This window comes from Ornithorhynchus anatinus, chromosome 7 (genome assembly GCF_004115215.2).
Source record: "Ornithorhynchus anatinus isolate Pmale09 chromosome 7, mOrnAna1.pri.v4, whole genome shotgun sequence".
In the NCBI taxonomy this organism is placed as follows: Eukaryota; Metazoa; Chordata; class Mammalia; order Monotremata; family Ornithorhynchidae; genus Ornithorhynchus; species Ornithorhynchus anatinus.
This window is the reverse complement of record NC_041734.1, coordinates 18,729,887-18,869,876: the sequence shown is the minus strand read 5'-3', so window position 1 is coordinate 18,869,876 and position 139,990 is coordinate 18,729,887. Positions and strand designations below refer to the sequence as shown.

The 139,990-nt window shown below is 47.4% G+C and overlaps 1 protein-coding gene across 7 annotated transcripts; it reads right to left on the bottom strand.

Annotated features, from left to right (window-relative positions):
* Positions 1 to 24,245: 24,245 nt before the first annotated feature.
* Positions 24,246 to 126,395, bottom strand: KCTD1 (potassium channel tetramerization domain containing 1). Of its 7 annotated transcripts, XM_029069473.2 has the most exons (6): positions 121,376 to 121,449; positions 120,745 to 120,819; positions 71,782 to 71,960; positions 32,110 to 32,254; positions 27,687 to 27,992; positions 24,246 to 25,175 (listed from the first exon to the last, which is right to left on the bottom strand). In XM_029069473.2, exons 2-6 carry the CDS (start codon positions 120,757 to 120,759, stop codon positions 25,017 to 25,019), a joined length of 804 nt encoding a protein of 267 aa, XP_028925306.1. In that variant the 5' UTR covers positions 120,760 to 120,819; positions 121,376 to 121,449; the 3' UTR covers positions 24,246 to 25,016. The 7 variants fall into 7 exon arrangements, with proteins under 7 accessions (XP_028925306.1, XP_028925309.1, XP_028925311.1 ...); XM_029069476.2 differs by lacking the exons at positions 120,745 to 120,819; positions 121,376 to 121,449 and adding an exon at positions 126,325 to 126,395; XM_029069478.2 differs by lacking the exons at positions 120,745 to 120,819; positions 121,376 to 121,449 and adding an exon at positions 123,967 to 124,229.
* Between the last annotated feature and the right edge of the window lie 13,595 nt (positions 126,396 to 139,990).

Below are 139,990 nucleotides of genomic sequence, written 5' to 3'. Positions count from 1 at the left end.
ATAGTTTGCAATCTCTCCCGTAAGAATGAGACCAAATCCGGTGTTCCGTTCATGTTTTGATTCCCTGCTGGCACACCAAAAAAAGCATTTATGAATGATAAGTGTGCTATTTAAGTTTTTACTATGGACCATGCACTGCGCTGAGCACTGGGGTAGATAAAAGAAAATGAGACGCTGTCCCTTGTCCCACATAGGGCTCACATTCTAACCGGGAGAGAGGGCAGGTATTTTACAGATAAGGCACAGAAGTTGTGACCTAATAATGTTGGTATTTGTTAAGCGCTTACTATGTGCAGAGCACTGTTCTAAGCGCTGGGGTAAACACAGGGGAATCAGGTTGTCCCACGTGGGGCTCACAGTCTTAATCCCCATTTTACAGATGAGGGAACTGAGGGACAGAGAAGTTGTGACTTGCCCACACTGCTGTGTGACCTGTTCAAGGTCACACAGCAGGCAAGTGATGGGAGCCTGGATTAGAATTCAGGTCTCCTGACTCTTGGCCTTTGTTCTTTCCACTGGCCCCTGCTGCTTCCCACGTTAGCTTCTCCTTCACACTCCTGAGATCTGGGTCTTGGGAATTTTCCAGGGTGACACAAACCCACAGTGCTTTGCAGATTTTTGGAATACTGGTTGGTGGAGAAAGAGGGAGTTATAATGATGGAACAGGTTGGTATCTTATCCCTGGTGAAAGAACTTGGGCATAGATTGTTTTGAAGGAAGGTTGTCCCTTTAAAAGAGTGGAAGAGAAATGTTCTTAGCTTAATAATAATAATAATTGTGGTATTTGTTAAGCACTTGCTATGTGCTAGTCACTCTATTAAGCACTGGGGAGGATATAAGCAAATTGGACTAGACACAGTCCCTATGTCACCTGCGGCTCAGAGTCTAAATTTTACAGATAAGGTAACTGAGGCACAGAGTCCTGCTCCTTCTCCTTTTCCATTGCTTTTGTGCCAGGAGGGAGGGGAGCTGATGGGATTCTTTGGCTGGAGCTGGTTTCCTGGGAGGAATTGAGGATTTCTGAGGAAGGCCAGGTCAGGGAAAGGGGGTGACACAGGGATGGGCGGTGCCATCTTGAAGGGTTCCCTTCTATGTTGTAAGCTTCCTGTGGGCAGGGAGCACGTCTACCAACTCTGTTATACATTATACTCTCCCACGTGCTTAGTACAGTTCCCCACACACAGTAAATGCTCAGTGAATATGATGATGAAGTGATTCTCATCTGCATAAAATAGCTGAACCCAGCAGCCATTACTGACCTCCTTTTTCTGCTAGTAGAAAGGGAAGGACCGATGATGGGACTTCTCCCAATTTCCCCGAGTTTGTAAGTGCTTCGTTAGATTGTCAACACCTCGAGGTAAAGGAGCATCTTTCTGCTTTTTGCCGTACTCTCCCAAGGGTCGGTCTTGCCGAGGTAGCAGAATTTCAGTTCTGGGTTAGACGGATCCAGGGCTGCCTCTAGGATTTCCAGACAAGCCGAGACGGGAGTTGGATTGCCGTGGGGTTTATTGCTCCATCGTGGCTCTGTGCTGACTCCCAGGAGAGCCGTCATCTGTCACCTAGTGTCTTGTGTGCACTTGTGGAGTCCAGTCATCGCCACAGGAAGGTTCCCGGTGACAGCTCAAGGACTTGGGTGAGCCGGAGGAGGTTCCCAGAGGACCGGAAGCGGAGAGGAGGCTTGGCAGAAGTCTTGATGTGTCCCAATTCAATCTGCCTCAAGCCCTTGGCCAGAAATCCCCAGCTCTGGCTGAAACTAAGGGCAAAGAGGGCTTGGATTAGCCCTCAGGGCATGAGTCACCTGCTTGTTTAATTAAAGTCATTTTGGGACTTTTATCGCTTTCCCAAGAGAATCCCGTTCCTGCTGATGCTGTCGGCCTCCCTCGCCCAAGAGGGAGAGCCAAGAATAATAATGATGATGGTATTTGTTAAGCGCTTACTATATGTCAAGCACTGTTCTAAGTGCTGGGGTAGATACAAACTAAGGTTGGACACAGTTCTTGTCCCACATGGGGCTGACAGTCTTAATCCCCATTTTAGAGATGAGGAAACTGAGGCATAGAGAAGTGAAGTTACTTGCCCACACAGCAGGTAAGTGGCAGAGCCAGGATTAGAACCCTGGCCCCTGCTCTGTCCACTAGGCCAAGCAGACTGACCTCGATGGGGCAGCCTAGGCAAAGAGGACAGATGGAGGCTTTCTGTCCAAGCTAGGGTGAGGCCAGGCCCCTCCTGGGAGGTTGGAGTGGGAACGAGCCAGGTGAGGACCATCACAGCTCCCCGTTTGCTCTTATTTGCGGGGGTTGGTGGGGATGCGGATCCGCAGATCAAAAGGATGGATGGTATTTGAGCAGGGAGGAGGCACAGACCTCCGCCAAAGGCAGCTTTGCCAAGTTGTCAGTGCCTGCCCAGCTGGGGGCCAAGCTGCATCCACTCACAGGCAGAATCCTTTTATCAAAGCAGGATCCCCTCCCCAGCCTGCTTTCAAGGTCTCAAACCGCTTAGTACAGTACGCTCCACTCAATATGTGCTCGGTACAGACCACTGACTGACTGCTGGATCCACATGTTGGCGTCTCTTCCAGCTGGGTTCCTGGAAGGCCACAAGGACATTTCACAATCCAACTGCTCCGTAAGAGGCTACCCCTCTGAGTGCTGTCTCTCCTAGAGCTCTCCCTGGGTCTCTTTCTCCCCATCTCTGTCTTCCTGGATCTCTCTCCCCATCTCTATCTCTCTCTCTTCCCCATCTGTCTCCCTCCTTGGGTCTCTTCCATTTGTTTCACTCCCCGGGTCTCTCTCTCTCCATCTCTGTCTCGCTCCCCAGGTCTCTCTCTCCCCATCTCTGTCTCCATGGTTTTCTCTCCCCCCCGTCTCTGTTTCTCTCCCTGGGTCTCTCCCCAAGTCTCTCTCCTCCCATCTCTGTCTCTTTCTGGGTCTCTCTTCCCATCTGGGTCTTTCTCCTCATGGGGTGGGGGTCTCTGTCTCTGCCCCACCCCCCACCCCCATTTATGAAACTGGGCGAGGCTTGGGATGGTGTAGGATTCCGGCCAGCCTTTGACTCACATTTCCTGCTCCATCACAGTGAGGCTTTGAAGTCTGCTCTTCCCTCGCCGTTCTGGTGGACTCCACCTCTCCTCCTTCCCTCCCAGGCTTTATGAGTTTTTAATTCCCTCACTGCCCACATTCTCTGAAAAGCCCCGGAGCGGCTCACCGTTTGCTTTCAGGCTCTTGCTGCTGGTTCCTGCAGGCCCAGGGAGCTGAGTTAAGGGCTGGAAACTGTAATTACTCTGGGAGTCTGGAAGGACTAGCGTTCCTAGGACAGATTTAGGGTCTAGTCAGACTGGCCAAGGCTCACCCTCCATCTTGAACGTTCTCCTAGGGATAGGACCCATTTGAGCCCCTTCTTTTGAACCAAGCTCTTATAGAATCGGAGGGCTGCTTTTTTTTTCTGGTATTTGTTAAGCGCTTACTATGTGCCAGCACTGTATTAAATTAATCAGGTTGGACACAGTCCCTGTCCCACACGGGAATCAATAGTCCTAATCCCCATTTTACAGGCTCAATGAAATGACTTGCCCAAGGTCACACAGCAGACAAATGGCAGAGCAGGGATTAGAACCCAGGTCCTTCTGACTCTTGGGCCATGCTGCTCCTTGAATAAGTAGAGTTACTAGAGAGTTGATTTGGGTCCTTCCACCCCACAAAGAAGGGACTTTTCAACCCTCCACGTTCTCAGACTACGCCAGATAAGGAAAGTCAAAAAGTGACCCGAGACAACTCACTAAAACATCATCCAGAAATGGCCCCTCCTCCTCGGACCTCCTCTTCCCCCTTCCTTCCATCTCTGTCTTCTCCCCTTTTCCTTTACCTCCTCCCCGCTTTTTCCCAGTCCTCCCTTTTTTCTCCCCAGCTGCATTCTCAAAGAACCACCCAAGTCCCAAGAGGTGATTGACAACATTCTCTGGTGCCGTACTTCATCGTGCCCGGAGAGGAGACCGGTACCGGGTTGGAGTGTGTAAGGTAATTGGCCAAAGGATCCTGGGAGATAATTTTTCACCTAAGCCATCCTGCTGACGTACCTGCCTGCTATACTCAACATGTCTCTTCTTAAAGTGTCAGCCTTCCAGATTTCTCCAACGGCATGGGAGGCAGTTTGGCCAAGTAAAAATAGCACCAGGGACACAAGTTCTAATCCTGGCCCTGCCTCTTGTGTCCTGCATGACCGTGGGCAAGTCACTTAATTTGTTTGTATTTAAGTGCTTACAGTGTGCCAGGCACTGTTCCCGTTAGTGCAAGCTTTTTGTGGGCAGGAACTATGTCTCATTTTACTTCAGGTGCCTTTTCTCAAGTGCTTAGTACAGAGCATTGCATTCCATGGGCATCCAATAAATACCAGTGCTATTAGTTCTATGCATCAGAGTATTCATGAGCAAAATATTAGGTGCACTAGTGGTCTGGAGGGGAGTCAGATGGAACTGAAAATGTGCCAGCTTTCTTTGCATCATCACTAACCGACGCCTTAATTAAGCATCTGGTCGTGTTGGTTACTACAGAGTTAATTTTATTGCTTCAGTGAGGAACTTCAAAAGTGTGTCTTCCTCATCTTTTGAATTTTTTTTTTTTGAGAGATTTGTTAAGCACTTAGTCTGTGCCAGGCACTGCACTAAGTACTGGGGTAAGACACAATCTAATCCGTCTGGACCCAATCCATGGGCCACATGGGGCTCACGGTCTTAATTGTCATTTTACAGATGAGATCACTGAGGCACAGAGAAGTGAAGTGACTTGTCCAAGGTCACTCAGCAGACACGTGGCGAAGCCAAGATTAGAACCCAGGTCTTCTGGCTCCCAGGCGTGTGTTCTTCCCACGCTGCTTCCCAGGATTCTTCTGGTGAGTTGTCGTGGAGCCAGGGAGCAGGGAATCTTAAGTATCAGTTTAATAAACCAAGCAACAGTAATTTATTTAGTGCTTACTGTATGCAGAGCACTGTACTAAATGCTAGTTCTTCATTTTTTAAATGGAAAGTCACTTTCCCTGTGGGTAACTGAATGGAAAAGGACATCAGTTTCCCCTCTTCAACATGTTCAGTTCCAACCTGTGTTGCCTCTCCCAGCACTTAGTAGAGTGTTCTGCTCACAGTAACCATTTAATAAACATTATTGCTATGACTGGTGGCTTAGTGTAAAAAACATGGGCCTGGTAGTCCGGAGGACCTGGGTTCTAATCCCAGCTCCTGTACTTGTCTGTTGTTGTGACCCTGGGCAATTCACTTTACTTCTCTGTGCCCCAGTTACCTTGTCTGTAAAATGGGAATTCAATATCCGTGCTCCTTCCTATTTAGACTCTGAGCCCCATAACCTCCCTGTGAGCGTGTCTATCCGCTCTGTTGTATCGTACTCTCCCAAGCACTAAATACAGTGCTCTACACACAGTAAGCGCTTAGTAAATATGATTGATTTCAGGGACAGGGACTGTCGGTCCCAATTAACTTTTTCAACACTTTAGAACAGTACTTGATATGTGCTAAGTAAACACAGAGACCATTATTATTACTATAACTTTAAACTCTCCTGTCTCCACTAATTTGGAGCTCACACTCCTGGGTGTCTGTAAGGCATTTGGTAATGTCTTCTCCAAAGGTTTTCTTTATTTGGAATTTTGTTCTCTGGAGGGAAGGGTGTATTTTAAACCTCCTCTACCTCCTTGGTACCATGGCAACAACTTTTAGGCTGGGGATCTGTCCCTTTCTTATGTGCTCAGCGCTAAGTTCCAAAACTCTGGAGAACTGCCAAACCAAGAGCAGTCAGTCAGGCAGTCATATTTATTGAGCGCTTACTATTTGCAGACCACTGTACTAAGTGCTTGTGAGGGTACAGTATAACAATACAACCGACACACTTATAGGCTTTGGGGAGGAAGTATAGTTTTTTGTTTCTTTTTATTTTTTAATGGTATTCATTAAGTGCTTACTATGTTCCAGGCACATACTAAGTGCTGGAATATATATATATTTTTTAATGGTACTCGTTAAGTGCCTACTGTATACTGTGCTGTACTCAGCACTGCATTAGATAGGAACCAATCAGGTCAGACACAGTTTATGTTCTACACAATCTTAATCCCCATTTTTAGATGAGGGAACTCAGACACAGAGGAAGTGAAGTGACTTGCCCAACGTCTCACAGCAGACAAGGGGCAGAGCCAGGATTAGAAGCCAGGTCCTCTGACTCCCAGACCCGTACCCCGGGTGGATGCAAGATAGGTTGGGCAGAGCCCCTGTCACACATGGGTACACAGTCTAAATAGGAAGGAATAGGATTTAATTCCCATTTAGCAGATGAAGAAACTGAGGCCTGAAGAAGTTAAGTGACTTGTCCAGGGTCACCCAGCAGGCAAGTAGCGGAGCTGGGATCGGAGCCAGGACCCCTGACTCCCGGAACCTGAGCTCTTCCCACTTGACCACACTGCTTCTCAGATTTCCCAGATGCTTCCTCTCTGAAGGTGGAATGGAGCGACACTGGAAAATAACAGCCATGACTGGTGAAGCTGAGAGTTCTGGAGAAAGCCGGGAATAGGACGGAAGAATTCCCAGTCAGTAGCAGTTTCACCGGCTTATGAATCGGGTACATTTTTTTTTTCCTCTAAGCCCTTATCTCAAAGTGTTTTGTTCTGAAAGTCAAAACTATGTCATGGGGGCGGGTTCGGTTGCGCAGAACTGCCTCTCTTGCTGAAAATGATCTATCGGAGGTGAATTATGGCCAGGTAGCAAAGCCTCCTGTTCGTTGACATAGTTGCCGTGATTGATTGGGCAAGAAACGCTGACACCTTCCCCGTCGCTCTCTCGCCTCTTCATGCACCGACTTGGCCTTACTCCCCAACTCCGGCCCAGTCCCTGCTGGGCTTTGATACCGTTGCCCGCTTGAGAGCAAGGGGAGGGCCGGGCCCCTGAGGGGGAGGGCAGGCGATGGTCCCCTCCCCTCCGGCTTGGAGCCGGGGCCCATGAGGGGTCCCCACCGGTGACTCTGGTTGCTCGATTCACCCTGTCATGCTGGGCGGGGTCTCCTCCACTGCTCTCCGCCGGCCCTGCTGCTGCCAGCCACCTCACCCAGCGGCCTCTGGACTCACCAGCTCCCGCTTGACCTGGGAGTTGAGAGGACCAGGGTCCGCGAGACTGGGGAAGGGCTGGGGATGACCCATGGGAGGGAGTATGGCCTAGTGGACAGAACACGGACTTGGCTGTCAGGAGACCTGGTCTCTGATCCTGGAGAAAGCAGCGTGGCTTAGTAGCTAGAGCACAGGCCTGGGAGTCAGAAAGATCTGGGTTCTAATGCCAGCTCGGCCACATGTCTGCTGTGTGACCTTGGGCAAGTCACTTAACTTCTCTGGGCCTCAGTTGCCGCATATATAAAAAGTGGAGATTAAGAGTATGAGCCTAGTCTGGAGCGGGGACTGTGTCCAGCCTGATTAACTTATATCTGCCCCAGCACTTAGAACAGTGCTTGACACACAGTAAGCTCTTAACAAGTACTGTAATTATTATTATTATTATCTTGGCTGTGCCACTTGCCTGCTGTGGGACCTCAGGAAAGTCATTAAATCGTATTTTTTTTTAGCATTGTAACACTGTACTAAGCACTTGGGAGGGTACAATATAACAATATAACAGACGTTCCCTGTCCACAACAAGCTTACAGTCTAGAAAAGGAGCTTAGTCATTTCAGACCCCTGGGCCTCAGTTTCCTCACCTGGCAATAAAATACCTGTTCTCCCTTGTAGCCCCGAGTGAAATGGACTGTGTCTGGAGCTATCTTGTATCTAAGCCTGTGCTCAGCACAGTGCTTGGCACCCAAGTGTTGAATGAATAGCATTAATGAAGCTCTTCCACCTGTCTGCTATGTGACCTTGGATAAGTCACTTCTCTGAGGCTTAGTTACCTCATCTATAAAATGAAGATTAAGACTGTGAGCCCCATGCAGGGCATGGACCCTGTCCAACCCGATTAGCTTGCATCTTCCCCAGCGCTTAGTAGAGTGCCTGGCACAGTAGGTGCCTAAAACCAAAAAAAAATCTGGACCTTGTGGCCATTGCAGGAAGAACTAGTGGCTTAGTGTTCTTTATTGGTACTTGGTAGGCACTAAGCGATGGGGTAGAGTCAAAAGTAAGAGTCCTCCGGGATGAGCTGGGAGCGAAGGGTCCTTAGTCGGCATTGCCTGCTTTGTCACCCTCCCGGATGCAGTTGCCGGATGCCTTTGGGTGCCGATGATGTAGCTTTTGTATTACCTGTTTTCTCTGTTGCTTCCCATCCTCGTCTTCCTCTGCTATTATCTTTGAGCAGTTTCATAATAATAATAATAATGTTGGTATTTGTTAAGCGCTTACTATGTGCCGAGCACTGTTCTAAGCACTGGGGTAGACATAGGGGAATCAGGTTGTCCCACGTGGGGCTCACAGTTTTCATCCCCATTTTACAGATGAGGGAACTGAGGCACAGAGAAGTTAAGTGACTTGCCCACAGTCACACAGCCGACAAGTGGCAGAGCTGGGATTCGAACTCATGAGCCCTGACTCCAAAGCCCGTGCTCTTTCCACTGAGCCATGCTGCCCCTGAGCATCAAGGAGACGAACCCCAGCCTTTGGGTCCTATCATCCTGCTCTCGGTCGGCAAGGAGGCGCCAACAGGACAGTGCTCTAGACTAGAAGCTCGTTGAGGGCTGGGAGTGTGTCTGTTGTTGTATTATACTCTCCCGAGAGCTTAGTGTAGTGCTCTGCACAAAGTAAGCACTCAGTAAATCCAAATGAATGAACTAGTGGCTGATGGGGGAGTGGTGGATTTGGGCCCGCCAGGTTCTAATCAGGAGGCAGTTTGGGAGGCATCTAGGGGATTGGGACACGGGATGTGGTCGGATCTTGCAGGGTGTTCTGTGGGAGCAGGGGAGGAACAGGAGATTCTAGGAAAAGCCTGGTCAAGAGAGGCCGAATCCCTTGGGGAGGAAACACGAGGCCTGCGTCTCCCAATACAACCGCTAAGTGTTGCCCTCCTGGCTCTCCGTGCTCTCTGAGCTCCTGAGTCTCGTGACTCTTCGCTCCTCTCCCTACTACCCCTGATGCCCCACGGGGACAGGAGGTTTTTGCCATGTAACTTTCGCTGCCTTTTCTAGAAGATTCGGAGCCTACTACTCTCCACACTCCCAGATGCCTTGAGGGATTCCCACCTTGGAGCTTGAGAGCTGCAGGCGGCCTTACCCGCCCCCCTGCCACACACTCCCTTCCTCAGGATAGGGTGAGATTTAAAAATGGCCTCTCTCTCCCCTTCCCCCGTCTCTGGTTTCTCAGCCGGCTGCTTCTCGGGAGCGTTGCCCAAGGCTCCCGGGCCAAAGTGGAAAGACCTGTTTGGTTTAAAAGCGCTGCCGCTTGGGTTTCAGACCCCGCGTGTCGGTTTCCGGGAGGCCCCGGGACTCCTCCGGCCCTCCTCCTCCGGGAGCCCGCTGACGACCGGGCTCTCTGTGAGGCGAAGCGAGAAGGGGCGGGAGGGGGGCCGGGACCGGCGGCCGCCCCCGTCCAAAGATTCGTTGGGAAACTCCTTGTCGTGCCTTGGGGAGATCGTGTCGAACTGGATGTGCGTTAGTGGGTGCGAGGCAGATGGCTATCTCCGGTCGGCCGAGACTCTCCCCGGCGCTAATGCTCTGCCACGGCCACCACAAGGCCTACTGGGAGATAAGCATCTCTGGCACTTGCTGGCAAGGGTTACGACAGGATCTAAGTGACTATTACTCCACTGGCAGACGCTGGGAGAGGTGCCAAGCCCCTCCCTGGCCAGGGAAAGAGCGGGCCCCCACCAGGGCTCGGCTCTTCTGTGCCCGCTGGGGAGGGAAGATCCCGACCTGGCTCCCGCCGCCCTAGGGAAGGGGGTGCCGGGGCTTGTCTCCCACCCTTCCCCGCACAGGCCCCCACGATGAGGAAAATAAGGTTCCATTAGCCCTCCAGGCTGGAGCTTGAGGCGGTGACAGGCGTATCTCTCATCCTTTGGCTTGAGTGTATGTGTAAATGTGTGCGTGTATTTGTGTGAGGGGGGCTTGAGGGAGAGCTGAGGTATTCCATGGCGCCCAGATTCTCCTGGGAAAATGGAGGGTGGATCAGGGAAGATCAATCAATCAATGGTATTTCTTGAGCGCTATTGTGAGCAGAGCACTTGTACTAACTGCTTGGGAAAGTACAGTATAACAGAGTCGATAGGCACGCTCCCCACCCACAGCGAGCCTTCAGTCTAGAGGTGGAACTCAATCAATAATAATAATAATAATGTTGGTATTTGTTAAGCGCTTACTATGTGCCGAGCACTGTTCTAAGCGCTGGGGTAGACACAGGGGAATCAGGTTGTCCCACGTGGGGCTCACAATCTTAATCCCCATTTTACAGATGAGGTAACTTAGGCACTGAGAAGTTAAGTGACTTGCCCAAAGTCACACAGCTGACAAGTGGCCGAGCGGGGATTCGAACCCATGACATTTAGGGAGCGCTTACTGTGTACAGAGCACTGTACTAAGTGCTCGGTGGAATTAGACACAATCCCAGCCCTCGAGGAGCTGACCATCTAACCAGAGAGACCATAAAATAAGCAAACGAGTGTAAGGATATTTCGGTAAACGGTATGTCGGATTGGGTGGGGTATATCTCCTGGCAGCCTGGGATTTCAAGTGGGTAGTTGCCAAGTGATCACTTTCTTGGGGGAGAACAAGAAATGCATCCACATCCTCTGCCCCATGCTGATTTATGGGGTGGTGTCTCAAAGAGAGGAGACTCTGACCTAATTGTCTACGTCAACCTCACTGCAGTCAGACGACTGACTTGATGAGATTCTGTGGAAAGTGTCCACTTGGGCAGCAGAAAGAGCACAGGCCTGGGAGTCAGAGGACCTGGCTTCTCATCCTGCCTCTGCTCCTTGCCCACTGCGTGCCCTTGGGCAGGCCATTCACTCATTCATTCAGTCGTATTTATTGAGCACTTACTGTGTGCAGAGCACTGTACTAAGCACTTGGAAAGTACAATTCGGCCACTTCACTTCTCTGCGCCTCTCTTTTGTCATCGGTGAAATGGGGTTCAATACCTCTTCTTCCTCCTACTTAGAAGTAGCGTGGCTTAGTGGGTAGAGCTCGGGCCTGGGAGTCAGAAGGATCTGGGTTCTAATCCCAGCCCCTCTTCGTGTCTGCTGTGTGACCTTGGGCAGGTCCCTTCACTTCTCTGGGGCTCAGTTACCTCATCTGTAAAATGGGGGTTGATAGTGTGTGCCCTGTGTAGGACAAGTTGGACTGTGACCAACTTGATTAGCTTGTATCCACCCCAGGGCTTAGAACAGTGCCCGGCACATAGTAACTGCTTAACAAGTACCATTATTATTATTATTATTTTATTATTAGATGGCGAGCCCCTTGCAGGACAGAGACTGTGCCTGACATGATACCCTACCCCGGCATTTAGAGCAGCGTTTGGCCCAGAGTAAGCACTTAAAAAATAGCACAGTTATCATCACCGTCGTCATGAGAACATTCCTGGGAATCGCAAACCAAGACCTCCCCACCCTTGGTTGTCATAACCCCCCGAGGCTGGGCAGGTGGGGAGGGGCCGGAACATTTGCCCCGAGACACTCAGAAGGCTTCTGCCCAGCCCGTTCCCGAGCCCGGGGGTGGGAGAGTGGGTAGCTGGGAGGGGCAGGTAAGCGTTGGTCTTCCTGCCATGCCTGACCCACCTCTCCCCGCCCCGGCCCCTGTCGGCCGGGCAGAACGTCACCGAGGCATTTTTAATTGGTGTTAGAACTGGGCCAGGTTAAGGCTCCTTCCTCCTTCCCAGGTACCCATTTAGCAAGTGGGATTTGTCGGGCGCATCCCGAAGGGCACCGTGCAGTCTGCCCAGTGGCGTTTTCCCTTGGGCTCCTGCCAGGGTCAAACTGGTTTCATCCGGCTGGCGGCGTGGAGCGCTGTGGGCAGGAACTGGAGGATCGGGCGCTAATCCCTGCGCCTTTGGGTGCCGCAGTGAACTTTCTCACCACCCGGCCTCTGGGGCAGGTCTTGGGTGGGGTGGGGAAAGAAATCAACCTCTCCAGCCCGACCGCCTCCCTGCCTCCCCTCCATCCCCCCGGCACAAGCCCTCACGAAATCTGGAGGAGCCCGTCTGAAGCAGGGCAGGATGACAACCCCAACGGTGTGTGTGTTGGATTGAGGGGCACGGTGAGAAGGGGACGGGAAGGGGGAACCTCATTTTAGAGCGTGGAGGATTGTCTCGCTTTAGGGGTGCTGCACCTCTCTTCAATCATTCCATCATATTTATTGAGTGTTTACTGTGTGTAAAGCATTGTACCAACCACTTGGAAGAGTACGATACAGCAACGTACAGTCACATTCCCTGCCCACAAGGAGCTCACAGTCTAGAGGGGGAGACTTCCTGTGGAACTACACTGAGCAGCATGAAATCATCATCACTGGTATTTATTGGGCGCTTACTGTGTGCAAAGCACTGTACGAAGCACTTAGGGAGTACAGTATAACAGCAGACATATTCCTGCCCACAACGAGCTCACAGTCTACATTAATTTGTATCTATTCCAGTGCTTAGAACAGTGCTTGACACATAGTAAGCAGGGAATCCCCCCATCAAAGGGCAGTTGAGCAGCTTCCAATCACTAAATTGTGACTGTAAGCTCCTTGAGAGCAGGGATCGTGTCTACTTCCTTTCCCGTACTCTCCCAAGCGCTTAGTCCAGTGCTCCCTACACCACGAGCGCTCACTGAAGCCTGCCTGTGTTGGTTGATGGGGCCCACTGACAGCCTTTCTTTGTGCCCGGCCGGCCTGGGCAGAGACAGCCCAGTTTCCCGGACAGGGTGAGCTTCCCGAGACCTGAGGGGATTTGGCTCAGAATGAAAGCAGGTTCTTTTCCCATTTGGTTGGGTTTTTTTAATGATATTTCTTAAGTATTTACTATGTGCCAGGCACTGTAGTAAGCGCTGAGGTAGATACAAGCTAGTCAGGTAGACATAGTCCCTGTCCCACATGGGGCTCACTGTCTTAATCCCCATTTTTACAGATGAGGAAAGTGAGGCACAGAGAAGTTAGGTGACTCGCCCAAGGTCACACAGCATACAAGCGGTGGATCCGGGATTAGAACCCAGATCCTTCTGACTCCCAGGCCCAGGCTCTATCCATTAGGCCACCCTGCTTCCTTTCTGCCCAGACGCTTGGTGGCGTTGGCGTCTGCGTTGCCTCGGCTGTGAGCTTCTGGTTCTCGGTGCCACCGAGTATGGATACTTAAGACTGGGTTGGGCTGGGATTCCTTGCCCTTCTCATGACCACGTTTGTGTGACCAAGCCACTTATCCAGGTGGATCAGGGGAAGCAGAGTGGCCTAGCGGAAAGGGCACGGGCTTAGAAGTCAGAAGACTTGAGTTCTAATCCTGGCTCCGCCACTTGTCCGCTGTGTGACCTTAGGCAGATCACTTCTCTCTGCCTCAATTCCCTCATCAGTAAAATGGGGATTATATCTTCTTCCCTCCGACTTTGTCCCTGTCCCAGTCTGAGTCCAACCTGGTTAAGTGGTATCTGCCCCGACGCTTAGAGCAGTGCTTGACACATAGTAAGTGCTTCGCAAACACCCTAATATTGTTATTCAGACCCCCAGACCTCAAATGCTGCCGTTTTCAGTAATGGCAGGATGAGATCACTGCTCTGTCCAGCTTCGGGTCCACCCATCTCCGGCCCCACAGCCAAGATGAGAGCTCTCACCGTGTCTCTCACCACTATTCCCAGGCTCCGCTTCTTTCCCTCAGTTTGGGGGTGCAGAACGTGGCTTGCAGGGTGTCAGCGGGAGTGTCAGGGGCCGAGCCCCATAGGCGTGGGAGCCGGGGTCCATTTCACAGGGTTCTGTCCCCCTGTTGGAGAGGCAGGGCCGCAGGCTGCCGGGTTCTACAGCAGAGAGAGCCCAGGGAGCGGTATGCCTAGTGAGGAGAGCATGGGCTTTGGAATCAGAGGACGTGGGTTCTAACCCCAGCTCCGCTGCTTGTCGGCTCTGTGATCTTGGGCAAGCCACTTCACTTCTCTGTGCCTCAGTGACCTCATCTGTAAAATGGGGCTTCAGACTGTGAACCCAATGTGGGACAGAGACTATGTCCAACCTGATTACCTTGTATCTACCCCAGCACTTAGAACCGTGCTTGACACAGAGTAAGGCGCTTAACAAATAGCATCGGGACTGCCTATCCCGATCCCAGCTCACGTGGCTTGACTCCCATCCCGGCCAAAGCGTGGTCGGGCTGGTTTCCGCCGGCCCCAATGAGCCGCCTGTTTCACTGAAGGGAGTTGCCCAGGGTCACACAGCAGACAAATAAATGGTGGAGACGGATTTAGAACCCAGGTCCTTCTAATTCTCAAGCCTGTGCTCTCTTGCTTGGAGGGGCCTCTAGGTTCGTTTATATTCTCTTCCAAGCAGCTAGTACAGTGATCTGAAAGTAAATTTCCAGGGGAAGGCCTTTGCAGCGGGCACCTCAGATTATGTCTCATCAAAAATTCCCTAATTTTATTAACATTTTTAATGGTATTTGTTAAGCACTATTCTAAGCTCTGAGACAGATAAAAGGTTGGACACAGTCCCTGTCCCACACAGGGCTCACAGTCTTCTTCCCCATTTCACAGATGCGGGAACTGAGATAGAGAAGTTAAGTGACTTGCCCAAGGTCACACAGCAGACAAGTGGTGGAGTCAGAATTAGAACCCAGATCCAACTCCCAGGCCCGTGCTCTATCCACTCAACCCTGCTGCAAGCAGTTACTATGTGCCAAGCGCTGTTCTAAGCAGCAGCTTAGATACAATGTAAACACGCTGGACATAGTCCCTGTCCCACATGACACTCACTGTCTAAGGGGGTGCCCCCATTTTACAGGTGAGGAAACTGAGGCACAGAGAAGTTAAGGCTCATTTAGAAAGAGCGGGGAGCCAGGGTTGGAAGCCAGAGGGAAAGGAGAGAGACCGAAGGATTCCCAAACTGGAAAGGAGAGCACCTTCCCGGCATGCACTTCTCCCGGGCGTCAAGCACGAGGTTTCCTCAGGGAAGAGTTTTTAAATGGGTTTGGCTGGTTTTCTCCACTCTAAATACTTGGAAGGAATTTTTTAAAAAAGTGCCCAGCCAACTTGGCAAGCCCCTAGTGCTGCTCGTTGACAGGGTGTGTGTGTCTCGCTGGAGCTGAGGAGAAGGATGCTGCCCCCAGGACCCTCCCAGCCCAACTCTTCCCGGGCCCTGGCCCTGTGTGCCGGAGGAACGCAGAGTTCTCTGCTAAATAGAGATAGAGACGTGGTGGCACACACACACACACACACACATACACACAAACATACACAATCCACATAGAGCTGACCCTGGCACCCCAAGGATGGCTGCTAGGGGTGAGCATGTTTTCGCAGACACCTGCTCATCTCCTCCAAGAGGCCCTCCCTGACTAAGCCCTCTTTTTCCTTCGGCGTCACCCTGATTTGGTCCCTTTATTCATCCCCCGCTCCCAGCCCCACAATACTTATGAACAGACCTGTAATTGATTATCTATTAATGTCTCTCTTCCCCTCTAGACTATAAGCTCACTGTGGGCAGGGAATGTGTCTGTTATATTGTACTCTCCCAAGCGCTTAGTACAGTGGTCTGCACTCAGTAAGCGCTCGGTAATACAATTGACTGATGTATTGACCCTCTCCTCCCCGCTTCCCTGCCCCGCATGCCATCCCTTTCCCATCCTGCACCCATGACAATGGGGCTGAGCGCCTCTTCCAGCCCCTTCTATTGGGACTGAAGGTGGTGGAACTGCAGCCGGGGAGCCGGATTAGGTCCTCGTTCTAGGCTTGCGGGGAAGCGGCCTAGTGGACAGAGCACGGGACTGGGAGTCCGAAGTTCATGGGTTCTAATCCTGACTTCGTTACTTGTCTCCTGTGTGGCTTTGGGCAAGTCACTTCACTTCTCTGTGCTTCAGATACCTCATCTGTAATATGGGGATTAAGACTGTGAGCCCCATGGGGGAAAGGGACTGTGTCCAACCCGATTTGCTTGTATTCACCCCGGTGCTTAGTACAGTGCCTTGCCCATAGTAAGCACTTAACAAATACCTTAATTATTAACAATTATAATTATTAGTGGGTGCCGGACCACCAGGAGGTTACAGGTTCTGACGTTGTTTGCAGTAATGGGGGTGGTTTGCTGTGAGTCATCCCAGTCTCTTGTCTGCGGCACCCAGCAGCAAGATGTCTGACACCTTTACCTTCCTCCCCCCCCCGAAACCCCTGTCACAGCTGGTGAGATTAGAGAAGTAGCACGGCTTAGTGGATAGAACACGGCCCTAGGAGTCGGAAGGTCGTGGGTTCTAAGCCCAGCCCCTCCACTTGTCTGCTATGTGACCTTGGACAAGTCGCTTAACTTCTCTGAGCCTCAATTACCTCATCTGTAAAATGGGGATTGAGAGTGTGAGCCCTGTGTGGGACAGGGACTGTGTCCAAACTGATTACCTTATATCTACCCCGGTACTTAGAAGAGTGCGTGGCACATAGTAAGCGCATAACAAATACCATTAATATTATTCAACTGGCAAGCGGGCAGAGTATTCCCCGCCAAAATAGCGGGGCTTGGGCAGGCTGTGTCTTTGGGCAAGCTGTATGGTGGTGAAAAGGGAGGCTATCTCCATAGCTTCCCAGGCCCAGCTCTAGAAAGAACTTGATCTTTCCTCACACTCAGTCAATGCCAGTTGAAGAAGCAGCGTGGCCTAGTGGAAAGAGCCTGGGCCTGAGAGTCAGAGGACCTGGGTTTTTTAATGCCAGCTCCGCCACTTGTCTATTGTGTGACTTAGAGCAAGTCTCTTCACTTCTCTATGTCTGTTTCCTCTTCTGTAAAATGGGGGAGCCCCCCGCCTTAGACAGTGAGCGCCGTATGGGACAGGGTCTGTGTCCAGTCTGCTTACATTGTAGCTACCCCACTGCTTAGTGCAGTGTTTAGTATACAATAAGTGTTTAAATATGAATAAACTAGGTAATTTTTGATGTGACAGGCACACCTGGAGTTACCTCAAAGGCCTTTCCCTGGAAATTGACTTTGAGAGCACTGTACTAAATGTTTGGGGGAGAACAATATAATAAGAGTTGGTAATGAGATCCTGGCCCTCAGAGAGCTTACCATTTAGGGGGGAGGAGGAGAGAAAAAGAATATGAATGTGTGTGTGTGTGTGTTGGTGGGGAGAGGGAGGGAATGGGCTGCTGACTGCGTCGTTTGGGCCGCTGACTAGATTGATCGAGCCGCTGACCCCGGCCAGAAGCAGGCTGCATTCGACCTGCTGGTAAGGCCAAAGTGTCCAATAAGAGCCCTCTCCAGAGAAGGAGGCGTCCAGCCTCCTCAGAAAGGGGGCTCTGCCGCACCTGATTCTGTCGTCAGACACCGAGGTCTCCTAGCCCAACCTGCGCGGTCGTCATCATGGAAACGGGGCATCTTTCTCGGGGAATGTGTCTGTCTATTGTTCTGTTGTCCTCTCCCAAGTGCTTAATACAGTACTCTGCACACAGTAAGTGCTCAATAACTACAATTGACTGACCGACAGACTCCCCCACCCCACTTCTGTAGTGATGGGGACGTTCGCGTGAGGGCCGGGTCCCAGCAGCCCTTCGCTCTGACCCATCCTGTCCTGGCTCCCGGGGGCACCGCCCCGTCCCCCGCCGCTCTCCCCTCCCGCTGCCCACCCCCACCCCCGGGGGCCTGGCTCGACAGAATGGCCGATGGGAACGGGGCCAGACACACCCAGCGTGCCGGGCTCCTGGAAGCGGTCACCGCCCTGTGGGAGGCAGATGTCAGGAAGGAGGCCCGAAGGGGTGGGAACCCGTAAATTACCAGCTCCTCGTGACGGGGCAAGTTCAGGCAAACCCGGCTCCATCTTCCCCCTCCGAAGGGTTTGGAGAGCCAGGGAGCTGCGTGATATAACAAAGGCTAGTTTGTGTGGCAGATCTACTCATATATCAGGCCCTACTCAAGGGGAGAGGGAGTGAGAAAAATCGGTCACCGTAGATTCCTTTTCCTCCACCACCACCCTCTTCTAGTCATGCCTCATTCTGAGGGCCAGAAGGGGCAGTTCAGGCCTGAGGGGACGGGTGACACTTATCCACCGAGTCTTTGGACCTCTCCTCCTTCCCCTCAGGGGTGGAAGCTAGACTGTCAGCTCCTTGAGTGTCATCCCACTCTGTTGTATTGCACTTTTTCAAGTGCTTAGTAAAGTGTCTGCACCCGGTAAGCGTTCAGTTAATACCACTGATTATTAAAAATTTTTATGGTATCTGTTAAGCGCTTATTATGCGTGAAAACCTTTTCTGTGCTGGGGTAGGTACCAGTTAATTAGTTTGGACACAATCCCTGTCCCGCATGGGGCTCATAGTCCAAGTAGGAGGGAGAACAGGTATTTAATCCCCATTTTACGGTTGAGGGAACCGAGGCAAAGAAATGAAGCGACTTGCCCAAGGTCAGTCGGCAGAGTGGGGATTAGAACCCAGGACCTCTGCCTCCCAGGGCCCGTCTCTTTCCACTAGGTCACACTGCTTCTCCACAGGTTCTTCACTGATTGATCGAGGCAGCTATCACGTACCCAGCACTGAACTGAAGAGCTGGCGGAGAGCTAGACATTCTCTCCAACCGGGCAACGTTGGCCTCTTAGTGATTCAGACCATGGCATGAGGGGACGTGGGACAAAACCTTTCTTTGGAGAGCAGGCTGGAGGTGGAAATCTTCCCCCGGGGAGCCTCAGTAAACTCTTCTGGCAAACCAGAGCTGAGTCAAACACCATCAGACGGAAGGCCAGTCTATTTTTAAAAATTCTCTTTATGGTATTTATTAAGCATTTACAGGGTGTCGAGCACTGTCCTAAGTGTTAGGATAGACTAGAAGTTTAGTTTCTGTCGTCAAAGCTTCAGTCCCTGCAACTGATGGTGGGCTCTGACCGGTGATTGGGTTTTGACAGTTTCAAGTGCAAGAATAAATCAAAGACTCTTACATGCCTATTTCTGGTCTGGTGTGAGAAAACAGGAAACTGGGGGAGAAAATAAACTCGCTAAGACGACCCCGTGGGGATGCCGACGGGGACTGTGGTGATAGTGACCTTCTGCCCTCTTAGACCTGTCACAGACAAGCTGAATGATAATTAATGGTAGTATAATAATTGTGGTACGAAGTGCTTACTAAGCACTAACATTGATAGAATCTAAGCAGATTGGACACCGTTCCTGACCCCCGTGGGGTTCACAGTCTAAGAGCCAGGGAGATCAAACAGCTACCTTACTCCCATTTTACAGATGAGGGAACTGAGGCCCAGAGAAGTGAAGTGAGTTGCCCAGGATCACACAGCAGGCAAGTGGCGGAGCTGGAATTAGAACCCAGGTTGTCTATCTCCCAGGCCCTTGCATTTTCCACTAGGCCACTCTACTTCTATAGCTGGACAGACCCAGGAAGGGCAACTGTGGAATTCTCCAGAAGGGAGTCAAACGTTTGGTCCGAATTTAGAGAGACACCAGGCACCTGTGCGGTGAACACATTCTCCTCAGAAAAATAGTGATGTCAAGTCTACAGTGCAGACCTAAAAGCCCTGTGTTCAGGAATACTCAGTGACTGGTAGTGGTAATTGGGGTGTTTACTATGTGCCAAGCACTGTTCTAAACCCTGGGATGGGTACAAGATAATTTAGTCAGGTACTGTCGCTGTCCCACCCATGGGGCCCATGGTCTCCAAGAGGTGACTGATCTCCATTTTCCGATGGGGAAAGTGGGGCACGGTGAATTGTTTCCCCCAAGGTCTCGCAGCCGGCGAGGGGCAGAGCCGGGATTAGAACCCAGCTCCTTCCTACTCCAGGCCTGTGCTCTATTCACTTAGGCCACGCCGCCTATCCAGACAGATGTGTGTCGTCTGAAGTACCGTTTCCTAATTCCTTAATGAAGAAAGACCTGTCCAAAAAAACAGAATGAGAATATGCTTTATAGAAGAGCTGATTTTTGACTGTTGTGAAAGTACACACACATTTTTTCCTTTGGAAAAAAAACCCAAAATCCTATTTCTTAAGGACAATGCATTGGAGAGAGAGCTATCCTGGGTTCTGGGTCAGAGGTTGACTAAACCGGTGTGCTCTAACCCTCTCTGCTAGCTTCACCACTTCCCTCATTGATGTAATTGTCTTGTTCCCTGGATCTGGACCTGACCCAGGGTAAGTTCTGATCTTGAGTGGAGCTTGTGGTCCCTTCTCCTACCCTTCCTGGTCATTCTTGTCCTTGGCAAGCAAATTTTGAAAGGCCAAGGGGGAGAGGCGAGTGATACTCCTAGGACCGAAGACAACAAACTGGAGGGAAAGCAAGCTCCCCGATGACGAGTAAATTAGGCCAAGTTATGTGCATCAAGGGCAGGGAGTGTCGGGACTGTTTGGATGTCATTTTGGTGGGTTGGGCTTATGGCAAAAAAAATCCTTTTTTAACCACTGCAATTACGAGGCCACTAACAAATGAAACTTGGAAGTTGTGTGTCGAACTGGATTTTCAAACCCAGAAAGGCAAGGGTGTTAGCAGATGGAGGTGCAGGTGGGAATTGTTCCCCAAAAAGCTGGCCCATCCAGAGTGGAAAAACGAGTGCCAACACTGCTTTTTGTCACTGTGGTGATTCCTGCTGTGACAGCCCCAAGCTTCTTGAAAGCAGCCCCCTGCCCCATTCACCTTACCGTCCATCTTGAGCTGCCCGCCTGTCCCAAGCCCCACTTTGAGGGGGTGGAAGAATCAGAGTGGGTGGCTATCTGCTTCATACACACTGGTCTTTTTTTTTTATGGTACTTGTTAGGTGCTTACTATGTGCCAGGCCCTGCTCTAAGCACTGAGGTAAATACAAGGTAATCAAGTTGGACAGAGTCCCTGTCCCATTTGAGACTCACAGTCTTAATCCCCATTTTATAGATGTGATAACTGAGGCCCAGAGAATTGAAGTGGCTTTTCCAAGGCCCCACAGCAGACAAGTGGCAGAGCTAGGATTAGAACTCAGGTCCTTCCTACTCCCAGGACGGTGCGCTATCCATTAGGCCACACTGCACTGTTGCCCAGCTGTTCCACCCTCAAGGAACAAAGCTGTCGGCCTGAGTGGAGCAGACTAAGGAAGGGAAACTGCAGCCTAGTGAAAAGTGGACAGGTCTGGGAGTTGGAGGACCTGGGTTCTAATGCCGGCTCCACCTCTTGCCTGCTGTGGGCCCCTCAAGCAAGTCATTTCTCTGTTCCATGGTTTCCTCATCTGTAAAATGAGGGATTCAGTACCCATTCTCTCCTCCTACTTGGGAATGACAGACAGGGTCTGTGTCTAACTTACCCTGTGTCAAATGCTGGTCTTAAAAACACAAGAGAAGTGTATAACAATGACAAATATCATCATCAATAATAGTACAGTGCCTGGCTCATAGTAAGTGCTTAACAAATACCATTACTATTATTATTAATAATAATAATAATAATAATAATCTTGACAAAGTAGGCATGAACAGGTAAGAGTTAGCAACTGCAGCATCTCCAGACAAAGCCACAGACCTCTGTGGGTTTCCTGCCATCTTGGATTCCTAGGTCTTTACAAAAAGAAACCACCATAACCCCCAGGAAAGGTATTGTAGAAGGACTGAGCCAGTAATAAGAAGAGCCTTGATTATTCCTGCCTTTGTGGCATTCTAGAAAATGAGCCCAAACGGAATCTTTCTAAGTACATTCTTTCTAATTCAATAATCACGCCATGTCTGGTAATGTAGTTTGCCAGTGGAAATTGTGGTTTTAATTTAATTCTTCCCCACAACAGACTTGTTTTGAAAGGGTTTTTTTGTTGTTGTTTTTTCCTCCGAGAACTCCGATCTTTAGGGTCTGATTTACAATCCGTAATTGAGCAGAATGGTTGATGACTCTAAAATTCAAGGAGTGCAGGTGGCAAAAACACAGACTCTGGGGATTCTCAAGAGTCCAGCAAGACAGCCACTTATTCCCAGAAAATGAATCTGAATGTGGCCCAGGACTTTGTGTGTTCCAATCTTGGCTGGGGAACCAAGTCTTAGCTTGAGAAATACTGAATTTTATTCACAGGTTTACAATGGTGGTTATTGACAATGTACCCCAACTATGGTACTTATGGCTACAATCTATCAGTCCGTATCAAAGTTTTAGTTCTTCCTTTTAAGCAGAAAAGAAAGAATCATGGTTTTAACCCAGTAAGCCTCAGCATTTTATCGGCACAATCGAGAACGCTCCTTGGGATACGGTGTAGCCACTTCACGGAAAAGAATAGCATTCTTCCCCTTCTGATTTAGATCACATTTTCCATCGTGTTTTTTTTTTTTTTTCCCCAAAATACCTGGCATTGTGTAGCTGATTCAGTTGCTGCCTTGGAGGTAGAAGAAAGTGTCTGCTGTTGCCTTGTGGGTGATGGAAAAATGACTTTTGCCATGATATAGGCAACAATGGTCTCCTGTGATTAACTTCTCATCATTTGCCAAATCCCATCAAGCTGGTCCCTCTTTGTTTCTGATTTCGTGATTTTGTAGAGTAAGATTGTTCAGGCAAAAGGCTCCACAATTTTGCTGTCTTGTCAGACTGGGGTGAGTGATAGACCCAGAAGACTCACGAGATTTATCTGAAAGCAGCTGGATATTAGCTACCCTCACCCCCCACCCCAAGAAAAAAAAGAGAATGAAACAATGAGGTTAGTCTGACTCAAGTTCATTAGTAGAAAGCAAATGAGATCCAGGCTGCTTTCCCACAATGGTTTTTTTTTGTTGTTTTCGAAACCAGAGTTGTCTTGATTCCCCGTGTCCCTGGCCGTGGACTCCTCGACTTAAAAAATGAAGGAAGTTCAGGGCGGAAATAACCCATCATTTCAGGGTTGAAATGAGGAAGCAAGAACTCTGTTCACCTGCCAATCTCATCGACGTATCAGGTAGATTGAGGGGTGAGTTTGGGTAAGGGGAGAACTGTGGCCTAGTGGAAAGACCACAGACCTGGGAGTCAGGAAATCTGGGTTCTTATCCTGGCCTGCTGTGGGAGCTTGGGAATTCACTTAACTCCCCCAGGCCTCAGGTTCCTCTTCTGTGAAGCAGGGATTCAATACCTGTTCTCCCTCAGACCATGATTCCTGTGTGATACAGGAACTGAATATGATCTCATTAGCTTGCATCTATCCCAGTGCTTAGAACAGTGCTTGACAAATACCCCAGTTAGTATTGAACTAATAATAATAGTGATTTGTTAGACGTTTACTATATGCCAGGCACCTTACTAAGTGCTGGGGTGTATACAACCAAATCAAGTTGGACACAGTCCCTGTCCCACATGGGGCTCACAGTCTCAATCCCCATTTTACAGATGAGGAAACTGAGACCCAGAGAAGTGAAGTAACTTGCTCAAGGTCGCACAGTCGACAAGTGGCAGAGCTGGGCTTAAAGCCCATGTCCTTCCGACTCCCAGGCCCGTGCTCTATCTGCTACTCCTTGCTGCTACTCCAAAACGGCACCACTTCAATCTAGTTTTCACCCTCTCAACCCTAGCATGGGCCCAGAGAAATGAGTGCTCCAGATAACTGGTTCTTGGGGAGGTAGGGGGAGCGGGTTTGAGTTTGCTTGCTCCCCACTCCTGCCATTCCCTCTCTGTGACAGTCTTGTTCTGGTGGGAAGGGAAAAGCAGCATGGCCTAGTGGAAAGAGCACAGGCCTGGGAGTCAGAAGGACCTGGGTTCCAATCTTGCCCCAAGCGCTTAGTACAGTGCTCTGCACATAGTAAGCGCTCAATAAATACTATTGAATGAATGAATTTGTCTGCCGAGTGACCTTGGGTAAGTCACTTCACTTCTCTGTGCCTCAGTTACCTCATCCCCAGTTTAATGGGGATTAAAACTGTGAGCCCCAAGTAAGATATGGACTGTGTCCAACCTGATTAACTAGTTTCTAACCCAGCGCTTAGAACAGTGCCTGGCACCTAAGTAAGTGCTTAACAAATACCATTTAAAAAAAAAAAAGGGAGGTGTGATGTGGAGTAAACCAGTCCCACAGGAACTCAAAGCACATGCTTCGGGATGGACATTCAATTCCAGACCTGTGGCGTCTCTGGAAAAACTCCTCCATCGGCCACCCCACGGAGCCAAACCCATCAGGCTCGGAGCTGGGACTCAATCCTGCGTCCCTCCCCTCTCCCCGGTGGGCTTGACGCAGACCCTCTTTATTTTAAACAGAGTTTATTGTATTTAATACATTATAAAATTTGAAAAATTGTAGGAAAGCAGCAGATTCAAACCAGAGCAACTCTAACAAGTAATAATTCTGGCCCCTTTGCAAAACCTATCCGTTTAAAAACAAAGTAATGTTCATATCTGTGAGGCGGACGAAAATGTAACTTCTGTACAAACTACGTTTTAAAATTTCTGCCTGACCGCTTCCGAATGCAATGTGCTCATGGATGGGTGGTGGTTTTTTTTTCTTTTCTTTTTTCTGAAGTCCTGCCCTGTCTCCTTTAAGACACACAAACTTCCTTAGGCAAAGAAACTTGATTCAAGGTGTAAAAACGTGAGCGTATGGCTGACTGGTAATGGAGAATGTCAAGGAGACTGTGTCCTCATTGGTCATGGCTTGGTTTATTGGTACGTGACCTCAGGAAGCCCAGGACACATCTGGCCCTCAGCACCAACTGCAGCTACCACTTGTTTTTTTGTTGGTTTTTTTGCATTTCCTACTTTTGACTTTACATATATATATATATATTTATATATATATTTATATATATATATTTTTTTACACCTTGAGGTTATTACGACTCCAATTGTTCCCCTGGGAATACAGATGCGGTCTCTATCGGATAGCAATGTGTCTCAGGACTTGGTCGGGTGTCCCGAGCACGCAGGACTGGTCCCGTTTTTTTGGAAGGGGGAAAGGGGGCGGGGGGATTGTTGGTGGTGGTGGCGGCGGTGGTCTTTGCATAAGAAACGAGTCCGTCTAGTCCAGAGGCTCCTGCTTTATTCGAATGACGGAGGGTCCCCGAGATGTCCTTCTGAGTTCTCGCCTCAAGACGTATTCGCTGAATTGGGAAGAGTCCACGCCTCCTCCGCAGGAGCCCACAATCGCAAATCCTCTCTGCTGCAACCTCTCGAGGACCTGGCCGAGACAAAAGGACAACCCACTCGTGAGCACCGAGAAGCAGCTGGGATGTGAGGTAAATGGTATTTCTTTAGCGCTTTAGCGTCTAGTGCTTACTGTTCTAAGCACTGGGGTAGATACACCGTAATCAGGCTGGACACAGTCCACGTCCCACATGGGGTTCACAGTCCTAATCCCTATTTTACCTATGAGGTAACTGAGGCACAGAGAGGTGAAGTGACTTGCCCAAGGTCTCAAAGCAGACCGGGGATTAGAACCCAGGTCCTTCTGACTCCCAGGCCCGAACTCTATCGACTAGGCTGCACTGCTTCACCGTTGATCTGACCCTGGTTCGGTGATGTGTGAACTGGAGAAAAAAAACATCTAAAATACCCGGTAGTCTACTGCAGTTACAGGTACTGGATTCAGCCAAGAGAATTGCTTAGCAGGTGATCTATGGGAATGATTCTAGAAGCCGAATCTCAAACTTTACCATTCCCAGTGACTTATTCACCCACTGAAACACTGTCTTAGAGCTTATGAGTTTCAACACTCCAGCTTACTTACTAGTGAAAAACAAGTGAAGATGTTGCCTCTAACGTCTAATTTGGCAATTTGCACCAAAGACTATGGCCTGGTCCCTCTAGACTGGAAGCTTCTTGAGGGCAGCAAGTGTGTCTACTGATTCTACCGAACTTCCTCCCACGGCAAGGCCTGCCTAGCTGAGAGATTTATTTTTTTGTTTGCTTTGGTGGTATCGGTTAAGCGCTTGCTAGGTGACAGGCAATGTACTAAGGGCTAGGGTAGACAGAAACTAAGCAGGTTGGACGCAGTCCCTGTCCCACATAGGGCTCACAGTCTTAATCCCCATTTTACAGTTGAGAAAACTGAAGCTCAGAGAGGGATGTGACTTGCCCGAGGTCACACAGCTGACGAGAGGCTGAACTGGGATTAGAACCCAGGTCCTCTGACTCTCAGGCCCAGGCTCTTTCCAGTAGGCCACAATGCTGTGAGTTTCACGTGGGGAAACTTGACAGCTGAATGTGTTGAAAATGTCACCAATCAAAAACTAAAGGAGTTGACTTTTTATAAATGACTTAAAAATGCAGCTATATTACAGAGTGAGCTTCTCCGTACAGTGGCCGGCAGTATGCTTGAGATGCAGGAAGGAACCTCCTTTGCCAAGCCAGAACCGCAGTTGGGAAACAACCTGGGCTCTATTTTAGGATCAGTATAAACTGTGATGTCCAGGCTCGAGCGGAGCCAGAAACCAGCTCTGACCAAGCAAGACTACCTTGTGCAGCCTGGAGGTGCAGCCTGTCTGCAGGCCAAGACCAGATGTGGTCGGCCAGTGGTGGTCCTCCTCCTCCTCCTCCTCCTCTGCCAGTTGCCCCTGGCCTTCTTAGGAACAGAACTGCGCACAGACAGCAAGTGGCAGGGGAGAGAGAGAGAAAGAAGGACTCTAATGGGCCAAGGGAAAGCAAAAAGTGCATCCAAAGTGGCCAGTCGGAAGCAACCGAAGACCATTCTAGCAAATAGGTGGTGATACAACCTTTCCTCTTCTGAGAAAATGTACACACAGGCTGTCTCCGTGGCTTAAAAACCAATTCACCCCGGGACTCTGTGGGCTGGGAGGAAGGTGGGCCGTGTTGGAAGCTCACAGGGCTGGCCGTCAGGAGGCCCGGGGAATGTCCCGGCTCTGTCATTTGCCATTTGTCATGTGTGACCCCGGGCAAGTCACGTAACCTCCCTGTGCCTCGGTGTCCTCATACATAACATGAGGTTGCCGTGCTTATTCTTCCTTCCTCTTGGACCATGAGCCCCATGTGGGAACTGTTTTTCAGCTTCTCCCTCTAGACTGCAAACTCATTAAGGGCAGGGAAGTTGTCAATTATAATAATGATGATATATTTGTTAAGCGCTTAATATATGCCAAGCACTGTTCTAAGTGCTGGGGTAGATACAAGGTAATCAGGTTGTCCCACATGGCGATCAGAGTTTCACAGTGGGAAACTTGTCTGAAAGACGCTTGCTGTAAGCTCCTTGTGGGAGGGGAACATGTCTATCGACTCTGTTGTACAGTCCTTTCGCAAGTGCTCAGTACAGTCCTCTGCCCACAGCAAGCACTCGATAAATATCATCGACTAGGCTGCACCAGGACCCCTGGTACCCCTCTACTCCTCTTCAGTCAACTCTAAGAGCTCTCCCCTAAAGCTAATGGGGGGTGCTCGTTCCATGAGAATCTATCCCAAGCTTGGCCCGGCCACTTCCCCGCCCTGGGCTTTGGTCTCCATCTGTAAAATGGACCCACCAGTTTGTTGTGGGCAGGGGAAGTGTCTACCAACTCTGCTATATTGAACTCTCCCTAGCGTTTGGTACAGTGCTCTGTACATAGTAAGCGCTCAATAAATATCAATTGATTGATTGACGGCTACTTTTGGGAGTCCCTGCTCCCGAGACCCCCGGGTCACGTGAGGCCTCAGAGCCTGGGGGAGGTGAGCCGAGGGGTCGGCCGGAACGTCTCCATACCTGAACTGAGTTGAGGTGACAGTATCCGTTGAGGGGAAAGCGGATGACGTGCGTCGAGTCGTGATTCCAGCCCGCGTTGACCGAGTTGCACATGACGTCGCCGATCTCCGGGAACACCTCCTCTATCAAGGACTTGTCGCCGCTCAGCGTGATCCTCTCGCCGAGGTCAGGGGCCACCCGGACCACCAGGCACTCGCAGGGCCGAGAAAAGCGGCCGGACTCCCGCTCCTGCAGCCATCTTTCCATCTCCATCAGCATGGGCTGAAGCTGAAAGTACTTGGCCTCTTCATACAACAAGGTATAGTCCTATAAAATAAAAGGCGGGGGCATCGCATCCAGCCAGTGGGCCCAGAAAACGGCTCAGAGGGAGACTCTCCCCTTTGCCTTGGTTCCCTCTTGCCTTCACAGAAGCTCCATTCCCCCCCTTCCCTTTTTTTTTTTTTTGTTTGGGCAGGTGAGATAAGAATTGTTATCTTAATTGGGTCACAATTAAGATAGTCTCTTCTGCCAAGTCTGTGCTGATTTATGGCCTCTTTAGCAGTTCATAAAATGCAGGCAGGTAAATATGGAGAGAGACCGGACTCAAGAGAGGGAGGGCCTCGAAAGAGCATTTGGAAAGTTGGTTGCACCTGGCTGACTTTCTGGGTTGTCACAAAATAACGGCGTGACCGAGCTGCCGGCGGGCGGAGAGGCAAAGGCCTATGGGGGCTTGAGACTCGTAGCCACCCGGGGGGAGAGGGCGGATGCCGAGTAAAGGCCGGCCGAGGAAAGGAAGTCATCTTACGGTTGGTGGAAACCGCTAGGCACTGCAATCACTCCCTTTCCCGTGGGAACGTCCCCCAGGCTTCAGGGAGAGGGCACGGCTCGATCAAACCCAACAGAGGCTCTGATCCAACCTCCCATACCCCTAGTCCAGACAGAGTGTGGCTTCCCGGGTGGGCTCGTTTCCCTTGGACACTTATTGGTTTCGAGGTCGGGGACGAGGAGTTGAACCAAATTGTGCTCAGGGGGCCAGTGGGTGAGGAGGCCGCTGCTGCCATCGCTGCTTTTAGTCACTGCTGGGGGGACGACCAGGTGAGGGGAACCGTTTACCGCCCGGGCTTGTCCGACAGTGACTCTCCCCACCTTCAAAGCTTCATCCAAGGCCCATCTCCTCCAAGAGGCCTTCCGACTAAACCCTCCTTTCCTCTTCTCCCACTCCCTTCTGGATCCCCCTGACTTGTTCCCTGTATTCATCCCCACTCCCAGCCCCACGGCACTTATGTCCATATTCATTCAATCGTATTTATTGAGCGCTTACTGTGTGCAGAGCACTGTACTAAGTGCTTAGAAAGTACAATTGGGCAACAGATAGAGACAATCCTTACCCAGCAATGGGTCCATATCTCATTTCTGTATTTATATTAATATCCGTTTCCCCTCTAGACCGTGAGCTCGTCATGGGTGGGGAATGTATCTGTTTATCATTATAGTATAGTCTCCCAAGCACTTAGTACAGTGCTCTGTACACAATAAGCACTCAATAATTAAATAAACGGACTGACTGACTGGCTCAGCTTCCTGGCCAGGCTGGAGTGGGCAGGAGGTGCCTCCCTGCTCTGAGAGCTGCAGGTTCCTCAGAGGAGAGGTGGCCCCAGGAATAAGAGAACAATAATAATAATAATACTTGTGGCATTTCTTAAGCACTTACTATGTGCCAGGAACTGTACATGGGGGTGGATATAAGCAAATTGGGTTGGACGCAGTCCCCCTCCCATATGGAGCTCACAGTCTCAATCTCTATTTTACAGATAAGTAACTGAGGCCCAGAGGAGTGAAGTGATTTGCCCAGGGCAACACAGCAAACAAGTGGCAGAGCCGGGATTAGAACCCATTTCCTTCTGTGACTTGGGGCGTCACTTAACTTCTCTGTGCCTCAGTTACCTCATCTGTAAAATGGGGATTAAAACTGAGCCCCATGTGGGACAACCTGATTACCTTGTATCCCCCCAGCACTTAGAACAGTGCTTTGCACACAGTAAGCGCTTAACAAATACCACCATTATTATTATTCTGACTCCCAGACCAGTGGTCTATCCACTACGCCATGCTCTTCTCAAGAGAATGGATGGATGTGTTTTATTAGGATAGTTGTTAGCTCTTACTAGATACCAAGCACTGTTCTAAGCACTGGGGTGGGAGCACTTTAATCAGGTTCTACTGTTATGTGATATACTCTCTCAAGTGCTTAGTACAGTGCTCTGCACACAGTAAGCGCTCAGTAAATATGGTTGATTGAGTGATAGGCTGGACACAGGCCCTGTCCTACATGGGCTCCCTATTATGATTAATGGAAAGAGCCCAGGAATGGGAGTCAGGAGACTCAGGTTCTAATCCTAGCTTTGCTGCATTACCTCGGGCAAGTCATTCAACTCCTCTGTGCCTCAGTGTCCTCCATCTGAAAATGGGGATTCAATCCCTGTTCCCCCTCCCCTTTGGGCTGTGAGTCTCATGTGGAGCAGGGACTGCACCTGATCGGACCATCTTGTATCTACCTTGGCGCTTAGAGTACAGTGCTTGGCGCACAGTAAGCACTTACCGAAAATTACAATCGTTAGTCTCATTATGACTAGTAGGCGCTTACCAAATACCACAATTATTATTATTAATTATCACCTTCGGTAGAGCCAACCAACCCTGCTTCTCTGGACCATCGCAGGCATGTGAGGAGCTGAGCTGCCTTCTGGTGCCCTTCCTGGTGATCTAACTTGGGGAAGCAGGAGAGGGGGCTGCCGGAGATACTACGGCAACCACACAAGACTGGTCCACATCCTTCAGAAGGATGAGTCGAGACTGTAAGTTTGTTGTGGGCAGGGAATACGTCTGTTAGATTGTACTCTCCCAAGTGCTTAGTACAGTGCTCTGCACACAGTAAGCGCTTAATAAATACGATCGACTGAGGTTGGAGAGGACAGGGGTGCCCTCCTCGCAGGCCTTTCACCCACCGCTCTCCTAGCCCACTGCAGGCCTATTTGTCGATAATGCAGGAATGGAAATCACATGGCCCCAGGCTGCTGTTCAGACTCGGAAAGTTTAACCGACACGTCCGGCCCAAGCTTTGTACATAAAGGGGCAAATCATCACGACCACCGGGATTAAGCCCAGGAAGGGGAACAGATTATACTTTCCGGGAACTGCACTTCAAAGTACACCTTGTGACGTATCATGCTCTGGTCTCAGGCTGCTTGGAAGTTACTCCATCAGAAAACGTCCCTAGTCCTTTTTCAATGGAAGGGTCAGTGAGTTGATTCCAAACAAATGTGTAGCCACTTCATGGGTTAATCAATCACTTAGAGCCACTGGCCAGGAGTTTCTGTTTGATGCAGAGAGGGATGGATGGAAGTTTTTGAGGAGTGGGGAGATGTGGGCAGAGCAGCATTTTAGAAGAACACTCCAGGCAGCAGAGTGAAGTTAGGACTCGAGAGCGGAGAGACAGGAGGCAGGGTAGGGAGGAGGCCAGTGTAGTAGTCGAGACGGACTTCAACCAGTGGGGTGGCAATTTGGGTGGATAGGATGGAGCGGATTCTAGAGCTGTTTGAAGGAAGAACTGACGGGATTTGCTGACAGACTGACTGTGCTGGTAGGAGGAGAGAAGGGGGTCGATGACCACACCAAGGTTGTGGGATTGTGAGGCAAGGAGGGATGGGAAAGTCAACAGGGAGGCCGGGGTTCACTGGAATCTCCATTGTCTCACATTCTGTTACTCCCACAAGGGCTTGTGGGGCTGGAAAGGCAGGCAGAGGATGGAGAGGGGAGCCCTCAAGACAAAGGAAACATCAGGGTTGGATTTGATCAGAACTGGGCGGCGAGGGCTTGAGGAGGAAAGCTGGGAAGTTTGGACAGATGCCAGAAGAAATTCTTGGCAGAGGATGCTGGGAAACCTGGTCTAAAGGACTGTGTCTAAAGACATGGCAGCCACCCAGAGCTCCTTGGTGTGTTTCTGCTCACAAAGTCTACATTTATGTTGATGGTTCTGTATATTGTATGGCTTGTGCTCGCTCTGTCTAGCTCTGGGTGTGTGTGGCTGAGATTTTGCATGTCTGGCCTTTTCCACTAGCTCCAGTCTGACAGCTTCCCCAACCTGCAATGGGTGTCTTTCACCAAGTCCCACTGTCCCTATTTAACTTTACTCTGCTGCCTATGTGCCCAGGTCTCCCACTTTAGTATAATTCTCCGTTTGAATTCTCTACCCAGCCCTAAACTGGAACTGACCAGAAAACCGATCCCCTCCCTATAACCATCATCCGAGTTGACTTTAATGTCTGAAGGAGTTTCAGAAACTAGCTCGAGGGGTCATGCTGAAAATCTACAAGTATTCTTTGTCAGCACTCCACGTTTCGCCATTTCTTTCTACCTCATTTAGAGCATAATGTTAAAGTCTCACCTTGAAATCGTCGGGAATGAGGAGTTTTGATGTTCGGAGGAAATTCAAGATGTATCTGAACATCTGCCCATCTCTGTCAATGAAATAATGTTGTTTGAGACTGTCCAAAACAATAGGCTCTGTGCCATCAAAAAGTCTTCCAATTCTGTGGTGGAAAAGAGTGAACAATCAAGTCAGAATTCCAATCAAGGCACTTGCCTTCAGGGCTGAAAGTTGCAGGCTTCTGTTTGGCACTGGGGAGGGAGCGATACCTAAGTAGCCATACTAGGCAGTTACCGGTGTTTCACTGGGAACGATTGACTACGGGAGATGGTATTTCAAAATGTCTTGGAACCAAGCTCTCTCCGGCCACTGTGTTGAGCCCTGTCACCCCCAACAGAGTTGAACCTCCAAATGATATTCCTGAATTACGGCAAAGTCCTTTCTCTGGATAAGCTACGCTGCCTTTAAGAACCTGTCTGCCCCGGGTCCCTTTCAAACAAGAAAGCAAGGCCAATGTGCTTTTCATTTTTGGTGGTGGGAGAGAAACAGAGTAAAAGAAACATCACTTGCCCCGAGGTGGAATGAAGATACTTTACTAGGAACTGATACAGCTGTCAAAAGGCCTCAATGAGTATCTCTCCTTTGAATATGAGCTGTCAAAGTTCATGACTCATGGCAAAGCAGAGATTCACTAATCCAATCATTAAAAATTCCATGGGGAATGCTCAGGAGCAAGGCCCTTCATTATATCAAGGAAACGGAAAGGACTATTACTCTAAAAGGCCTGTGGCCTCCTACGGTGTGGCTTTTAACAGGGTGGGTCTCGTGTTTCTCTCTCAGTCTGGGTAGTCTAGGAGAAACCCACAGGTCAGGACAACACGAGGCCTGGTTAGGAGTTCCCACTTCTGCCCTTGGCCTGCTGTATGCCTTTAGGCAAGTCACTAAATCTCTTGGGGGGGCCTCAATTGCTTCATCTGTCAGACTCCCTGGGTCCTCTTACCTCAGAGGAATGTTGTATGAGTAAAATGCAATTACTGACACAGGGCAGGGCTTAGGAAAAATACAAAGCATGATAGGAATTTGGGGCATTATTATTCCTTTCTGCACACTGGACTGAAGACGTGCCCATCAATCTGCCAATCAGTGGTATTTATCAAGCAGTTACATCGTGCAGGGCACTGTACTAAGCACTTGGGAGATGGGCACTAAAATAAATGACAGGTAAGGAAAGGAACTGAGTCCAAGGATTTGTACGTAATTGCTGCGGGGATGGGGGAGAGAGTGCCTGGAGTTTAGGGGATGGGATTATGTGCATGGGAGAGGGAGTAGAAAGGAGATAATAAGGAAGGAGGATGACATCTTAGTCTGGGAAGGCTTCCTGGAAGAGACATGATTTCATTAGAGCTGTGAAGATGGGAAGAGTATTGATCTTGTGTGTATATGGCAAGGGGAGTTCCAAGCAGGAGGGAGTGAGTGAGCAAGAGGTCGATGGTGAGTGAGGCGAGAACTGAGGACAGCGAGTAGGTTGGTACTAGAGGAACAAAGAGTGTGGACTGGGTTGTAGTGGGAGAGAAGTGAAGATGTATAAGCCGGAAAAGGAGGGCTAGGGGGTAGAGAGTTGATTGCCTTGACTCTGGTGAGGAGTTTCCGCTTGATACGGAGATGGATGGGAGGGAGGGAGGGAGGTCAGAAAGGAGACTGATGCAGAGATGGGATAAGACAAGCTCTTGAACCACTGGGGACATGGTTTGGATGGAGAGGAAGGAGTAGATTCTGGAGAGAATGTGGCAATAGAATCAACAAGATTTAGTGAAGTGACTGAACATGCGGGTTGAAGGAGACAAGGGAATCGAGGATAATGCCAAGACCGCAGGCTTGTGAGACAGGAAAGTTGTTGCTGGTGTGTTCAGTGATATAAAACTGTGGAAGGGTTGCGGGCGGGCGGGGGGGTGGGATGAGGGGGAAGGGAGAGGCTGGGTTTGGGAGGGAAGATGAGGAGTTAGCTTTCAGACATGTTAAGCTTTAGGTGTCAGTGGTACATCCAGGTAGAGATGTCCAGAAAGCAGGAGGAAATGGGAAACTGCAGAGAAGGGGAAAGGTAGATTTGAGAATCAGCCGCAGAGTGATGGGGGTTGAAGCCACGGGGGCCGAGTCAGCTAATGGATGAGGATTATGTCTGCACTGTAGAAAAGAATATGCTAATTAGATGCCAATGATGTAAAACCTACCCCCAAAGAATTCCTGGGAAGAATTTCAAAATATAAAACCTATCCAAGGAGTAATTTTGTTCCTCAGCTATTGTCTCCCATTAACACAGTTTACAGTGATTGCCCCTCTTACAAGTGCTTGTTTTGATAATTAGCTTATTTTTGACTTGGGAGCGCACGGTGTTGCTACAGAGATGAGCTGCAGTCCTCTCACTTTGTCATGAAGTAGGAGGGGAAATCATGATTTTTCTCCCTCACTGCCTTGGCTTAAACATTATTTTAGACAACCAGAAAAAAGGAGTGGGGGGAGCAATGGATGGGGAGTAGATTACCTCACAGAGAAGAGTAACTGTTCCAGGAAAAAAATCGACAAGCCCCTGCAGGATATCTGAGCCAAGGCAGGAAGAAAGAGAAGGGGGCGATGGTCAGATTTGGGTAAAAATGGACAGTCCAACCGGCTAGGGGAGTGACAGCCAATTTAAGGGAGTCCTACATTTTTTAAAATGATATTTAAGTGCTTACTGTGTGCCAGGCACTGTACTAAGCGCAAGGGTAGATGCAAGCTAATCAGATTGGGCACGGTCCATGTCCCACATGGGGCTCATGGTCTTAACCCCCATTTTACAGATGAGAGCACTAAGGCTCAGAGACATGAAGTGACTTGCCCAGGGTCACACAGCAGACAAGGGGCAGAGCAGGGATTAGAACCCAGATCCTTCTGACTCCCAGGCTGGGGCTCTTTTCACTAGGCCACACTGCTTCCCTGCATCCTTCTGAACTACAGTCTGTCTTGAGTACCAGCCGCTGTGTGTCCTGTGGGGGAACTCTCTCTTGTAGGGGATTCTGCTCCTCCCCCCTTCTCCAACACCCTCCCTCCCTCAGCAGTGGGTGAAGCATGAGGGCGGAAGGGGTCAGAGCAAATGGCTGATCCTCTTCCTGGCTACCATCCCCAGCTTCCGCCTCAGTCAATCAATCAACGATATTTATTGAGTGCTTACTGTGTGCAGAGCACTGGATTAAGCACTTGGGAGAGTACAGCACAACAAAGGTAGACACGTTCCCTGCCCATCAAGATCTTAGAGTCTAGAGGGGGAGACAGACATTAATAAAAATAAATTACGTGTATGTACCTAAGTGCTTAGTGTGGGGTGGATAAAGGTATGAATCCAGAGCAAGGGTGAAGCAGCGGGGAGAGGGCGTAAGAGAAATGTGGGCTTAGTCAGGGAAGGCCCCTCTTGGAGGAGATGGGATTTTAATAAGGCTTGAAGGTGAAGGGGGGGTAATGGTGGTCTGTCATATGTGACAGGAGTTCCAGACCAGAGGGAGGATGAAAGCAAGGGGTCGGCAGCAAGATGGACAAGATCGAAGTACGCTGAGTAGGCCGGTGATGGAGGAGGGATGCATGTTGACTGGGTTGTAATAAGAAGTCAGCAAGGTGAGATGGGGGGAGTTTAAAGACCATGATGGTTAGGGGTTTGATGCAGAGGTGGATGGGCAATCTCTGGGGGTTTTTTTTTGAGGGGAGATGTAGCCTGAACGTTTTTGTAGGAAAATGCTACGGGCATCAGAGTGAAGTAAGGACTGGAGTGGGGAGAGACAGGAGTCTGGAAAGTCAGCCAGGAGGCTGGCCCACTCCTCTCCTGGTGAGGCTCCTAGGTCCTCAGAGGATGCTGACAGATGACCAGGCAGTGGGGTGCTGGTGGCTCTCAGCAAACATTGGCGCGCCAAATGATCTCTACCGATGAATTCTTGGAAGTTGTGGGAGACCCTTGACCTAGAATGAAATCCTCCTCCACCTACTTCCTCCTCAGCTAGCTTAGCTGTTTCCCACCTCCTGACCCCATTGCCTACTTGGTCTGCTTTCCCCCATTAACTGCCAAACCTCATCTTTCCCCACTTTCAAAGTTCTTCCACTGTAGATACCCCTTCCAAGAGGTCTTCTCCGACTAATCATCCCACCTTTCTGGACCTGCTGCCCCCTCAAGACACTAGTTTGTACAGTCGCTTATTTAGTTTAACTGCTTTTTATCCCTTATTTCACCTTTCTGTATTTCCCTACTGAAAATTTGGGTCCTCCTGTCTCCCATGAGCCTAAAACTTCCTCAAAGGTAAGAATAGCTGGTTTATTTCTGTCATTTGCTTCTCAGGTTTGCCATTCAGCATACCTTAGGCACTCAAGGCTGTTGATGACAGAACCCCATGGCTTTGACTGGCCCTACTATCCGGTTTAACGGATGGAACGGGTTCTGCAGGCTCTAGAAGAGTCAATCCAGTTTCTAACATCGGCATCATCAATCTACTTAGTGAGCCTGTCCTGGGGGTAGATGGCGGTACCGACATTTGGGAGTGTACAGTGGACGGGAAAGCCAAGGTCGCTGCCCTCGAGGAGCTTCCAGTTGAGTGGGATGCCAGCCAGACACAAATATTTGCAAACAGTGGGAGCATAAGGAAGAGATATGACTTGATGAATGTGAATGCAAAGAATGACTAGATGAATGGTACAGTGTGTAAATGGATTCAGTCGTAAGTGCTAAGGATGATTGTCTATGCATAACTACTATGTGTGGCCGAACAGTTGGAATGACCAGGGTTCTCACACTGTTTCTACAGAGATGAGCAGCAGTCATCTCACTCTGGCATGAAGTAAGAGTGAAAGTCGTGATTTTTCTCCTTTGCTGCCCTGGCTTAAACACGTCTTTAGACAATTGGTAAAAGGTAGTGTGCGGGGGAAAAGGCAGTGAAGGAGGACTTAACATGTTCAAAGTGAACTTCTCATCTTCCCAAACTCTTCCCCTTCTTCCCCCACCATTTCACATCACTTACACCACCAACCACTTTTTCTGTCTCACAAGCCTACTATCTTGGCAGTGGTGGACAGAGAAACAGGTGAAAGAGGAGCCCGGGGTTGAGATTGAGGTGGAGCAGTGAGTGAGATGGGCGGAGAACCAGGTGACGACCACATCATCAAACATCTGATAGCATTTTTTTTTTTAGGCTGAGGCACTTTGACCCCTAAAACAATGGCAAGATTTAGTTCCTTTGTGCTTTACTAATCAAAGTGGGTTCTTTCTCTTTGAGGCAGAGTGGAGGCCATTTCCCGTTGGGCTATTGATAGGAAACAGAATCAATCAATCAATGATATTTACTGAGCACTTACTATGTGCAGAACATTGTACTAAGCGCTTGAGAGAGTACAATATAATTAGTAGACAAATATCCTGCCCATAACGAGTTTACAGTCTAGATAAGCAGCATGGCAGTGTGAAGAGCATAGGCCTGGGATTCAGAGAACCTGTATTCTAATCCCAGCTCTGCCACCTGTCCGCTGGTTGACCTTGGACAGTCACTTAAGATCTCTAGGCCTCTGTTTCCTCATCTATAAAATGAGGATTCAATACCTGTTCTCCCTCCCACTTAGCCTGGGAAGCCACCTGTGGAACAGGGGCTGTGTCCGACCTGATTAACTTGTGTCTACCCCAGCATTTTAGAACAGTGCTTGACACACAGTTAGTGCTTAACAAATACCGTCATTATAATTATTATTATTGTTCATCCCAAATGTTTTGCGCCTTGGCCTCTCCTGTAAAATGGCAACAATTACAGATATCTCTCCGAGATGGAGAACTACATTAAAAAAGAAATTAAAAGTTTGTGACAGTATTCTCAGCACACAATACCTACCCATCCTCAGTTACTGGGAGCTGATGATCTAGTAATAATAAGAAGTGTGGTATTTAAGTGCTTACACTGTGCTGTTTCGTACAGTTACTGTACTAAATGCTGGGGCACAGATGGGAAATTAGAAGAAATTACATGGGTCACATTCCCCATCCCACATGGGGCTCACAGCCTGAGGGGTGTGGGGGGATTTAAACTCCATTTTAAAGATGAGGAAAGTAAGGCACAGAGAAGTGAAATGACTTGCCCAAGGTCCCGTGGCAGACAATTTTATTTCTTTACATTAATGTCTGTCTCCTTGATACTGCAAACTCATACTGTGATACTCTGTGCAAAGCCCTGTACTAACTGCCTGACAAAGCAGTTAGTACAGGGCTTTGCACATAGTACCGGTGACTGATCGACAAATTCAGATTACCCTGAGCAGAATCTGTTTGATTATTGTTATATCGTACTCTCACAAGTGCTTAGGACAGTGATCTGCACACAGTAAGTGCTCACTAAATATGATTGGATGAATGAAGGTGGAGAACAAAGGATTTCTAGCAGATCCCCAGAGTCCACTGGGAGCGAGAGGAGCCTTGGCCCTTGTCCGGCTGGTGTAAGGTCAAAAGGAAGGGAACCCGGTCACTGCAGATGGAGCGGGGGTAGGGCAGACAACCCCCGGCCCCTCCCCTCAGCCTGTGGGACCTGCAGGGCCGCTGCCTTGATTCCCGATGCCTACAGCCTGGAGCCTTGGCTACACCACCTGACCTAGAGGAACCCACATATCCCACCAGGAGCTCTGGTTACCATAGGGAAGACAGAGGGGGTCCACCCCCTTGCCCCCCTACGTTTTAGCTGTACTTCCAGATTCGGTCCCCGAATGCTATCTTAGTTTTTGTTTGGTGCTTTCATCCCCGAAGCAGGTTTGCATTGGTCTCGTTTTTGCGCTCATAATGAGGCAGGTAAAAAAGCGGGTGGTGTTTTATAGATGGAGAAATTGAGCTTAAGTGACTTGCCCAAGGTCACTCAGCCGGCTGGTGGCAGAGCTTGGACTCAGACCCGGCTTTCCTCCGGCTTCCGGACTGCCACTCTTCTGCTACACCGTGCAGCTCCAATCAATCATTCAATGATATTTATTGAGCGCTTACTGGGTGCAGAGCACTGTACTAAACACTTGGAAGAGCACAATATAACAATCTAACAGAGTTGGTAGACACAATCCCTGCTCACAACGAGCCAGGAGGATGTCCTGATTAGTAATTAGTGTTTCTAGAAAAGCAGAGTTCAGTGGCACATGGTGAGTGGCACACCTCACCCCTCCCACCCCTATTCTGCTGGAACTCATCTTTGGGTGGGAAGAGGGATGCACCCTAGCAGTGTGGTCTAGCGGAAAGAGCACGGGCCTACGAGTCAGAGGACTCGGGTTCTTGTCCCAGCTCTGCCACTTACCTACTGGGTGACCTTGGGCAAGTCATTTACCTTTTCTGTGCCTCAGTTTCTAAATCTGCGGGATTGAGAATGCAATACCCGTTCTCCTTCTTACTTGGACTGCGAGCCCCATGTGGGATGGGGACGGGGTCTGACCCGATTGCTTTGTATCTACCCTAGTGATTGGTACGGTGCTTGGCACACAGTAAACACTGAACAAATGCCACAGTTATTGTTATCATCATCAAGGCCTGTTCAACAGGGACAGAAACACCTAGGCCAGTCCTAAATGCAGTCCCCCTCATTATGGACAGGGAATGTCTGTTGTATTGTCCACTCTCAAACGCTTAGTACAGTGCTCTGAACACAGTAAGTGCTCAATAAATACGACCGATTGATTGATCAATTTGCCCACCCTACCCCAAAAGCCATTAGCTCCTTGTGCCAATCCCTTGGGGGGGCGATGGCATCGCCGCTTCTTTCTCCTGCTCCCTGTTCTTTTTCTCTTCCTTGCCTTTTGGCGTTTCCCCAGCTTTTTGACTATCTTGATCTCTCCACTGTGCCAGTTGTTTGGATAGCTGGCCCTCTGCTGTCATTCATCTTGATGCTTCTGAAGTTCCTTCACTTGTTCTGCTGCCTAGGTGACTAAATAGTAAGCAGGGGGCTTGCCAAGCGTGGTCCTTTATCACGCCCAAATGATTCTTTGTCAGGATTTGAGGAGAGTCTATTTTAGGAGAGTGAAGATTCCCAACCCAAATACTTAGATCAACATCGGTGTTATCTCCCCAGACATTATTTTTGCCACCAGACGGGGGGCAGAGAGGCCCGAGGAAGTGAAATTTAAAGATCTCAGCTTCGCTGCTTTGTTAGGAAATCCCAGTGAAAGATTTGGTCGGGGAGAGGGCAGGATTAACTGTGAATTTCACTTCACCAGTGCACGGATAAAGCTCTGCTATTTTCCACTTCTTACTAGACCCAACAGGATATCCTAATCCTTTTAACCATGGGAATAACTGAAGATGCAGTGTTAGCACAGACCATCTCCTCTGCCCTTGGTTAGCAGTGTAGATGGGGATTGGGATGTTTTTAGTGATTTGGAATGAACATATGGAAGCAGATGCAGAAGCAGCATGGTCTAGTGAATATAAGCACAAGACTGCGTGTCAGAAGAACCAAGGTTCTAATGCTGGCTCCGATACCTGTCTGCTGTGTATGACTTTGGGCAAGTCACTTCACTTCTCTGTGCCTCAGTTACCTCATCTGTAAAATAGGGATTAAGTCTGTAATCCCCAAGTGGGACATGTACTGTGTCCAACCTGATTGTCTTGTATCTATTCCAGAGTTTAGAACAGTGTCTGTAAGCACTTAACCAATACCATTTAAAAAAAAAAAAAGTTACCCAAGCCTACACAGGTGAGTGGTGAGATCGGATTAGAATCCCAGCCATGCTGCTTCATTCATTCATTTATTCAATTGTATTTACTGAGCACTTACTGTGTGCAGAGTATTGTACTAAGCGCTTGGGAGAGTACAATACAATAATAGACATATTCCCTGCCCAGAACCAACTGACCGTCTAGAGGACTCGGCATCCACCAGCCCCTGAGAAAGATGCAAACTTTGTGGCCTTTTTGTCACAGATTTGATGGCTCTTATCCCTTCTCCTCGTCCCCTCAAATCCTAACCCCCACCCACCATTCCGTTCTGCAAGAAGAGATGAGGAGGAGAAATGGGAATGGACTCTCCTCCTCCTTCGTGGGGGATGAATATCCAGCTATGACCATAGCTGGAGTCATTTTTATAACAAGTCTCATCTTCTGAATGGAATGAAAACACCACCACAATTCGGAGCTCAATTTCTCCCTCTAAAGAGCAAACTTAATAAGTCGGGGGGAGATGTGCAACAAGTTGGAACAGAGTATCCATTTCTGTGGGTTTACAAACCCTCTGTCCCACACAAGCTGAAAGATCTGAGGTTTTTTTTATGCTTTTTAAGTTACTATGTGTCAAGAACTGTTCTAAGTGCTGAGGTAGATAAAAGTTTATCAGGTTGGAGACAGTCCCTGTCCCACATGGAGATCCCAATTTAAGTTGGAGGGAGGAGGATTGAATGCTCATTTCATAGATGAGGTAACCGAGGTACAAAGAAGTGACTTGCCCAAGGTCACACAGCAAGCAGTGGGCAAAGCCGGGATTAAAACCAAAGTCCTCTGACTCCCAGGCCCGGGCTCTTTCCACTAGTTTACAGCACCACACCCCTTTCTAAACCAGAGACACAATATTTTCACATCTTTACTCCTGAGCTAACAGTGTGTGCTTTCTGCTTGCTATGAAGGATTGCGAATGGTGAGTTTTGTCCTAACTTTCTTCGAGGATCAAACTGGGGCACTGACATTAGGGAGATGGTAAACTCCCTCATATGCGTGATTGACAATCTCAAAATATCTTCCATTGTATAATCTTGCCAGGGGCTGCTTTTTGAGCAAGATGAGCAAGCTGTGTGGAGCCAAGAATACATGCTGGGAGTTCCTGGCTTTTATTGAGGACAATTTTGCTGGCGATCCAAACCATCGCAGACGTTTGGTAAGACCACAAGAAGGGAATTGCAAAAGGATCAGTGTTTAAAAGGATCCAGGTGCAATGTATCTTTCACGTGAAGCCACTGGAATATTTTCCTCACACATTGAGTTTTTAAAGGATCGCAATGTATGAAATATGCTAAGCGCTTTCAGGCAGAGTGGGCTAGTGCAAAGAGCATGGGCCTCTGGACCTCAGTTGTCTCATCTGTAAAATGGGGATGAAATTCCTTATTTTCCCTCCTCCTCAGACTGAGCCCCATGTAGGACAGGGACTGTGACCAACCTATCTTAACTTGAATCTATCTCAGCAGTTAGAGTGGTGGCCTAGTAGATACAGCATAGGCCTGGGAATCAGAAGGACCTGAGTTCTAATCCCAGCTCTGCCACGTGTCTGCTGTGGGGCCTTGGGTAAGTCACTTAACTTCTCTGGCCCTCAGTTACATGTACAATGGGAATTAAGAGTATGGCCCCATGTGGGACAGGGACTGTGTCCTTATCTGATTAACTTATATCTACCCCAGTGCTTAGAACAGTGCTTGACACATAGTATGTGCTTAACAAGTACCATGATTATTAATATTAATGGTGCTGGATACACAGTAAATGCTTAACAAATGCCACAATTTGTAATTTATGCTTAGAGGGTACAGACTCAAGTGCCCAGGTGATGTAGTAGGCAGAGGACATTGGGAAGAAATCTGGGTGGGGAGGGTGTTACGGACCTTGGATATTGTGTTATTCGAATGGTTTTAAAACAAAACCTCGCAATTACAACTTCAAACTGATGGGTTCTCGGAAAAGCTGCACTTGTAAACCTGTTGATTGCAAACTGATCTGAACCAGAGAGAAAGAAAATGAGGATGGGGTTTAAGAGTGGGCTGAGAGCTGGGGAGAGCGGGACAGGATGGGACCCATTGAAAAGGCCCAACTGGATGGCAGGAACAGCTTTTCTGAAGGAAAAGTTGAAAGGAGTAACAGGCAGAGACTGAAGGCCTCCCTGTCAAATAGACTTTTAGGCTTGATGCCCTGTTTGGGAACGAGACTGTCTGTCCTGATGGTCTCTGCACCTGCCTACCCTGCACTTAACACATAGTCAGTGCTTAGCACATAAAGGCTTAATGAGTGTCATCATCGCAAAGTAGAATCTTTAAATAATATTCAACACAAATAAAGATAGCCTGCTGATCGGAAGGGTGACTTCTACTTGATGATGATTGTGGTATTTGTTAAGTGCTTACTGTATGCCAGGCACTGTTCTAAGTGCTTGCGGGGTAGTGTGCCAGGCACTGTCCACTCCTGGGGTGGATTAAAGCAAAATGGGTTGGAAACAGTCTATGTCCCACATGGGGCTCACAGTCTCAATCCCCATTTTACAGATGAGGTAACCGAGGCCCAGAGAAGTGAAACAATTTGCCCAAGCCCAAGCAGCAGATAAGTGGCAGAGCTGGGATTGGACCCCAGGTCCTTCTGACTCCCAGGCCCGTGCTATATCAATTAGGCTAGGCTGCCTCTCAGCTTCTCTTTCACTTGTCCGATGGAAAACAGCAAGGAGATTATCTCAAACATAATTTGTTGAAACCTAGCAGAGTAATCAGAACTTTAAAAGACAGCAAAGACCACAAGGACCTTGCCTGCCCCAGGCCCTTTACTTGGATAAATTAAACAGATAAAAGTTCCCTTGCTGACAAGATGCTTACTCCTAGGAGCAACAGTTCTGTGACAATTTTGGCAGAAGAGAATTTTTCTCCCCTGGCAGAGGAGTACCGCAACTTTTAGGACTGCGAAGCAGTGTGACCTAGTAGACAGAGTATGGGCCTGGGAATCAGAGGACCTGGGTTCTAATCCTGGCTCCGCCACCTGTCTGCTCCTTGTGACCCCGAGCAAGTCACTTAACTTCTCTGTGCCTCGGTTTTCTCCTCTGCAAAATGGCATTTAACACCTGTTCTCTCTCCCTCCTAGATTGAGGCCCATGTGGGACAGAGACTGTGTCCCACCTGACTATCTTGTATCTACTCCATTGTTTTGTACAGAATTTGGGAAATATGATGAATTGGAAGAAGAAGGGGTTTCAGGAATACTGTCAGGGATTAGAAAAAACAGATATGCTCCAGGAGACCATGGGTGAGGATGAGTCAGCCAGAGGATTGAATGAATGAAGAGGATTTAGAGAGAAAGTGGAAACGTAATTTGAAGTGAAAATCATTTTTTGGGCAGGAGCACTGTCTGGAGGGACAAGAAAAGGGACCAGAGAGGAGGAAGTTGCAGTAACTGAAGAGAGAAGTGGTGACGACACAGACAAAGTGCTTAACTAATAACAATAATAATACAAACCCAGTAGCTGAAGGGAAGAAAACAAGCCCTGGAGAGCCATCCCTGGTTTCTAACCATTTTCTTTTTATTACTTGAGATAATCCTGCCAAGTTTACCTTGGCTTAAGCACTCCTTTGAAGTTTTTTAACTGACTTTATAGAGTGATTAAAGCCCATTTCAATTTAGCATTAGATAACGACATCTATTTAGCATAGATAAGGCACTACAGAATTGTTTGCCTCAGGGTGCCTATTGTTGAATAGGAAGCAAAAGATAAGTACTATATTGACCTAGAGACAAAAACCTACCACTTACAGTGCTGTTGATCACATAACAATTTACAACTGATTTGTAATATACTTCTCTTTTAGTCAGTTTGGGGGATCTTAGGAATGCACTGCTTTACTATTTTGTTCTCAGAAATACATTGTACAAGAACTAGAGCTGACCAAGAGAAGCAACGTGGCCTAGTGAAAAGAGCATGAGGCTGGGCATCTGAGGATGTGGGTTCTAATCCCAGCTCGGCTACTTGTCTGCTGTGTGGTCCTTGGGCAAGTCATTTCACTTCTCTGAATCTCAATTACCTCATCCGGAAAATGGGGATTAAGATTGTGAGACATGGACTGTGTATCTACTCCAGTGCTTAGTTCAGTGTCTAGCACACAATAAGCCCTTAAATACCATACAAAAAACTCCAAAACAAAACATGGCAGCCACCTTTCAGCTGTAGAACAACTGAACAAATGGATAAGATTGTATCTAACTTCCATATTTAAGCTTTAAATTTAAATTTATCATCTTAAATTGAGATGAGACAGATAAAATGAAAATAATAATAATTGTGGTAATTGTTAATCACTTACCATGTGTCAGGCACTGTACTAAGCGCTGGAGTAGATATAAGGTAATTGGGTTGGACCCAGTCCCTGTCCCACTTAGGCCTCACTGTCTTAATCCCCATTCTACAGATAGGTTACTAAGGCACAGAGAAGTTAGGTGCCATTTAAGAAAAAAAAAAATCCCAATGGGAAATCAGATAGTTCAGCCTCCAGTTCTGTCTCTAACCTGGATGCCGGGATCCTTGGGGGAAGGGTCTAACACGCAGTCACTTGATTGAGAAAGGACCACTTCCTCGCACCCATGGCTTCAGCTACCATATCCATGCGGATAATTCCCCAATCCACACCTCCAACCTGATCTCTCTCCTTCTCTGAAGGCTATTTCCTCCTGCCTTCAGATATCTCTACCTGGATGTCCCATCAATGTCCAAAACATAACTCCTTATCTTCCCACCCAAACTCTGTCCTCCCCCGTCTTTCCCATCACTGGAGATGGCACCATTATCCTTCCTGTCTCAAGAGCCCCTAACCTGGGCATTGTCTTCGACTCATCTCTCTCATTAAACCCACATATGCAAGCTGTCATCAAATTCTGACCGTTCTACCTTCACCACATTGCTAAATTCCATCTTTTCCTCTTAATATAAACTGCTACCAAATTAATTCAAGCACTTATCCTAACCCTCCTTGATTGCCGCATCAGTTTCCTTGCTTGTCTCTTTCCACTTCAATCAGTCGAATTTATTGGGCACTGTGTGCAGAACACTGTACTCAGCATTTGGGAGAGTATGACGCAACAGACATGATAGATATGTTCCTGGCCCACAAAAAGCTTACATTCAGATCAGACTTCATGCTGTTGCCCTGATTAATTTTCTAAAAGAAGTTCAGTCCAAGGTTCCCCACTCCTCAAAAACATGCAGTGATTGCCCATCCACCTCCACATCAAACAGTAAATCCTTACCTCACCTTTAAAGCGCTCATCACCTCACCCCTCCTACCTTACCTCATTGCTCTCCTACTACAACCCAGCCTGCACATTTCCCTCCTCTAACACCAACCTACTCACGGGGCTTCCATCTCTTCCATCTCACCGCCGACCCCTCGCCCATGTCCTGCCTGAAACTTCCTCCCCCTTCGTATCCAACAGACGATCACTCTCTCCACCTCCGGAGCCTTTATTAAAAGCACACCTCCTCCAAGAGGCCTTCCCCAACTAAGCCCTCATTTCCTTTACTCCCAGCCCCTTCTTTTTTTAAAAATGGTATTTAAGTGCTTACTATGTGCCAGCCACTGTACTGATGGCTGCGGTAGATAAAAGATAATCAGTTTGGACACAGTCCATATTCCATATTTGGCTCACAGTCTATTTTGCACATGAAATAACTGAGGCATAGAGAAGTGAAGTGACAAGTGGCAGAGCCAGGATTAAACTCAGGTCCTCTGACTCCCAGGCCCATGCTCTTTCCACTTCCTTCTCCCTTCTGCCTCGCGCTTGCACTTGGAATTTGCACCTTTTATTCACCCCACCCTCAGCTCCACAGCACTTATGTACATATTCATAGTTCATATTAATGAACTCCTCTAGACTATAAACTTGTTGTGGGCAGGGAATGTGTCTACTAACTCTCATATATTGTACTCTCCCAACCTCTTAGTATGGGCTCTGCACACAGTAAGTGCTCAATAACTAGACTGACTGACTGCTGCTAAAGTATCTGTTTTTCCCAGGGGACTTCTTATCAACCAAAGTACAAGCTCTAATGTCACGGAAACTACCCTAACAGCTAAATACTTTTACTGTCTCCCAAGTCCTCAAAGCACACTTTAACTGAAGATTTTGTGAATTTTTTTTATGGCATTTATTAAGCGCTTACTGTGTGCCAATTAGAAAGTTATGTCAAATTGCAGTTCAGATGCTCAATAAATACGTTCGAGTGAAATATGATTGAGTGATTGATCAGCACTGTGTGGCCTTGGGCAAGTCACTTAACTTCTCTGTGCCACAGTTCCCTCATCTGTAAAATGGGGATTAAGACTGTGAGCCCCATGTGGGACAGGGACTGTGTTCAACCTGATTAACTTGGATCTATCCCAGCGCTTAGTACGGTGCCTGGCATATACTAAGCACTTAAAAAAATACCACAAACAACAACAACAGAGGACAGACAAAAGCTTATTCCGGATATTTCAAATGACTACCACATTTACCCCATTTCCTGCAGATTCAAAACTTTTTTAACCCTCCTCTCTTCCTCCTGCTTAATTAGTCTCCTCTCCAACATTTGACCAGGACTTCATTTTCCCCTAGGAATCTGCTGGGGTGTTTCTAGCCACAGAATAGGATGCACCTGGGGGGAATCTTGTTTTTTTTTTTTTCTTTATGGTATTGGTTAAACACTTACTGTGTGCCTGAAGACCCTGTACTAAGCACTAAGGAAGAGACAAGCTAATCAGACTGGACACAGTCCATGTCCCATATGGGGTCCACAGTCTTAATCCTCATTTTACAGATAGGGGAATTGAGGGACAGAGAAGTGAAGGTGACTGCTACGAGGTCACACAGCAGACACTGGGATTAGTAAACACGACCATCCTTCCCATCTCTCAGGCCTGCAATCTCGGTGTCATCCTTGACTTGTCTCTCTCGTTCACCCCACACATCCTATCCGTTACCAAGACCTGCCGGTTTCACCTTATAATATCGCCAAGATCCGCCCTTTCCTCTCCACCCAAATGGCTACCTTACTGCTACAGGCTCTCGTTATATCCCGGCTAGACTACTGTGTCAGCCTTCTCTCTGACCTCCCTTCCTCCTCTCTCGCCCCACTCCAGTCTATTCTTCACTCCGCTGCCCGGCTCATCTTACTGCAGAAACGATCTGGGCATGTCACTCCCCTTCTTAAACAACTCCAGTGGTTGCCTATCAACCTCCGCTCCAAACAAAAACTCCTCACTCTAGGCTTCGAGGCTCTACATCACCTTGCCCCTTCCTACCTCTCCTCCCTTCTCTCTTTCTACCACCCACACCGCACGCTCCGCTCCTCCGCCGCCCACCTCCTCACCGTCCCTCGGTCTCGCCTATCCCGCCGTCGACCCCTGGGCCACGTCCTCCCGCGGTCCTGGAACGCCCTCCCTCCTCACCTCCGCCAAACTGATTCTCTTCCCCTCTTCAAAACCCTACTTAAAACTCACCTCCTCCAAGAGGCCTTCCCAGACTGAGCTCCTCTTCTCCCTCTACTCCCTCTACCACCCCACCTTCACCTCTCCGCAGCTAAACCCTCTTTTCCCCCTTTCCCTCTGCTCCTCCCCCTCTCCCTTCCCATCCCCTCAGCACTGTACTCGTCCGCTCAACTGTATATATTTCCATTACCCTATTTATTTTGTTAATGAATTGTACATTGCCTTGATTCTATTTAGTTGCCATTGTTCTTACGAGATGTTCTTCTCCTTGACTCTATTTATTGCCATTGTTCTTGTCTGTCCGTCTCCCCCGATTAGACTGTAAGCCCGTCAAACGGCAGGGACTGTCTCTATCTGTTGCCGACTTGTTCATTCCAAGCACTTAGTACAGTGCTCTGCACATAGTAAGCGCTCAATAAATACTATTGAATGAATGAATGAACCTAAATCCTTCTGACTCCCTGGGCCATGATCTATCCACTAGGCCAGGCTGCCCCTTGTTTGAAAGGATTTTTTTTTTAATTTTAGAAAGTGTAGTAGGTCTCTCAGGAGCAGTGTGGCCTAGTGGAAAGAGCATGGGCATAGGAGTCAGAGGTCTTGGTTTCTAATCCTGGCTCTGTCACTTGGCCTGCTGTGTGACCTTGAGCAAGTCACTTCATTTCTCTAGGCCTCAGTTATCTGTCCTCCTTCCTCCTTAGACTGTGAACCGCGTGTGTCCAACCTAATTAACTTGTTTCTACCCCAGTGCTTACAGCAGTGCTTGGTACATAATAAGCGCTTAAAAAATATTATGATGGCAGGCACTATTTAATAAGCCTTGCCCTTGTACTCACCTTTGAACTTCGATTTGCACCCTTTATTCACCCCTCCCTCAGTTTCACAGCAATTATGTAGATTAGACTGTAAGCCCGTCAAACGGCAGGGACTGTCTCTATCTGTTGCCGACTTGTTCATTCCAAGCGCTTAGTACAGTGCTCTGCACATAGTAAGTGCTCAATAAATACTATTGAATGAATTATGTACTTAGCCAGAATTTAGTTATATTAATGTCTGTCTTCCCATCTAGACTGTAACCTCCTTGTGGGCAGGGAACATGTCTAACAACTCTGTTGAATTATACTCTCCCAAGTGCTTAGTACAGTGCATACAGTAAACGATCAATAAAATACCAATGATTGATTGCTATTAAGTGCTGGGATAGATATAAGCTAATCAGGCTGCACCCAGCCCAAGATCCTCATGGGGCTCAGTTTTAATCCCCATTTTACAGATGAGGGAATTGAGGTACAGAGAAGTGAAATGACTTGCACAACACCACACCCCTGAAAAATTGTTGGGACCATTCACTGATATTTTTATGGCAGTTAAAAAATTAGTTCAGAGGCCAAGTTGTGAAAAGGGATGGGTGTAGTTTGAAAGCGTGGGGGGAAACTTCCCAACTGGAAGAGATTGGTTACCTGGGTATTCAGTTTTGGGTCTGCTGCAGTGGGGGACTGAGTCTCTACAGCAGCAACAGTGACTCTGGGAAGATTAAGTATTTCAGAAGGGAGGGAGGGAGAAGAGGTAATTTAAAATTGAAGGAGAGAAAAATTACTACAGCAGTAACAATGGAAGGATGGAGCATTTCCTGGGGAATTGATGACCTGTGCTTAAGTCCTGACCCATTAAGTCTGGCAGCCGGTCACTAATCCACCAGAAAACATCATGTGGCCTGCTATTTCCAGACCAGGGGACGGCTTGAAAATTTAGGGGGCGGAGTGGAAGGGGACGACCCTCGCTTTAATGACATTCATTGATTGTCGCTGGTCTAGGATAAAACTGGTGTGACTGGGGGGAAGCAAAAAAGACAATTTGGCTTCTTTTACCTTGACTTTGGAAGGATGGAAATATGTCATGTTCTGAAAAAACTTCACAAGGCACTAGGTAACAGATCAATATGTCCTTGAACTTTCTTGTACCTTCTTAAACTGATTTCCTTTGAAATTTTGCTTTATTAGAAGAATCAGAAGCAGTGAAAATGGAAAACCAGTGTTTGGGACTGGTGTTCCTGCTGCACTGTAGGTAGAAAAAACTGTTCTCTACCTGCCCCCCCTATAGAGGAAGCCATAGCCCATCCAGCGCAGCATGCTGACTGAGTTTAAAAGGGGATAGTCATGTTGTTCTTTCGCCGATTTTACTAAGAAAGAAATTCACCCAGTCCTTGGAACTTTTTTTATGCTAATTGTTAAACATTTACTAGGTGCCAGGTATCATTCTAAGCACTGAAGTAGACACAAGGTAATCAGGTTGGACACAGTCCATGTCCCACATGGGACTCACATTCTTAAATCCCCATTTTACCTAAGAGGTAACTGAGGCCCAGAGAAGTGAAGTGACTTGCCCGAGCCAGCAGACAAGTTGCCAGAGTCAGAATCAGAATTAGAACCCAGGTCCTTCTGACTCCCAGGGGACTTGTGGGGCTTCTCAGCTGAATGTTGGCCAGGCCACGGCTGTAGCTGAGACTTGGGACTGTTGGACTCTGAAATTCTGCTCCTCTCTAGACACAATATCCATTGTGCCCAGTCACGTGATTTGTATTGTTTTATCTTTCCTTATGTATGTGCTGCTAACTCCTCCACCAACTTAATTCTTAAATTGAGCCCCTTGCTCAGAATTCTCACCTGTGGCTTTCCCATGCTTCGCACAGTGCTCTGCACACATTGCTTCATAATAGTAGATGAGATTATATCCATTATTTATTTATATAAATGTCTGTCTCCCCCCTAGAGCCGTACGCTCCTTGTGGACAGGGATCGTTGTCTACCAACTTGGGTATTTCGTAATCTCCCCAGCGCTTAGTACATTGCTTTGTACACAGTAAGCACTCAATAAATACCAATGACTACTCAACTGAGATTGCCTAAGGGCTCTTGCGACATCAATTTAATTACACCCTAAATCACTGTTGAGGTCTATTTTAAAGAGGGGGGATGTCTCGCAAACTGTACAGGAGGGTGGTGGAATTTAAGCGGGCCTGTTTCCAGTGTCCCCTCCTTTTGCAGGCACCATTGACGGCCAGTTAGGCTGTCGCTGCCATGGACCAATGTCCAGGGCCTGGATCAACTCCGAGGCTGACACCTATGGCCACTTGCCATGTGAGATGCAGTGATGGGAAGCCCAGGTGGCCTAGTGGGTACAGCAAGGGCCTGGGAGTCAGAAAGACCTGGGTTCTAAACCCAGCTCCACCTTGTCTGCTGCTGTGTGACCTTGGGCAAGTCACTTCACTTCTCTGGGCTTCAAGTCCCTCATCTGAAAAATGGAAATTAAGATTATGAGCCCCATGTGGGACAAGATTACCTTGTATCAACACCAGTGCTTAGTACAGTGCCTGGCACAGAGTAAGCGTTTAACAAATATTATTAAACATTAAATTATTATAATTAATTAAAACTTACTGTTGTTGTTATTATCATTTACTTCTGTGGGCTTCAGTTACCTCATCTGCAAAACGGGGGATTAAGACTGTGAGCTCCATGTGGGACATGGACTGTGTTCTACCAGATTATCTTGTATCAACCCCAGTGCTTAGTACAGTGCCTAACACATAGTAAATGCTTAACAAATACACTGTTATTATTATCTTAATAAAAAGAAAGTGCTACAGATATAAATTCACTAGTTTTGAATTCTATTCCCAGAAATAATTTAAGGGGAAACTAACCACAGAGTCCCTTTTCTGGACTGGGCAGATGTGGGCTTTGGTAACTCTGTTGTCACAACCCAGGCTAGGTAGGGGACGATAACCACAGAGGAATTCCTATTTACAAGGGACTGCCATGGTCCACACTTGCTACGGAAGGGTTGTTTTTCAGGGACCATTTAGAAAAAAAGGAGAAAAGGGATAGTTAGAAATCTGATAAAAGAAATAAGAATCCTTAGGTGGTGTTTAAAAGTGACAAAAGTTTTTCACAAATTTCCAATAGTCGTTTCAATTAGCAATACAAAAAGGGAAACACACACGTTAAAGATGTGCCCTGTGGGAGGAGTCTGAGTTCTCATTTCATCTTTCACTAGGAAATAACGGACACATTGAGGGGCACAGCCTTCTTGAAAGCGGCAGCTCACCCAGCTGTTTCCATTTTCCAACCAACATTTCCTCCCTGCCCTCATCAGGAGCTTTTGATAAGTCCTTTCTACCTCCCGCCGGTAGTGAAAAAAACACACCCAAAAACCGCTATAAAATCAGAGGCGGAAACCACTCCTGTCCACACCTTTAAAAACCCGTAAAATGACCTTATATCTGGGACACAGTCCTAGAGTCTTTGGGCGGGTGGCAGTTGAGGAACTGAATTCCTCTAAGAGGAAGAAGAACCAATCAGAGTTACCAGGGGATGAACACAAACAATCATAAGCCCCCATGGATTCCAGGCCTTTAAGAGTGGAACGTATTGCCAGGCCGGAAGAGATGTTTTCTTTCTTGCTTGCTTGCCTTCTTGCTTGCTTTCTCTTCTCTATTAAAAGCACATCTCTTCCCAGAGGTCTTCCCCAACTAAGCCCTCCTTTTCTCCTCTCCCATTCCCTTCTCCATTGCTCCTCCACGAAGGTCCCTTTACTGACCCCTCATCTCCACACCACTTTCAGGTATATCTGTAATTTAATTCGTTAATCTATATTAATGTCTGCTTCCCCCTTTAAACTGTAAGTTCGCTCTGGGCAGAAAACATGTCTACCAACTCTGGTATATTATAAGCACTCTGTTATACTAAGTGCTCTTCCAATAACTTAATATAAAGCTCTGAGTACAGTACGGTGCTCATTAAATGTGACTGATTCTCTAGACTGTAAGCTCATTTGAATAATTATAATGCTAAAGGGATTTGTTAAGCACATACTGTGTGCCAAGCAGCATTCTAAACACTGGCATTGATACAAGGTTATCAGTTTGGACACAGTCCCTGCCCCATATGAGGCTCACAGTTGAGACAGGAGGGTGTAGGAATTAATTACCATTTTATATATGAGGAAACCAAAGCCCAAAGAAGTTAAGTGACTTGTTCAAGGTAACCCAGCAGACAAGTGGGGGTATTAGAATCTAGGTCCTCTGACACTCAGGTCCATGCTCTTTCCAGTAGGCCACACTGCTTCTCTCATTATCGGCAGGGATCGTGTCTACCAACTCTGTTGCATTGTCCTCTCCCAAGTACTTAGGACAGTGTTCTGCACACGTTAAGCCCTCAAATCCCATTGGTTGATTGATAGTAAGCACTTAACAGATATAAAGGAAAAAGAAGAAGCTTACCCTATGTGCCAGGCACTATACTAAGTGCCAAGGTAGAATACAAGCTAATCAGGTTAGACACAGTCCTTTTCCCACATGGAACTAAACAGTCTTCATCCCCATTTGTATCCTCGAAAGTTGTTTTAAGTAGGAGTCTTGACTCCAGTTAAACTCTGTGAGAGGCAGAGATTCTGGGGCCCCAAATCCTCAGAACTCATTCCTTTGGGGCTTCTTCAAAAGGAGCAGAAATCCAAACGGGCCAAGGACCAGATCTATGTGTGACATAGAGGATAGAGCTTGGATCTGGGAGCAGAAGGACCCAGGTTCTAATCAGGTCTCTGCCACTTGTCTGCAGTGTAACCTTGAGCACGTCACTTCACTGGACCTCAGTTAACTCATCTATAAAAGGGCAATAAAGACTGTGACCATTTAGACTGTGTCCAACCCATATATCTCAGAACAGTGCCTGGCACACAGTAAGCGCCTAACAAATACCACAATTATTATTATTATAAACTTCACTGTAAAAATATTGATCCAACCACGCTGCTCTTCCCTCTGGCCCCAAAATGTGCCATACTAAAGCATCCTTGACTGAAGTTACGGAACGATCGGTTCCAAGCTGATCGGGGCCTACTTTATGCACAAGGATGACTTAAACCAACCCTAAATTAGAGCTACATGTTAGTAAGAGAAAAAAATCCATTCAATTTAAATGAGATCTTGTAGCGGGAAGACAGCACTCCGGGGCGTGTGTTATTGAGAAAGAACCCGATGCCTGTTGACAGGGTTCGGCAGCTGCTGCCTACTTCGTACCCAACAATGCAGCTACTGTAGGTGTCCGCATTATGCAATCGGGCATTGAGTCTTATGATTAGTTTACATTAGTTCCAGATCTTCCCCGAGGAAGCCTAACTGATCCACAAGGATGTTTAACGTTTTGAACACTGAGTACCTAGCCAAAGCTCACCCGGCAGAAAGCCAACAGTCGTAGTGACGTGGTAAAATTTAGAAGAGGCCTCTCAATCAATCTTGTTTATGTACTTATTTATTTTAATGGTATTTGTTAAGTGCTTACTATGTGCCAGACACTGTACTAAGTGCTGGGGGATATACCAGCTAATCGAGTTGGACACAGTCCCTGTCCCACATAAGTCTCATAGTCTTCCTCCCCATTTTCCAGCTGAGGTAACTGAGGCACCAGAGAAGGGAAGTGACTTGCTGAAGGTCAAACAGCACACAAGTGGTGGAGCTGAGATTAGAACCGAGGTCCTTGCTGAGCGCTTACTGTATGCAGAGCACTGAACTAAGCCCTTGGGAGACTACACTATTAACAGAGTGGGTAGAACTGTTCCCCGCCCACAACAAGCATACAGTCTTAAGCTTCCTTTCCTTTTAAGAGACTACTTGATGGGAAAAGAGCAAATTTTATCAATAATAATTATAATTAATAATAATTATGGTAGTTGAGCCATTACCGCTGCTTCCCACATGAAGTAGGTCTTGTTTTTTAATGGCATTTGTTAAGCACTTAATATGTGCCAGACACACTAAGTGTTGGGTTAGATACAAGCAAATCAGGTTGGGCACAGTCTTTGTCCCATGTGGAGCTCAAGGTTTTAACCCCCATTTTGCAGATGGGGGAACTGAGGCACAAAGAAATTAAGTGACTTGGCCAAGGTCACATAGACAAGTGGAGGAGCTGGGATTAGAACCTATGTCCTCACTCCCAGGCCTGTGCTCTATCCTCTAAACTATACTGCTTCCACTGCTCCCGTGGAATTTCCAATCAATCAACAAGTCAATCAATTAATAGTATTTGCTGAGCATTTACTGTGTGCAGAGCACTGTACTGAGCTCTTGGGAGAGTACAACAGATTTGGTAGACATGTTCCCTGCCCACGACAAGAAACAGTCCAGGGATATTTGACAATCTTGCTATCAGAAAACTGTAATTCATTACGTAGGCCAGAGCCTTTGGAACAGAATCCAAGGTTCTGATTGCAAATAAATGTCATTTTTAAGTGATGTCAACCAGTGGTATTCATTGGGCGCTCAATGAGGGGTGAGCACTGTACTAAGCACTTGTACTACGTCATTTTTTAAAAAGAGACAAACCTAAATGATGAACTCTCCAGTTACGGTGAAATGGGCCAAGTTGGGACCAACAACAAGGAAGAACTCCCAAACTGAGCTGAAACAAGGCACTGTGGAATGTTCTCCTTGATCTCCACACCAGCGGGGTTAGGGTGGGGGGTGGGGAGGGGTCGGGAAGAGACGTGGGAATATCTCCCCCTCTAACTACTTTCGAGGTTGACTTGGCGGGTGCTATGGCTTTCAGTATGTTCGGTTTCAACGCGTTACCATCGATAGGCTCCTCTGAACCACCCCCTACCTACCCCCTCAACGCCACCACGCTCCTTCAGCGATACATCACCCCAGATGATGCTATTTTGATGAAACATCTCCCATAGAGCCCCCAAGGGAATGGATTCAGCGGGGCACATTGAAAAGATCATTTTTCTCCTCCGTATTGACCGCTCCGAGATAGGAAGAGTTTTCGTTTTTTACGTAAGCGGTTGAGCTGCCCGGGGCCCTTCTCAACTGTTTCAAGAAATCAATTTCCCCATGTGGGGGAAGAGGCCTAGGAGAATCTAATGAGCTTGAGAAGAACTTTTGGAACTCTCTCAACTTGAATTGGGTGAACAAGTTCAGGCTGGCTTAAATTCACCCTTCAGTTCTGGAACCCTCCAGACCCAGAAACATTTGCTCTCGTTTGAAATTTGCTGGCTCCCTGAAGGGCCTCGCTGCTCTCCCACTACAACCCAGCCTGCACACTTCGCTCCTCTATTGCCAATTTCTCTCTACCTCAATTTCACCTATCTCGCCACCAACCTCTCGCCCACGTCCCGCCCCTGGCCTGGAACGCCTTCCCTCCTCATGTTGGACAGACAATTACTCTCTCCCACTTCAGAGCCTAACTGAAGGCACATCTCCACCAAGAGGCCTTCCCTTCCTCTTCTCACACTCCCTGACTTGCTCCCTTTATTCATCTCCCCGGCCCAGCCCCATATAACTTATGTACATATCTGAAATTTATTTATTTCTATTAATGTCCACCTCCCCTCGTAGACCGTAGCTTCATTGTGGGCAGGGAATGTATCTGTTATATTGTACTCTCCCAAGCACTTAGTACAGTGTTCTGCACACAGTAAACACTCGATAAATACGATTAACTGCCTGACTAGGGCCAAGACTTGATTTACACCTAGCATAGGGGAAACACAATAAGAAGAGCCACACAAGAGGAAAAATGGTCATTACCACCAAAGACGATCAACAGCATTACCATTACTAAGCAAACTGACTCACGTCACCACTGTGGAGCAGGAAACCCTGATTCTGTGATAGCAATGCTGTTCCACTGACACTGCCTCTGGATTAGATTCAGGCAGCCCAATGAAAATTCACTATGAATGAGAAGGCCAATCAATAAGTGCTATTTACTGAGCACTTACCGTGTACAGCACGTTGTACTAAACGCTTGGCAGAGACCCGCAGAGGCAAAAGACAGAGATTTCAATGCTGTCTTTGGAAAATGGAATTGCTGTGTTTGAAAACTATTTTCCCTAAATCTGAGCTCTAAGGTGATGGCTTGTGTGCTCGTTCAAAAGGCACACGTGAAACATCTATGTATCTTACATGGACTGTCTATGGCTCCACCCATATCTAGCTATATCCCCCACATCAGGAACACAGCTTTTATTCATTCATTCAATTGTATTTACTGAGCACTTACAGTGTGGAAAGCACTGAACTAATCGCTTGGGAGAGTGCACTGTAACGATAAAGAGACAATTCCCTGACCACAACGAGCTGACCGTACACACTGCAGCCTAAAAAGCAGAGTGTCAAGCATTCATTTGAGCTGGCTTCCGTAAAGGAAGATTGTGCCGGCTTCTCTCTCTGCAGCCGTGGAGGGAACAATATCAATAAGTCATATATTGATAGCAACTATAAATTGCCCAGTTTAATTAAAAGAAATGGCATTTTAATGGGTCATTTAAAAAGAGATAATGTATCCAACAGAGTGGCAGCCACGGTATACTTTAGTGGTCTAGTTGCACCTTGGCTGAGTAGCAGAGTGCTTTTATGTATTTATTCATGAGGCAATAAAATATTCTCCCGTCATGACTTCCTGCCATTACGCTTATTGGCTCAGTCGTTCATTTTAAAAAATGTCAGATCGACGCCCTTCCTAGGTGTGTGTGTGCGTGTGCTCACAACACAGACATTTTTCACGGCTACAGATATGTGCTTGCCTGAGGATTAGATTTGAAAGGGGTGCCAAAGAAATCAGTGATTCCTTTGAGGTCCTGCAGGTGCCGAGTGGAAAGAGCAAATGAACCGAAACTATTTCAGCAAACTGGGATTGGGACTTCTTTCCTATCTGGTTTGACTTTGGGACCTTCCCAGTCTTTGGCCCTGGTTTCTTTTGGCTTATCTGAGACTGATAGCAATCAATCAGTGGCATGTACTGAGCACCTGTGTGTGGAGCACTGGATTAAATGCCGAGCACCAAAAACAGAAGTCAATATTCTCGAGTCTTCTCTTCTGCTTTAACTGCAGCGTAGGTGCTTTTTCAGTATTTTGCAATAATAATAATAGCATTTGTTAAGCGCTTACTATGCGCCACCCTCCGTACTAAGCACTGGGGTGAGATACCAGCAGATTGGGTTGGACACAGTCCCTGTCCCAAGTGGGGCTCACAGTCTCAACCCCCAATTCACTGATGAAGTAACTGAGGCCCAGAGAAGTGAAATGACTTGTCCAAGGTCACACAGTGGTAGAGTCAGGATAACAGGATTAGAACCCATGACCTGACTCCCAGGCCTGTGCTCCATCCACTACACCATGCTTTCTCTTTTGTAGTTAAAAAAAAGTTTGCTTCTGTGAGGTTAAATTGGTCTTCCATCCCTGTAGGCAAAGACTACAGGAAACTGAAGAAATGAGTGTGTGTTGGCTAAAGGACTTCTGTAAGTCTTCTCAATCCCACGGGCCTCGCTATAATGAATATAAACGTCTTTTTTTATTAATTTGTATTAATTTCTCTATGCTGACTTCCTTTGATTAGAGATTTGGAACTCTTGACTTACAAAACAAGGTTTGAAAATGCCTGACCACAGTCAAAAATAGAAAATGTACGCCTCCATGTTGAATTTAAATAAATGTGAATGGATGCCGAGGCTATTAATTCAAAGTCTGTCAGGCTGAAAACTATTTGGCTTCATAGCCCTGACCAATTGTGATGTTGTGTGTGTGTGTGTGTGTGTGTGTGTGTGTAGGGGGTAGAGGAGTAAGGGGTGCCACACACAGCCAGAGGGAGGATTTCATGGTCTCCAGTCAAATTTGTGCTTCGCTTGCTTAGCCTGGAGGTCACACCTCACTGAGAAGAAGCTGCAGATTTGTTCTGGGTGACCAGAAATCCCAAACTTTTCTGGAAGGAACAATCCTCTCTAGCCCAAGCCATTTGTTTGAAATGCCCTTTGAGGGCAAATGAATTCCAACATCTGTCTGCTTTTGGGTAACGTACCAACTCCAGACTCAATTAGTCAATCGTATTTTTTGAGCGCTTACTGTGTGCAGAGCACTGTACTAAGCTTTGAGGAGAGTAAAATACGACAATAAACAGACACATTCTCTGCCCATGACGAACTCACAGTCTAGAGAATGTTAATCTGTTTTAGAAAACAAACATGTCTTCACTCTTTGGAGGACTGACCTGTCTTCTAGCATGCCTGTGGTGAAGAGAACGTTTTCACTAGTGCACTAACACCTTGAGAGAGAAAATGAACTTTACTGCTACTTCACCTGACCGTGAGGCCAACTACACTTTGCAGTTCTAAGTGTGTGTCAGTCTGTCTGTTCCCTTTTTGCCTCCTGGGTTGTGTTTACGTGCTCACTACTTAAAAGATGAGTAAAGAAAGAGTTGGAGAGTGGACCTATTGGCCTGTTACTTCCTTTCCTCCATATTCCTCAATCATATTTATTGAGCTCTTACTGTGTGCTGAGCCAGTGCTAAGTACTGGGAGAATACACTAGAACAGAGGAAGACAGCAAGGTGAAGGAGGAAGAGGAAGTTGGATAATTGGGTCCTGACTAGTTGAAAGTCTGTTATCACTAATACACGCTTTGTTTTTTCTGATGGGGGGAATCTCTCATGGTTTTTGTTGTTCCATTCTTTTCATTCATTCATTCAATCATATTGACTGAGTGCTTACTGTGTGCAGAGCACAGTACTAAGCACTTGGGATAGTAGAATAAAATAATAAACAGACACTTTTCTCTGTGCCTTCCACATAAACAGCTTTCCTTTAGTGCCTTCTATGCAGTAATCGGGCATGATTCTTAACGTCGATTCAAGACTCCAACATTTTATACATTATTTGATTGCTTCCTTATGACACCTGTTCCCTGAGCTGCACATCAACTCTCAACCTTTACACTACGTGGTCTACAGAAACATGGTAAATTATCTTTAAACAGTTGTGAACAACTCCACGGCAGCCAAGGAAGAAGAGATCGTGCTCGGGAAAACCTCACTGCTTCCTGAAAGTGCTCTAAAATAGATCTACGCAACTTCAACTTTTTCTTTTTGTCCGTTTCCATCGTCTTATTGGTAAGCCAATGGCTGCTTAACCGTAACCTAGATGGCAAATTGCCCCAGGCCCAACCTTGGGAAAATCAAACTTTCCTCAAGTGATAATCTGAGGTAACTGAGGCACAGAGAAGCGAAGTGACTCGCCCAACATCAAACAGGAGACACGTGATGGAGTTGGAATTAGAACCCAGTTTCCCTGACTCCCAGGCCCGTGCTCTATCCACTAGGCCACCCTGCTTCTGTTGTGCTTCTTTTTGGTTCTTGTCTGCCACACGTCACCAGTCTGACTCTGCTGGGGGTTTGTTAATGGAGGAAATTTAAGCCTCTCTACAAGCGTTCCCCAACACTAGGGTATTTTCAATCCATCAATTGATGGTATTTAATGAGAGCTTACTATACAGTAAAATACAATACAACAGAGTTGGTAGGAACGATCCCTGCCCTTAAGAAGCTTACATAGTCTAAGGAGAATCTTAAACTAGCAGAATAGCCTAGTTGGAAGAGCACAGGCATTAGGGTTAATCAACCAATGGTATTTATTGAGCACTTACTATATGCAGTGCACTGTACTAAGCGCTTGGCACTATACTAAGAGCCAGGGGATCTGGGTTCTAATCCCAGTTTCGCCCTTTGCCTGCTGTGTGATCTTAACTTCTTTAAGCCTTAGTTTCCTCACCTGTAAAATGGGGATTCAATACTTGTCCTCCCTTCTATTTAGACTGTGAGCTCATTGAGGGCCAAGAATTATATCCCACCGATTATCTTGTATCTAACCCAGTACTTAGTACAGTGCTTGGCAGACAGTATGTCCTTAATGTCACAATTATTCTTCCTGATCACCTGTCTGGGTCTCTTGTGGCTCCTTCCATCAGACCAAAGGGCATCTCTGCTAATTGTAAAAGATCTACATTGTATTTTATTCGCTTTGCTCAAGGGGTTTAGGACACTGCTCTGCACACAGTGGTTTGCTCAAAATCACCTCCAGTAACTGATGAGTGCAGAAGGGTTCTGGGCCCAGACTTCGAACGGGTCCTTTCTATTTACAGCTCGGCTCTCTTCAAACCCAAATGTGGCTTGCCTTGAATATTACATGCACAAAAGACTTTTGGTTTTCTTATCCTCAATAATAATAATCATAGTTTAATTGTGGCTTGTAGTATGTTCTTACTATGAGCTAAGTGTTGGGGTAGAAACCAGGTGAACGGATCCCAGTTCCAATATAACACATTTACATTATAATAATAATGATTATGATATTCATTAAGCACCTACTATGTGCCAAGCACTGTTCTAAGCACTGAGGTAGATACAAGCTAATCAGGCTGGACACAGTCCCTGTCTCAAGTGGGGCTCACACCTCTCCTATTTTACAGATGAGGTAACTGAGGCCCAGAAAAGTGAAGTGACTTGCCCAAGGTTACACTCCAAACAAGTGGCAGAGCTGGGATTAGAATGCAGGCCCCTGTTCTAGGCCATGCTGAGAGAGTAACCCCCTTTCATTCATTCATTCAATCATATTTATTGAGCGCTTATTGTGTGCAAAGCACTGTCCTAAGCACTTGGGAGAGGACAATATAACAATAAACAGATACATTTTCTGCCCTCAACAAGCCTCTGTATCATCCCCACAGGGTCCTAAGAGAACTTCCTGTATACACACAGGGTGTATGTAAAAACGCATGTTATGACTGCATGCTATAACTCTGCGGACATTTATGTATGTTCAGTAAAAGTATAAAAAGACAAAGAGTGACCTGAACTAGAAGGAACTGTGGCAGAATTTCCTTATCCCTGTTGTATTATATAAACAATTAACACATTATGTATTTGCACTTCAGCTGTGTGACTGTGGGCAAGTCACTTAACTTCTCTGTGCCTCAGTTCCCTCATCTGTAAAATGAGGATGAAGACTGTGAGCCCCACGTGGGACAACCTGATTCCCCTGTGTCCACCCCAGCACTTAGAACAGTGCTCTGCACATAGTAAGCGCTTAACAAATACCAACATTATTATTATGAAATATAAACACATGCTATTTACCACAAGCTAGATAACAGGAAATATGCTAACGGAACTCTAAATAGATAACTGATAAGAATTAAGGTATTATTTTGAGGCCTTGAAATGTATATATATATGCATTTGAAAATGAGAAGTTTTATATATATATAAATCTATATACATATTTATTCACTTATTTATTTTATATTTATTTATATAAATATTATACTTATAATAAATCTATTTATTCATAGGCCTTGAAATGTATATATATAATTTGAAAATGAGTTACGTTTTATATATGTATAAATATATACATATATTATTTATTTATATATGCATATATACACATATATAAAATATATGCATATATAAAACGTAACTCATTTTCAAATACAGGAAAAATCTGAAAGGATTGTTGATCAAAAAAAGCTCTCTCCACTCTCCTGCTGCTCCTCTCAACTGCCTTTGACACTAGAGATGATGCCATGCCCCTTGGAAATGCTCTCTAGCCTTGGTTTTACTGACAGTTTCCTCCTGGTTCTCCTCCTGTCTCCCAGCCAGATCTTTCTCTGTCTCTTTGGCTGGCTCTTCCTCTGACTCTCACAAAGAGAGAGAGAGAGAGAGAATGTCCCCCTCAGGGCTCTCTGCTTAGAGTTTCCTTTCTTCTCAATCTACACTCTGGTCCTTGGAGAACTCATGTGCTCCCATGGCTTCAACTACCCTCTCTATGTGAATGATTCCCAAATTGACTTCTGCAGCCCAGGCCCCTCTCTTTCTCTGGGATCTCTCTCTATTCATTTATCAATCTATCCATTCATTTATTCATTCATACATCCCAATGTTTGGTACAGTGCCTATCACATAGTAAGCACTTAATAAATACCATCATTATTATTATTGTTCGTACTTATTGAGCGCTTAGGGTGTGCAAATCATTGAGCTAAGAGCTTAGAAGAGTACAATATAACAATAAACAGAAACGTTCCCTACTCTCCATATGGATGTCTTGCTGGCCCTGAATACATCTAAAACCCTGAACTCATCTCCCTCCCAAAATCCTCTCCTCCACCTAACTTTCCCATCACAGTCGACAAGGCCGTAACCCATAATCTCGGCATTATCCTTGACTCCTCTCTTCTTTTTAACCCTTATATTCAGATCGTCAGCAAATCTTGTTGGTTTCTTTTCCAAAACACTTCCAGGATCTACCCCTTCCACTCTAATCCAATCAACAACCGTGCTGGCCCAAACACTTGATGTCACATCCCGACTCGACTACTGCATCAGTCTCCTCTCAGACCCCTCTGCCTCCAGCCTTTCCCCTGCCCAGTTCCTACTTCACTCTGCTGGCCGAGACACTGCGCCCAAAGAACGTTTTAAGCACATCTCCCCACTCTTCCAAAACCTTCAACTGTTTACCCGGTGCTCTCTGCATCGTATGGAAGAAACTCCCGACTCTCTAGGCTGTAAGCTCCTTGTGGACAGAGAATGTGTCCTCTAATTCTGCTGGATTGTTCTTTCTCAAGCGCTTAGTACAGTGCTCTGCATATAGCAAGCTCTCATTACATACTATTGATTAAGGCAGACAATCAGCTCTCTCCATCTTCAATCATCTCTCTTCTCCCATTATGTACTACCTAGTACTCTTCAATCCTCTCAAGTTTACTCAATTCAATTCAATCATATTTACTGAGTGCTTACTGTGTGCAAAGAACAGTTCTAAGTGCTTGGTAGAGTACAACAATAAACAGAGACACTCCCTGCCCACAACAAGCTTACAGTCTAGAGACGAGCTTACTCAGTTTGTTCCTGTCTCTCTTGCCGCCCACGTCTCGCTCACTCCTCGCCATCTAGATCTCCCTCTCGTTTCATATCTGACAATCTTTTTTGCGGTATTTGTTAAGTGCTTTATTATGTCAAACACTGTTCTAAGCACTGGGATAGCTACACGTTTATTAGGTTGGACACAGTCCCAGGCTTGCAATCTAAGTTGGAGGGAGGAGAATTCAATCCCCATTTTACAGATGAGGTATCTGAGAAACAGAGATGTAGTGATTTACCCAAGGTCACACAGCAGACTTGTGGCAGAGCTGGGATTAATAATAATAATAATGTTGGTATTTGTTCAGTACTTACTATGTGCAGAGCACTGTTTTAAGCACTGGGGTAGATACAGGGTAATCAGATAGTCCCACGTGAGGCTCACAGTCTTCATCCCCATTTTACAGATGAGGTAACTGAGGCCCAGAGACTTGCCCACAGTCACACAGTTAGAATCCAGATCCTTCTAACTCCAGGCCTGTGCTCTAACAACTAGACCACACTGCTTCTTTGATGCATATGTACTGTATGTACCCTGGCATTAAATACAGTGCTTGGCAAATAGTGATTGCTTAACAAATACCACTATTATTACTTTTGTAAAAATTTACTGAGCACTTACTGCATGCAGAGCATTGTACTAAGCACTTCAGAGAGCACAATTCAACAGAGTTCATAGACACGATCTCTTCAGTCAAGGGATCCAACCCAACTAGCTTGTATCTACAGTGCCCAGCCCATGGTAAGCACTTAACTCAGTTTCACTCCAGATGTGGAATCAGGGCCCTGCCTTTTCCACCCCTTCTTCCGAGTGGAATTCCCTCCAGAAATGGGATAACCTCAATAGCCTGGGCAGACTTCAAGGATAGTAATGCTTAAAGGAGTTTTTATCCTAAGCTTCCAATTTCCAGACTGTACGGTCACTGTGGGCAACAAATGTGCCTGTTTATTGTTGTACTGTACTCTCCCAAGCACTTAGTATAGTGCTCTGCACACTGTAAGGGTTCAATCACTACGAATGAATGAACAAATGCCACTTAAAAACACAACAAAAAACCACAGCTTCACCATTCGTTCAGGGGATGGAGTGGCTCAGGCAGCCCAGAATTACCCAGAATGTAAAGGGGCTCCATCATTCTTGGACCACCGGCACCGGGACCCTCCAAATCACCCCTTCCACGCTCAGCTGGCGGCCTACAGCTCTTGCTGTGCCGCCAGCCGGCAAGCTGCTCGCTGCTGGCGGGGCCGGGCCAGCCCCTGCCTTGGCATCCGTTTCCTCAAGCTCCAAACACACCCTTTGGGTGGCCATGGGTGTCGACGGCAGCGCTGGAAGCTGAGTCTTTCGAGTTTTGCAATCTCGTTCGTATTCCAGTGTGCTCAGTAACTCCGCTGCTATTAGGAGAGACCAATTTAGCATAATCTGCTTATGTGGGAGTTTACTCATGTTCTGGGGTTAAAACAGACAAAGGTTTGTGTCAGACGCTAAGACTGGATGGCTCAGGGATCAGTAATCTGAGATGAAGATTTCCCTGGCTCGCCTCGGGCCCTCGGAGATCATAAACTGACCCCAGGGACTACCCGACGGGTCCTGTTCGAGGTCTCAAAGTGTTCACATCACAGAAACCCATCGTCAACTCTGGTGCTTTGGCCGGGGGCGGGAGGGGAGAAAGAGAGGAGAGACTAGGCCAAATCAGAAGACACCCCTAACTTCTGGCTCCAAAGAAGTTGAGATGAGGACTATGCCAAATTGTCCAGGAAAATTTTCTTCTTTGCTCACCCTGTCCAGTGCCAAACCCCAGTTCAGTTCTTTTGCAATGTAGACAGGACTTGACCCCTTCAACCCAGCCCGCACACATCACTCCTCTAATGCCAACCTACTCACTGTACCTCCATCTCTTCTCTCCATGAAGCTTTTGCCCACATCACCCCTTCCTGGCCTGGATCTCCCTCCCCATATATGACAGACCACCACTCACTCTACCTTCAAAACTTCAGAGGCTGTCCCCCACTAAACTCTCATTTACCCTACTCCTTCTTCGCTCTTTTTAAGCACTTGCTATTCACCCCACCCACAGCCCCACCTGATTTATGCCCATATTCACAGTTTATATTTATGTCTGTCCCCCACTGGAGACAGTAAGCTCCTGTGGGCAGGGAACACACCTACCAATTTGGTTTTTTGGGGTTTTGTGTTTTTTTTTGGTTTTGTGTTTGCTTTTTTAAAAAATGGTATCGGTTAAGCGCTGACTAGGCCAGGCACTCTCCTAAGTGCTGGGGTAGATACAAGGTTGGACACAGTCCAGATCCCACATGGGGCTCACAGTCTTAATCCCCATTTTACAGATGAGGTAACCCAAGTTAAACGACTCACCCAAGGTCACACAGCAGACACGTGAAGGAACCAGGATTAAAATCTTGGTCCTCTGACTCCCAGGTCCAGGTTTGTTCCATTTTTTCCACTAGGTCATGCTACCTCCCCAGAATATGTTGCATCACATGCTCCCAAGTATGCTTAGCACAGTATTCTGCACTGGGTAAGTGTTCAATAAATGCCTCTCTGATTGACTGATAGAATTCAGACCTCCCCATGTTGGCCTGATAAAGCTATTCTAGATGGTTAGATGGTTGTCACTGTCTGTGATCTGGCCTGGTCTCAGGGTGGCCTCCAAGCTCAGGGCCACCCCACTCCCACCCTCTCCCCAGCAGCATAGTGTGAGAACGACAGTTGATGTTGGGGGGTATCCTTGCCTGGCCTCCTCCCCCTAGAAATTGAGACTGGAAGTGAGAGGAGCCACTATCCTTGTCAAGAGCATTGCCAAGACCCTGCCTGGTCGGGGGTCTTGTGACTGCAGGATTGGGGTTGGGGGTGAGGGATGTGGGGAGGGCAGTGGCAGGGAGGAGGGGGAGGAGAGAAGCAGAGTGGGAAGGGGAAGGGAGAAGTGGGAGGAAGGGAAAAGGAGAAGGAGGGGAAGGGAGGAAGGGAATAGGAAAAGGAAGGAGAAGGGAAGGGGGAAGGGAAAGAGGCGGGAAAGGGAGAAGGAGAGTGGCTCCTCTCGCCTCCAGTCTCAATTTCTAGGGGGAGGTGGCCAGGCAAGGCAAGCCCCCAACACAAATTCAATCAGACTTTCCAGGGGATTGGCATCAAAGTGCGGCCCAAACTAGTGACTCTTAAACCCCCATTATCGGCTTGAAAAGGGCGGAAACCCAAGGACAGCAAAAGGCACAATCACTCAGATCCTTTTCTGTTCACACAAGGTAGAAAGACCTCAGGCCTGGAACCAGGAGATCTGGGTTCTAATCCTAGCTCTGCCACTTGCCTACTAGGTGACCTTGGGCAAGTCACTTCTTTCCTCTGGGCCTCAATTCCTTCCCCTGTAAAATGGGGGTTCCATACCTGTTGTCCCTCCTGATTAGACTGTGTGCCTTATGTGGGACTGAGACTGTTTCTGATCTGATTGTACTGTATCTAACCCAACATTTAGTACAGTGCACGGCACATAGTAAGAGTTTAACAAACACCATGATTATCATTAAGCCGTCTTTGAGTTAATACGACCTTAGATTTCTTCAGTCGACTTCAACCCAGCATAACAAGGTTCGCGTATACTGCCTTCTTTGCAGGCGGCAGCAGAAGTGGCTTTTATGAAGGGAATGGGGATTTTAGTATGGCCCAAACCTTCAAAGAGACCTGCTTCTCTGCATCCTGTAGGTTTTCAAGCAATCCAGCAATCAAACCAACCATATTTATTGAACATTTATTGAGTGGACAGCACTGTACTAAGCATTTGTACAGTCTAACAGAATTGGGAAACAAGTTCCCTGCCCACAAGATCCCGTGAAACTGTGATTAAGGAAGAAAGATTCAAATAATAATGATGACAGTAATAACAACAACCATGGTACTTGTCAAGCACTGCTCTAAGCACCGGGGAAGATACAAGATAATAGGTTTTTCATTTCTGCTTAGAATGTGCTTTAGTGGCACTTCTCGGTTTTCTGGATTCATATAGCATGTCCGCAGCTCAGCGAGCTGGTTGCACTGTCATTTCACGTTTTTAAATAAGTTGCATTACGGAAATAAAGCCTGGGTTTTTTTGTTTTTGTGTTTTGTTTTTTTAGCTCCTCCAGTGAAATCAGCATCAATGTTCACTCTGGGAGGACAGTCTGGGTTGGTATTTAACTCACAAAAGCCCTTTTAACATTTGTTGTATATGTGACCACAAAACACACAATAGTAATAAAGACCGCAGGGAGATTAAGGTAGATCTCTACATTTTGACTTTACCTGATTTCTATATTTCAGTTCCATTAAGTCTCTTGAGGGAACAGCCAGAGTAAGTGGTCCTTACGGCATCAGTATTCACAGCAACTAACTTGCTCCCCTTCCCCCGCCAGCCATACGCACACACACACACACACACACAAACACAACCTCCCCCCTCCTTGGTGAAATTCATACGACACTCTACTGCCTTGAAATATCTGATTGAGAAGAGGAAATGTCCTACCTTTTTATCTTGGGGGTGGTTAAGTTTCGATGTTCATAAAACCCAGTTTGTAAACATCTACATATTCTATTAGAAGAGGAAGATTGTAAAACGGGTTTAAAATGTGTTCTCCTAAGGACATTCTGGAACCATGGGATGATAATACGGTCTGTTATTCATTTGCCTCCCCAGGCATAACCTGTTAAAACACACGGGGACGTCAGCGGCATGAAGAAACCGCATTTTTCTCTGCTGGGGAGCTCACTGTGTTTGGCGTAAATTCAAATTAAACACTGAACATTCATCTGAGTTAAACGTCCAAATCTTTCTTCTTAATCAACTGGGCACAATTCGATTTTACAAATATTAGGGACTGTTGACCATAAGAAGGTCAATGAATACAGCTTTTTGACGATCTGTGTGCTGGGTGAGTCACAGGGGGCCTTCTAATTTCCTTTGATCAGACACGCACTAAAGCGAATGTGGACGTCATTCCTGGGATGGGTTGGTTCGGGTGATCGATAACAATTTCACAACAGAGCATTAACTGTGGTCAGTGTTCCTGGACCTTCTTTAAACGCCGCAGAAGGGGTGGGGAAAAAAAAGGAGAATGTGTACGCAGATTTCAATGGCTTCTCACATTTCAAAACCTGCTCTGCTTTGCTTCACTGATTTGAAAGTCTCCAGACAGTAAACAGCAGCCATTTTGCCCAATAACTTAGAAAACAAATGATTCGGCTGCTAAACGAATCTTAATTAAGCACCAAATGAACAGACCCTTCAGTTCTTCCCCACTGTCATTCGACTAGGGAAATGACAAAAAGAGAGTGGGCTTAACCAGGGCAGATCATATGAAGAGAATTAACTGGGGCTAGGAAAGAGTGCTGTTCACCCTATGATACCAGTTAATTGGGAGAGAATATTTCTTTAATTGATGCATAAAGAGATATATCATATTGTTGTTAAACAATAATAATTATTATGGCACTTATTAAGCCCTTACTATGTGCCAAGCACTATACTAAGTGCTGGGGTAGATGCAAGTTAATCAGGATGGACACAGTCCCCGTCCCATATGGGGCTTACATTCTAAGTAATAATGTTGCTATTTGTTAAGCGCTTACTATGTGCCGAGCACTGTTCTAAGCGCTGGGGGAGATACAGGGTAATCAGGTTGCCCCACATGAGGCTCCCCATTTTACAGACGAGGTAACTGAGGCACAGAGAAGTTAAGTGACTTGCCCACAGTCACACAGCTGACAAGTGGCAGAGCCGGGATTCGAACCCATGACCTCTGACTCCCAAGACCGGACTCTTTCCACTGAGCCATGCTAATCCCCATTTTACAGATGCACAGAGAACTAAAGCGTCTTGCCCGAGGTCACACGCGGCAAGCAAATGGCAGAGCTGGGATTAAATCCCCGGTCCTCTGACTCCCAGACCCATACTCTTTCCATTAGGCTACACTGCTAATCTGCCAAAATGTTAAATTCAAACAATTCCCTGCTAGAGGAGAGCCTTTTATGCTACCAAATTCTTCTTCCACCTAGCCAACCCACAGAGACACCATTCCAAGCTTGTTGGCCTTCCCCTTCACTTTTGGTGACCAAGGGTGTTTGGGAGGAGGACGGGGAGGGGAGACCCAGAGTTTCAGTCCCCCAGCATTCTGAGTTCTCTGTGGGATTAAATCTGAGGAGGTACTAAGTATGCTACACCAAGGTTGGGGAAAACGAAGCCTTTCAATGCAGCAGGGGGTTGGTGGAATCAATCTCTTTGGATTTATTGAGCACATATTGTATGTATAGTGCTCTACTGAGCACTTTGGTGAGTGCAATGCAGGCTGACCTGGGTCAGTCCCACTTTTTTTTTTAAAATAGAATTTTTATGGTATTTGTTAAGTGCTTACGAAGCGTCGAACACTGTTCTAGGTGCTAGGATAGATACAAGTTAATTAGGTTGGACACAGTCCCTGACTCAGGGCTCACAGTCTAAGTAGGAGGGAGAACAGGCGAACTGAGGCCCACAGAAGTGAAGCAACTTGCCCAAGTTCACACAGCAAGCATTTGGCCAGAGCCGCGATTAGAACTCAAGATCCTTTGACTCCAGGACCCAGCTCTTTCCAATAGGCCACGCTGCTTCCAGGACATTTGTGCATTTGTTTAAGATGACCGCATCACTCCAGGGCTGTCCTGGCTAAACTGGGATATATGATCAGCTGAAAAATAACTCTCACTGTACAGAAATACAAGACCATTTATATCACAGTTCCATAAACCGACGTGAGGCGAATACCACGTGCACTATAGATACTAAATCTTCCTTCTCCATCATATGCACATTTTCGTGTCTGACAGTCTGTGTCAGATCTACTAGGGGCAGGGATTGTGTCTACCAACTCTGCTCTAACGTTCTCTCCCAAGCACTTAGTCCAGTGCTCCGCACACTATAAGCACTCAGTAAACACCACAGATTGATGGAGACATTGCCATCTCCTCACCAGCCAGTGAAAACGGAAGCCCTTTTAGAAAAGGCAGGGGGCAGAGGGGCAGTCAAAACAGTCTGATAGCTTTCTTGCCCAATCTCGTTCTCTACCTCAGGACTGGGTGCCACACCGAGGTGCTAATCGGGTCGAGTTCCCTTCTCTCCGTAGGACTTTGGGAGCGGATGGGAGAATGAGGCGTTTTAAAGGTGTGCTGAATTTTGAGAATCATTCAGTCCATGAACGGCATTTATCGAGCACTTACGATGTGCAGAGCACAGTACTTAGCACTTGGGAGAGTACGATACAACAGAATTGGTGGCTCTTTTTAAAAAATAGTATTTGTTAAGCATTTACTATGTACCAGGCACTGTCCTAAATGCTGGGGTAGATGCAAGCTAATCAAGTTGGACACAGTCCGTGTCCCATGTGGGGCTCCCAGTCTTAATTCCCATTTTACAGATGAGAGAACTGAGGCCTAGAAAAGTGAAGTGACTTGCCCAGGGTCACACAGCAGCCAAGGGGCAGAGCCAGGATTAGAACCCAGGTCCTCCTAACTCCCGAGACTATGCTCTTCCCACTAGGCCCCACTTCTTCTCCCACAGCGGCTGATGGCCTAGAGAAGAGATCAAGCCAATCGGCATCGGGGATGTCGCTGCTCGGCTGAAAGACAATGCTTCTGGAACTAAAAATTGTGGGGACGGAGACGGGCAGGCCGAGAGAAAAACTCCACTGGCCTTGCTCACTCTGCTGCCCGACTGCAGGGCCTTACCTTGATTCCGGGTATTTGGTCAGAGTGGCCAAGCTGCTGGTGTACATGTGTCCACCCACGTCGATGTGGACCGGAGCATTGGATTTGGTGAGCTGGGCTGGAGTGGGGATGCCTTGATTGTTCAGTGGAGATGCAGGGGATCTGGTGATCAAAGGTCTTGACATATTGGGCCGACTGTCCTAAGGAGAGACGAACGGTTGGTTTAAGCGTTTCCCGAGCCCAACCCAGGCCGGCGCTTTGTGTTTGTAATTCTGCCTTGATCCTCCCTTGCACTGTAATGCATGGAATATCTTTGTATTGTCCTCTCCCAAGCGCTTAGTACAGTGCTCTGCACACAGTAAGTGATTAATAAATATGACTGACTAATGACTAATGAGGAACAGGAAAATTAATTCAGGATGCAAAGAAAAGAAACCTTCAATCCTCCACAGTGACAACACACACACACACACAAACACCCATACTCAATCTGAAATAATATTCAGTTTAAATAATTCCAACCACAAGAGGAGAGACGTTCATGCGGACAAATTTTTCTTACACTTAACCATCCAAATTGGTAAGTTTACAGGAAGAAACTCCTGATCACATCTAAAGGAGAGGGTAATCAATGCTAAAATCACAGTATGCATTTAAGTAAAAATGGCTAGGATCCGTCTTTCTGTTTGAATAGATATCCACATTGCGGGATGGCTAAACATATTCAAATCTGTAACTCTCACATTCTGCAGATTGTTTTCTGAGTTTCTAATGCACTAAATCCGTTGAAAGTCAGAGCAAACAATGAGTGTGTTATCAGCTGAGACCAACCAGCCATTCTGCAAATCACATCTCCATCAGTCTGTGATTTTTTTAAGCTAGGTGCCTTCTCCTCAAAAAGCACAGAATTATTAAGAATAGATGCACAATGGTTTATAATCCAAGCCCAGCACAGACTGTGAAAGTGGCTTAGTGGAGAGAGCAGGGGCCAGAGAGTCAGGGGTGCTGGGTTCTAACCAACACTCTGTCATTTGCCTGCTGGATGACCTTGGGAGGGTTACTTAATCTCTCTGAGCTTCAGTTTCATCATCTGTAAAATGGGGTGAGCCTCAGGCTTTGTCCGCCCTGATGATCCTGTATCTACCCCAGTGCTTAGTACAAAGTAAGCACTTAACAAGTACCATTAATAGTAGTAGTACTGGCCAGGAACCGAGGACACCAGAAGCAGCAGCATGGCCTAGTGAATACAGCACGGGTCTGGGGATCAAAAAGACCTGGGTTCTAACCCCGGCTCCATCATCTGTCCCAGGCAAGTCACTTCTCTGTGCCTCAGTTACCTCACCTGCAAAATGAGGATTCAGATCGTGAGCCTCAGGTGGGACATGGACTGCGTCTACCTGATTAGCTGGAAGCTACCCCAGTGTTTAGAACAGAGTCTAGCCCATAGTAAGCGCTTAAAAAATGCCATTAAAAATAAATAAAAATCTTTGAAGACCAATTTCCATGACAATAAAAGGTCAACGGACCAAGTGACGAGCAGGCGGCTGTTCTAAATTGCTACCCGGTGAAAGCAAGTTTCAAAAGTAGAACAGAAGCAGATGCTGATGAAACGAATGTGAAGTCACATAGGAATAGGTGTAATGCCAGAAAAGAGAACATATTTAATCTCTGCCTGAAAAGAGGTGGGGCTGGGTGAAGCCCTTTGAAGAAACCAGAAGGATTTTGAGATTGTTGGCCTCAAAGATGAATAGGCCTGAGACAATGAGAACGCAATTTCCTTCCCATGGTGATAATACCCATGTCAAAAATATCACTCGTCCATTTTTCATTATAGTTCAAACTCCAAAAGACAGACAAGAGTTCTAATCCCAGCTCCCCTGCTTGTTCTGCTGTGTGATCTTGGGTAAGTCGCTTCGCTTCTCTGTGTTTCACTTACCTCATCTGTAAAATGGGGATTAAATCCTCCTCCCTCCAACATAAACTGTGAGCCCTATGTGGGACAGGGACTGTGTCCAACCTAATTAACCTGCATCTACCCCAGGGCTTAGAACATACTTGATACTAGTAGGCGCTTAACAAATACCATAAAAAAAAAAAGAGTTGGGTCCCGGTTACTTGTAGTCTCAGAAGAGATCAACAAATGGAAGATAAACCGAAAGTGTGTTTATCATTGTGGTATCCCTACAGAATAGCTACACGCTTACTCTTCAGCTAGCCATGGCTCTTTCCAGTAACAAAACCGTGTGGGTCAAATACACAGACTTGGCATAACGAAGGGTTTGGAAAATGCCTTTGACAAAATTAAAAGGGGTGGGGGAGCGGAGGAAAGAACGTTATCTGGTTCGGGCTCGTAAAACCCAGTTTGATAACCTATAAATTTGCCAAACAGCAAACGCTTTATGCTCTGGAATTGCTTCGGGAGCTAACTGGGGCATGACTGTTGAAATACTTAGCATTAAAACACATGTCCGGGCACGATGTTGGATAACGCATGCTTTTCAAAACTCTCAGTGTCTATTATGAATGGGGTGGCGATTGGACTTTTGCTCACAATGTTTACCATCTGGGTTGGCCGGAGCTCCGTCCCGGATTTCAAAGCACCGATTTTAAAGGGAAGGCTGGCCAAAGGACAGAAAGACAAAACACCACAAGTTGAACAGCTACCCCAGCTGATTGGAGAAACACTGAAGCAGCAGCATGGTCTAGTGGATATAGCACAGGTCTGGGAGTCAGAAGGTGACAGGCTCTACTCCCGGCTTTGCCACTTGTCTGCTGTGTGACCTTGGGCAAGTCATTTCACTTCTCTATGCCTCAGTTCCCTCATCTGTAAAATGGGGATTCAGATTTTGAGTCCAATGTGGGACAGCCCGATTATCTTTTATCTACCCCAGCGCTTAGAACAGTGCCTAGCATATAGTAAGTGCATAACAAATACCATCATTATCGTTCAATTTGGAAAGTTCTTATTTGAGAGCACCACAAGGGGATGGGAAAAATCCATTTTGCTTCCAGCAAAACATCCCCTTGCACGGCTTTGCCTCTGGAAAGAAATGTATATTATCTTACTAAACTGTAAGCTCGTTATGGGCAGGAAACATGTCTGCTAAATCCGTTGGACTACACTCTCTCATGTGCTTAGTACAGATCATTGCACATAGTAAACACTCGATAAATACCATTTATTAATTCCGATTTGGTCGGGCACTATTTGTGTCTGAAGAGACACATTATCCCTCTTACGATTTAACATTTTCACAGCACCATGGAGTCTGAATTAGTTTTTTCTATTGGACATGGGTTCTCTATTCTGCCTGAGGGTGTGCAGCAGATAATGAACAGATCTGCAGGGTTAACATTGTAGTTTGCCCGTGACCTCATTCGACAGAGATAAAGCACGGTGAGATCTATTAAAGAGGGAAGAAAAAATTTAGAGCACAAGATCTGCTGAGGTATTTCAGTTGAAGTATTTCAGACTACTCAAGGTGTATGCCATAAAGACTGAAAAATCCCGGGGGGGGGTTTAAATAAATGTGAAACCATCTATGGCTATGTTCTGGAAAAAAAGAAAAAAGAAAAAAAATCTGACCATCTGGGGACTATATATCATTTCCATAGCCTGGGATTTCAGTCTCCGTTCTTGATCTACGCTGTCAGAAGCTAAATGTGCAAACCCCACCATCCTTTACCAATTATGTAGAGTAGGGCTTGTAACCCTGAAAGCCATCTCTTTTCAAAGGGAGGGAAGGGAGAGATGAAGAGTTGAAAGCCCAAGAATTAGGATAGTACAGTGCTCTGCACACAGTAAGTGCTCAATAAATACAATTGAATAGATAGGATAAATTGCAACCCACTCTCTACAATAGAAAGAGAAAACAGATAAGCTATGGCCAACCTAAGCAAACCCAAGTTTGGAGAAGCAATACATAACTTTTATTTTTTTTTCAAGAGGTATTTATTAAGCGCTTACTCTGAGTCAAGCATTGTTCTAAGTCCCGGAGTAGATAGAAATTAATTAGGTTGGACACAGTTCCTGTTCACATGAGGCCCACAGTCTAAGCAGGAGGGAGAACAGGTATTTGAATCGCCATTTTACAGCTAAGGAAACTGAGTCCCAGAGAAGTTAAGTAATTGCCCAAGGCTACACAGAGCAGGCATTAAAACCCAGGTCCTCTGACTCCCAGCTCCGTGCTTTTTCCATTAAGCCACAAACCTTCTCACTGGAACAAGTACAGTCTTCCAAAATGCATCAACTAAATGTCCGTTGCAAATCTTTTTCTACCAGATCGAGGGGAGGTTATTAGATAAAAGCCTACTCTCTGGCCAAGCCACACCCACAAGGATTTCCACTCTCATTTATCCCTCTTTTTATTTTGAGATACTTGTTACGCACTTACTACATGTGAAGCACTGTACTAAGTGCTGGGGTAGATGCATCTAATCAGGTTGGACACAGTCCAAGTCCCACATGGGGCTCACAGTCTTTATCCCCACTTTACAAATGAGGAAACAGAGGCACAGAGAAGTGAAGTGATGAGCCCAAGGTCAGTGAACAGACAAGTGGCAGAGCCAGAACTAGAACCCAGGTCCTTAACACCCTCTCTACCCTATCTAGACCAACAATTCAAAGGAGTAGGAGAAAAACAACTCCTTTTAGCCTCTTGGTGACATGGTATAAAAATCAGAACCATTAGGAAGGCGTGCACAACCTTGGAAACAACCCAGGAACAATTAGAGTACTCTGATTTGGGACAGTGGAAGAACAGGTTGGCAATCAATTATACTAACTGAGGGCTTAACTGTGCAGAGCACTGTTCTAGGCACTTGGGAGAGTACAATACAGCCGAGTTGGTGGACATATTATCTGCCCACAAGCAGCTGTGCTCTGTTTTGTGGAGCCAAAAACCACTGTAAAAGTCCGCTATGACTCTAGGGCTGGCCAGGATGGAGAAAGGCTGCATTTAAAGGTGCCCCATTTTTTTCTATGGCATTTGTTAAGCACTTGTTATGTGCCAAGCACTGTTTAAGTCCTGGGGTAGATACAAGTTAATCAGGTTGGAGACGGTCCATGTCCCACATGGGGTTCCCAGTCTTCATTCCCATTTTACAGATGAAGTAAAATGACTTACTTTAAAGAGAAGTGAGGTGACTTGCCCAGGGTCATGTAGCAGATAAAGGACAGAGCTGGGATTAGAACCCAAGTCCTTTGACTCCCAGGCTTGTGCTCTATCCACTAGGCCACGTTGCTTTTGACATTTAAAAAATGGGTTCAAAGGGAATGGGAATGTTTTATTGTTGTATTGGACTCTCTTAAGCACTTAGTACAGTGTTCTGCACAAAGTAAGTGCTCAAAAAAAATACAACTGAATGAACGAATGAATGACTTGCATTTGGGCTTGGTTTTCATCAAGATGTGGGCTGAGAAGCATGAAGATATCCATTTTCATTTCAAAACAGGCTTCTGGTTGATTTGGGGTCTGTAAAAGCCTATTAATAATTATGGTACTTGTTAAGCGCTTACTTTGTGCCAAACATTGTTCTAAGCGCTGGAATAGATATAAGTTAATCAGGGGGGACATAGTCCCTGTCCCACAAGGGGCTCACAGTCAATCCCCATTTTACAGATGAGGTAACTGAGGTCCAGAGAAGTTAAGTGACTTGCCCAAGGTCACACAACAGACATGTGGTACAGATAGGATTAGAACCCAGCTCCTCTGATTCTCAGTCCCATGCTCTATCCACTAAGCCATGCCTACTTGCTTCAAGCCTGCTAAGAAACTGGTCCTCCTGAGGCTAGAGAAGCCTGTACAGGACCCAGTGGGAAACGGGACAAGATGCCAGATACCTTAGGGTGCACACTGGGTAGGGGGTGCGTGTGCTTGTGTGTGAATGTGTGTGTACGTGTGTATATAAGGGGGAAGCCAGAAGAAGAAGCATGGCCTTGTGAATAGAGCACAGCCCTGAGAGTCATAAGGTCTTGGGTTCTAATCCCAGCTCTGCCACTTTTCTGCTATGTGACCTTGGGTAAATCATGTCACTTCTCTGGGCCTCTTGTTAACTCATCTGTAAAATGAGGACTGAGACTGCGAGCCCCTCATGGGACGGGGACTGTGTCCAATCCCATTTGCTTGTATCCAACCCTGTGCTTAGTAAAGTGCCTGACACGTAGTAAGCGCTTAACAAATACCACGATTATTACTGTCGATTCGCTCTTACAGTCTCCTCAGCTCTGTCATACGTCATGCTTTATCTCGACCTTCTGGCCAGCTCGTCATTCAGGAAACGGAGAACGTTGTTCCCGCGGTGTGAGCCCTGTGTGAATTCCGTTCACCGCCATGTAAGAAGGATCCGTCTGTGCATATGCTGGCCTCCGTCCTCCACCCACCCCCATGGGCCACTCTGCAGTGGGGTGACGGACACGGGTCCTCTCCCCCCGCCCCCAGAGGCCTCCATCTTCACCCCCTGGACCCAGTTAGGTCCTGGTCTGCTTTCTGGGGCTTTGGGTGGGAGGCAGGAAAAGTGCAGAGAATACAGGACAGTGGGAGAGGGTGGGATAAGGGGAATTCAGGATAATCTATACTATTAGTATTACTACTTCCACCACCACTATTACCACCACTAAGAAGCTTACAGTCCCTTAGACTGTAAGCTCGTCGTGGACGGGGAATGTGTCAATTATATTGTACTCTCCCAAGTGCTTAGTACAGTGCTCGGCACACAGTAAGTGCTCAATAAATGTGATTGACTACTAATAATAGTAGCAATAATTGTAGTATTTGTTAAGGGCTTATTGTGTGTCAAATGCTGGGATAGGTTATAAACAGTCCTTTAGCTACATGGGGCTCAAAGCCTAAGAAGGAGAGAGAACATTTATCCCCATTTTACAGTTTCAGAGGCTCGGAAAGGTTAAACCCAAGGTCGCACAGCCCCCGAGTGGCGGAGCCGGGATTAGAAACCAGGTCTTCTGATACCAGCCCTGTGCCCTCTTCGCTAAACTACGCTGCTTCTCTCGTTTTTTGACTCAGTGCTCAGCCATCATGTCGGAACTGATCCGGAAGAGATGCTAATTTATAACACGCTCAGTGAATGGTATTTATTAAGCGCTTACTTTGTGCAAAGAACTGAATTTAAGCGCTTGGGAAAAAGTCTAAAGGAAAGCATATCACGATTTGGGGGACCACCACCTAGTTGGATTGTGGGGTTCACCTACACCCTACACAGGAGGCCTCTTGACCCCAAGGCCTGGCCTAATGGATAGAGCCCAGGCCTGAGAGTCAGAAGGACCTGAGGATATAATCCCAGCTCCTCCACTTGCCTGCTATGTGACTTTGGGCAAATCACTTCACTTCTCTGGGCCTCAGTTTCCTCATCTTTAAAATGGAGATTAAGACTGTGAGTCCCTGGGCAAATCACTTCACTTCTCTGGGCCTCAGTTTCCTCATCTTTAAAATGGAGATTAAGACTGTGAGTCCCGTGGGGACAGGGAATGTGTACCACGCTATTACCTTATATCTACCCAGCACTTAGAACAGTGTCTGTACATTGTAAGCGCTTAACAAATACCCCTATTATTATTACTATTGATAAGGCTCAGGCAGTCTGTATCACAGAGAGGGCTCCGGTTAAAAAAGTGCTGTGTAATATAGCCTTAAAGTTGTAATGGGGAAATTGTCAGATTGATCCACGATGCCTGCACATCTTCATTCAATCAATGGCATTTATAGAGTGCTTACTGTTTTTAAAGCACCGTCCTAAGCGCTCAGTACTGCTCACAGGCCACTGGATAGCTTAATCCAACAGAACTGCAACACTGTATTAACATGCTGAGGAAAACTTTTTGATTCAATGGCCTTTCCTCTGTATACCTGCTGCTAATGTACCTCTGGAGAGACTGTGACCTCGTAGAAAGAGCCCGGACCTGGGAGTCAGAGGATCTGGGTTCTAATCCTGACTCTGCCACTTGTCTGCTGTGTGATCTTGGCCCAGTCTCTTCACTTCTCTGTACCTCAGTTCACTCATCTGTAAAATGGGGATTAAGACTGTGAGCCCCAATATGGAACATGGATTTTGTCCATGTCCAACCTGATCAGCTTGTATCTACCCTAGTGCTAATTACAGTGCCTGGCATGTTGGAAGGCCTTAGGTAATATTACAAAGAAAAAAACAAGAAACAAACAAACAAATATACCCCTGGAGAGACTGTGGCCTAGTGGAAAGAGCACGGGTCTGGGAGTCAGAGGACTAATCCTGACTCTGCCACATCTCTGCTGTGTGACCTTGGGCAAGTCACAACTTCTCTGGGCCTCAGTTTCCTCATCTCTAAATTGGGGGTTCACTATCTGGTCTCCCTCCTACCTAGGACTGTGAGCCCCTTGAGGGACAGAGACTGCTTAAGTGCTTGGCATATTGTAATCACTAAATACCACAATTCTTAAGTCTACTTCTTAACAAATACTTTTTTTCAACAATGTCAAAGTAAAGAAATAAGGAAGAGGGAATTTTCCACTTCTGAGGGGGGACACGATTTGACCTGCAGTATACCTAAATCTGTGGAGTCCTGATTCTCCACCTAGCATGCTTGGTCTAAAATGGGATTTAGTCCCTTTCCATTCTAAGTAATAAAGATAATGATCGGGGTGTTCGTTTAGCTCTAGATACAGGATAATCAGGTCAGATTCAAGCCCCGTCCCACACGGGGCTCACAATCAAAGTAGAAGGTAGAATAGGTTTTAATAATAATTATGGCATTAGTTAAGTGCTTACTTTGTGTGAAGCACCCCATGAAGCACTAAGCTCTATATTAAATCCCCATTTTCAGGAGCAGGGCTAAAACATCCCAAAGGGAATAACTCCTCCGAGATTTTATTCCCAATTCCTCCCATCCTTCCAATCCTTGGTAGATTCCCTAGTAAAATGAAGGCATTCAACATCTATATTTTAGTCCCCTTTCAATCTGCTGTGGTCTCATTGTACTCATTCATTCTCACTGTCCAATATCAATTGTGTTTTAGCAGGAGCACCCTTCAAGGGATTTTACCTCAGGCCCCTTCCCAGTGGAGCTAATGAAAACTCTGGCTCCTAAATCTCAGAGCTTTATGCTCCTGAAAATAGGCAAGCCCAAGAACGTTGCCCTGAACTATATGATTTGAAGATGGAGCTGAAAATCGGAATGCCTGGATTTTATTTGCTGGTAATCTCCCCTATCCTCTTGGGTCAGTTTCCCTACTAAACTGGACTGGAGGGAGAAATGGGCTTTTAAGCCTTTGGATTTCAAAGGCTCCCTAATGATTTATAATAATGTCTGTCTCCCCCTCTAGACTGCTGAGTTCCTTGTGGGCAGGGAACCTGCCTATTAACAATGTTCTAGCATACTCTCTGCTCGCAGTAAGCACTCAATAAATACCACTAATGGCCTGACTGATTCAAAACGCTTTACATTTCGATGATTCCAAATGTTTGCCCTGCTCTGGAAACAGCTCTTGTCTGCTGTGCTGTTTAAGGGGTGCAGGGAATGACTTGGGAGCAGGACTGTCAGTCTAGATAAAAGTGCTGTTTGACACATTCCACAATTTTGATCAGATGGCTTATCCTCAATAAGAAAATGAACACACCATTAGGAAATTTCTTGGTCGACTTTTGGGGAGCAATGGAGCTTGAATTTCTGGATCGGCAGAAGATCACACGCCTTAACACCCACCTCCTGGGCCTCGCGGTTGTCAGATGCTTCGCCACCTCAGGCCGAACTCCATCCTCCCTCCACCGCCAACTATGAATTCCATTCTCTGCCACTTGAAACCACATCCCTTCCCCCTCCAACACCTCCCTTTGCTTCTCTGAGATAGCTAGTCCCTGGACCTTCCCCACCTCCATTCCTCCCTCACCCTGCCTGACCCCAAGTTATGTCTCTCCTGAACCCCTAAAAACATCTACGAGAAGCAGCATGGCTTAGTGGAAAGAACCCGGGTTTGGAAGTCAGAGGCCATGGGTTCTAATCCTGGCTCTGCCACTTGTCAGCTGAGTGACTTTGGGCAAGTCAATTAACTTCTCTGTGCCTCAGTTACCACATCTGTAAAATGGGGATTAAGACTGTGGGACACGTGGGACAACCTCATTACCCTGTATCAACCCCAGCGCTTAGAAGAGTGCTTTGCACATAGTAAGCACTTAACAAATACCATAATAATAATAATCTACCCTGGAGGCCATGGTCCAAACCTTCCACCTTGCCCTTTCCGCTAAATTCAACCCTCCTACTCCCTTGCCCATCTGTCACTCTGGTATCGCCTAGCCCTGGTCTAATCTTCTTCATCGTCTTCTTTTTAAAATGGTATTTAAGCACTTGCAACGTGCCAGGCACTGTATTTAATCACTTCAAATTGAAAGGTCTTTGGGCTGAAATCTTTCTATTTGATAAGGCCGATGTGGATTGCACATCCAAGCACAAGCATGGGTTTTTAGACATTCCCCAGAAAACTACTCCAGAATGGGCATATTCACAAAGCCAAAGGGAGAACTCGAGGTCAGGTGGGGAAACAGTATGGCCTAGTGGATGGAGTCCGGGCTTGGGAGTCAGAGGACCTGGGTTCTAATCCCCGCTCCACCACTTGGCTGCTGTATGTGATCTTAGGCAAGTAGCTTCACTTCCCTATGACTCAGTTCCCTCATTTGTAAAATGGGGATTATGAGAGTAAGCCCATGTGGGTCAGGGACTGTTTCCAACCTGACAAAATTGTTTCTACACCTGCACTTAGTACAACGCCTTGCACATAGTAAGTGCCTAACAAACACCAGGAAAAAAAAAGGTCAGGACAGAGAACAAGCTGCTCATGTCAGAGGAGACATGAACTTCCTAAAGAGACAAGCCAAGGCAGGACAAACGGGACCAAATATGGAAGATAAATTTGATGTACAAAGAGTATATGTGTGCTGGGGATGGGGGGGCTAGTACAGTGAGTCAATCTCCTTAACCAAATTAGAAAAAATTTTTAAAAATCTTTCCTGATGGATCTGCTTTCAAAGGCATAAGGAGCTGTCTGATAAAATACAGTGGCCAGTACAGCAAATATCCATTTCCAATCCATTCTACTCTCACCTTTAATTTATTAGCTTGGTACAAAACAGCCTGCTTTGATTTTTTTTTCTCCTCCGGAGTAAAAGTTTCACTTAAGGGCTATAAAATGGATGCTTTAAATAAATTGAGCATCTGTTAGAAGGAAAATCGGAGTTGTCTCTTCAAAAAGACATATTGGGCAGAATAAAAAAACCAGAGGCTGGCTCTATATTTACAAACTGAAATCAATGGATCATATGGTTTATTGATTGGCCTGCCAAAGGTCTAAGCGGCTTCCTACAAACAATTTCCTACCGCCTGAAATCTGGTGCAAGTTGGTATCCAGCGCTTTAAGAGTTTGAAAACATTTCTCTTGCCTTCTGGACAAACTGGTGCTAGGATGCATTATTCCCATGTGCAGCTAAATCCAAAGACAGAAACTGAACTTTGATTTGGTGGGTGTAATAAAGAGGAGTCTGCCAGCGATCTGCATAGCTGAAAGATCATGGGCCTGGGAGTCAGAAGGACTTGGGTTCTAATCCCGGCTCCTCCACTGGTCCATTTTGTGACCCTGGGCGAGTCACTTCAGTTACCTCATCTGTAAAATGGGGATTAAGATCGTGAGCCTCACATGGGCAGGGACTTTGTCCAACCCAATTTGCCTGTACCCACCCTGCACTTAGTACAATGCCTGGCACAGAGTAAGCATTTAACGAATGCCACAATTATCATTAATATCTGGGTAAAGGGGCCAAAGCTGGCATTTCCCTGCTGGGCAAGGAGAGGTGGGCACTGGACCAAGTTGTCGCTAATTGGGACCTGCGACTGAACACCTCACCCTGCTGCTGCTCAGGGACTCCTTGAAAGGCTGAAAATGTTTCTGTGCAGAGACACTAAATCACCTAAAAACAACGTGTGGGCACATCTCCAGTTTACTAAATTGTGATATTTGTTAAGCGCTTATGATGTGCCAAGCACAGAACTAAGTGCTGGGGAAGAGACAAGATCATCAGGTCCCAAGTGGGGCTCACAGTCTACGGAAAAGGGAGAATAGGTTGGACTGTGTCTAACCCGATTATTTTATAACTACCCCAGTGCTCAGAACAGTGACTGGCACAGAGTAAATGCTTAACAAATACCCTAAAAAAATGATAATTAAAAAACAAACAAGGCATTGACTCCCCTTTTGCAGATGAGGGAACTGAGGCACAGAGAAGTGCAGTGATTTGCCCAAGGCCACACAGAGCAGATTGAGGCAGGTTTAGAATCCAGGGCCTCTGAGTCCCAGTCCTGTGCTCTACCCACTAAGTGACACTCCTTCCCTCCCAAATGCTTCTGAAGAAAGTGGGAAGGAGCAACAGAGAGAGAGTGAGAATATACAACTTCCTCGAGACTTAACGGCCAAGACTTTGCAAGGGAAAGGACCACACATTGTTCGAGAGCCCGAGTTAACCAAACTATGATACAAATCAACCGGTTTCCAACGGACAGTGAGGCTGAGAAAATCAGCCAGGAATAAAACCCAGAGTGGTTTGAACTTGAATCTCTTTAGCGGGCAGGCAGACCACGGTTTGGGTGAGTCACTATGGAGTTCCGCTCAAGGTCTTTGCTTCCCCACCAGGGCCTGGATCCAATCCCTCCCCATTGCACCAACATGGGAGATGGGTGGAGGTGATTGAAAAATTGGAGCACTTCCTCTCTAGGAACCCCAAACGCACAACAGGATTTATTTAGCATTCTTAGCAGGCCTAGCTCAATTGCATTAGATAATGGCTTTGATCCCAAAGGGCAGCACAGAACTAAGTCAGTATGCGTGGGGGAGGGGCTGCCGGGCAAGGAAAGTCAAATGTGACTTTCTCAGGGATGAGGCAAGAATCCGGCAAGAGGAAAGGCAGAGAAATAAAGGAGAAGCAAGAGGGAGTATTTTCCCCCTCAGAGTCTACTTATTTGTTTACATTAATGTCTGACTCCCCCTCTGGACTGTAAATTCCTTAAGAGCAGGGAATGTGTCTGCTAATTCTGTTGTATTGTGCTCTCCCAAGTGCTTAGTACAGTGCTCTGCACATAGTATGTGCTCAATAAACACCCATGACTGATGGATTGAATAGTCCAGCACTCTGATGCTCTCCCTCTAGACTGTAAACTCGTTGTGGGCAGGGAATGTGTCTACCAACTGCTGTGTTGTACTCTCCCAAGCGCTTAGTACAGTGTTCTGCATGTAGTAAGTGCTCAGAAAATATGATTGATGGTGACAATGATGCTCAATACATAGGATGGAAAAGAGTGGGGGGTGAGAGAGGTTTGACAAGGGTCGAGGGGGCAAAAGAGACCAAAAGAAGCCAGACTGTTTGAGAATAGCTCCTCTCTGCTGACAATACCGAGGTGTCAGGGGTTGCTGGGGGAGGGGTCGGGTTGAGACGGTTGCTGCTGCTTCTCAGAAAAAACTGGGTGGCCTAGGGGACAAAGCAGGGACCTGGGAGTCAGAAGGACCTGGATTCTAATCCCGGCTCTGCTGCTTGTCTGCTGCGTGACCGTTCTCTATGCCTCAGTTACCTCACCTGTAAAATGGGGATTAAGACTGTGAGCCCCACATGGGGCAAGGATTATGCCCAACCTGATTAGCTTGTATCTACTCCAGCTCTTAGAACAGCGTCTGACACATAGTAAGTGCTTAGCAAATAACATTATTATTAATATCATTAGGGCTCTCTGAATTACTTCTTGTACTTATTGCTGTGTTGTCCTTTCCCAAGCGCTTAGTACAATGCCTTACACACAGTAAGAGCTCAATAAATACCACTGTCTGATTGACTTATTTCTACTTCTTCGCTCTTCTGGCTTCTCGGGGCATTCCTTGGGCGGAGGTGAGGGGGTGGGGAGGGCTTACTGGCCACAACTTTCTAGGGTTATGAGGGGTGGGGAGGGGGAGACTCACTCCGACTCTCTCCTGCCTCCATCTCCCTCCCCTCTCAGCTTCATCCAACCAGGTCACTTCCCTCCTGTAATGCTTCTCCTAAAAGGCCGACTCTTTGCTCAATTAATGTCATTTATTGAGCATTGAACCCTCATTTTGCAGGTAAGAGAATTGAGGCATAGAGAAGTGAAGTGATTTGCCCAAGGCCACACAGCAGGTAAGTGGTGGAGCCGGGATTAGAACCCTGCTCCTCTGACACCCAGGCCTTTGCTCTTTCCGCTAGGGCATGCTGCTTCAAGACACCTCTAGAATCAACCCTTTCCTCTCCATCCAAAATGTTACCACGTTGATCCAAGCCCTTATTTCCTGCCTTGACTACTGCATCAGCCCCCTTTGCTGACCTCCCTCCTTCCTAATTCTCCTTTCTCCAGTCCATACTTCACTCTGCTGGCAAGATCATTATTCAGAAAAAAACATTCAGCCCTTATTCCCCTCTCTTCAAGAACCTCCTCCAGTGGTTGCCCATCCACGTCCGCATCAAACAGAAACCCCACATCAACGGCATTACGACCCAATCCACACACTTTGCTCCTCTAATGCCAACCTACTTTCTGTACCTCAGTCTTGTTTATTTCACTACTGACTCCCTAATCTATGTCCTCCCCTGGGCTGGAACTCCCTCCCCCTCCATATCCAACAGACCACTGCTCTCCCCACCTTCAAAAATCCCCCTCAAATCCCATCTCTTCCAAGAGGTCTTTTCAGCCTAAACCCTCATTTCCCTTATCCGACCTCCCCTCTGCATCTACGATATGCTTGGCTACGCACCCCCTAGTCCCTTTGATACACAGCTCAGTCCCACCTCATTTATGTAAATATCCTTATACTCTTTCCCTTATCTGTAATTTATTTTAATACATGTCTCCCCCTGTAGATTGTAAACTCCTTCTGGACAGAGTTAGCTCAATGTACTCCAATCTCATCTATCTCACCGCCAACCCCTTTCCCACATCCTCCCTCGGGCCTGGAACTCCCTCCCTCTCCACACAGGCCAGACCACCACTCTCCCCACCTCAAAGCCTTATTAAGATCACATCTCCTCCAAGAGGTCTTCCCCGATTAAGCCCTCTTTCCTCTGACTCCCTCTCCCTTCTGCATTGTCTATGCAATTTGAGCACACTCATGCCACCCTCAACCCCCCAGCCCTTCTGTACATATCTGTAAATTATTTGGGTTAATGTGTCTCCCGTCTAAACTGTGAGATCACTGTTGGTAGGGAATGTGGGGGTTTTGGTATTTTTTAAATGGAATTTGCTAAGCACTTACTATGTGACCGGCACTCTATTAAGTGCTGGGGTAGATACAAGCTAATCAGGTTGGATATAGTCCCTGTCCCACGTGGGGCTCCCAACCTTAACCCCCATTTTACAGATGAGGTAACTGAGGCACAGAGTAGTTGAGTGACTTGCCCAGGGTGTCAGAGCAGACAAGTGGCAGAGCCAGGATTAGACCCCAGGTCCTTCTGACTCCCGGACCCATGTTCATTCCACTAAACCACGCTGCTTCTCCAACGTGTTCATCAACTCGGATGTATTGTACTCTCCCAAGTGCTTAGTTCAGGGCTCCGCACACAAGCGCTCAAATGCCATTGATTGATTGGACTACATTTATCAACTCTATTATTAATTTTACTTTCCCAAGTGTTTAGTACAGTGCTCTATACACAGTAAGCAGTCAATAAATGCCACTGATTGATTGAAGGTGATGGGGAAACTGGCTAAACATTTACTTGGGAATTGGAGTTTTGCAATCTTTTCAAACTAGCAAAGTAAATCCTGAAATATCCCTTGACCCCACTCTCATGCTCAGGCATGCATCACAAACTTTATTTAATAATAATAATTATTATGGTATTTATTGAGCACTCATTATGTGCCAGGCACTGAACTACAAATTGTTTAAAACACAATAGAAACAAGATGCAGGAAAATTTTTACACGACTTTCCTTTTCAACAGCTTTTAAATAAAACTTGAAAAGTTGGCTGAAAAACTCTAAGCCCTTACAAAATATCCTACTATCTACCCCCATAATATTCCCTACATTCTCATTCCTCTCTACACTGCACTTCAATGTGACATACTCTGCCTTACTTTATATATTTTTTGATGGTACTTCTTAAGCACTTACTCTGTGCCAGGCACTCTAAGTGCTGGACTAGATACAAGGTACTCAGGGTGGCCCTAGTCCCTGTCCCACTTTTTCCCCATTTTACAGACGAGGTAATTGAGGCACAGCGAAGTGAAGTGACTTGCCCAAGGTCACACAGTAGACATGTGGAGGAGCCAGGGTTAGAACCCAGATCCTTCTGATTTCGAGTCCCATGTTCTATCCACTGGGCCACATTGCTTCTTTGTATAATAATAATAATAATAATGTTGGTATTTGTTAAGCACTATGTGCAGAGCACTGTTCTGAGCGCTGGGGTAGATACAGGGCAATCAGGTTGTCCCACGTGAGGCTCACAGTTAATCCCCATTTTCCAGATAAGGAAACTGAGGCACAGAGAAGTTGTGACTTGCCCACAGTCACACATCTGACAAGTGGCAGAGCCGGGATTCGAACTCATGACCTCTGACTCCCAAGCTCGGGCTCTTTCCACTGAGCCACGCTGCTTCTTTGTGGCAGAGAGCGGTTGGCAACCTTGGAAACTTGAAGCAGTGCATGAAAGAGTCATTTATACAATTGATGACATCATTACATCATCGCTGTGTAGTCTGCAGTGTAATAATGTCACTGTCCTGGGTGGATGTTTCCTAAAAACTATCAGTCAAGCATATTTATTAAGCACTTACTGGGTGCAGAGCACTGTACTAAGCGCTTGGGAGAGTATAGTAGAACAATAACCAGACACATTCCCTGCCTACAACGAGTTTACAGTTTACTGCCGCTGTCAGGGAGGAAGGGAAAGAGGGAGGGAAAGGAACAGGAGAAGAAGATTTTTACACTTTTCAGGGGGAAGGAAGGCTGGACTTTGTTATTTCAAGTCAAATGACTCCCGAGAGGCAATAATTGCCACTTTACACCTCACTCACAGTCAGGCAGCTGCTGCTCTCAGACTCTCAAGAAAACCTTCCACTGGATCTTGAAAAGACACCTCTGCCACTTTCTTACTCCTAGAGCTGTGTCGGATTCTGGGCTGCTTTTCAATTAACAAATGCTCAGGCTGTCAACTAAGAGAGGTAATGGTTAAGGAAGAAGGCTCTTAATCTGGAATTATTCTAATCCTCGCCATCTAAAAAACACTACACAATGAGAGCGTTCTTTAAAAAGCACCATCTGCCTAGACACCCGTAGCCCAATGAGAATATAAACACAACTTAAGTTTGCAATGCTGTTTTTTGTTTTTTTAATAGTATTTGTTAAGCGCTTTCTATGGGTCAAACACTGTTTTAAGCTTTTGGGTAGGTACAAGTTAATCAGGTCGGAAACAGGCCCTGTCCCGCATGGAAGCACAGGTGTTGAATCCCCAATTTATAGTTGAGGAAACTGAGGCACAGAAGTTAAATGACTAAGGTTACGCAGCAAGCAACTGGCAGAGGAATTGAAGGAGCAAGGACTGTAACCCAAGTCCCAGGCTCTAAGTCACGCTGCTTCCCAAAAGACAATTACAGTACTTGAGTGCTTATTATGTGCTAAACGTTGGTGTAGATAAAAGGCTATCACAAAGACCACAGTCCTTAACCCTCCGCGCCCCCCGGGGGTTTGTAATCTATTTTACCACCACTTTAACAGAGAACATTGAAACTCAGAGAGATTAAGTGAAGCCAGGAGCAGGGCTGAGATTTGAACCCAGATCTCCTGACTCCCCTGTCAGTCTCCTCAATTATTTAAGTTACTAATAGTGAAAACTCAAAATTTCAGATTAAATTAAAAAAAACCTAACAAACCTAATCTAGTTCCTTTGAAAAGTTATAAATTCCTGGATGACCTCAAATGCACTTATTTCTGTGACCTCTGTCCATTTGCTATTTGTCCCACCCTCGACCTCCCAGCATTTAGACACATACTTTTAAATTACACATTATAAATTTATTTATATTAATGTCTACCTCCCCCTCTAAACTGTTAGCTCACTGTGGGCAGGGAACTTGTCTGCCAAACTTGTTGCATTATACTCTCCCAAGCCCTTAGTACAGTGCTCTGCGCATAGTCAGAGCCCAACAAAGCACTTTTCCTCCCAAATCCAGAAAATTCCAACTCCTTTGGAACTTTAGTCCTACCAGGAGGAGTATCAGTAGCTGATTCTGGCTCAGTTGGATTTGGCAGGGTGGGGAGCCATTGATTGGCTTTAGGATTTTGCCCCTCCAGAGAAAACCCTCATGGGGGTGGGAAAGACATTTATGTGATGTTGGAGCAGCGGTCTGCAGAGTTAAGGGTTAACTCCTATGGCCCTGCTGCTAAGGAATCATTTGTTTAGGCAACAAGGTAATGAGACTCTGCTCTGATTTGCATTAGTTAACCTACCCTGGGAGGGGGCTTACTTGAGCAAATTAGAGTTCAGGAGGACAGGGGGAGCCTACGCTAATTATCTAGCAGAGTAGGCCCACTGGGAGACAGCTACCTATTTCATGCACCGTGAGTTTTCTGATTGTCGGGGACAACTGCTTTCATCACACCGGACATGACCCTGTTCCCCCTGATCATGAGATCTGCTGTTGAGGGCTGTGCACTGTACTACACTCTGCTCTTTTTACTGGGATCCAACAACTGTGTACAGCAATAATAAGCAGCAGCAGCAGCATGGCATGGTGAATAGAGCACAGGCCTGAGAGTCAGAAGGTCATGGGTCCTAATGCAGTCTCTGCCACTTGACTATGTCACCTTGGGCAAGTCACTTTACTTCCCTGTGCCTCAGTTACCTCATCTGTGAAATGCGGATTAGAACTGTGAACCCCATGTGGGACAGGGACTGCGTCCAACCCGATTTGCTTGTATCTATCCCAGGACTTAGTACGGTGCCTGGCAAATAAGGAACGCTTAAATACCGTAATACCATATACTATTATTATGAGTTTGTGTCTGCTTACTGTTGTATTGTATTCTCCCAAGCGCTTAGTGTAGGGCTCTGCACATACTAAGTGCTCAATAAATGAATGAATGAATTGGGACACTTATTAAATGCTTACTATGTGCCAAGAACTGTACCAAGTGCTGGGGTATGTCTGTCACCCTCTCAAAACTATCTGCTCTTTGAAGGCAGGGAACAGGTTTATCAACTCTGTTATAGTGTACTCTCCCAAACGCTTAGTTCACTGCTCTGCACAGAGGAAGCACTCAATAAATACCATTGACTGGTTGTATGGAGTAGGTACACGATCATAAGGTTGGAGCCAATTGCTATGTCACTCAGGGCTCTCAGCAGTTTATGGGAAAAAATTTTGTTCCCTTCATTTCCCACTTTCTCAGCCCCACAACATTTTATCCATTTCCGTATTTTACTTATTTATATTTATGTCTGTCTCCTCCTCTAGACTGATAGTTCTACCGACTCTGTTTCTTGGTACTCTTCCAAGCACTTAGTACAGTGCTCTGCAAACAGTAAATGCTCAATAAATACCACTGATCGACTGAGGAATTCTCCCCCACTTGCCTCTGCTCTCTGGAGCTTATGCTGAAAATCCCACCCTTTTTTAAAAAAATTGGGGTATTTGTTAAGCGCTTACTATGTGTCGGGTACCATGCTAAGTGCAGGGGTAGATACAAGGTACAAGAGAAGCAGTGTGGTCTAATGGTTAGAGCACAAGCCTGGGAGTCAGAAAGACCTGGGCTCTGATCCCGGATCAGCCACGGAATTTAACAAGTCACTTAACTTCTCTGTGCCTCAGATATCTCGTCTGTAAAATGTGGAATAAGACTGAGCTTCACGTGGGACAGGGACTGTGTTCATTCAACCTGATATGCCTGTATCTACCCCAGGGCCTAGTACAGTGCCTGGCATAGAGTAAGTAAAACAAATACCATTAAAAAAACGACAATCAGGTTGGACACATTCCCTCTCCCACATAGGGGTCACAGTTTTAATCCCCATTTTACAGATGAGAAACAGGCACAGAGAAGTTAAGTGATGAGCCCAAGGTCACACAGCAGACAAGTGGCTGTGCTGGAATACTACGAATACTATGAATACTTTCACCACTCCAATCAATCAATGCTATTTATTGAACACTTACTGCGTGCAGAGCACTGTACTAAGCGCTAGGGAGAGTACCATATAACTGGATTGGTAGACAGATTCCCTGCCCACAACAAGCTTACAATCTAGAGGGGGAGACAGATATTAATATAAATACTTTTAAAGATATCAACATAAGTGCTGTGGGGCTGAGGGAAGGGCGAATACCAAATTCCCAAAGGGCACAGATACAAGTGTGTAGATGACGCAGAAGGGAGAGGGAATTGGGGAAAAGAGGTCTTAATCGTGGGAGGCCTTCAAGGCAGCATTCTAGTAATACCAAATTCATCACTTCCTTGAAGGACTGTATCATTGAGTCACAGATGAGAGACAGTTATGCCACAAATGTGGTGAGAATGACGTCCAGTCTTCTATTTTTATTTTAGTCAATTGTATGCTAATCCTCCTACAGTACTTCTTTTCTATTGATGAAACATCCAAAACCCAGAAGTGAGAAGTTGTATTTTTTTCCTATTGTTTGACTTTGCAGTCAAGGATAACTGCAATTTAAGGCCTTAGACCCATACAAGACCACTGATACTAACTAGTAAATTAATAGCATCTTAAATTTGCACAGTTACAATTTTAATGTCAAATGAGCTCGAACCGTTCAACTGAAATTCAGGAAGTGGCCCCCAACTAATCTTATTATGTTTTCTAGCCACAATCTGTTTGGATTTTTTAAATTATTATTCTTACCTCCCCCTCCGCCAAAGATTTTAGAGCAATTTAAGAAAGCTCTGCTTCTCTGGCCCACTCCACTTTGCTTTTAAAGTCCTATTAGTTCTCCTTTTGAGGATACTATCCAAACAATCAATAATTCAATTGTATTTATTGAGCACTTACTGTGTGCAGAGCACCCTACTAAATGCTTGGGAGAGTACACTAAAACAGAGTTGGTAGAGACATTCCCTGCCCACAGCAAGCTTGCAGCCTAGGAGGGGACACAGATATGAATATAAATAATTTACAGGTACGGACATTAGTGCTGTGGGGCTGAGGGAGGGACGAGTAAAGGGTGCCAATCCAAGCACCATCAGTGTTTATTTGGGGAACGTGGATAAACTCCACCTGACTTTTAAAAGATTTCTCTTCTCTAAGAAAACAGCACGGCCAGGAGCCTAAGGCCAAACCTGGCACATCCGACATCCAGTGTTTTTCTTTGGAGAATACCAGCCCAGAGTCCCACCCACAAGCCTGCTCTTTTCTGGGTTGTTCATTCCCCTCTTGGAACCCTTGGAGAAACTGCCAGATGCCTCTGCAGCTCAGAGCAAACACCCTCTCTTTCTGAGGTTCATCCTAGGTGGCAGTGAGAGATGTTTCTTTAGTAGAACGCAGGAGAGAGGCCTAAAGACCATCCAAAACCCAACACGGTCTGCAGTTTCCTGATCCTCCCCCAAGGATCACCTTCCTGCCCCAGTCTGCTCCTTGGATGTGGGCCGTTTAAGAGGATGTGGGTGAGAAGGAAGTGAGTGAGGAGGCAGTTTTAAAAGTGACCAATTCGAAAATTTTAACTCGATAACTGCTTAAGACAAGACTGTCCTGGCTGTAGGTGGATGCAAAGTAGATCCGGATTGGGCCAAAACACAGGGATTCCCCACCCCACCCCCGCCAAATACAGTTTGCCCAACTTGGCAACTCTTTTGTGCCCCAGGGCCAGGCCAGTGTAAGGTCCACTTTAGGTCAATCAATGTTATTTAGTGAGCACTTAGTGTGTGTAGAGCACTGTACTAAGCATTTGGGAGATTACAATACTTCTCCCTCTCCTGTCTCTCTGCTCCCCCCTTCACCTCCCCTCAGCTAAGCCCCCTTTCCCCCTATTTCCCTCTGCTCCTCCCGCTCTCCCTTCCCCTCCCCTCAGCACTGTGCTCGTCCGCTCATTTGTACATATTTTTATTACCCTATTTATTTTGTTAATGAGATGTACATCACCTTGATTCTATTTATTGTTATTGTTTTAATGAGATGTACATCCCCTTGATTCCATTTATTGCTATTGTTTTTGTCTGTCTCCCCCATTACACTGTAAGCCCATCAATGGGCAGGGATTGTCTCTATCTGTTGCCGAATTGTACATTCCAAGCGCTTAGTACAGTGCTCTGCACATAATAAGCGCTCAATAAATACTACTGAATGAATGAATGCCACTCCTCCCCCACCACACTGATACAGGGGGTGGTGGTTGCCAATGCCCGGAGTAAAGCACATTTTATACTCGGCTAAAGAGTTGGTAGACACGTTCCCTGCCCAGAACAAGCTCACAGGCTAGGGGGGTGACAGACATGAACATTAAATAAATTACAGACATGTACAGAAGTGCTTTGGGGCTGAGGGAGGGGTGAGTAAAGGGTGCAAATCCAAGTGTGAGGGTGATGTAGAAGAGGACTGGGAGGAGAGGAAATGATGGCTTAGTCAGGGAAGGCCTCTTGGAGGAGATGTGCCTTCAATAAGGTTTTGAAGGTGGGGAGAGTGATTGTCGGATATGAAGAGAAAGGATGCTCTAGGACAGAGGCAGGATGTGGGCAAGAGGTCGGTGGCGAAATAGACGAGATCGCGTTATAGTGAGTAGTCTGCAAGCCCGTCAATGGGCAGAGATTGTCTCTGTTGCCTAATTGTACATTCCAAGCGCTTAGTACAGTGCTCCGCACATAGTAAAAGCTCAATAAATACTACTGAATGAATGAATTAGAGGAGCGAAGTGTGTGGGCTGGGTTATAGTAGGAGAGTACCGAGGTGAGGTAGGAGGGGGCAAGGCAATTAAGAGCTTTAAAACCGATGTTAAGGAGTTTCTGTCGAAGCGGAGTTGGTTGAGCAACCACTGGAGGTTTCTGAGGAGGGGAGTAACATGGCCTGAATGTTTCTGTAGAAAAATGATCCAGGCAGCAGGATGAAGTGTGGCCTGGAGTGGGGAGAGAAGGCATGTGGGAAGCTAATCACTTCTGTGACGGTCTTTAGAGGTGGGGGGAGGCGGATGTGTAGGCAGGAAGTGGAGGTCATCTCTGGCTGGAAACTTTAACAGAAAAAAAAATCAAAAGGGTGTAATATTGGTTTTTAGTTAAGCAAAAAGAAATTGATCCAGAATCAGCTGAGACACAACATGGGATAGAGCAAGGGCCTGGGAGTTAGAAGGACCTGGGTTCTAATAGTGGCTCTGCCACTCGTCTGCCGTGTGACCTTGGGCACGTCACTTCACTTGTTTGGGCCTCAGTTACCTCTTCTGTAAAATGAAGATTAAGACTGTGAGCCCCTTGTGGCACATGGACTGTGTCCAACCTGATTAGCTTATAGTGTCTGGCACACAGTAAGCGCTTAACAAATACCATTAAAAAAATAACAAAACAGGAACATCTGTCCCGATGGACCTGCAGGTAAGCAAAAGAGGTCTTTGATAGAACTGTATAGCAGTAGTTCACTTTTTCCTACATAGAAAGGGAAAAATCTTCCCCTTTCTACTGCATAATAGGACACTGTCGTGTTCCCAGAGGCACAAAATCTGACCAGCTCTTTGTCTCCTGACCATCATTCCCACCTCCTCCAAGGGCCTTTCAAGTATCATCAGTTTGACCCTTCGGGATTATTCACCCTGAATTCCGCCACACAAAGCCCAGGCAAAGCAAACCCTGATCCCCACCCATAAGCGCACGGCTCCGGAGAGATCTGGGATTATAGGCGTCAGGAAGAGGCCTGCCAAAAAATGCTTCTATTGTAAATGTGGATTTAATTGTCCTTTTTAAGTGGGGCGGGGGGTGGGGCGGGGAGACTAGCAATACATTTGCTCTTGGAAGAGGACAGGTTGGACTGGATACAGAGATACAATCTATCGATTTAAGTGCTTACTACGTTCCAGGCATTGTACTAAACGCTGGGATAGATACAAGATAAATCACATGGGGTTCACAGTCTAAGTAGAAGGGAGAATAGGGATTGAATCCCCTTTTACTGATGAGGGAACTGAAGCACAGAACAGTTAAGGTCACAGAGCCGGGAGTAGAACCGGGTACCATTCACTGCCAGGCCTGTTCTGTTTCCACTAGACCACACTGATTCTCTAAATATGGACATATCTGTGAGTGTGTCTGGGGGTGTGCAGTGGGTGTGCAAGCTACGATGCTGTTAGAAAGGACTCCTCCAGATATGACAAAGGGTGGGTTAGATATCCGCCAGTCGGTGTGTGTGGTTGTGAACGAGCGTCTGAACTAACTCAGGGTTGCGTGAGGAAGGGGTCTTAAGCACCTTTAACTGGAGAACGGAAAAAGCCCCCTCAAAACTCCTCTCAAAATCTGTTGCTGCTAACTTCTTCAGACCCTATCTTTGTTTTCGAAAGGTAGCCGGTAAGAAGGAATTTTTTTTTGTATTTCACTCATCTTCCTAAATTACTTTCCCCACCGCTCTTTCAAACTGAACAGTCTCCTGGTGGTTAAAAGCTGGCCGCTACTTTAGAGAGGCAGGCCTCCCTCCTCGCATGTGCCCTTGTGGCAGTTAAAGTGCAGTTACGAGTTAAAGTGATTTCAACGCTTCTAGATTTGATTTAAGATCCTCCTTTAGACTGTTAGCTCCTTGTGGGCAGGGTATGTGTCTGCCAACTCTGCCACACTGTACTCTCCCATGTGCTCTGCACACAGTATATGCTCAACAAATACAATTGATGTGATTGATGGATTAAATTCCCAGTGACTGAAGGTAATAATAATAATGATAATAATAATACTAATAATGGCATTTGTTTAGTACTTATTATATGCCAGACATGGTACTAATCACTGGGTTGAATCAAATCAGGTTGGACACAGTCCTTGTCCCATATAGCGCCCTTAGTCTTAATCCCCATTTTACAGATGAGGGAATTTAGGCCCAGAGAAGTGAAGTGACTTGCCCAAGGTCACCTTGCCTAGGAATGGGTCCTAGGGGCTACCCCTCTCTCCCCCACTGTGGAGGACTGAAGCTGTTCTTCCCCAAAACACTTCCTTTGCCCTCTCACCCAGACCTGTTAATAGATCAATTTATTGAGTGCTATGTTCAGAGTACTATATTAAGCACTTGGGAGAATACAGTACAACAGAATCAGCAGACATGTTCCCTGCCCATAATGAGAAGCAGCATGGTGTAGTGGATAAACATGGGCCTGGGAGTGAGAAGGTCATGGGTTCTAATTCCAACTCCACCACTTTTGCTGTGTGACCTTGGGCAAAACACTTCACTTCTCCGGGCCTCATTACCTCATCTGTAAAATGGGGATTGAGACTGTGGGCCCCTGTGGGCCAGGGACTGTGTCCAACTCGATTTGCTTGTATGCTCCTCAGAGCTTAGAACAGTGCCTGGCATATAGTAAATGCTTAACAAATACCACAATTATTATTATCATTATTCTTAACAAGCAATGTGCCACTAACTTAAACCCCAAATGAGACCTGCTTGTCTCCAAGTTTTTTTTTAAAGAGATTGATTCTTGCCCTATATCTAAATCGATTGGCTGCTTCACCTAACATCTCAACCAATCATTCGTATTTATTGAGCATTTACTGTATGCAGAGCACTGTCCTAAACCCTCGGGAGAGTACAATACAACAAAATTAGCAGATGTGTTCCCTGCCCACAGCGAGTTTAAACATTCCCCTTAGGTGAGTTCCCTCATTTCCTCTAGACTGTAAACTCATTGTGGGAAAGGAATGTGTCTGTTTATTGTTATATTGTACCCTCCCAAATCCTTAATACAGGTCTCTGCACATAGTAAGCATTCAATAAATACAACTGAATGAAGGAATTCTGGTAAATTCTCTTCCTGGCTGATCTCAACCCAGTTTGACACCACCTTTTGATTCAGGTCCCTAACTCAATTAACAAACAAATTCTCCACCAACCCCACCTCTTTAAGGGGTGTGATCAACTCTTCAACCAGGAGTACAAACTAGGAAGCACACATTAACCACACCGTTAACCCTTAAGCACTTCATATAAATTACGGAAGCAGCATAGCCTAGTAGAAAGAGCCCGGGCTTGGGAGTCAGAAATCCTGGGTTTCTGGGAAAAGGCAACATAGCAGGAGCTGGTGGACAGCGGAGATGAGCAGGGGGTTTAAGATGGTACAGGAATTTGGGGGGGAGGGGGAGAGGAAGGGACAGACAGAACCCCACACAACCTCAAAACTCTGGGCAGTGCTCTTAGATCACTTGCTATTCACCCCACCCTCAGGCCCATAGCACTTCGGTCCAGATCCACAATGGATTTTAGTGTCTGTCTCCCCCCTAGCCTGGAAGCTCGTTGAGGGCAGGGAACGTGACTACCAACTCTGCTGTATTGTACTCTCCCAAGCAATTAAGATAGTGCTCTGCATGCAGTATGTGTTCGATCAATATCATCGATTGATTGGTTGATTGAAATGGGAGTTAAGAGGAGTAATTAAAGCACTCCTCCACCTTCCCCCCCCTAATAATAATAATGACGGTATTTGTTAAGTGCTTACTATGTGCCAAGCATTGTTCTACGCGTTGCTACTCTCCTACTACAACCCAGCCCGCAAACTTCACTCCTCTAGTGCTAACCTTGTCACTGGGCCTCCATTTTACCTATCGGGCCGCCGACCTCTGCCCCACGTCCTACTTTTGGCCTGGATTGCCCGCCCTCCTCAAATCTGACACACAGTAAGCGCTCAATAAATTCCATCGACTGATTGATTCTCAATCCTACATTTCCATTACTCATGGGCGGGGAATCTGTTATATATACACTCTCCCAAGCATTTAGGACAGTGCCCTGCACACAGAAAGCGCTCAATAAATACCATCGATTGATTCTTTCCCAAGCCTACATTTCTACTACTCGTGGGCAGGGAATGGTCTGTTATATTGTACTCTCCCAAGTGCTTAGCACAGTGCTTTGCACAATGACAACACCGACACATCCGATTCAAAGGAACTGTATCTCTTCAGCTCAATATTGTGAGCTCTTTGCAGACAGGGATTGAATCTTCCCATGTAAGCTCCTTGTGGGAAGGGAATGTGTCTACCAACTCCATTATATTGTTCTCTCCCAAGCGCTTGGCACAGTGCTCTGCACACAGTAATTACTCGATAAATACCATTGACTGACAGAAAAACTCTGGTGTACGGTACTCTCTCCAGAGCTGAGTACAGTGCTCTGCACACAGTAATGACTCAGTAAGCACAATTTATTTTAAGATGAATCTAGACTGTAAACTCCTTATGGGCAAGGACTGTGTCAGCTAATTCTGTTGTACTGTGCTCCCCCAAGAATTTAGTAAAATCCTCTGCACACAGTAAGTGCTCAATAAATACCATGATTGAGTAACTGACCTACCCAGTAGCCACAGGGTTCAAAATGTGGTTTTTCACCATAATCATCATCATCATCAACATCAGTAGCTACTGTGCATGCAATGAGGCACTAGCTGTTTTTTTTTTGTTTGTTTTGCTTTTGTGGTGTCTGTTAAGCACTGTACTATATGCTGGGGTAGATACAAATTAATCAGGTTGGACACAGTGCATAGCCCTCCTGGAGCTCACAGTCTTAATCCCCATTCGAGAGATGAGATAACTGAAGCAAAGAGACATGAAATGACTTGCCCAAGGTCATTCTCAGTCTCTTTCCCGAGCTCCTTCCACTGTCCCCCATCCCTTAACTGTGGGGGTCCCTCAAGGGTCAGTTCTTGGTCCCTTCTATTCTCCACCTATACCCACTCCCTTGGAGAACTCATTTGCTCCCATGGCTTCAACTACCATCTCGATGCAGATGATACCCAAATCTACAATTCCGGCCCCGATCTCCCTCCCCCTCTGCAGTCTCACATTTCCTCCTGCCTTCAAGACATCTCTACTTGGATGTCCTCCCATAGCCTCCAACTTAACATGTCTAAAATAGAACTTCTTACCTTCTCACCCAAACCCTGTCCTCCCCCTGACTTTCTCATCACTGGTGATGGCACCCCCATCCTTCCTGTCTCGCAAGCCCATAACCTTGGTGTTATCCTTGACTCTTCTCTCATTCAAACCACATTTCAAACCATCGCTAAATCCTATCGGTCCCACCTTCAAAACATCGCTAAAATCCACCCTTCCCTCTCCATCCAAACTGCTACCTCGTTAATACAATCACTTCTCCTCTCCCGCCTTGATTACTGTATCCGCTTCCTTGCTGACCTCCCAACCTCTGGTCTCGCCCCACTCCGGTCCATACCTCACTTGGCTGTCCGGATCATTTTTCTCCAAAACCGCTCAGGCCATGTTCTCCCTTTCCTCAAGAACCTCTAGTAGTTACCCACCCACCTCTGCATCAGATGGTTACCCACCCACCTCTGCATCAGACAGAAACTCCTCACCATTGGCTTTAAAGCAGTCCATCACCTTGCCCCCTCCTACCTCATCTGGCCACTCTCCCTACAACAACCCAACCCGCACACTTTCACTCCTCTAATGCTAACCTCACTGTACCTCCATCTCATCTATCTCACCATCGACCCCTCTCCCACATCCTGCCTCTGGCCTGGAACATCCTCCCGCCTCATAGCCAACAGATAATTACTCTCCCCCTCCTCAAAGCCTTATTGAAGGCACATCTCCTCCAAGAGGCCTTCCCTAAGTCCTCTAATCCTCTTCTCCCCCTCTCTTCTGCGTTGCCCTGACTAGCTCCCTTTATTCATCCCCCCAGCTCGTAACACCACAGAATTTATGTCTGTATCTGTAATTAATTTATTTATATTGTCTGTCTCCCCCTCTTGAGCAAGGAATGTGTCAGTTATAGTGTTATGTTGTACTCTCCCAAGCGCTTAGTACAATGCTCTGCAGTTATTGCTCAGAAGATACGACTGACTATGTCACACAGCAGAAAAGTGGCAGAGCCGGGATTAGAGACCAGGTCCTTCAGACTCCCAGGCCCGTGCTCTTTCCACTTGGCCATTTTGCTTCTCCAGCTATGCTACGCACTTCGATATTTAATACAATTTGCTTGTATTGAAATATGTCTACTTTTACTTTACCTACTACATCTGAGGATGTTTCCTAGATGTGGTTATTCCCCCAGCTTTGTATCTCTCAAAAACACCCTTTGCCCAGAATGCTCTGTTCGGAAGAGTCAGGCTATTTATTACTTGAATACGAAACCTTTTAAAATCTTCCTAACTAAAAATATATGCTTGATCTAAAATATTTCAACCATGGTATGAGCGAAAACAGATGATAATACAAGAGATATTAGTGATGGGATAGCCAAGAGGTTTCGGTCAACAAAATGATTAAAGCAAAAATGAAGAATAAATTAAAACTATAAATTATTTGTAGGTTGCTGGGAAGGGGTGGGGGATGGGAAAAGGGAAAAGAGACTTCATATTTATATGTTTACCCATTTTATGGGTTGGTTTTAAAGCCCCTTTAAAGAGTTCTTTTATGTTTATTAACCTGTAAAAATGATGTATTACTTTGCTACCTTTATGGCAATTGTCCTCCACCAAGAGCTCAGTACAGTGCTCAGCAAACAAGTGCTCAATAATGACCACTGACTGATTTTGGGGGTATGTTGCACATTGAATATGCTGAATGTGGAAAAGAGCATGGCTTCCTGACAATGAGACATAAAATACATTCTAGAACGTTGCCTGACAGTAAGAATCAAAATTTAATGATGAGCAATAGTGAATTCTGTTTGGCAAAACAAAAGCATTTTAATTAAATTTAATGCTTGGTCTTTCCCGAAAAATGGTCATTTCAGAAAAGATCCTCAAATTAATCAGGGAATAAAGCCAATCTGAACCATACCAAAGTATTTAGAAATTCTATATAGGATTTTTAAATGCTTGGAGAAATCACCATTATTTTATTTAGAAATGTTCTTACTACTTGCTCTGATTCTTTGCAACTGCAATGTAACAAAGTAATCATTAATGGAACATTAGGAGTAAAAAAGATTTATGGGATATTCCAAGTATCTCTGTGGGATTTAAATAAAAGCTGAATGAAAACAGGGATTTAAATGTTAAGTACACAAATCGTGTTAATAACAGTGCTGTATTTTTTAATGCATTTATATTCTGCCTTGACTACTGCACTAGCCTCCTCGCTGACCTACAGACCTCCTGTTTCTCCATACTTTACTACAGACTGTTTTTCTGAAAAAAAACTAAAAACCTTCAGTCCACGTCTTCCCACTCCAAAAGAACCTCCAGTGGTTGCCCATCCACCTCTGCATAAGACAGAAACTCCCTACTCCCTCTAGGCAGTTAAATTCATTATGAGCAGGGAACATGTCTGCTAATTCTATTATTTTACTCTCCCAATCATTTAGTAAAGTGCTCTGCATATAGTAAGTGCTCAATGATTGATTGATTTGCTCAATGATTGACTGATTTCATTTAAAGCACTCATTCAGCTCGCTCCTTCCGGCCTTACCTCACTAGTTTCCTACTTCAGTTCAGCCCACAAGTTTCCCTCCTCCAACGCCAACCTACTCACTGTGCCTCGATCTCGTCTATCTGGCCACCCACACTCTTGCCCACATCCTCCCTCTTGTCTGGAACTCCCTCCCTCTTCATATACGCCAGACCACCATTCTCCCCACCTTCAAAACCTTATTAAAAATCACACCTCCTCCAAGAAGCCTGCCCAACTAAGGCCTCACTTCCCCCTCTCCCACTTCCTTCTGTGTGGCCCTTGCATTTGTCTCTGAATTTTTAGACGTTTGCTCTTCATACCATCCTCAATCCCACTGCACTTCTGCACATATCTGTAATTTATTTTAATGTCCCTCTCCCACTCTAAACTGTCAGCTCCTCGTGGGTGGGGAGCATGTCTACCTACTGTGCTGTACTGTACTTCCCAAGCACTTAGTACAGTGCTCTGCACCCAGTAAGCACTCAAATACCACATGTCTATGTACCAAACACAGTGCTAAGCGCTGGGGTAGATACAAGACAGTCAAATCCCTCTGTAAGCTCATGTGTGCAGGGAATACGTTTACGAACACTCCCAAGTGCGTAGTACAGTGTTCTGCACCCAGTAAGTGCTCAATAAATTCCACTGATTGATCGATCAATTAATGCACAGACCCAGTATGACACGGAGGTGTATGAAAGAAGAGCAGAGAACTGACATTTTATCACTGTTTTATAGATGAGGAAACTGAGGCAGAGAGAAGTTAAATGATCTGCCTATGGCGACTGCAGGTGAGTACTGGAACCAGAATTAGAATCCACGGCCCCTTCCTCTTGGACCGTGGTCTTCCCACTAAAGGAAGGGTGTCTGTGCCTTGGAAACAAATATTAGTGCTTTACCCTTAACACATGTTCACAATGAAATATTAAAATGAAACTTCAAATGATCCCAGCATGAAGCAGCGTGACCTAGTGGCTAGAGCCTGGGCCTGGGGGTCAGGAGAACCTGGGTTCTAATCCCAGCTCCGCCACCTGCCTGCTGTGACCTTGGGCAAGTCACTTCACTCCTCAACTGTAAAATGCAGATTAAGACTGTGAAGCCCATGCGGGACATAGGCTGCATCCAACCTAATTAGCTTGTATCGACCCCAGCGCTTAGTACAGTACCTGGCATATAGGAGGCACTTAACAAATACCACAGAAAGTCAGTGTTAGTTTGGAATGAACTACAGGGTTGCACACAAAACTTTCTATTTTCCCAAATGTCAAAATAGAGATAGTACTAAATCCTATGGAAAAGTTGTATCTAGATTTCAACAACTGAAAAAGAAATTCGCAACCCGATCTCACTGCATTCAGTTTTCCTAGTGTTCACATTTTTTTTTTTTGCTTTTTGCATAGTCAACTCATTTGAATAACCACATAAAACAAATGTGTCACTTTAAAGTAAAATCTTTAACGTACACTCGTCCGATTATGTTATGATGGGACTATTTCAGTACAACAAATTTTCACATTAACAAACACAATCTGGGGGCCACTGAGGTTCATCCAAGTGTGTTTTCTGTATTATTTATGTGGTGGAGCTAGTCTTTGATCTCTCATTGGTGACTCATGCATCTTTTTAATATCTCCTATTTTCCATCTCAAAAAGATGAACACTCTTCTAATATCTCCTCAGTAACATCTCACCAGAGGTAGAAAGAAGACCTAATCATTCACATGAGCTGTTTCTACTAGTTTAAGAAGAGAGGGAAGGAGAAGAGAGAGAAAAAGAGTAGCAGAATTCTCAATGCCTTCCCAAACTATTTTTGTCACCAACTGGTGAAACCTGTCAGCCGCCCCCCTTCCCTCTGCTCCCTCTCTCCTCCCCTCCCCGCCCCCAACTCTCTGCTCTTCCCCTTCCCCTCAGCACTGTGCTCATTTGTATATATTATTTATTACCCTATTTATTTTGTTAATGAGGTGCATATCTCCTTGATTCCATTTATCTTGATGATGTGATCTTGTTTTTGTTTTATTCTGTTTTGCTTTGCTGTCTCTCCCGTTCAGACTGTGAGCCCATCACTGGGCAGGGATGGTCTCTATCTTTGCCGAATTGTATATTCCAAGTGCTTAGTACAGTGCTCTGCACATAGTAAGGTCTCAATAAATACTCTTGAATGAATGAATAACCAATGCAGACTCCAATGTGCTTCCAATTTTTAACTTTTCTTCTCTGCCTGCATTTCCTCGATTGTTTTCTATTTCTTTAGAGAGTTACCCTCCTCCCCTGTCTCCCCTCCCCCAGGATATCCATTGCCTTTACTTCACCAAAGTTTTGTATATAATAATAGAAAGAGCTTAACAAATACCACTAAGTGCCAAGCAGTGTCCTAAGTCCTGGGGAAGACACAAGCCAATCAGGTCAGATGCAGTCCCTGTCCCACCCAGGGCTCACCGTCTGGAGGGAGAACAGGTATGGAATCCCTATTCTACAGATGAGGAAACTGAGGATCAGAGAAGTTAAGATGACTGGCCCAAGATCACACAGCAGGCAAGGGGAGAGTCGGGACTAGATCCCAGGGAACAATAATAATAATAACAATGAAAAATAATTATTGTGGTATTTGATAAGTGCTTACTATGTGCCAGGCACTGTACTAAGTGCTGGGGTAGATACAGGCTAATCGGGTTGGACACAGTCCCTGTTCCACAAAGGTCTCACAGTCTTAATCCCCATTTCTCAGATGAGTTACCTGGGGCCACAGAGACGTGAAATGACTTGCCCAAGGTCCCACAGCAGAAAAGTGGCAGAGATGGGATTAAAACCCAGGTCCTACTGGCTCCCAGGCCCGGGTTCTATCCACTAGGCCACACTGCTCCCAAATCAGTTGCTCATTTTACTTGGCCAGGCGGCTTCTTGAGCTCTTAGTACAGGGCTTTACATCCAGCAGGCACTCAATAAATACCAACACTCCTCCTTTTCTCCCATGGCCTAGGCCTTCACAACCTATTCCTTCTGTAGGTTTTCTTATCTGCCGCCACCCTAGACTGCCTTGGCGGCTTCGGTACCCCAAGGTTCCCTTAATATCTAGAGATGGTGAAATCAACACGCTTCTAGTGGACTTCACTTTGCCGTTCCGGTAGGACAAGCACAGGCTGCCAAGAGCAAATACAGAAGCAAAAGTCCCGTGCAAGGGAACGCCTCTCATCTCCTGCCAAGATTTAAACCCCAGCTCCATAAAGCCATACATTACCGCTAAGCACTTTATGGAGCACTTTCTATTTGCAAAGCGCTTTACAATCATTTTTATTAGTTACTTTACTAGTTGTAACTTTGCATCTCAATCGGGTGTATTTTCTCCGGTTAATTACCGGGTGGGAAGCCAACTGCTTGTATTACGTAAGGGGTCCATGTGGGGCAGGGATTAGAACCCAGAAGCAACGTGGCCTAGTGGATAATAATAATAGTGATAATAATGATGGTATTTGTTAAGCACTTACTATTCGCCAAGCACTGTTCTAAGTGCTGGGGTAGATATAAGGTAATCAGGTTGCCCCACACGGGGCTTACAGTCAATCTCCATTTTCCAGATGAGATAACTGAGGCACAGAGAAGTTAAGGGTCTTGCCCAAAGTCACACAGCTGATAAGTGGCAGAGCCGGAATTAGAACCCACAACCTCTGACTCCCAAGCCCGTGCTCTTTCCACTAAACCATGCTACTTCTCCAAAGAGCACGGCCCTGGCAGTTAGAGGGACCTGGGTTCTAATCGTGGTTCTGCCACTTGCCTGCTGTGGAACCTTAGGCAAGTCACTTCAATTCTCTTGGCCTCAGTTACCTCATCTGGAAAATGGAGATGAAGACTGTGAGCCCCAGGTGGGACAAGGACTGTGTCCAACCTGATTAGCTTTGTATCTACCCCAGCACTTCGAAAAGTGCTTGACACATAGTAAACAATTAAATACTGCAATTATTATGATTAGATTTAGTACTTACAGCTTCTGAGACTAAAGGCAGGAAACGTGTCTACCAACTCTGTTGAACTGTCCTCTGCCAAACACTTAGGACAGTATTCTGCACACACTGAAAACTCAATAAATACCACTGATTGATTTTTTAAATGGTATTTGTTAAGCGCATTTTTTAATGGTATTTGTTAAGCGCTTCCTATGGGCCATGCACTGTACTAAGTGCTGGGGTGGATATGAAATCATCAGGTTGGACACAGTCCTTTATCACATGAGGCTCATGGTCTCAACCCTCATTTTACAGATGAGGTAACCGAGGCACAGAGAAGCTAGGTGACCTTGCAGACAAGTGACTGATTGATGATTATTGGAGAACTCTGGCCGGATTTCAGAGCAATGGCACTCTTTCCATTCTCATTTGCCTCTATTCATTTAACCTAAAACCCACCCATGCCAATATGGTTAGGACTCTTTTGGCTGCCAATTTCACGAAGGTAATGCTAAACTAAATCTTTACTGAGGGACACCAAGTTCATACATTTTGGCTTGTCATCAATTCAAAGAAATGGGAGACGGGAGGGAGAGACACTTCAGAGGTACTTAGAGAAATACATGGTTACAGAGACTCAGCCCCTGACCTCAGATTATTTGCTAATGAGAATTAAAAAAAACACACAAAAAACAAAAAAAAGAAAATACAGCAAAATTCCATTATAAAGTGGGTTCTAGGCAATTCCTGGTTTCCCCTCCCCACCCCTCTGCCCCTCTCCAGGACGTACCAGGTGGCATGTGGCCCCCTACCCATCACTGAATACACCAGTAACTTTTTCTTTTCTTTTTTCTGCTATTTGTTAAGTGCTTACTATGTGCCAGGCACTGTACTAAGCGCTGGAGTAGATACAAACTAATCAGATTGGACACAGTCCATGCTCCACATGGGGCTGACAGTACTAATCCCCATTTTAAAGATGAAGAAAATGAGGCTCGGGGAAGTAAAGTGACTTGGCCAAGATAATAATAATACTAATGTTGGTATTTTTTAAGTGCTTACTATATGCAGAGCACTGTTCTAAGCACTGGGGGAGATACAGGGTAATCAGATTGCCCCACATGAGGCTCACAGTCTTCACCCCCATTTTAGGAATAAGGGAACTGAGGCACAGAGAAGTTAAGTGACTTGCCCACAGTCATACAGCTGACAAGTGGCAGAGCTAGGATTCGAACCCATGACCTCTGACTCCCAAGCCCGTGCTCTTTCCACTGAGCCAAGCGGAGCCGGGATTAGAACCCAGGTTTCTGACTCCTAGGCCAGTGCTCTAGCCATTAGGCCACACTGCTTTTCTGCTGCTAAGTAAGCATCTTATTAGAGGGTACAATCATTGTGTGGGCAAGAAATATAGCACTTGCTTGTTTAGAGCTTCCCAAGTGCTTAGTTCAGTGGCTGCTCAATAAATGCTATTGCTCCAACTCCTATGCCTACTGTTGTCAGAACAAAGGTTCCCTGGGATAGCCAGTCCAGCCGTAACTGTGCCTTCACAGCAGTGCGGCCTAGTGGAGAGAAGGCAGGCCTGGGAGTCAGAGGACCTGGACTCTAATCCCGTCTTCACCCCTCACCTATGTGACCTTGGGCAAATCACTACACTTCTCTGTGCTTCGGTTTCCTCATCTCCAACTGGGGATTCAATATCTGCTCTCCCATCTACTTTGATTGGGAACCTCAATTGGGACGGGGACTGTGTATGGCCTGATGATTTTTTATTCACCCCAGCAGCCTAGAACAGTGCTTGACACATAATAAGCGATTAACAAGTACAACTCTGTTATATTGTACCCTCCCAAGCGCTTAGTACAGAGTGCAGCGTGGCCCAGTGGAAAGAGCACGGGCTTTGGAGTCAGGGCTCATGAGTTCAAATCCCAGCTCTGCCACTTGTTGGCTGTGTGACTGTGGGCAAGTCACTTAACTTCTCTGTGCCTCAGTTCCCTCATCTGTAAAATGGGGATTAAGACTGTGAGCCCCACGTGGGACAACCTGATTCCCCTATGTCTACCCCAGCGCTTAGAACAGTGCTCGGCACATAGTAAGCGCTTAACAAATACCAACATTATTATTATTATTATTAAATACAACTGATTGCCATTATCACGTGCCATTATCATGTCTTGGATAGGACATGACTTTTTCCTATGAATCAATGCCTTACCGTGGCAGGAGAGTTTGCGTACACCAATGCGGCTTAGAGACATTCCACTGAAAGATAGTCTCTCAACAGGGTTACCCATAATGGAAAGGTCTAAGCAGAAGCAAGTTGCTTCACCTGTGCTGGGAGGCAGCGGCAAGGGAAAGAGTCAAAGGCGGATGATGAAGCGATGGAAATGTTGATCAAAGACTGACAGAAACCCAAGATTTTACTGCACAGAAGGCAAACCACTTCCATATTTTTTTACCAAGAAAACTCTATGGATATACACGCCAGAACAACTTAGAAGAGAGGATGTTCTGGAGAGAATGTGTCCATAGAGTCGCTAATGAATCGGGAACGACTCGATGGCAAAGGAAGAAGAAGGGCAAGACTGCAGAATTAAAGGGACATTAAGTGAGGCAGTGGGGAGGGAAACTGGGGTGTTGCGGGGAGGGGGTGATGAGAGTTTGGTCAGGGAAGGCTGCCTGGAGATGATTTGGGTAAGACTTTGAGGATGAAGAGGGTGCTGGTCTGTCGGATATGTACAAGAAAGGAGTTTCAGGTAGGAGGGAGGATGTGAGCAAAGGGTCAACGGTGAGAGAAGTGAAAGTGAAGCTCAGTGACTACATACTGTAAGCTTGTTATGGGCAGCGAATGTGTCTGTTATATTGCTATATTGTATTCTCCCAAGCGTTTAGTACAGGGCTCTGCACACATTAAGAGCTCAATAAATAACACTGACTGACTGGCAGTGAGTTGGCTGGTATTATAGGAGTGAAGTGTGAGAGCTGAGATGTACTGGGAGAGGAGCTATAGAAGTAATAGTATTTATTACTTGAAAGAAGCAGTATGGCTTAGTGGATAGAGCATGGGCCTGGGAGTTAGAAGACCACAGGTTCTAATCCTGGCTTCACCTAATGTCTGCTGTGTGACCTTGGGCAAGTCATTCACTTCTCTAGGCCTCAGTTACCTCATCTGTAAAATGGGGATTAAGACTGTGAGTCCTATGTGGGACAGGAACTGTCTCCAACCTGACTACCTTGTATCTACACCGGCATTTAGAACAGTGTTTAGCACACAGTAAGCTCTTACCATTATTATTATTATTATGCCCTTTCTGCATGCAAAGCAGTGCACTAAGCGCCAAGAGAGAATGCCTGGGTGGGAATCTGTCACAGTCTCTGTCTGCCAAGAGGGCTCAAAATCTCAGCACCTAATGCTGGTCCTGTTCTATCACACACTTCTGGATTTGAAGAGGTAAGGAAGGTTCAACCCAACCCCCTCTCCCCACCTCCACCCCCGCGAGTGACAGGGACCCTGTCTAATTCCCTTCAGGGTATTCTCTCCCACTGCTTAGTACAGTGCTCTGCACAACACAGTACGGGCTCAATAAAGACTAGTACTACTATTACAACCTCAGCGGGTCCTCTCCATCTCCAAATGATTAATAGTCCTTTGAAACAACAGAGCATTTCTATGACATTGATGGCAGAGAAAAGGGGAGGTGAAGATGTCCTGATCTGATGGATTTTTTTTTTAACCTATTCACCAGACTATTCAATCACTTGCAATCCTTTCCACAAGACTATTAAAAGAAATTAGCATTCTACATTGTACAGGTTGTCATACGTCAGAAATTGTGAAATTCTAAGGATTTCTGAAAGTCCTTTGCATTTTTAAATCATTTCAGCGGAACTTTACGAGGCTTAAAGACTTGGTATTAGTGATAGCTAATGAATGGGCATTTTTACAATTCTAATTTCACAATTTAATGTGGCATTTCCTGGCATTTCACTCACTTTCATCGGGCCCATTCATACTCCAGACCTTCTGCAGAATCGGCCCTCTACGTAATTGTCAACATTTCCCGTCTAAAGGAAACCAAAACTTTCTCCTCTTCTCCACTCTTCCTTCTCTCTGTCCAGGTGCTCTACTGTAGCTTCTCCACTATGTGATTCACATCAGCATGGCCTAGTGGAAAGAGCGTGAGCCTGGGAGAGTCAGGGGACTGGGGTTCTAATCTTGGCTCCTCTATTTGCCAGCTAGGTGACCTCGCTCAAGTCACTTGACTTCTCTGGGCTCCGTGTCCACCCCTGTAAAGGGGGGATTTGATACCTGTTCACCCTCCTACTTAGACTGTGAGGTCCATGTGGGATGGAGACTGTGTCCAAACTGATTAATTTGCATAGTACCTAAGCACATAGTACAGTGCTAAACACATAGTAAGCACTTAACACATATCACAGTTATTAATTATTATTATCTTCATCTCTAGCAGCCTCTCTTCTCCCTTGTCTCTGACCAGATCCTTGGAAATCCTCTTTCTTCTCCCTTCTTCATCTCATTCTCCCTCATTTTCTCTTCAGTCTTCTCACATGCCTAGCTCGTGCAGACCAACTGGGGAAGAAATATTTCTTTTTCCATTATTTGGCCCTGGTTTTTACAGCTGAGGTGACACGGGATCCCATCGTGCTATGGCCTAGCAAACAAACTGAACTTTTCTCAAGTTTTGAAAATGGCCCAAGGTGGCAGTCCACCTCTGAAGAAGGTGACAGCACCAAAACAGCATCCATCAAGAAGCCAAGATGAAAACTGGAGCAAGGAGAGAATTATCACCTGAGAGCCAAACCAACAGGTTCTAGTCTTCGTCCCTGTACCCTGAGGGGCAGAGAAGGAGAGAGAGAAAAGATATTTTTCAGATTTCACTTCCCTCCCCTATGTCATTTATTGTACATGTTATACTTGGTTGCTTCCCCTACTTGTAATTTATTTTAGTGCCCATCTCCCCGACTAGACTGTAAGCTCCTGAAGGGCAGAGATCGTGTCTATTTAGTCTGATCATTTCCCTCCCAAATGCTTTGCACGCAGTAAATACCACTCAGTAAACACCACTGATTGATCAATATCTGTTTCTCATGGAGGAAAAAATCTCCGTAAGATTATTTTTTTTTGACATGCAGGGACCAAAAAAGACCTCAGGTCACAAACACGTGACACAGGGCAAGAAAAGACTGAAAGTTTCCCAAAGAGTCTCCTCAGAGTGGGGCAGTAGAATGAAATAAAAGGATTTTGATTGGATTAAGTTATTTTAAACGTCTGACCACTCGACTATCTGCAATCAATCTTGCCCTTTAGCACAAAAATCACGGATAGATCCCAAGAGTGGAGCTGGTTGAAAACTTGAGCAAAATCCTTTAATGAAGTAGAGCTATTGTAACCGGTCTTTAGTACCAAGCCAGGATACCAAACTCAATGACTCAGATTCTGCAGTTGTTGGGGACATCAAGACTGCTTTTGTAAATTATGTATGTAAATGTAAGTTATACAAATTAGCATATTTTAATAAACAACTCCACAGACACACTGATGGCCAAATTGACTGTACCTCACCAGAGATGACGCCCCTTATGCAGAGACCCCCATCCCATCAATCAATTGGTGGTTTTTACTGAGCTCTACCTGTGCTCTAACTGTGCACAGCACTGTACTAAGCACCTGGAAAAGTACAACATAGGCAAGTCGGTATCAAACTTGCCCATAAAAACAAATCAGAAGAAGCATGGCCTAGTGGATACAGCCCGGGCCTGTGATTCAAAAGGACCTGCCTTCTAATCCCAGCTCTGCTACTTGTCTGGTGTGTGACCCTGGGCAAGTCACTTCACTTCTCTAGGCTTCAGTTACCTCATCTGTAAAATGGGGATTGAGACTGTGAGACCTACGTGAGACAAGGGCTGCGTCCAACCTGATTAGCTTGTATCTAACCGAGTACTCAATATTGGGCCTGGTACATAGTAAGCGCTTAACAAATTCCAATATGTTTATTAGAAAATAAGTGGGCATATAAATATATATTTATATTTGTAGCATTATATTTATTTATATATCTATATACACACTTATTTTGTTTGTGGCTTTCTATCCACAAACAAAATAAGTGTGTATATAGATATATAAATCTATCTATCATCACTGCTGAAAACAGGATTTCTACAGTCTGGTTTCCCCGTAACAGCACTACTTAGCATCTCATTTCTGTTATAAGAGAACACATTTAACCTGCACCTTATTATTTGTCTAACTGGATTACTGCCTTCAGTTTAATATATAATTTCTAGGGAGCGTGGCCTCTGGTTTCATCTGTACCCAGGACTTGAGTGAGTTTTAGTATGCTGATTTATACAAAACCTTTCATCTAAAAAGTTAGAATACCTTGAAAGCCTTAACTCATTTCATCCTTTAAACACTTCTCTGCCTCCCAGACAGAAAACCCGCTTTGTGGCGGTTGAGTGATTTATGGGAGAGGGAAGCTGGGAGGGGTACTCCTTGAGCTAGCTGGAGCCTCCCCTCAGCATCCACATCTGGGCAGGACACAGATGGCTCTAGTCTAATCCGAGATCGCACAAATTAATGGTGGCACCGGGATTCGGTTGCCCACCTAGCCAGGGTGTCATTTACACAGACTTTAATGCCAACCTTCTCACTGGCCTGGTGGATAGAGCCCAGGCCCAGGCCAAAAGGACCTGGGTTCTAATCCCGGCTCCACCATTTGTCTGCCGTGGGACCTAGGGCAAGTCACTTCATTTCTCCGTAAAATGGAGATTAAGACTGTGAGCCCCATGTGAGACAGGGACTGTGTCCAACCTGATTACCTTGTATATGCCCCAGCACTTAGTACAGTTACTGGCACAAGTAAGTGCTTAACAAATACCACTATTATTATTATTCTCATCTGTCTCACCACTGACCTCTTGCCCCTGTCCTGCCCTCTGACCTGAACCGCCCTTCCTCCTCATATCTGACAATGACTCTCCCCACCTTCAAAGCTTTAATGAAGGCACATCTCCTCCAAGAGGCCTTTCCTGACTAAGCCCTCCTTTCCTTTTTTCCCACTCCCTTCTGCATCACCCTGATTTATTCCCTTTATTTACTGCCCCCTTCCAGCCCCACAGCACTTACGTCCATCTCTGTAAGCTCTGTGATGACTGTAAACTCGTTGTGGGCAGGGAATGTGTCTGTTTATTGTTCTACTGTATTCTCCCAAGCACTTAGTACAGTGGTCTGCACACAGTAAGTGCTCAATAAATACAACTGACACTGTCTGACTGACAAACCGTAGTGAACGAATATCCCCAGTCCTGATTCAACCTCAGCACACTTCCACCAGACACTTGCTGGGCTCTCGGCTTCATCTCGGCTACTTTGGTCGCTTCAGATTCACCTTGGCTTGCTTTAAATCTGCCCTGTCTTCCGTTCGGTGACACTACTTCTCCATCGTCATCGACTCCGGTGCCCTACGTTCTCACTCACTCTTCAAGACCTGAACTGCCAGCACTCCTCTCCTCCCCTGCCAACTGCTTTGGGAGAAAAATCAAAAACATCAAGCTTCGGCTTTCCTTCTCCTCACCTACCCGGCTCTCTCTCCCTCCGGCTTCTCCCCTCTCTCTCTCTACCATCTCTCTAGAGATAGTAATAATAATAATGATGGTATTTGTTAAGCACTTACTATGTGCAAAGCACTGTTCTAAGTGCTGGGGGATACAAGGTCATCAGGTTGTCCCACGTGGGGCTCACAGTTTTAATTCCCATTTTACAGGTGAGGGAACTGAGGCACCGAGAAGTTAAGTGACTTGCCTAAGGTCACACAGCTGACAAGTGGCGGAGCCGGGATTCGAACCCATGACCTCTGACTTCCAAGCCTGGGCTCTTTCCACTAAGCCACGTAGAGATCTACCACCTGCTCTCAAGAAACCAATCAAGAGTATTTAATCGAACAGTAACTGTGTGCCAAGCTCTGTACTAAACGCTTAGGAAAGTAGGTAGGCAATTGGAAGACGTGATCCTGGCCCACAAGTTTTCACAAGGAGAAAGACATTAAAATAGACTAGGGGTGGGGGAAGTCCAATTAGTGGTATTTATTGAGTATACCGGAAGCAGAGTGTTGTTCTAAGCACTTGAGAGAGCTGGTAGTTATGATCCCTGCCCTCAAAGGAGCTTACCAATATTAAATTAAATTTCAGAGAAGGAAAGCAATAGAGTAGGAGTATCTGTACATGGGGGTGGGGTATCAAAATCAAAATTATTTCAGAAAACTGACACTATTGTGCACATCATATGAATAATACAATTAAAACTCGGTATCACTTAGGGAAGCAGCATGGTGTAGTGGACAGGGCACGGACCTGGGAGTCAGAAGGTCATGGGTTCTAATCAGGCTCCGCCACTTGTCTGCTGTGGGACCTTGGGTGAGTCACTTGATTTCTCTGCCTCAGTTACCCCATCTGTAAAATGGGATTGAGACTGTGAGCCCCATGTGGGACAGGGACTGTGTCCAATCCGATTCACTTGTATCTACCCCAGCGCTGAGTACAGTGCCTGGCACATAGTAAGCCCTTAACAAATACCATAATTATTATTATTATTATCCCCGCTCTACCTGAACCTCTGACCCCATTCTTTCTCACCTTATTAAAACACTTGCGCCCACACTTCTTCCTTCTCTGACTACCACCTGCAACCTTTCAATTTCTAATGCCTTCCAACATGCCCACATCTTCCCGACCCCTTCCCTGGATTCCACCCTCCAGCTACTGCTCCATCTCCCCCGCAGCCCGCATCCTTGTCCAAACATGGGGAGATCCCCATCTACCTCCACCACCTCTCCCCAATCCCTCTTCAATCCATGGAGCCTGCTTTCTCCAGTTTCATCAACAACCTCCTGCTTGCCAAACAGATCGGACTCTATTCTGTCCTGATCCCCCTCTCCATCCCCCCTCCCTCCTCCTGGAACCGCTACTAATCTTTGGTTTTGGTAGTAGTTTGTTTGTTTTTACTACGTGTTTACGCAGCACAGACGACGTGCCTGGTACAGTACTAAGAGCTGGGGTAGATGCAAGCTAATCAGGTTGGACACAGAGTCCGCATGGGGGCTTCACAGTTCTCTCTACGTTCATTCATTCACTCTTTCATTCAGTAGTATTTATCGAGAGCTTACTGTGTGCAGAGCACTGTACTAAGCGCTTGGGAAAGTTCAACACAATAAAAGGTGGCATTCCCTGCCCACAGTGAGCTTACAGTCTAGAGTTTGCTTACCTCTCTGTCTCTATCTTTGACTGATGGAGCTTCCCACCCCCTAACTGTGGGTATCCCACTTCAGTTCGCCCTCACTCTCTAGAGGAGCTCAGCCCCTCTAACACGTCTACTACCCCCTACCTCTAAGCAGTTGACTCCCCCATCTCCAAGCAACTTCTGACCTCTCTTTCTCTGCGATCTCACCTTTTCTCCTGCCTCCCACTGGCACCTCAAGCCTAACATGTCCAACACTGAACGTCTCCCTGTCCCACCCAAATCCTCTCCTCTCACTTCCCCATCACAGTGGACAGTACCAGCATCCTCCCTGTCTCTCAAATCGGTAACCTCGACTCCTCCCTTCCTCTTAACCCTTGTAATAATAATCGTAATAATAGTTGTATTTGTTAAGCGCTTACTATGTGCCAAGCACTGTTTTAAGCGCTGGGGTAGATACAGGATAATCAGGTTGTCCCACTTGGGGCCCACACTTTTAATTCCCATTTTACAGATGAGGTCACTGAGGCACAGAGAATTTAAGTGACTTGCTCAAGGTCACCCAACAGACAAGTGCCAGAGCCGGGATTAGAACCCATGTCCTCTCACTCCCAAGCCCCTGCTCTTTCCACTAAGCCACGCCGCTTCTCTATATTGTATTGACTTGCATTTAGTCTAGCACCAAATCCAGAGGGTTTTTCCTTCGCAACATCTCTAAGATCTACCCCCTTCCTCCTTTCCCAAACTTCCTCTCATCTCAACTTCAGAGCCCTCCTAAAATCCCATCTCCTCCAAGAGATTTTTCCTGATTAATTTCGACTCACCTCGGGTTTTCTCCAAGTGCCATCTCAACTCTCCCGTGCCACCTGAGTCCTTGTATCCTAAATTTGCACACGGGGCCGGTCCTATTATTCAAGCATTAACTCACATCCATATCTCTACTTTCCTCATCCCTCCTACCTGTAGGCTGTAAAAGCTCTAGACTGAGCCGGGAACGTATGTACCAACTCTACAGTACTGCCCAAGCACTTAGAATAGATCTCTGCAAACAGCAGGCGCTCAGCAAATACCACAGATTGTAAATTATTTCCATATCTGTCTCCATAGCTAGAATGTAAGCTCCCTGAAGGCAGGGGTGGTGTCTACCAACTTTTTTATACTCTCCGAAAAGTTTCGTACAAATGCTCTGCACACTTAGCAAATACTATCGATACATGAAATATCCAAGATTCTTTGAGAATCTTATGAGTGCCGCACACTTGGTATCTTATGTAGACATTTTCATGACCTACCTCAACAATTTACATAACTTCAGGTAAGGTTAGAAACGTATTTTTTTTCCTCATGCAAATATCTTCAAACTAGAATTGGGGAGCTCCTAAATTCTTTAAAGGGTAGGTGTGTTGTAACTTCTTGGGAGAGGATATCAATAATATTTATTGAGTGCTTACTCTGCAGAGAACTGAACGAGGGGTTTGGGAGAAGCTTTGGAGTGTAAAAGGAGGTACACATGAACAAGAGGGATGGATTATGAGTGTCCCACTATTTAGGTGCCATGGAAATGCTAAATTGGAAGAAGAAGAGGGAAAAGAGGTGGGGAGAGGAGAGATTAAACGAGGACGAACCCGTTAGGGGAGATAGAGAATACAACCAATCTTTAAGTTACAAGCTGTAGACTATAAAAAGCCCTACCTCTCGCAATATGAAAACAAAATGAGACACGAGCTTGCTTTTTCCAGAAATTCACCTTGGGCCTGAAAATTTGAGAAATCACTGCTAAAGAACCCATTCCATAAACAGATGGATGCATGGAATTCTTTTACGATGAAAACCTTACTGGCACTGCTACCAACCAATTTTACAAAATCTACTTTATTTATCAAAAGCTGTTTTTGAAGCCTTTCCCTGAGTCTCAGGATAGAAATAAAAAATGAACTGGCAATTAAGGTTTATCACCTAATACAGAGTCGGGGTTTGTTTTTCCCCCTCTATTTTATTTATTTATTTTGCTTTTTAGGGAGGAAGAACCTATATCTAATTTTTATGGTATTTGTTAAACACTTACAATTTGTGATGGAATTTTATTTAAGCACTGAGGTAGATATAAGCTAATCAGGTTGGGCACAGTCCATGTCCCACTGGGGGGCTCACCATCTTAATCCTCATTTTACAGATGAGGTAACTGAGATACAGAGAAGTGAAGTGGCTTCCTCAAGGCCACACAGTAGACAAGTGGCGGAGTAGAGATTAGAACTCACGTCCTCTGACTTCAGACCCATGCTCTTTCCACTAAGCCTCACTGCTTCAGAAGGTATGGGCAGGAAGGGAAGTCTGACTGGAAGGAGGTGATGAATAGAAAGTCTTCCAAAATGACTGAAAATCTACAACACATCTAATTAGGCTTTGCCTTCGAACATAATAGTCTGTGTACCATGGTCTGTTATCAAGTTTATAGCCACGGGCACCAGACAATACAACCCCACATTCAATTTAATTACAGCCCTTGGCCCTTGCTATACTGCTGTGTTTCAAAGACTTTAACCATTCATTTATTTCTAGACCATACATAAAATAAGGACGCTCACTGATGTAGACTCACCAATTACACTGAGCAGTTTCTGATCTCTCTCTCTCTCTCTGTCTCTCTCTCTCTCCACACACATATACACACACAAAGTGGCCATGGAGGCAACATTAACCATTCAAAGTTTAAAGAAAGGGAAGTCTATAACTTTGAATGGGTAAGTGGCTAAAGTATTAAATCACTTACATTTTTCAGCTTCTTTGGAGGGCCCCTACCACTTCTTTTTCTTTTGAGCTTGCCCCTTCAATTCTCAAAGGCCTGGAGCCCGCTTTCTTTTCTGATCAGCATTTAAAGATTAACTTTCTGTTTGGGATTAATTCATTCCTTTTCTCATCCTTTATTACACGTTTCCCAAGTAACACTAAAAACCTGGAGCACCTAACCTAATGTAGGTAATTGTGTGTGTGTGTGTGTGTGTGTGTGTGTCGGGGGAGGGTGGGAGGGAGAAGATCACAGAGGACACAAAAATACAACAGAACTAGCTGTAAAACAGAGGCCCCAGATTAGCATGGCTGCTTTGTATCAGGAGTTCTGCAACAAGTTGGGATGACTCGTTTTACTTTAGAAATAATACTTGCAACTCCAAACATTATCTGTAATTTATTCATTTATATTGATGTCTGTTTCCCCACCTCTAAGGGCAGGGAATATGGCTGTTTATTGTTGTATTGTCCTCTCCCAAGCGCTTAGTGCAGTGCTTTGTAATAAACGCTCAATAAATACGATTGAATGAATGGATATACATTTTAATAGACTGGGATTCTATAACTGAAGAGAAGCTTTGGGATTATTGGGTTGTTTCCACTCCCTTTCCCTATATTGTATTGACTTGCATGTAGTCTAGCATCACAGTAGACAGTACCAGCATCCTCCCTGGTGTGTGGGGGGGATGGGGTGTGTGTGGGGTGGGGTGGGTAGTGAAGGGAAGGGGGCAATCTAAAAATCCAGAAAGTCCGATTTGACAGTTCTGAGACTTCTATGGGCATTAAAAAACCTGGTGCAAACACATATGAATTTTGAATGCAAAAAATTATTTCGGGACATACCTAAACTATGGATTTTCTTTTTACAAAGCGCCATATTTAAGGTACCTTGTACACTCTGTTGACATCTTCTAGCTTAGCTTAAGTGTTTATTCCAGACCCAAATTTCCAGGTGAGATTAATAGCTTTTAAACATTGTTTGGATAACTCAACCATTGATGAATGTTTCTAGGAGGTAATTGTTTAACCTTCAAGAAAACACACAATTCTCAAGGGAAAAATCGAGCTGTATCCTTCCTCAGACTTCACAGGCTATATCTAAACATAAACAAAAAACACCCAACAGTACTTGTTTTCAAAAACACATGCAATCAGCGTTCATTCATCCAAATAACTAGAGTAGAAAGGAGTTAGTATTAGCGCTCAAAGATGGCATTTTCCACGTCGACTACGCTTCTAAGAAAGGGGAAATTTTGTACTCCCCGAATCGAAAACAGACTCTTTTTAAAAAAATTTCAATTATTTATCCACTGTGTATTTAATTTCTGTAAATAGATCTAGAAGTCCTCCCCATCCCATTACAAATCTGAAATCAGAACCAGGTCCCTAATTCTACCAACATATGGCTTTTCTCCGAAAGCTTTAAGGCTACAAAAAGCCATGTGCTCCAAATCGGTTAGCTGGCCCAGTTTTCAGCTACAAATCTATAATCATGATGGTGTTTATTGAGCGCTTACTATGTGCCAAGCACCGTGCTAACGCTAGGGCCGAGACGAGATAATCCGGAGCACCCCCCACCCCGGCCCCGCCCCAAATTCACCTTCCCTGTACAGATTGCTGACGATAAAACACACCCAACTGGGCTGAACTTTAAGGGGCCCTGATTCTGTAGTACTTTTTCATGCTTGTGGAATTTTTAAAAAGCCCTTTAAAAATATTTCGGCACCAGACCTGACGCCTGAACAATGGCATCAGACAAATGCTTCTCACAAATAATAATATTAATAGATGCATATCTATTTCCAAGAGCTCCATTTGGGGTCTTTGTTTTGTGCTGGGTCTGGCCTAAGTGGATAGAGCCCGGACCTGGGAGTCCGAAGGACCGGGGTTCTAATCCTGAGTCCACCACTTGTCTACTGTGTGACCCTGGGCAAGTCACTCCACTTTTGCTGTGCCTCAGTTACCTCACCTGGAAAAAATGGGGATTAAGACTGTGACACAGACTGTGTTCAACTTCATTAGCTTGTATCTTCCCCCATGCTTAATACAGTGCCTGGCACAGAGTCAGCACTTATCAAATTCCATTAAAAAATTACCAAAACAGTAGAGAAACCTGAAACAGCTACCTAGTGAGAACATCAAAGACGCTCAATCTTCCAATGTTGGTGAAAAACAAATCACAGTAAAATTACATATAAACACCACCCTCCTCTCTGACCTGAACTGAAATACTGTTGCCAGTGGCAGGAAAATTGCTGCTGCAGTTCTATATGTCAGTATAACTGGGAACTAAAGGAGTGGTGGTGTGGCTGGATGGGGCTACAACTTTTAAAGCCTACTGTAGAATTTTCTTCCTGAGGCTATAGGGCTGCAAAAAATAACTGGATGATCTCAGATCACAACCACTACTTGAAAATGAACATGACAGCCACCTTTTCCTGGTCCATGACTGAAATTTGGCCATTTACAATATTAGGACTCTTCAGGGTGGAAAGAGCCTGGAACAGCTAAATAAATAAATGAAAAAAAATCCAAGGTCAGTGTCCTTCCCAAACAAAGCTTTAAAATTAAAGTGCAAATGAAATCATTTGGCTCATCCCAGGCCTAATGTGTTTAATTTCTCCAATTAGTGTTGTAAAGCTTCACAAAGATTAGGACCCGCCCTCCCCCTCCCCGCCCCCCATACACACAAAGGGGGGTAGCACAGGTAAGAAGGTAGCATGGCTTGGTAGATAGAGCACGGGCCCTGGAGTCAGAAGGACCTGGGCTCTCATCCTGGCTCCGCCACATGTCTGCCGTGTGACCTTGGACCAGTCACTTCACTGGGCCTCAATTACCTCATCTGTAAAATGAGGATCAAGAGTGGGAGCCCCGTGTCGGGACAGGGACTGGGTCCAAGCTGATTAATTTGTACCTACCCCAGCGTTTAGAAGAGTGCTCGGCACATGATAAGCGCTTACCACGTCCCATACTTATGAGGATTACTATTCTTATTGCGTATAAGAGGCTGGAAGCAAAATTGGGCCTAAATTTCAAGCGGCCACCTGGGCGCCTGCTGAATACCTTGAAACGCTGGGGGTCAATCAAAGCATCAGACAGTGACCTCCGAGTTACCAAGAAATCTGTGCTGTTTTGTCAACTGTGGAATTTGGTGTCACCGGATTGGATGAGGTCCACCCTGTAATAAGGCTGGAAAAGTCTATGTTTATAATTAAGAAGAAGAAAAAAAAAACCGACTAAGGTCCAGTGCATTTCCTGGGGATTAACGACCGGGTGGAGGAGTTTCTGGCCTGATTCCAACCACTAACCCAGCCGGTCATTAATTCCCAGGAAACGTTAGAGCTATTACAACAAATACTGGAGGGAAAAGTTCACTACCAACATTCTATTAAAAAAAAAAGAAACCAACAACAACGCAAAAAACTCACCCCCCACATGAACGTTCAGGCCGTCCGGACTTGATACCGAGCGGGCCAGAAAAACTGTTCATTTTTAAAGCCTCCCCCTGCCCTCGAGTCTCCAGCCCGTTACCGATGAAAAACGGGCGTTAGTCAAACACCGTCGAACACTCAATTTAGTCCTCTTTAAATGCGGGGCAGAGACATAGCGCGACTTTTCCGATACTACCGGTTCCGAGGGCGAGAAGGCTCAGCGTGGAAATTAAAACTCCTCCCTGGTTTTAAAGCAAACTTTAGGTTTCCTGGTAGGCATGAGGAAGCAAAGAGCGAGAATGGGAAACATATTCTGCGGCGCGGGGACGATTTCCCAGGGCGCGTGGGGAGGAGAGAAGAAACCGAGGACGGGAAGGATGCACCAAATCCCACAGGGAGCCAACTCGGCTTGCCTCCTCCCCTGACCTTGACCTCTAAGGCTCCATCCCCGGCGGACACACTCGCCCCGACCCGCCACTTTCGAAGCGGCGGATACATGCCTCAAAGCACGATGCGGTTCTGAAGCAGAGCCGAACTGCAAACGTCCCTAAACCAACCTTTCCACCGACTCGCTGTGGTTGCCTCTCCAAACGAATGCCCACCTGCGGGTGGAGCATCTAGTAAGCTATTGCAAAAAGAAAGGCGGGCCTACCGACTCGGCGCTCCAAAAAACAAAAACAGTACCGCAGGATCCGATCCCTCTGCAATCCCCCTCCCCCCTCCCCGGGAAACACCCCCGGTGCCCGGATCCACCCTAGCTGTGCAAAGATACACGGCTCCTGGGTTACGGGTTCAAATCCCCGCTCGGCCCCTTGTCAGCTGTGTGACTCCGGGCAAGTCCCTTAACTTCTCTGAGCCTCAGTTACCCCAATCTGTAAAACGGGGATCAAGACCGGGAGCCCCACGCGGGACAACCTGATCACCTTGTATCCTCCCCCAGCAAATAGAGCAGTGCTTCGCGCAGAGTAAGCGCTTAACAAATGCCATCAACAATGCTATTATTATTAGATCCTGTGTATTTGAGCCAACGGGGGTGGCTGGAAGGGCCCTTCCCAGCCCTCCGGCTCATTTGGCCTTGAGGCTCGCTGATTAGCCGGGAGACCGTCTGAAAGGGTCAGTCTGTCCAGAACTGGAATTTCCACTTCGGAAGGGGCACAGACCTCCCCCCTTCCCTTCCCTTCCCTTCCCTTCCCTCCCCTCCCCCCATCCACCACCACCACCTCCCACCTGCGTTCGGCGAGTGGAGGAGGCCCCTCCGGACCTGCGGTTTTTCAGATTCCTGCTTACCGACCGAGGTTCTCCGAAATATCCCGCAAGGCAGCGACAGCTCGGCCTGGCCGGAGCCCTTTCGGGAAGCCCCTCGCCCTGGCGCGAGGGGGCCTGGAAGAATCCTTCCAAGTCCCTTAAGGCTATTCAACTCTCTGACCGCGCTGGTCCAGAAAGTGAAAAGGATGAACAAAACCCCACAACTTCCCCTTCAGTCCCTTTCCCTCCGGGAGCCCCGACGGGGCCAGGATCCCCGCCCTCGTTTTAACCGACTTTGGAACGGAACCGTTATCATCCACGCGAACGCCTAATCCCCAAATTCACCCTTCCCCCCGACCCCGGACCGCCTCTATCTGGGGGTGGGGAAGCTTGCAGAATCGACCTGATCGTAGCTGTGCTATCACCTTGGCAACGCAGGCAAATCAGCTCCCGGAGCCAAACGCTTTGGGGAAAGCAAAAGCCTTCGAGGAAGGAGGTGGGGGGGGGGGGGGGGGGGGAAACCCGGGATGGTTTCAAATCCCTGGGAAAGTCCACTAGGGAATGGAGCCGCTGGGCTAACTTCAAAGGGTATCATCGATCCCGCGGAAGGGTCTACTGGTCATTTCATCCATCAAACGGGTTTCACCAAGGGGTCGATGGGCACGTTGGGGCTATTTTCCCACGCCCCGGGGCCGCTCTTCTCTTGGGGACGAGCCCTGACCCGCGTCTCCGAAGGGTAAGGGGGGGTGAGGGGCAGACGTGGGGGGGGGTCGCGGGGGCAAGGGGACCACCCAAGGCCCAACGCCCCCTTCCCACCTCCCCGCCCCCCACTAATCTTCTTATTCTGGGCCCGTCGGAGCCGGCCGAGACTAGGCCCTCGGACCGTCCGGTCCCCCAGGGCGGGGTGGGCCGCCCACCCCCTCCCCACCCCCCGGGGACCCTCCGGGGTCCCTGTCCGAGCCGGTGGGGGTCGGTTACCTGGGGGGCGGAGCCGGGCGAGGCGGCCGGACGGAGCCCGCAGGGGTCCGGCAGGAGGGGAGCCTGGGGGTCTCGCTTGACGGTCACCCCGGGGGGCTCGGGGGGCTCAGGGGGCTCGGCGGGCCGCGGGCACCGTCTCTTGGGGGAGGAGGAGGAGGAGGACGAAGAGGAGCAGGAGGAGGGGGGGTCCCGTCCGGGCCCGTCCCCGGGCTGGCCGGACCCCGGGTCGTAACGGGGTCGTTTGGGCCCGGCGTCGGGGCCGTCCGGCTGGGCCTGGCCGTCGGGGCCGGTCCTTCCCGGGGGGCGGCGGCGGCGGTCGTCGTCGGGGCCCCCGGGGGGCGAAGCCGGGGCGGAGGGGGGCCGGTCCTGCCCCTGCCCCTGCCCCTGCCCCTGTCCCTGCCCCTGCCCCTGGACGTGCGGGAGCGGGGCGGGGGCCTGCGGGGCGGGGGCCTGCGGGGCGGGGGCCTGCGGGGCGGGGGCCTGCGGGCCCAGGCGGGCGCCGATGCCGGCGATGCTGTTGAGGGTGGCGACGGACACGGCCCCGATGCAGTGGTTGGTGTAGGTCTTGGACAGCTTGGCGGCCTTGGACAGCATCTGCATCCTGGTGCCCAGCAGGTTCTTGCCGATGGCTTTGTTCTCGTACCACGTGCCGTCGCCGTGGGCGCAGTGGTCCCTCGGCCGCTGGAAGAAGGCGCGGCACAGCGGGTTGCGCTTGGCCAGGTACTTGACGAAGCTGGCGTAGGGGCACAGCTCTGTGCCCGTCTCGTACATGCGGGGGAGGCTGTCGTCGTCGCCCCCGCCGGCCGCCTCGGCCCGCTTCCTCGCCCAGCCGGGCGAGCGGGACTTGTGGTAGGGCCCCAGGGCCTTGAAGTAGACGAAGCGCCGCCCGTCCTCGTCGACGGCCAGCCCGAAGGAGTCCTCCTCCAGCTCCCGCTGGTTCTCCCGGCCCCGGGTGCAGAAGTACATGCACGTCTCGAACCAGACCTTGTTGAGGAGGCCGAAGGGGGTGGCGGCGCCCAGCACGGCCGAGGTGTAGAGGCGGCGGAGGTCGGCGCGGGTGATGGCCTGCTTCTGCACCACCGGCCCGGCGCCCTGCTCCTCCAGCCGTCGCAGCACGGCGGCCAGGGCCAGGTTGGCGCTGCGCAGCTCCGGGTCCTTGGTCAGGTCCAGGGTGCGGCAGTAGGGCGGCTCGTTGAGGTAGCGGTTGAGGGAGCTGCGGATGCTGATGAGCGACGACTTGCTGTACAGCTGGCCGCTCTTGGAGCGCGCCTCGGCGTAGAAGGAGCGCAGCACCCGGCACAGCGCGCCCTTGTCCATGGCCTCGAAGTCGGGGCTGTGCGCCTTCTCGCTCAGGTACTCGCGGAAGATGCGCACGGCGTAGCGGGTGGCCAGGCGGGTGTTCTCGCTCAGGCGGCCGCGCTCGGGACGGGGCGGCGGGGGCGGCGGGGGAGGCGGCGGCGGGGGAGACGACGGCGGCGGGGGAGACGACGGCGGCGGCGGCGGCGGCGGCGGGGGAGACGCCTGGCGGGGCCCCGGCGGGCCGGGCCCGGAGGCGGCCGGCAAGGGCGCGTCCGGCTCCGACCCCGCGTCCATGCGGATGCGGTGGACCGGCTCGGGCTCCGGCCCGTCCAGCTCGTCGGCGCTCGACGACGAGTCGGGCGGCCGGTCCCGACCCATCCCCCCGCCGCGGCCCCCCGCCATCCGCACCTCCTCCTCCTCCTCCTCCCAGCCCTCGTCGTCGTCCTCCTCCTCCTCCTCCTCGGCGCTGCTGCCGCTGCTACCGCTGCTGCAGTAGTGCGGCCGCCCGTGCCCACCCCGGCCCTGGCACCGGCCCGGGCACCGACCCCGGCCCCGGCCCCGCCGGTCCCCATTGTTCTCGGCGGCGGCCCGGGGGGGCCCGGGGGGCCCGGGGGGGCCGGGGGGGCCCGGGCCCGGCGGCGCTCCCGGGCCGGTCCTGCCGGGGCCGGTCCTGCCGGGGCCGGTCCTGCCGCCCCCGCTGCCCCCGCTGGCGTTCCAGTCTCCGCTGCCGGGCATTCTCGCCATATTGCCGTCTCTCTGCCAGTCCCGGGGCAGGGCGCATGCGCTATATTGGACCGCAGCGCCCAGCGCTTTTGTGTCTAATGACCTTCAGCTCCCGGGAGGGCGAGCGGGCGGGAGGGAGGGCGGGAGGGAGGGAGGGAGGGAGGGCCGGCGGGGACGGCCGACTCTTAAAGGGGACGCGGCCCCACCCGCACCCCCCCACCCCCGGGGGGGGACACCGGCCCACCCCCCCCCACACCCATCAAACTTTCGGCCACCCAAAAACTTGGGGTGGGAGGGCGGGCTTCCCCCCCCCCCACCCCACCCCACCCCACTTACCCGGCCTGGATGGTCCTGGGGGGTGGAAGGGACGCCCGACCCATCCTCTCTCTCTCACCCCCTCTGTTTTGTCCCTAAAGGCGTCTAGCTCCCTGATGCTCACGATGTGGTGGTGCTTTTTTTTTTTTTTTCGTTTGTTCGTTCTGTTTGGCTTGGCCGGCTCCCCCGCTCAGACTGGGAGCCCGTCGTTGGGCGGGGATGGTCTCTATCCGTGGCCCCGTTGTCCATTCCGAGCGCTTAGTGCAGTGCTCTGCACAGAGACGGCGCCCGACAGATACTCTTCAACGAATGAATGAGCTCCCGCACCGCCCTGCCAAACTTTCGGCCACCCAAAAACTTGGGGTGGGAGGGAGGGCTTCCCCACCCCCCCACCCCCACCCCACTTACCCGGCCTGGATGGTCCTGGGGGGTGGAAGGGACGCCCGAGCCACCCTCCCTCTCTCACCCCCTTTATTTTGTCCCTAAGGCGTCTAGCTCCCTGATGCTCACGATGTGGTGGTGCTTTTTTTTCGTTTGTTCGTTCTGTTTGGCTTGGCCGGCTCCCCCGCTCAGACTGGGAGCCCGTCGTTGGGCGGGGATGGTCTCTATCTGTGGCCCCGTTGTCCATTCCGAGCGCTTAGTGCAGTGCTCTGCACAGACTCGGCGCTCAATAGATACTCAATGAACGAGGCGGGGGCGAGGGAGCCCACCCAACTTCCCGGCCGTGGGAGGGGAGAGGGATGGTCCTGGGCGGTCTAAGGGATGCCCGAGCCAGCCTATTTATCACCCTATTTATTTTCTCCACAAGACGTCTATCTCTTTCCTTCTACTGATCTTCATTCTGTGGTCTTATTTTTTTGTTGTTGTTCTATTGCCCCATTGTCCATTCCAAGCGCTTAGTCCAGTGCTCTGCACATAGTGGGCGCTCAATACATACTCTTGAATGAATGAACGAGGCGGTGGAGCCCACCCAACTTCCCGGGCGTGGGAAAGGAGAGGGATGGTCCTGGGCGATCTAAGGGATGTCCGAGCCATCCTATTTAATACCCATTGTCCACTCCAAGCGCTTAGTCCAGTGCTCTGCTCATAGTGGGCGCTCAATAGATACTCTCCAATGAATGAACGAGGCGGGGGGGGCCCACCCGGGGGGGCCCACCCAACTTCCCGGGCGTGGGAAAGGAGAGGGATGGTCCTGGGCGATCTAAGGGATGTCCGAGCCATCCTATTTAATACCCATTGTCCACTCCAAGCGCTTAGTCCAGTGCTCTGCTCATAGTGGGCGCTCAATAGATACTCTCCAATGAATGAACGAGGCGGGGGGGGCCCACCCAACTTCCCGGCCGTGGGAGAGGAGAGGGATGGTCCTGGGCGATCTAAGGGATGTCTGAGGAATCCTATTAATTACCCATTGTCCATTCCAAGCGCTTAGTCCAGTGCTCTGCACATAGTGGGCGTTCAATAGATACTCAATGAACGAGGCGGGGGCGAGGGAGCCCACCCAACTTCGCGGCCGTGGGAGGGGAGGGGGGCGGTCGAAGGGATGCCCGAGGCGGGGGGAGGGGAGGGGGCGTGGGAGCCCCCCAACTTACCCGGCGTCGTCGGGGGTCGGAGGGGGAGGGGGAGGGTTTGGTCCCGAGGCTCGGCTCCCCTGGCCCCGTCCCGGCATCGCCCCGTCCCCGGAGGCCGGGGGGAATCCCGGGGGTCCGGGCGGGGGGTCCGGGGGCGTCCCGGGGCGGGGGTCCCGGGGCGGTGCGGACGGGGGAGCGTCCCCGGCCGGCCGGACCGCAGACGGGAGGAGGGGAAATGAGCAGGGCGGAGGAGGCAGGGACAGACCCGGGACGCCCCGGGACAGGGCGCAGCCCCGGGACAGGGACGGGACGGGACGGGAGAAGGGATGGGATGGGATGGGATGGGATGGGATGGGACGGGACGGGATGGGATGGGACGGGACGGGACGGGATGGGATGGGACGGGACGGGACGGGACTGGCGGCGGCTTTTCCCTCCACCCCCCTGCTAGTTCTGCCGGGGGCGTCGTGGCGCTGGTGCTGGTGGAGGCCCGGGGCGGGGACGACGGTGGGGAGAGGACGGTGGATGGAGGCCCGAGGGGGGAGGCCCGCGGAAGGGAGGACCGTGGGGAGAGGACGGTGGATGGGGGTCCGAGGGGGAAGGCCGGAGGGGGGAGGCCGGAGGGGGAGGTGCGAGGGGGGAGGCCGCAGGGGGGAGGCCCGGGGGAGGGGAGGACGGTGGGAGAGGATGGTGGATGAGGGTCCAAGGGTGGAGGCCCGAAGGGGGAGGCCGGAGGGGGGAGGTCCGAGGGGGGGGGAGGCCGCCCTCCTAGCGCCCCCTTGTGGAGGGAGCGGGACCCGCGGCCCTCCCCTCCGTCCCCCGCGGGTTTGGGGGAGAGTTTGGGGGAGGGTTTTGGGAGGGGGCTCCCGGCCACACACAAGGCCCTGGCCGCCCCCCACCCCGGGCCTTCTCCCTGCCCGGACCAGGATTTTGCCCTGCCCTGGGTTTTGTTTTGTTTTTTTATTTTGGGTGGGGGGGAGATTATGGGAAGGGGTGGAGGGTCCGCCCACAAACCGGGAAAACAAAAGTTTTCCAGGACCCCCTTTTGCAGGCCAGTTCGGTCCAGCCCCGGAGGATGGGGGAGGGGACGCTGCCATCCAGTCCTGGCCCAGATTTTCGGGGGGGGGGGGGGGCGGTGGCATTTCTTAAGCCCTTACTACGTGTCGAGCACCGTCCTAAGCGCTGGGGGGAGATACAATAATAATAATGTTGGTATTTGTTACGCGCTTACTATGTGCAGAGCACTGTTCTAAGCGCTGGGGGAGATACAGGGTCATCAGGTTGTCCCACGTGAGGCTCCCAGTTAATCCCCATTTTACAGATGAGGGAATTGAGGCACGGAGAAGTGAAGTGACTTGCCCACAGTCACCCAGCTGACAAGTGGCAGAGCCGGGGGTCGACCCCCACCCGCACCCCAGGCGACCGGGCCCAAAGCCAGGACCTGCTGCCCCTTCCCCATCCCGGCCCCCAAAGGAGAAGAAACATTTTAGCTCCCCAGGAGCAATGCTTAATAAAATCTCCCCGTCTCTCCATCAATCTCACTTCCATCCACCCGCCTCCAGCACGGGCAGCCCCGACGGTGGGCTGGACGCCCCCCCCCTCCCCCAGAGGCGTCTCCCCCACTGGCAAAGAGCCCAAGAATTCCCCCGCCCCAAGGGGAGCCCCGGCAACCGGCCTAATCCAAAACAGCTCCCTGCTGACGTCAAACTATCTTCAGAAAAGAAAATATATATATATATATATATGTTCATTCATTCAATCCTATTTATTGAGCCGTTTATTGGGTGCGGAGCACTGTACTAAGCGCTTGGAAAGGAACATTCAGCAACAAAGAGAGACAATCCCTGCCCACAATGAGCTCAAAGTATTTTTCTTTTTGGGGTATGCTTTCCCAGACGCAAACACCTCCGGGGCGAGTCTACGCAGGCAAATAATAATAATAATGATGATGATGATGATAAAAAAAACCTCGGGGGCTCTAACTAGGATCAGGAAAACCTCCCCGGGCTCTTCCATCGGGAAAAGCGGGTGCTCGGATCCAGCCTGCAGGGCTCCCCTTAAATGGCAAGTGAGAAGTGCCCTCCCCATGCCCAAGAGACTGCTCGAGGTCGGCTATTCCCCGACGTTTCCTGAAATAATAATGTTGGCATTTGTTAAGCACTGCTCTAAACGCGGGGGTAGACAGAAGGTAATCAGGTTGTCCCGCGTGAGGCTCACAGTCTTCATCCCCATTTTACAGATGAGGTACCTGAGGCACCGAGAAGTGAAGTGACTTGCCCAAAATCACACAGTTGACAGGTGGCAGAGTCCGGATTAGAACCCATGACCTCCGAGTCCTAAGGCCCTGCTCTTTCCACTGAGCCACGCTGCTTCTCTATAATGTTGGCATTTGTTGAGCGCTTACTATGTGCAAAGCACTGTTCTAAGCGCCGGGGTGGGGGGATACAAGGTAATCAGGCTGTCGCACGTGGGGCTCACAGTTTTAATCCCCATTTTACAGATGGGGGAAATGAGGCACCGAGAAGTGAAGTGACTTGCCCAAAGTCAAATAGCTGGCAAACGGCGGAGCCGGGATTAGAACCCATGACCTCTGACTCTCAAGCCCTAAAAGGCTACCCCCAAAGAAGCAAGATTTCTTTAAAACTCTTTGCACCGTGGACATAAACGACGTCAGTTTGCCGCACCTTTCGCCCAAGGGAATGCACCTGTTTGGACACTCAGAGAAGCCAAGCAGCGATGACTTTTTTTTTTTTGCTGACATCAGAAAAATGTGATTTTCTTTTTTGACGACGACGACGACAACTGAGTTCTTTTTAAGCTCGCACATTTCCAAAGCAATCATCTCTCAAAGGCATCCTACAGGACGGCCCTCCTTTAATCCCGAATGAGAAATGTCAACAGAGCTGGCTTTGTGCTAGTTTATTCAGCCTAGGAGCGAGGCACACGAGTTGTCTACTTTGATTATGACTATGTGCTGAAGTGCGGGCGTTGGCCTACTTTATTCGTGTCGGCGCTGTATACGACGCCTGCCCGGCTCCCCGTAGACAGGGAACGTACTAAGGATGGTACTGAGCGCTGTTTTACTCTCCCAAGCGCTCTGCACATACTAAGCAGCGGCAGCGACTGATGATGGTATTCCTTAAGCGCTTCCTATGTGCCAAGCACTGTTTTAAGCGCTGGGGTAGATACTGGGTAATCAGGTTGTCCCACGTGGGGCTCCCGGTCTCCAGCCCCAATTTACGGATGAGGTAACCGAGGCCCAGAGTAACCTCACTTTTTGCCCTCACTTTGGACTTGCCCAAGGTCCCAGAGCAGACGGAGTCAGGATTAGAACCCACGATCTCTTGCCACTGGGCCACGCCAAGTCAGTTCTTGTGGCACTGGGCTTTATTTCAGCGGTGGATTGGACTGCTTCTTTAGGACCAAATGACTGAGCCAAGCTTTGCTTCCAGAACCATTCCACAGAGAGTTTTCAAAGGCCTGTTGATATTTACATTTTTGAATTTTGCACGCTGCAGGAACCTCATCCCCAATTACTCTCCCCCCATCCCCTTCAAGCCCTTCCTGAAAGCACATCTCCTCCAAGAGGCCTTCTCAGACTAAGCCCCGCTTTTCCTTATAATAATGATAATAATGATGGCATTTATTAATAATAATAATGATGATGGCATTAAGCATTTCCTATGTGCAAAGCACTGTTCTAAGCGCTGGGGGGGATACAAGGTGATCAGGTTGTCCCACGTGGGGCTCACAGTATTAATCCCCATTTGACAGATGAAGTAACTGAGGCACAGAGAAGTTGTGACTTGACCAAAGTCACACAGCTGACAAGCGGCGGAGCCAGAATTAGAACCCATGACCTCTGACTCCCAAGCCCGTGCTCTTTCCACTGAGCCACGTCATCTCCCACTCCCTTCCGTATCACCCGGACGCGCTCCCTTTGCTCTTCCACCCCTCCCCACCCCATTGCACTTATGTCCATCTCTGTCTTTTTATTTAATATTGCTGTCTACTTGTATCGGTGCCTGTCTACCCCCCCCCCTCCAGACTGTGAGCCCGTCGAGGGCAGGGATTGTCTCTGTTGGTGGATTGTAATAATAATGTTGGTATTTAAGCGCTTACTATGTGCAGAGCACTGTTCTAAGCGCTAGGGTAGATACAGGGTAATCAGGTTGTCCCATGTGAGGCTCACAGTTAAAACCCCATTTTACAGATGAGGTAACTGAGGCACAGAGAAGTTAAGTGACTTGCCCGCAATCACACAGCTGACACTTTCCCAGGCGCTGAGTACAGTGCTCTGCATACCGTAAGCGTTCAATAAATACAAGTGCATGAGCCCGGTGATAGGTTTTCGTCAACAGAGAATTTTCTCCTCGAAGCTTTTAAATTAATCCTGATATCCCCTCGACACTCTCTCTCTCCCTGCCTCCAGCCTCTCCCCTCTAAGGCCGCATGGATCATTTTACCGCTCGGCCAAGCTTTCTGCTCCGCGAGCGCCTCCGCTAAGGCCCAGTTTCTCTATCAGGCAGAAAAGTCCTCCCCGTTGGCCTCAAGGCCACTCATCCCTACTTCACATATCTGCTCTCCTCATCCGCTATTTCCCAACCCCCTCTCTTCATTCCTCCCAAGTGAACTTTCCGACTCTGGGTCGCTCTCGGCCCTCCCCCGCTCTCTGATTCTCTTTATTTCCCCGCCTGCCTCCCTCCACCCAGTCGACCATAGCTCTCGTCAGATTCACATTCCTCCTGAAAGGGCTGCTCTTCCAAAGTGCTTTCCCCAATTAATTCCCAGCATCCCAACTCATCTAAACCCATCAATCATCTCTAGCACTTAGGCACTCTATTCCCATCCTCAGCACTTACGCATCTTTTCATTGTATAGCGTTATGGGAAGGAAGCGGGTCTGCTAATTCTGTTGTACTTGTCCTCTCCCGAGTGCTAAGGACAGTCCTCGGCCCTCGCCGAGCGCTCAGTAAATAACCCTGATGGACTGATGGATATCCAGTTACTTGGTTTGGATTCCTCTATAAATCACTTTATGTCTGTCTCCACCATTTAGAGTGTGAGCTCCGTGTTTTGTACTTTGAGTCTTTCATTCAAGGCACAGTGACCAGTCGGTGCTGAATCAAAGCAGGTTCTCCTGCCCTTCAGGGCAGAGATTACATCTTTATTAACAGTACTCATGATAATGATGATGATGATGATGACGGTGGTATTTATTAAGTTCTTACTGTGGGCCAGGCCCTGGGGTGGGGTAGATTCAAGCAAATCACGTTGAACACAGTCCCTGACCCACTAGGGGCTCGCAGTCTCAATCCCCATTTTACAGATGAGGGAACTGAGGCCCAGAGAAGTGAAGTGACTTGCCCACGGCCACACAGCGGATGAGTGACCGACCTAGGATTAGAACCCAAACACCTTCTGACTTTCAGGCCCGTGCTCTATCCACTACACCATGCTTGCATTGGACCTTTTATTCATATTCATCTCTGTTGCCCCCTCAAGACTGGAAACTCATTATGGGCAGGGAACGTGTCCCCCAACTCTGTTAAACTGTTCTCTCCCAAGCGCTTAGAACAGTGCTCTGCACCTAGAAAGCGCTCAATAAATACCATCACTTGATTACTATGCCAAGTAAATACATACAAAGATAAATGATTGATTGACTGACGCCCAGACCCCTATTTCAGGGCTCTCTCTACCGCAGTGACCGAGGAATACAGACGATAAATAGCGTCTGATGATAATGATGTGAGGGAAAAGTTCTTTTCCAGCCACCACAGACAGGGCAGAATTCCGGGGAATGCCTTTGCTTCCGGGCACTGGGAGGAGAATCCAGCTGACAGTGCATAAACAGTGTAGAAAGTGACTGTGCTCAGATATTTACCTGATATTTACCAGGGCGTTTTCTGCCAACTAAAGAGTCTATCCTGTATTCCTGTAGGCATCCAAACGTGCGACGGGAACTACAGTAATTGTTTTGTCCAGAAGCAGCAAGGCTTAGCAGAGAGACCATGGGCCTGGGAGTCAGGGGACCTGGGCTGCCAATTGCTAGCTGAGTGACCTTGGGCAAGTCACTTTACTTGACGGCACATCTCCAAGAGGCTTTCCCTAACTAAGCCCGCCTTTTCTCTTCTCCCTCTCCCTTCTGCATCACTTTGACTCGCTCCCTTTATTCAACACCCCTCCCAGCCCCACGGCACTTATGCATATATCTGTAATTTTATTTATATTAATGCTTGTCTCCCCCTCTAGACTCTACGCTCGTTGTGGGCAGGGACTGAAGGTGTCTGTCATATTGTTATGCTGGCCTCTCTCCAGTGCTGATTTCAGTGTGACTGACTGAAAATAGAAATCTTCCCTTTCTGACTCTGTGCCTCAGTTTCCTCACCTGTATAATGGGTGTTCTCCCTCCCCCCTACGACCGTAAGCCCTATGTGGGAAAGGGACTGTGTCCGACCTGACCTTGTGTCTATCCCCAGCACTTAGAACAGTGTGTGACACCTAGAAGCACATAAGTACCATAAAGATAAAGATTTACTCCTGGCTTCAAAGCCCTTTTGAAATCCCATCCTGATTAATTTTTCTTCTCCCTGGGTCATATCCTCCCTGATATCATCTCAGCACTTTTGCATTCTTCTCCAATTTGTGTCTCTCAATTTCCAGATTCTTCTGTGTCAGCACTCTTCCTCCTATTTGTAAATTATTTCAATGTCTGTCTCCCCTGTTCAACTGTAAACCCCCTGTGGACTGGAAGGGCGTCTGCTGCCCCTTTTATTCCCTCACAAATGGAACCAGCTAATTATGATTTTTTTTAAACGGTGTTTGTTAAGCACTGACTACGTATCAGACGCTGTACTAAGCGCCGACTCCCAGGCCCAGGCTCTTTCCACTAGGCCACAGAAACCCCAGCCTGGACATCCAGGCAAAACATAAGGAGGATAAAATTCAATAGGAATCGTGAGGGTATTTAAGCATAAAAACTAAACAACACCTGATCCAAGGCAGGTGGAAACCCGACTTCACTAGGTCAAGTTGAGAATTATTGGTGGAGAGGAAATGAGAAGTGGTATGGCACAAGTCTAGGAGTCAGAAGGCCCTGGCGTTCTAATCCCAACTCCTCCACTTGTCTACTGTGTGAGCTCGGGAAAGTCACTTCACTTCTCTGAGCTTCAGTGACTTCATCTATAAAATGGGGATTGAGACTACGAGCCCCACCTAGGACAGGGACTGTGTCCAACACGAACACTTAGGACCGTGCTCTGCACACAGTAAACACTCGATGAATGATTGATTACCTTGTATCTACCCCAGTGCCAGGAACATAGTGTCTTAAATATCATTAAAAAAAAAGCAGTGGGAGTATTCAGTCAATCCATCAATGGTATTTATCGAGTGCTTACTATGTGCACAGCAGTGCTTACTATATACTTCACTTCGTTAAGGCAGGAGGACAGGAGGGGCGAGACAGGGTGCTAGCCACAGTGGGTTGTGGAATCAAGAGACGGCCTCTTCAGGAACTGGGAGACTTGAGTGTGAAGGCTTAATATAGTGCCTGGCCATAGTAAGTGCTTACCTATCATTATTATTATAGTAATTAAGAGGGGATAGGGTCATCTGAGGGGGAGAGTCTCAAGGTCAGTCAGTCAATCATATTGAGAGCTTACGGTGTGTAGAGCACTACTAACCGCTTGGAAGAGTACAATAACAGACATTTTAATGGTAAGGAAGGGGAAGAGAGTGGGAGTAACTTCTTCGAGATAAGAGGGGATGGGTCAGAGGTGCAGAGGGAGGGTGTAGGTGGAGAGAGCAGGTAGAAGATCCTCTGAAACAGCTGGGAAGGAGAAATCAGAAGAAGAAGGAGATGTAGAGTTGTGAGAATAATAATGATGATGATGGTATTTGTAGAGCACTTACTATGTGCCAGGCACTGTAGTCAGCACTGAGGTGGATACACCCAAATCAAATTGGACGCAGTCCCTGGATACAAAGCAAATCAGGTTGGACACGGTCCCTGTCCCACATGGGGCTCACAGTCTCAATCCCCATTTTTCAGAAGAGGTAACTGAGGCACAGGAAAGTGAAGTCACTTGCTTGGGGTCACACAGCAGACAAGTCGCGGAGCAGGGATTAGAACCCATGACCTTCTGATTCCCAGGCCCCGTGCTCTATCCACTGCACCATGCTGCTTCTCCTAAAAGGACTTTGTGAAATTGCTATCTGATAGTTTCTGTTTTCTCCAGCCAACTAGGTGGTGAGGTCAGCAGGGCTCAGGAAGGGAGGTAGAGGGAAGATGAGGGGTTTTGGAGGGAGCTTAATTAATTAATTAGAAGCATGGCCTAGTGAAAAGAGCATAGGCGTGGGAGTCAGAGGACCTGGGTTCTAATCCCAGCTCCGCCACTCATCTTTGTGGGCAGGTCACTTCACTTCTCTGTGCCTCAGTTACCTCATCTGTAAAATGGGGATTAAGACTTGAGCCCCATGTGGGACATGGACTGTCTCCAAACTGATTATCTTTTATTTGCCCCAGTGCTTAGAACATAGAACAAAAGGAAGAAAGAAAGGAAAGAAAAGACAGAAAGGAGTTAAAGTGGAAACTTCTGGCAAGTTTGGGGAAATGTCTCGACCGGTCTGAAGATATAGGTGGCACAGCACACCAACTTATCACGCAATACTGCACCAATTCTGCAGATTTGCTGAAAATTAGTTATTTTCTTGCCCTGTGGCTGTATTTATAAATGAACTAAAGAAAAGAATATCCCCCTTTCAAATACCCAGAAGCACTAACCCACATTTTGAACTAATTGACTTACTTTCTGTTAAGAAAACTTTGAAGGCGATTTTATCATATAGCTGTCCAATGGCTTCTCTGGGCTGCTGGTTTTTTTTAAAAAGGCATTAAAGAGCAATGTTTGATTCCATCGAATTTGTGGTCAGCATGAGGTAAAGTGTTGCAGTTTGTTACTCCTCCCTTTACTAAAAATAACAGCATTTGATAAGCACTTACTATGTACCAGGCACCGTACAATCCTCCAGGTACTTGTATCCACTGGCGTATATACAAGCTAATTGGGTTGGACACAGTCCCTGTCCCTTATAGGACTCACGGTCTTCATCCCCATTTTACAGATGAGGTAACTGAGGCACGAGAAGTGAAGCGACTTGCCCAAGGTCACACAGCAGCCAAGTGGTGGAGGCAGGATTAGAATCCGGGTCCTCCTGACTCCCAGGCCCCTGCTCTATTCACTAGGCCACGCTACTTCCTTTCTCCTCCCTCAGGACCAGCAGAAGGCAAGGGACACCCAGGATAGATCCTGGTTGGGGGTGGCTGGGGGAACCGAATCAATCAGTGATATTTACTGAGTGCTTACTGTGTGCAGAGCACTGTTCTAAGCGCTTGGGAGAGTACAAAATAAGAGAGGCAGTGGACACATTCCTTGTCCTCAGTGAGTCTACAGTCTAGAGAAGTTGCCAGGACAGTAGTTTTGATCCTTAAATGTCCCAAGTGGTACAGGAATTGTGTCTGACCTACTTCTCTTGTAACTACACTGGGGCTTAGCACATGCAGCTTTTAAAGACACCATCATTATTCAATCAATCAATGGTATTTATTGAGTACTTACTATATGCAGAGATCTATACTAAGTGCTTGAAAAAACAGTATACAGCAGAGTTGGTAGACATGTTCCCGGCCCTCAAGGGGAAGCAGCATGCGGATAGAGCATGGGCCTGGGAGTCAGAAGCACCTGGGTTCTAATCCTGACTCTGCCCCTTGTCTGCTGGGTGACCTTGAGCAAGTCACTTCACTTCTCTGCACCTCATTTACCTCATCTGTAAAATGGGGATTAAGCCTAGATCCTCCATGTGGAACAGGGACTGTGTCTCACCTGATTACTTTGTACCTACCCCAGTGCTTGGTACATAGGGGAAGCAGCGTGGCTCAGTGGAAAGAGTCTGGGCTTCGGAGTCAGAGGTCATGGGTTCGACTCCCAGCTCTGCCACTTGTCAGCTGTGTGACTGTGGGCAAGTCACTTCATTTCTCTGTGCCTCAGTTACCTCATCTGTAAAATGGGGATTAACTGTGAGCCTCACGTGGGACAACCTGATTACCCTGTATCTCCCCCAGCACATAGTAAGTGCTTAACAAATACCAACATTATTATTACATAGTAGGCACTTAAATACCACAGTTATTATTATTACTATTAGCTTGTATCTACCCCAGTGCTTAGTACAGTGTCAGGCACGTAAATGCTTAACAAATACCATATATATATATAAAGAGAGTTTACAGTCTAGAGAATTAAATGGTCCAGCCAAGCCTCATAGTGGGAGACACACAGAACTTCTCAGGTGGCATTCTGGACAGGTGAAATGGAGATCAGCTTAGTGTTTAGGGTCTTGGGCCATTGTCCTACCTGCCAACCCCCTCCCCGCTTTTCCTGTGTTTCCTCTGTCCCCCCCCCCCCCCTTGCCTTTTTCTTATCTAGTTCTTGCCATCTTTCTCCTCACCTTCCTTTTTCTTTCTGTTCTTTTTCCTTTTCATCATCCTCTGTGCCACTCCTTCCTACTCACCCCCTCTCTATCCCCTGCTTCATCCTCTCTACCCTCCTCCTCTTCTTTGCCCTCTCTCTTCCCTTTTTCCTCTCCATTCTTTTTTTTTTCCATGGTGTTTGTTAGCACTTCCTATTCTGCTGTCTTCGACCGCACTGATAACCACACGCTAGGATGCTCTATCTGCCACTACCGCCCCCACACCCGGAGTTGGCACTTTATCAATCTAACATTGCCCTTCAACACATCTTTGAAATTTTATTTTTTGCCTCCTCCTTGCAGCTGCCTCATGTTAACATCCCAGAAAGAGGATCTGAGCTGAAGAGGCAGCATGACCTAGTGGAAAGATCAGGGGCCTGGGAGTCAGAAGGACCTGGGTTCTAATCCTCGCTCTGCCATTTGTCTGCTACAGGATCTTGGGCAAGTCAATTCACTTCTCTGGACCTCAGTTACCTCACCTGTAAAATGGGGAGTAAATCTGTGAGCCCCACGTGGGACATGGACTGCGTCCAACCTGATTAGCTTGTATTTACCTAGCGCTTAGTACAATGTCTGGCACATAGTAAAGGCTTAACAAATATCATTTTAAAAAAGAGAGAACTTAGCTCCAAAACTGATACATTGGCTATTGGTTATAGCGGCACTGTTGTCGGTCAATTGTATTTGAGAACTTACTGTGTGCAGAGCACTAAACTAAGCACTTAGAAGAGTACAATACAACAATAAAGCGGACACATTCCCTCCCAATGAGCTTACAGTAAACTCCTTGCTAGATTGTAAACTCCTAGGAGGCAAGGATCTTGTCTACTACTGCTGATAATTGTGGAATTTATTAAGAATTTATTACATGTAGGTCAAATAAGACATAGTCCCTGTCCCACGAGGGCCTCACAGTCTAAGTAGGAGAGGGGGGACAGGTAGTGATTGACTATTTTACAGAGAAGGAAACTAAGACAAGTGAAGTAACTAGCCCAAAGTCACACAGCAGGCAAGTGGTGGAGCTGGGATTAAAACCCAGGTCTCCTGACTTCCAGCCCTGTGCTCTTTCTACAAGGCCATGCTGCTTGCTTCTGCTGCTGCCTATTCTACTGGACTCTCTCAACTGCTTATTACCGTGCTCTGCTTGTGATTCTACTGATTGCTGCATTTTAAGAATGATTCCAGGGTGGCACAAATGAGGGAGTTAAAGAATGTGGAGGTAATAATCACAGCAAATTCTTGTCTTTCAAGAATACTACTGTCTTGTAAACCTTTAATTTGAGGAACCTGATGCTTAGGTGAAGAACAGCAGCGTGATCTAGTGGATAGAGCACAGGCCTGGGAGTCAGAAGGGCCTGTGTTCTAACATTATTTATATGAAGTTATTTATTTCTATCCATGTCTGTCTCCTCTCTAAGACTGAAAGCTCGTTGTGGGCAGGGATCGGGTCCGCTAATTCTATTGTACTCTACTAAGCACTTAGTACAGTGCTCACTGGAGTAGGGACTTGGGAGTCAGAGGACATGGGTCGAATCCCAGCTCTGCCACTTGTCAGCTGTGTGACTGTGGGCAAGTTACTTAACTTCT

What these genes read in the sequence shown, in the direction of transcription:
- KCTD1 (XM_029069473.2), bottom strand. An exon ending in ACCAAATACCCGGAATCAAG is followed by an intron (nt 32,255 to 71,781) that starts GTAAGGCCCTGC and finishes TTTCCACCACAG; the next exon opens with AATTGGAAGACTTTTTGATG. An exon ending in TCATTCCCGACGATTTCAAG is followed by an intron (nt 27,993 to 32,109) that starts GTGAGACTTTAA and finishes TTTATTTTATAG; the next exon opens with GACTATACCTTGTTGTATGA.